Raw genomic sequence first — 144,179 nt, 5'->3', positions numbered from 1 at the left:
CTATTTGAGTTTTAATTATCCACACAGACCCTCATAACAAAAATTAATTGTGTTGAGTGAGCGATGAATCTATATATACCTTGTGGAGATTCTGAAACCTCGTGCTCGTGCTCGTGCTCGTGCTCGTGCTCGTGCTCGTGCTCCTGGGGTTGGGGGAGAAAGAAGAGAAGCTCTTGTATTTGCACCTCCTCAGCGAGATCATCGGCGTTGGAATTCTCTACAACCTCCATCTCGTCTTCTCTGATCACAATAAGCTGGTGCGCTTCTTCATCCATTTCTCTTCCCTCTCGTACTACCTCCATCACGCCAAAATTATTGGCGACACTGCTTACTAACTAAGTCTAAGAGACCGAAGCGTCGGGCATTTAATTAATTAATAGGGATGTCGTATCCTCTGCATTAACCAAAAAAGTAATCTTTTGAGTTAATGCATCTGTACCGTCCGATCAGCTCTATAAGATTCGTGCGAATTAGATCTGCGCAAATATTAAAGACCACCTATGTTACAGGAATAGGCCGGATGGGCTCGGTTTACAATCAGACGGTCCATATGCATAATCTTTTGATTTAATGCAGACTGTGCCGACACATTAATAGGTCCATACGTGTCACTTGACCCGACGGTTTATGTGATGAGTCGCTTCGATTTAATGGTTGGGTTGGGTCCGGTTCTCTAGCTCAAAATCTGAGTTTAGATTCGAACCATCCGATAAGATTTCAGACAAATAATTCGGCCGAGTTAAAATTGAAGGGGCTGCTTCAATATTCGTGCAAAATCTGATCGGACAGTTCGGATCCGAACTCGAACTTTGGGTTACCTTAAAGATCTGAATTCGAGTTGGGTTACCATAAAAAAAATGATAAATAAATTTTCTGTATATAATTTTAATAAACTTGAAAATATTATATATTTTGGTTGTCCTACCAAAAATAAAATTTATACAATTTAGGTATGAATATGTCCGAATTTTTTATTAATATAAATTAGAAAAAAAAATTAAAACAAAATCGAAAGATAGACAAGATGCCATTAACTATGATTTCGAATCTCCTCAGATACCTGAGGGTAGAATTACTAAATTCAAACTATTTCTTTAACCTGATACAAAACTCAAAATGGACCACCTATATCTTTAATAGACATCAGATTTAAATCCAGACCGTTCTTTACTCATCGTACGTCTAATTTAGATACCTTAGGTAATAAGGCTTCATTAACTTTATAAAGTCTGTACTTGGCCTTAACTCATTGTACCCCTCCACTTTCACTTCTCTTTCCACTGATCCAATGAAATCAATATGGACAGTTAATCTTTTATTAAATATAATGGAGCATCTGATAATGCAATGGTACGCCTTTATCTTTTGGATGTCACTCCGCTGCTCTCCAAATAGGAGAGCAGAATTCTGTTATTCAAAATCTAACTGTTGATTTTTTTTTGTGCACAAATCTCAACACGAACGAATGGTCGGATTTAGAATAATAGAGTTTTGTTTTTCTATTTAGAGAGCAGCGGAGTTGACTCCTTATCTTTTAAGGTTCATGGCAGCCACAATATGCATTATTCTTTCAAAAGCATCAAGTGCGAAAAGGCCAGTTGCATTATGTTCCAAAATTTGTGCTAACTCTACTTTAATACCAATTCAAATTGAAAAAAAAAAAAAAAAAAAAAAAAGGTTAACTGGAGTTAGGAGCGGAGTCAGGATATATAATCAGCATGGTCGGGCTAAATTTTATATATTTTTATATATTTTTTCTGAGAAAAAGTTTCGAAATAGTGGTATATTTTGGAGAAACATTTTCGGAGTATTTCGAAATTTTTTTATAAATTTTTTTGACAAAAGTATAAAAATGAAAGCATATTTTTGGGTCCGGTTCTCTAACTCAAAATCTGAGTTTAGATTCGAACCATCCGATAAGATTTCAGACAAATAATTCGGCCGAGTTAAAATTGAAGGGGCTGCTTCAATATTCGTGCAAAATCTGATCGGACAGTTCGGATCTGAAATCAAACTTTGGGTTACCTTAAAGATCCGAATTCGAGTTGGGTCAATTGAACTGTGACTATTGGTTAATTGGGTCGTTTTGGTTAGGAAGAGAGATAATGGAGGATTAGACCAAGTTGCAAAAAAAAAAAAAAAAAAACATGATAAATAAATTTTCTGTATATAATTTTAATAAATTTTAAAATATTATATATTTTGGTTGTCCTACCAAAAGGAAATTTAATTATACAATTTAGGTATGAATATGTCCGAATTTTTTATTAATAGAAATTAGAAAAATATTAAAACAAAAGACAGACAAGATGCCAGATCTCCTCAGATTAGAATTACTAAATTCAAACTGTTTCTTTAACCTGATACAAAACTCAAGACGGACCACCTTTATCTTTAATAGACACCATATTCTTTTTTGATTCGTCTGAAACTAAATCTAGACCGTTCTTTACTCATTGTACGTCTGATTAAGATACCTTAGGTAAGAAGGCTTCATTAACTTTATAAAGTCTGTACTTGGTCTTGACTCATTGTACCCCTCCACTTTCACTTCTCTTTCCACTGATCCAATGAAATCAATATGGACAGTTGATCTTTTATTAAATATAATGGAGCATATGGTACGTCTTTATCTTTTGGATACCACTCCGCTGCTCTCTAAATAGGAGAGCAGAATTCTGTCATTCAAAATCTAACTGTTGATTTTTTTATGCACAAATTTCAACACAGACGAATGATCGGATTTAGAATAATAAAATCCTGCTCTTCTATTTGGAGAGCAGCACAGTTGTCTCCTTATCTTTTAAGAATGTTCATGGCAGCCACAATATGCATTATTCTTTCAAAAGCATCAAGTGTGAAAAGGCCAGTTGCATTATATTCCAAAATTTGTGCTAACTCTACTTTAATACCAATTCAAATTGAAAAAAAAAGAAGAAAAAAAAGGTTAACTGGAGTTAGGGGCGGAGTCAGGATATAGATCTAGCATATATGGTGGGACAAAATTTTATATATTTTATGAGAAAAAATTTCGAAATAGTGGTATATTTTGGAGAAACATTTTCGGAGCATGAAAAATTTCATAATTTTTTGAGTCTTAAGTATATTTTTATAATTTTGTTTGACAAAAGTATAAAAATGAATCATTTTTTTCTTTTTTTTTTAAATTGAGCACTAGAGGCGGATGCAGGATTTTTACCAAGATAAGACAAAAATATATCGAATAAGATTCAAATAATTAATCGGGTTTAAACCCATTAGTTAATTGCGTACTAGATAAAAAATGATAAAAAAAAACAAAAATAGTATTCTTTTAAATAATAAAAAATAACAAAAATTAGTATCTTTTTGCATATTAAAAACAACAACAAAAAATCCTTGTTAGCAGTTTCATTTCTATTTTTAAAAATATTGAAATCTTTCAAAAGCATTTTATATGAGAAAATTAGCCGTTACTATTCTTTAAAAAGTAAAATTTTACAACTACAACTCTTTCAAAAATGCATCTATTTTGCGATTAGTGGCTATTTTCAATCTGACAACTGTCTTACAATTGCTAATCAATTGCATTGATGAAGATGCTCTTACTTTCTTAAATATTTTAATCTAGTAATTCTTTTTTAGAAACATTATATTGACATATCTTTTTTATTTTTAATACCATTAGATAAATATTTCAACCATATTTTTTTCCACCAATCTTCAGAAAACGACTAAACTAATAAGTTTTACGCCTACGGTCTTTCCAACATTTGAATACTACATATGATTTAGATAGCGTCATTTAAAATCTTAATTACAGAATTAAATTAGATTTGTCAAGAATTTTGAAGACTATATGTAATTGAAATATCCTTGAAAATGAGTAGCCATATAAAAATTTATGAGTAGAACTAGGGTGTTCTTAAGCTGACCAAAGTGTTTGGTGAGTTTAACTTCAAAATCCATCAAATCAGTTTCAAATGACGAATCCGAACTGTTAGAACCTGTCTACCTTACGAGTGATGCATCTACATGTGAAAATTTTAAACATTCGAATTAATTTAGTATAAAGTCAATTGGTCAAAATTAGAAGGTTAATAAATAAATTTTAGTGCATTCATTTTTTGAACATTTTTTGACCGCTTGACTTCATACTAAATTAATTCGAATGTTTAAAATTTTCACATGTAGATACATCACTCATAAAGTATGTGGATTTCAACGGTTTGAATTCGTCATTTGAAACCAATTTAATGGGTTTTGAAGTTAAGCTCTCCAAAAAACACCCTAGTTCTGCTCAAAATTTATATTGTGGATACTTAGTATTATTCCTAATTAATCTGCACCAATAAAAGAAAAGACCGTAAACATTTTAAAATTTGAGAATCAATATTCAAATTTTAGATGTCGAAACTTGGAGAACATAAATAGGGGATTTACTCATTTTCGACATCTAAAATTCACGACTGAGATATCTCTTTTGAATATTTAAAATTAAATTAAAATATTTGAATCCATTTTTATATCAATAAAGACATTTGAAATTTTTACATGAAACACCTTCCAATTGCTTATTTCTAGCCAGTATTTTAAAATGCGACCGCATGGATCGCATATGCTTATACAGTGGTCTTCCACATATAAAATCTCATGTAGTCAAGTTTATGCGGTTTTAAATATACAAGCACATATACGGTCCATGTGGATTTGAAACAAGCCTAAAAATTATTTTACCATGGAGGAAATTAGAATCTATAATATTTTATAATGAGTTAGGCTAATATGACACTAGTGTTATATCAAACTAAATAACACCACATCTTAAACCCTTATATCTGCTTTAAGATTCGTACAAAATGAAGTGCTTGAACAGTAAAAGCGGATAGTACGAATCTTAAAGCAGATCTAAGGGTTTAAGATGTGGTGTTATTTAGTTTGATATAACACTAGTGTCATATTAGCCTAACTCTTTTATAATATGATAAATAGCACAAACCACTAGACTAAACAAGTCTTTAGATATAAATTAGTTTTATTTTATCTATATTTCTTTAACAAAGCATCGTAAAACTGCATATGTATTTCCGCATACAAATCTGCATATACGATCACATACTCTATATGCAACACGCATTGGCCTTCCGCATGCATGAATAAAACCGCATTTTAAAACACTGTTTCTAACAACGGTATTTGAGTATTCTAAATTTTAATTTCTACAAGAAACACATAAAATTTCATAGTATGGCGGGATTTCAAATAAATATAAATTGAAACGGCGGTGATTGGGCTTAATTTGAATGGGAAAGAAATGGTGAAGCTTTTAACTTAGATAGATGAACATGTCGGGGCTTCTAATTTTTGTCTTATTTCTTTAGTTGTGTATTAATTGGGCTGTGGACAAGTGTAATGGGCTGGAGGGTTAACTGCAGACATTTTATTTGTCTTTCTACTTTGTATAATAATCTATCAAGATTTAATTTATATTTTATCTTTGCCTGTTACCATGTTGGTCAATTGCACATATGGTATGAAACATATGTTACGGTATTATTCTCAATTTTTTATGGAGCGTATGTCTAATTTAAAATTCAATACCGTACAAGTGATAGTTCAGATATTCATAATATCTAACTTGAGTCTACAACTCTACTTATCATATAAATTCAATAACAAGACTCCCACTTGGCATAAGACAATTAAGGTGAATAGTGGGTATTTCACCTTCAGTGATAATAATATATTCATATGACCTCATCTTGATTCCTTATCAAGGCGATATATATTTTAAGTACTTGCTCTCACATTTTGTATCATGTCTAGCTTAAAATCAATCTCATTTCTATGTCATACTAAGACATAGAAGCGATTGCCTATGTGAGAATGCCAATCAACTGTCTGACATACCTTTCATTTTATATCCCATGTGTTATGCTAATTAGATTGGTATTAAATAATTTGTAACAATTATAACATAAATGTATAAGTAAATAACATTCATTGCATTTATCCCACAAATACAAATATACATAATATATACTGTTCAATCAAAAATATAACTACAATCTACGTAACCCTAGAGATTTCACATGGCCAATAAACACATCTCTAGGTATTGCCTTTGTAAAAGGATCTGCCACCATTTTGTGTGTAGATATGTACTGCATGCAAACTTGTTTTTTCGCCACCATGTCTCTAACGAAGTTATACTTAGTATCAATGTGTTTGGTCTTTGAGTGATACTTGGGATCTTTTGTATAAGCGATTGCTGCTTAGCTATCGCTGTATACCAACACTGAGTCAGTTTCATTATCACCGAAACCCAAGTGATTCAAAAATCTTTTAAGCCAAACTGCTTCTTGTACTGCTGCTGAAAATGCTACAAATTCAGCTTCCATTATGGATAAGGATATGCAACTCTGTTTCTTACTACTCTAAGAAATAACTCCATTACTAAGTAAGAAAACATAGCCCGAGGTAGATTTTCTTTCATCTAAATCTCCTCCCCAATCAGCATATGCGTAACCCATGAGTTGCAGATTTTCTCCTTGGAAACACAATGAATAATCTGCAGTACCTTTCAGATATCGAAGTATTCTTTTTACTGCTTTCCAATGGGATTGTCCTGGATTGGCTTGATATCTACTCACCATCCCAACGGCGAAACTGATATCTGGCCTAGTACACATCATAGCATACATGAGGCTGCCAACTGCACTTGAGTAAGAAACTTTTTCCATTTGTGCTTTTTCATTTGGAGTCTTTGGACACATTCTTAAACTAAGACCTTTGCCTTTTGCTATAGGAGTATCAATGGGTTTACAGTTTTGCGTATGAAATTTTTCAAGTACTTTCTTAATGTAATGCTCTTGTGATAGAGCTAATATCTTCTTGGAACAATATCTTTTAATCTTCACTCCAAGAATGTATGCTGCTTCACCCATATCCTTCATATCAAAATTGGAGGATAACCATTCTTTAATGATTTGTACACAGTCTTTATTGTTACTAGCCAACAGTATGTCATCCACATAAAGCGATAGAATCACAAATTTGTCTTTGGACCTTTTGACATACACACAATGGTCTTCATCAATCATTTCGAAATCAAATGATATGATTGCTTGATGAAACAGAATGTACCATTGCCTGGAAGATTGCTTGAGACCATAAATGAATCTCAACAATTTGCACACTTTGTGTTCTTATCCTTTGGCAACAAAACCGACAAGTTGTTTCATATATATCTCTTCTTCCAGATTGCCATTTAGAAACGCAGTTTTAATATCCATTTGATGCAATTCTAAATATAAACTGGCAACGATAGCTAGTATCAACCGTATGGAAGTAAATCTTACAACAGGAGAGAAAGTCTCTTTGTAGTCTATCCCTTCTTGCTGTGTATACCCCTTAGCAACAAGACGTGCCTTATACCTCTCAATTGAGCCGTTAGCTAGACGTTTAATCTTGAGAACCCATTTGTTCCCAATTGCTTTGCGTCCTTCAGGGAGATCAACTAATTCCCAAATATTATTTGATCTCATTGACTCCATTTCTTCTTCCATTACTTTCATCCATTTCTCTTTAGCAGAACAGCTGAGAGCATCTCGAATATTTCTTGGCTCTTCTTCATCTTGCATGACAATCATGTAAGATTCATTTTCGATTGGAAAATGACGTTTAGGAACACTAGCACGATTGCTATGCCTAATTTGTGATTGTGCTGAACTTGGCTCAGCATCATCTACAGACTTGTTTCCACTTGGATGAGATACTGTTGAAGGTTCAGGAATATGCACCAAACGATTTGCAACAATCAAATCATCTTGCTCCTTTATTCAATATAGAGAAAGTTCTTGACCTATCTCACCTTTTCTTGGAAATTCATTTTCCAAGAAAATGACATCTCGGGACTCAAATTCTGTTACACTCCCACTCGATTGTTCACCAATGAACACATAACATTTGAAATATTCGGAGTATCGTATAAATATACTATTTTTACCTCGTGGACCCAATTTACCATGTTGATGAGACGAATCATGAACAAAGGCAGCGCATCCCCAAGGTCTCAAATTACTAAGATCTGGTTTTCTATTAGTCCAAAGTTCGTAAGGAGTTGAAGAAACAGATTTAGAAGGTACATGATTTTGAATATAGGCAACAATCAATAATGCATCACCCCAAAATTAATTGGCAGATTTGCTTGAGCCATCATTGACCTAACCATTTCCAAAAGAGTCCGGTTTCTCCTTTCAGCCACTCTGTTTTGCTGTGGAGTATATGGCATGGTTAGTTGCCTTAGTATTCATTTTTCTTCGCACATTTGTTTGAACTCATCAGACATTATCGCGACCGCGATCCGTTCTTAAGACCTTAACCTTTCTGTCTAATTGATTTTCACATAAAGTTATAAATTTCGTGAAACAAGCAAGAGCTTCAGATTTATGAGATATCAAATAGATATGACCATATCGCGTATAATCATCAATGAAGGTCATAAAGTATCTACTTCTATGTCGTGCCCTCACATTCATTGGTCCACAAATGTCTGAATGAATTAATTGCAATGGAAATTCAGATCTGGTTCATGTTCCAAATGGTTTTCTTGCCATTTTTCCTTTTAAACAATTTTCACATGTTGGTAGACTAACCCTTTCAATTTGGCCTAACATGTCTTCCTTGGCTAATCTATCCATTCGTTGCTGTCCTAATCTCATATGTCATACATTCACATCAACATTTTCATCAGCATATGATGTAATTAAAGAAAAATTAGTATTAGAATAAGTCATCATATTAATAACATCTAGAATAATAAAACCATTCGATACATATCCATAACCATAACACACATCATCCAAATACAACTTAATACTAATACCACACATGGTCAAAGTAAATCCAAATCTAAGAAGAACTACTACAGATACAAGATTTCGTCGAATGTCAGGTGCAAAGAGAACATCATGTAAAAGGAGGGTTCAACCATCACGCATATCCAACTTGCATGTGCCTATACCCTTGACTTGTACACGAGAGTTGTTTCCTACATAAAACCATTTTGAACCTTGCGGAATTCGACGAAAATCCACAAACAAATCACGGTCTTTGGCTACATGGTCTGTTCCCCCTGAGTATACAGTCCACAAAGGATGAGAATCAACAATAAAAACAGAACTGGAAACATATAAAAAATATGAAAGTTTTTCTATAATTTGTACCTTGCGGGGCTCTTTGCATTCACGAGCATAGTAACCCTTCTTGCCACAATTGAAACACTTGATCTTGGCTATATTATGCTTCTTAAAATTGTTCTGAGAAGCCTTTCCCTTGCCACGATCCTGCCCCTTATGCTTTTTCTCTTGTTTGCCCTTGTGACCAAAATTTGACTTACGTTTCTGGCTTGGCCCTCCATGAGAGCTTGAACCAGCCAAATGCACAGCAGATTCTGTTTCTTGAGACTTTGATGCCTCTATACGATCTTCCTCAAGTTCCAGATGCCTTGCTGCATCATTGAGAGTTTTAATACTCTCATTGTGGGTCAGATTCACTTTCATGTGTTTCCAAGTACGAGGAAGTGAACGAATCACTGCTTGAAGTTGTTGCTCATTAGTCAAAACACGGCTAGCGTCCTTCAACTCACTAATCATATTTGACATCTCCCTGAGATGTTGCCGCATGCTATGATTAGGACGCTTCTTGTAAGTGTCAAACTTGATGGTGAGTTGTCTCAGTTTTGTAACAGAAGTTTCACCAAACTTCTGCTTCAAAGCAAGCCACATCTCTTTTGCAATCTCATATTGCCTAAACTCACGCATCACATCATTATCCATACTGCTCAGCAATGTAATACGAGCAATGAAGTTCTTCTTTTTCCAGGACTCATATGCAGCACTATCAGCAATGTGCTTTTCAGTTGTACCTTTTTCTGGTTCGGTTAAAATATAATCCAGCACTGAAAGAATCTCTTGTTCTTCCAGGACATATTGAATTTTCATGGCCCAAATCTCATAATTATCGCCATTCAGTTTTTCACCCTTATTGAGTTCGGCCATATTCCTAGATGCAGATGCCATTTCACTAAGAATTTACAATTAAACTAAGTTAGGACATATCACAGTTTTGATGGCTTAATATAAATTATTTAATACCTAGCATAACACTTCTAGTTTTACAACAACTGTGAAATAATTTAATAATAATAATACTTATAGATTAAAATCAAAAGATCACTAAGTTTCACAATCATTATTTAATTCTATAAATTTTATTATCATTAATTATTCACTGTGCAAAACTCCCAGTGAAAATTATACATTTAATATATAATTTTAACAAACAAAAAAAATCCATACAACACATAATTAAAATTTCAGTGGCGCTAATATATATAATATATATAGTGTATATAGATTATATAGAATATTAATAAAAAAAATATTCGAACAGAATATATATAGAATATATATAGTGTACATTCAAAAAATTATTCACTATACAAGAAACATTGAAACTATATAGACTAAAAAATTTATACAAGTCGTATATATAATATACAAGAATCAAGATGGTAACAAGAAAGTTAATCTAGTATAGTGGTTAGGGTACTTGGCTCCCACCCAAGAGACATGAGTTCAAGCCCCAGTGGGAGCAAAAAAATTTCCCTTTTTTCGAGGTTCATGAGGAAGAAATGGACCAAGTTCATTTAACTTGAATCGGTGCGATAGACCTCTCCATTTCCTACAGTAATGGACATGTCCATTGCTACTGTTTGAACTAGAAATGGATTATGTACAATCCAGAAGTATAAAAATGGTCCACACCAAATATCAACTATCAAATCCGAAAAAGATAAAATTAAAGAAAATTAGTGTTAAAATCAGTGTACTTATGTCTGAAATTGCAATATCTATCTCAAAATTGAACTAAGCTTAGATGATTTAGATTGGTAATTACATGGATCTCAATCTAACCTATATTTATACAGCTAACACCTCACTAATTTACTTGGTAAATTGGTTGGTTAATTGCACATATACCAAATTCTGAGATAAGAAATTACTTTACGATTCCAGTAAATAAATTCCATCTTAGTTCTGGTAAATTTATGAACAGTAAAACTAAATGCCAAAATAAAAACAAAAATCTTAAAATAATAACATATATACCTGCATTCATGACACCCATCAATTCTTTCCACATACATCCTACACTTGGGGCACCTTTGCCACCTTTTATCCCTTGCCAAATTTCTAAGCAGTAAATCCTCCCGTCCCCTCTCGTCCTCTCCAAGCCTCTCATACTCCTCACAACTCATATCACCATGCCAAGGCACTTTGCACTTTGCACAAAACATTCTATTGCAATGAGGGCACTCACAGTTTGTTATCTTTTCACTTTCACCTTCTTCATCAATAAGCAAAGCAGAGCAATCTTTAAACGGGCAATAGAATTTATTTGGGCCGAGAGATGACTCACACAATGTGAGATTCCACCTTTCGAATGTATCTTTTGGAAGGATGTGTTGGCATGTTTCCGGGTCTAGAAAGGTGGATTCGCAACCCGATATGGGGCAGGGGATTGTGACGGCGTTCTCCTCCGTTTTCACAGTGATGTAGTGGATCATGCAACTAATGCAAAATATGTGGTCACAAGGGTTTATGTTGAAGCCATCGCTTGTTGGTATTGATTCCATGCAGATCGGGCAGTTAAAATTCTCGTGAAGTATGATGGCCGTGCCAGAATCTATCTTGTACATTATATATATATTTTTTTCCAGTAAATCGATAGGTTAATTTATAATTTATAGAGGTCGTAATAATTACATGTCATATATTGTATAACAATCAGAAACAAATATAACAAGTATCACAAGTGATATAGTAATATAAAATATAAAAAATTAAAAAAAATTCAATTCAATGCTTTGTGTAAAAATGCTATTTGGGTTAAAACTAAAAGATATAGGGCCATGCCAGAACCTATTTTGAGCATTAAATTTTTTTTTTTCAAGTGCACAGTTATGTTTATAATTTATACATAACTCAATTACATACCAAAAATTCAATATGTTTTAATGCTTAATTTGGGTAGAAAATGCTATTTGGGTTTTAATTATCCACACAGACCCTCATAACAAAAATTAATTGTGTTGAGTGAGCGATGAATCTATATATACCTTGTGGAGATTCTAAAACCTCGTGCTCGTGCTCGTGCTCGTGCTCGTGCTCGTGCTCGTGCTCCTGGGGTTGGGGGAGAAAGAAGAGAAGCTCTTGCATTTGCACCTCCTTAGCGAGATCATCGGCGTTGGGATTCTCTACAACCTCCATCTCGTCTTCTCTGATCACAATAAGCTTGTGCGCTTCTTCATCCATTGCTCTTGCCTCTCGTACTATCTCCATCACGCCAAAATTATTGGCGACACTGCTTACTAACTAAGTCTAAGAGGTTATTCGGAAAAAAACAAAAAAAGAGACCGAAGGGTCGGGCATTTAATTAATTAATAGGGAAGTCGTATCCTCTGCATTAACTAAAAAAGGAACCTTTTGAGTTAATGCATCTGTACCGTCCGATCAGCTATAAGATTCGTGTGAATTAGATCTGCGCAAATATTAAAGACCCCTATGTTATAGGAATAGGCCGGATGGGCTCGGTTTACAATCATACGGTCCTTATGCATAATCTTTTGAGTTCATGCAGACTGTAGCGGAGTTGGCTCCTTATCTTTTAAGAAGATTCATGGCAACCACAATATGCATTATTCTTTCAAAAGCATCAAGTGTGAAAAGGCCAGTTGCATTATATTCCAAAATTTGTGCTAACTCTACTTTAATACCAATTCAAATTGAAAAAAAAGAAGAAAAAAAAAAGGTTAACTGGAGTTAGGGGCGAACTCAGGATATAGATCTAGCATATATGGTGGGACAAAATTTTATATATTTTATGAGAAAATTTTTCGAAATAGTGGTATATTTTGGAGAAACACTTTCGGAGCATGAAAAATTTCATAATTTTTGGAGTCTTGAGTATATTTTTATAATTTTGTTTGACAAAAGTATAAAAATGAAATCGTATTTTGTTTAAAAAAAATTGAGTCACGAGTGATCACTAGAGGCGGATGCAGGATTTTCACCAAAATAGGACAAAAAAATATCAAATCAGATTCAAATAATTAATCGGGTTTAAACCCATTAGTTAATTGCGTACTAGATAAAAAATGATAAAAAAAACAAAAATAGTATTATTTTAAATAATAAAAAATAACAAAAATTAGTATCGTTTTGCATATTAAAAACAACAACAAAAAAATCCTTGTTAGCAGTTTCATTTCTATTTTTAAAAATATTGAAATCTTTCAAAAACACTTTTATATGAGAAAATTAGCGGTTACTATTCTTTAAAAAGTAAAATTTTACAACTACAACTCTTTCAAAAATGCATCTATTTTGCAATTAGTGGCTATTTTCAATCTGACAACTGCCTTACAACTGCTAATCAATTGTATTGATAAAGATGCTCTTACTTTCTTAAATATTTTAATCTAGTAATTCTTTTTTTAGAAACATTATATTGACATATCTTTTTTATTTTTAATATCATTAGATAAATATTTCAACCATATTTTTTTTCCACCAATCTTCAGATAACGACTAAACTAATAATTTTTACGCCTACGGTCTTTTCAACATTTGAATACTACATATGATTTAGATAGCGTCATTTAAAATCTTAATTAAAGAGTTAAATTAGATTTGTCAAGAATTTTGAAGACTATATATATATTTGAAATATCCTTGAAAATGAGTAGCCATATAAAAATTTATGAGTAGAACTAGGGTGTTCTTAAGCTCACCAAAATGTTTGGTGAGTTTAACTCCAAAACCCATCAAATCGGTTTTAAATGACGAATCCGAACCATTATAACCTGTCTACCTTATGAGTGATGAATTGATCTACATGTGAAAATTTTAAACATTCAAATTAATTTAGTATAAAGTCAATCGGTCAAAATTAGAATGTTTATAAATTAATTTTAGTGCATTCATTTTTTTAACATTTTTTGACCGCTTGACTTCATATTAAATTAATTTGAATGTTTAAAATTTTCACATGTAGATACATCACTCGTAAAGTAGGTGGATTTTAACGGTTTAGATTTGTCATTGAAGCCGATTTAATAGATTTTGAAGTTAAGCTCACCAAACAACACCCTAGTTCTACTCAAAATTTATATTATGGATAGTCAGTATTATTCCTAATTAATCTGCACCAATAAAAGAAAAGAGCGTAAACATTTTAAAATTTGAGAATCAATATTCAAATTTTAGATGTCGAAACTTGGAGAACATAAATAGGGGATTTACTCATTTTCGACATCTAAAATTCACGACTGAGATATCTCTTTTGAATATTTAAAATTAAATTAAATTATTTGAATCCATTTTTATATCAATAAAGACATTTGAAATTTTTACATGAAACACCTTCCAATTGCTTATTTCTAGCTAGTGTTTTAAAATGCGACCGCATGGACCGCATATGCTTATACGTATATGTGCTTGTATATTTAAAACCGCATAAACTTGACTACATGAGATTATATATGCGGAAGACCACTGTATACAGTGGTCTTCCGCATATATAATCTCATGTAGTCAAGTTTATGCGGTTTTAAATATACAAGCACATATACGGTCCATGTGGATTTGAAACAAGCCTAAAAATTATTTTGTCGTGGAGAAAATTAGAATCTATAATCTTTTATAATATAATAAATAGCACAAACCACTAGACTAATCAAATCTTTAGATATAAATTACTTTTATTTTATTTATATTTCTTTAATAAAGCATCGTAAAACTGCATATGTATTTCCGCATACATATCTGCATATACGACCACATACTGCATATGCAACACGCATTGGCCTTCCGCATGCATAAATAAAACTGCATTTTAAAACACTGTTTCTAACAGCGGCATTTGGGTTTTTCTAAATTTTAATTTCTACAAGAAACACATAAAATTTCATAGTCTGGCGAGATTTCAAATAAATATAAATTGAAACGGCGGTAATTGGGCTTTGAATGGGAAAGAAATGGTGAAGCTTTTAACTTAGATAGATGAAGATGTGGGGGCTTCTAATTTTTGTCTTATTTCTTTAGTTGTGTATTAATTGGGCTGTGGACAAGTGTAATGGGCTAAAGTGTTAACTGCAGACATTTTATTTGTCTTTCTACTTTGTATAATAATCTATCAAGATTTAATTTATATTTTATCTTTGCATAACTGCATTATATTATATAAGGCTATAAGCGGATTATTTGATTTTAATAATTTTTTATTACAATTTAAAAAATATATATATATATATCTTTTATTTTTTATTTTTAGCACATAAGAATTTTTTTTTTCTTCGAGTTTTCGATCTGAAATGACTGATTATACTAAATCAACCAATTTTGATTTGACACACAATTTGCTGATTTTGATTTTTGGAATCATTTAGTTCGTCTATTTTATGGGGAACACGCTGAAGATTAATGATTACACAAAATATTTGGATACATATATAACCATATTTTTTAATTTATTATGAAAAGTGAAGTATGCTTACATTTTGACATTGAATATTATGAAAAGTGTTTGTGGGAGATGTTACAATTCATTTTCCTTCAATTTCATACAAATTTTTGGTAATTTTAAAGGTATCCGTGCTCATTTTATAACAAACTCTGGTTAAACTTGCTCCAAGGAGCACAGTGTGCTTTTGGATAGGAGAAAAAAAAATGTACTGAGTAAACTGTCATTTGTTTCGGAATCTTACTATTGTTAAGGCATTTTTTTACTTGTTAAGGATTCAAGGCATTCAAGTTTTGAAAACAATTAATTGTTGATGATTCTAAAAGCAGGATCACAAATTGAACAAAATGCCAATGACGTAATTTTATTTCTGTAATTTACTGTAATCCCCATCAGATTCTCCATGCAGATTAATTATATTTCGTCCGAAAAAAAAAATGCATGAAAATTAATTCAATAATGGGAAACCACTGACACTATTGATTAGAGAGAATAAAGAGCTTAAGAACACAACTTCTGACAATAGACCAACTTTATATATTTCAATATTTCATATATAACCTCTACTACCTCAAAAAAAAAAAAAAAAAAGTTGACTAAGGATCAACCTTTCTCTGTAAGTATATAACCGACCAAAATAAGACACTTCAAAAGATTAACACCTATGTTGACATGATATGCAAATAGTGCAATTCTAGCTGCTCTAGTCAAGGCCTCAGTAATTCGGTTTAGCGTTTGCACTTGGTGCAGTAGTGAGTTCTTTTCGACATAGGAGTGGCGCACACATAGCAGAAGCAGTATCCGCACCTTCCAAATTAATACAACAAAAAAAATGTCACACATCTCAACCAAAAACCAAATATTCTTAATTTAACAGACAAAATTGGCTAGTTACAGTGTGAATATTGCATGCAACTCAACCAAAACCCATACTGATAAATAACAAGTTACTATCGACAAGTTCTACTAATGTTTAGTCATATTTTGGAAGAACCAGAAAAGGACCACTTATAGTAAAATTATACACAGTTCAAGGCTGATCTTATTATGCCATTAACTGATACTGGACCCAACCATAAAAATATATACCTTTCATCAGCAAGAAAAAGCAGAGAAATGACCCATTTGCCCTCAGAAATTGACCAACACTTTTTTATAAAACATGCTATGTATTTTTAAATTTTTTTAATAAAGGGAAAATTTGGTACTTAATAAAATGGACATATTTGCGAGTTCCTAAAATTTCGCAGGATAAATATGATATTATGAATTTTGGAAGGGCAATACATAATTTCAAAGTTTTTAAGGGGTATACTAAGAAATTCATACCTGCATTTCATGAACATGCACCCGTTAATCTTCTCCACATAAATCCTACACTGAGGGCACCTCTGCCACCTTTTATCTTTCGCCAATTTTATGAGGATTAAATCATCTTGCCCCGTCTCATCCTTACCAAGCCTTTGAAACTTTTTACAACTCATATCCCCATGCCAAGGCACTTTACACTTGGCACAAAACATCCTGTTACAATGCGGGCACTCACAATTTCTCACTTGTTCACCTCCTTCATCATTTACCAGCAGAGCAGAGCAATCTTTAAAGGGGCAGTAAAACTTGTTATGACCTAGAGATGATTCACATAGAACGAGACCCCATTTGTCGAATGTGTCAACTGGGAGGATGTGGCGGCAGGTTAACGGGTCGAGGAACCCGGATTTGCAACCCGGGTGAGGGCAGGGGATGGTGGCGTTGCTCCCGTCAAGCTTAGAGGTGATGTAGTTTACAATGCAAGAATTGCAAAATGTGTGATTGCAGGGGTAAATGTGAAAAGATTGGATTGTCGGGACCTGCTCCATACATATTTCACAAAGGAATTTGGCATGGGCAACTCTATTACAGCTTTTGGCAGGTTGCTTCCCTTTTCGGTCAGTGGGGTCAGGTTTTGATTTGTCAGAGCCTATAATTATCATTTGTGTATACAGGTGGTAGCATGTTATGTAATTGGTGATCTTAGAACAAATGCAAATAAATGCTGGTATAGTGAAATTAATATAAACAAAGAAACAAATATCATGTGTCCTTTGAGAACAAAGGATTGAATTTGTGTTTTACAAGATAATGTAAGTTTGACAAGAAGATGTTCAATAGAATGCTTTCTTTAGCTGCATTCTTATTTCCTTGAATTACTTAATTGATTGTACTTTGAAGAACCTATAAACTTTGCCTAATGCCCACAACATGGTGGAGTATATAGTTGGAAAAACCCTAAACCCTAAACATGAAACCCTAAAACCTAAACCTGAAACCCGAAACACCAAACCACCAAAAAAACCCTTGTAAAACCACACTTAAGTAAATAGAAATTAAACAACCCTTTTGAATTGGGGATAGCTACCTGGATCTTCCATTCTCAACAACCCTCCCCTTCCTATCCAGGTGGAAGGAATGCCACTTTGAAGTCATGAGCTGGGACTATGAAGGAGAATGGCCGCCGGAGGCTAGAAGGGACCAAATTACTGGAGATGATGCAAGACAGACACTACTAGATGCGCATGATAGATGGATGAACTGTGTTGCGCAAAGAAGCCCCCCCCCATCCTCCTCCTCCTCAGCCTCCTCATCCCCATCCACAGCTGATTCACACACGCCGGACCAGGAACATGCGGTGGACCAAGATCATAGTGCTACAACGGTCCCTATGCCAGACGCATGGTTCCTGAAATGGCAAAACTTTGCAACCGACTATAAGCCATGGAGTCTTTATCCCAATCTCTCTGACCTGATACTTGAAAAGGAAAGTCCAAGTAAGAACAGCTGGGAACCACTATCTGCATCAAAGGGAGATGTAGCCGTTACGATTGGAAACATACCTGTGGTATGCCAAGATATACATGTGAGAACATTGTATGTAGGGGCACACGCCATCAGCACCACCCACATAAGATCCAATGAACAAGGGCTCCAGAAGGAACAGGAAAAAGGGAGTGAGGACAAAATTACACAATTCTGGAACTGGCCAAAAGCAGACAAAAAAAGTGCAAACCTTTATAACCCAACTAATGCGCAGCCTCCACAGAACAACCAAAACCCAAAAGTAAAACAAGAGAAAAGAGGTAAAATTAAATGGGCCGGTGCAACCCTGGGCCAGGTTTTTGATACCTCTAGGCCAGAACCAAAGAGCTTCACATTTAATGCGGTTGGAGAAAAAAGCCTCAAGCGGGGTCTCTCTTTAAAAAAGATCTCCTGCAAGCTAACAGAAGAGGAAAGGCGCTCAGCTACGTTCAGAGGTGCATCTCAAGAGCAACAACAGGGAGATATAAATAAGAAGAACACACCATACATACACCCAAACCAAACTAGAAAACAACTTAGCACAAAAAAAGACCAAGAAGAAATGGATGTCCCTGATGAAGAGTTCATAGCGCAGTTTGCAGCGCTAACTCAGTCAAGCAAATTCTCTTTGCCGCCAAGCACAGTAAACACAGTAGATTGGAAGCTGTGCGCTCTAGCGGCTGTTAAAACAGATAAGAAGGTGATCGAAGGAAATTTTGAAAAAACAATGATGAGGGCCTAGGGTGTAAATCCGAGAACCACAATCAAAATGATTGCAGAAAACACATTTCTGATTCAATTCATCAAGGAGAAGGAATTGCAGTATGTGCTAAACAGGGGGTTGTGGAACTACCGAGAAGATGTAATAGCTACAAAACGGGTACAAGGACCTGAAGATCTAGAGGAGCCAAAGGTGGACCACATTGAGATCAACACGCAGTGGCACCATATTCCGACAGAGGCAGTTAAGAAGGAAGGAGTGCGACTCATGGCAGAACAGATAGGCCAACCAATCTCTGAGGTAACAGAAACTTGTGTTTCGGGTAATAGAGTTTATAAGGTCAGAATGCTATTGCCTCTAGACAAACCATTGAAAGACTCTCTAGAAGTCAACCATCCAACTATGGGAGTGTTTAAGACACTCATAGTGTATGAAAGGGTGAATAGAATTTGTCTGTTTTGTGGTAATCTAGGCCATGAGAACACAACATGTGTAGACAGGAATAGAATGCAAAGGTTAAAAATGGATCCAAGATACATGGGTAAGCCTGGAATGGAGAAGGCAACTGATAACAAGGTTGGAACCTGGGTTAACAATCAAAACCAAGTACCAATACAGAGGGATAAAAGGGATAGTACAAATGAGGGAGAAACAACAAAACAACAAACAAGGAATGAATCGGGCCCAACAGAAACCAACCCAACAGAAACAACGGCCAAAAACTACACAAACCTGGGAGTGGATTTAAATAGGCCGTCCCAACAACAGAAGGAAAGAAGAGCAAGAAAGGGTAAGGCGACCCAGATGCAAGTGGATCGATCAGACCAGCAAATGTCACTAAAGAGAATGGGCCTTGCAATGGAAGAAGAGGAGAGGGAAACAACTTTACAGATTACAGATGGCGTTACTGAAGGTCTTTTGGAGAATGGCGAGTGGTACACGACCACTCATGTAAACAAAAAGCGTGCGGTGGAGGTGAGCGGGATGCCACCTCCACAAGCCCAATGAGTCTCTTATCTTGGAACTGCCGGGGGTTTGGGGGCCCTCGGAAGCAACGGTTCTTACAAACACTACTCCATGCGACGAGATCGAATATTTGCTTTCTTTCCGAAACCAAATGTTCAACTGTAAAATCCAAAAAAAATTCCCAAAACATGTCTTTGGAGAATTTCGCCTTTGTACCGGCTAGAGGTCGGTCTGGAGGTTTATGTTTAATGTGGGATAGAAACACAAGTTTGCAAGTAAAGGAAAGGTCTAGATCTTTCATTCATGCAACAATCACAAAACCAAATGGAGTGGAATGGGATTTAATCTGTGTCTATGGGGATGCAAGTCATAACAGAAACCCTGAGATATGGAAGAAATTCTTAGAAATAATAGGAAAGGGAGCACCTTTGTATATAGTGGGAGATTTTAATGCAATTGCGAATGAAGATGAGAAAGTAGGGGGGATCCGGTCCTAAACAAAAACAATAGAGATTTTAGAGACTTCCTTTTTCAAGGAGGCTTAATTGATCTTGGTTTTAAGGGACCGGCTTTTACATGGACGAATAAGAGATACACGTCCGAGGCAATTCATGAAAGGCTTGACCGGGTGGTGGCAACAGTGGGGTGGTTACAGATGCATACGCAAGCTTATGTAAATCACCTACCGAGAAGCCATAGCGACCACGCATCAATTTTATTGAGATTACAACACATGGAACCGAAACAGAGAAAGTTCAGGATGGAGGCATGGTGGTTTGGGACAGAAGGGTTTAAAGAGGCATGGGCTGAGAATTGGAAGGGATCAATGAATGAACCATGGCAAGAAAGAATACAGAAAATGAATGCAAGTATAAAAGTTTGGGCAAAACAGTATCGGTCTCCACAAAACCGGTTAAAGGAAGCCCAAAACTGTTTATACCAAAATCAATTACTGCACCCCACGGCCCAAAACCATAGTGTAGAGGAAACTTGCTTAAAGGAAATCGACAAAGCTGAAAGAGAGATAGAAATGTACTGGAAACAGCGAGCCAAGATTTTTTGGGCTTGTGAAGGAGATCGCAATACAGCACTGTTTCATGCTTCAGCTACGAACAGGAAGAGGCATAATATGATACTGAGAATAAAAAATGAACAAGGGGAATGGGTATATGAAGAAAAACACATCAGACAAACTTTCATACGCCATTTCAAAAACCTGTATAGCCCGGAGATGCCCCAGGAAGAACCACAAGTGGAGAATTTCTTTCAACAGATCAGGAACTCGGGTTGGAATAGGATATCTCAGAGAGAACAAGAACAACTGCTCAGATTGCCTTCTCAGTGTGAAGTAAGAGAGGCCCTGTTTCAAATGGGCCCGGATAAGTCACCGGGCCTGGACGGTATTCCAGCGAGGTTTTTCCAGAAGCATTGGGAAACAGTTAAAGATGTATTGGTTCACCAATTGCAGAAAGTGTTCATCACAAAGAGGCTGCCTACTGAGTGGTTATCAAGTCATATAGTTCTAATTCCAAAGGTGGAAGAGCCGACATCACCTAAGGAATTCAGACCGATTACAATAGGAAATGTCGTATATCGGTTATTGATGAAGATAATAGCAAAGAGGTTGCAGACACACATGGGCACCATCATCTCCAGATCACAAACGGCTTTTCTGAAGGGGAGAAGTATTTCTGATAATGCAATACTGGTAAGGGAAGTTTTACACTCTTTCCAATCCTTGGAGTATAAGGAAGAAGCTTTTCTTTTAAAGGCGGATGTAGCAAAAGCGTTTGATACAGTGGGATGGAATTTCGTGTGGGAAGCAATGAGAGCAGTGCATATATCGGCAGGAATGATTCAGTTAATACAAGAATGCATGAAAGACAGCCGAGTGACAATTTTGGTCAATGGTCAAGGAGATGGGTTTCTCAAACCGAATCGGGGATTGAGACAAGGATGCCCACTGTCCCCGTATTTGTTTATTCTCGTAATGGAATGCCTTACAAAAAGATTGCAAGTGGCAGTGGAGGCCGGCGCAATTAAAGGTATTAAATTGGCTCCAACAGCCCCAACTATCACACACTCGATCTATGCAGATGATCTAGTTATTATGGGGAGAGCAACGAGAGAAGAAGCAACAAAATATAGACTGATCCTTGAGGAATTTGGCAAATACTCGGGTCTGTCAATCAACCCAGAAAAATCCACACTTTGGTTGAGTAAAAGATGTGGACAAGGAAGAAAGGAGGAAATGCTGCAGATTCTACAAGCAACAATGGCAACAGAAAAAGAGAAGTACCTTGGGATAGTATTGGCACAGGGAAGGAAACAACAGAGACACACAGGGGATATGCTGGTGCAAAAATTCCAACAAAAACTAGCAGGTTGGAAAGTTAACTTGCTCTCACATGCAGGGCGATTGGTCTTAATAAAATCGGTACTGACCTCAGTGCCGGTCTATTATATGTCCATTGAGAAACTAACCAACAAGGCGGTAAACGAGCTAGAAACATTAATGAGAAGGTTCATGTGGGGTAAAACTGGAAATGATAGGTACATGGCAATGGTGGCATGGCATAAGCTGTGTGTTTCACAAGAGGAAGGGGGGCTGGGAATAAAGAGCATCACTATGTTCAACAAAGCTCTATTACAAAAATTAGTCTGGCAATTGGTAAACGAAAGGCACAGGATATGGGTGCAAGTGGTAGAGGCTAAGTATTTTCCTAGTGGATCCTTGTGGTCAAACCGGGGAACCACAAATACAAGCCAACTCTGGAAGGCAATCCAAGAAAACAAGGGAGAGGTATTAACACTACTCAAATGGCAAATTGGAGACGGAACAAGAATTCAAGCAACAGCTCAACCGTGGTTTGATAATTGGAGGGAAGCTGATACGGTACGAGGGGTAGGGGAGGAGATAACAGTGGCACAGTTGTATGACCACCAAACAAACCAATGGAGGAAAGAGCAAATAGTAGCCTTGCTGGGTGAACAAGCTTTTCAACAAATACAACAAATGGTGAGACATCCAACTCAACAACCTGTGATACAAGATAGGTATGAGTGGATAGGAAGTAAAAGTGGGGTGTACAGTGTCAAGGAGGGATACAAGGCCACATGTAAATCGGGTCTCACAATACCCGTTTACAGTGAAACCCAATTAAAGGCGATAGGGATAATTTGGAGCTGGAAAGGAATAGTCCCGAGAATCAGATTATTTTTGTGGAGGACTCTACAAAACGGTTTGACCACAACACAGGAAATGTCAAGGAGAATCAGAAGTATAAGACCGATATGCCCCCGATGTAACCAGGAAAATGAATTTACTATGCATCTGTTGTTTTTCTACCCTGTATCAAGGGCGACATGGTTTGCTTCACCAATATCACTGAGAGTTGAAGGGCTGCCTCTTAATTTTGCCGAAACAATTATACAAGTCGCAGGTATGCTAGACAGGAACCAGTTACCAATGTTTTGTAATATCCTGTGGTGTTTATGGAAAGCAAGGAATGAGGAATTGTTCGCCGCAAAGAAATCCACACCTCAAGAGATACTAGCAAAGGTAAAGAAACTATCCGTACCCGTACCAAAGTCAGGGAGGAAGGAACAAAGGGAGGCCTAGGAAATGATAGAAATAGAACAAGGGACCAGAGTCATTCTGGTAGATGGATCATGGGATATGAGGAATAGGGCTGGTACAGGTATGGCAGTTTATAACAGAAGGGGAGATCTAGTGTATCTGGAGTATGGTCAAGTTGAAGCGCAAGATGCATTCCAAGCAGAGGCAGAGGCACTATGGAGGGCAATACAATACATGGATAATGCAGGAAGTGAAGGTGGTAGGGGAGAATTCCTATGTTTGTCAGACAATAAAAATCTGGTTACTGCAATAAGGAATAGAAGTGTTGAGGGCATACCATCCTGGTACGCAGCAGAAACGGTGCAGAGAAGCATTAATGGGGTCATAGCAAATCAACAAAGGATAGAGGTGCAGCATATAAATAGGAAGGCGCTACAAACACCACACCTACTGGCAAACTGGGCAAGGAGTACAGGTATCACGGAAGCTGGCACACCAATACAGTGTCGCACAAGTCATTTGGAGATAGAGCAGTGCTTAAACATAAACTTCTTTAGAAGAAGCGTTGCCAGTAGCTCATAGTAATTGGCAATTTGATTTAGAAGCATGCCGCTGTTTTAGAGGGGTTGCCGCTGAAAGACCTTTGCCGCTGTTACTTGGGATAAGATCTTGCCGCTGTTGCTGGTAAGAAATTAAAACGGTCAGAGGAAAAAAGGAAACTTACAACGGGGTCCCTGAAGCTACAGTATTTTCGCAGAAGAGAAAGGAGCTGGGAGTTAGCTGTCTCAAGTTTGCTACGTTAGTTAGCTGTTATTTTTAATTTTTTAGTTTGAAAAGATTGGAAAAAGACTTACCCTTTTCTAAGATGTAGAAGTTAATTTTCGAATTTTTTAGGACCTTGTAATAGTTCGATTTTTTAATTAAAAGTGCCTAAGGGCTTATCCTCAAAAAAAAAAAAAAAATCTATTATGGCTTTTAGCAGCTGGTTGCTTCCCTTTTCGGTCAGTGGGGTCAGGTTTTGATTTGTCAGAGCCTAAAATAATCATTTATGTAGGTGGTAACATGTTATGTAATTGGTCATCTTAGAACAAATGCAAATTGATACTGGTATTGTGAAACAAATATCATGTGTTCTTTGAGAACAAATGCTTTAAGTGTGTTTTACTATAAACTGTAAGTTTGCTAAGAAGATGTTTGATAGAATGCTTTCATTAGCTGCATTCTTATTTTCAAATTTCTCTTCAAAGTGGCATACAGCTAATATTTTTCAAAAAAGTACCGCAAAAAATATTCAACAATTTGAACTGTGTTACTATGCTTCCATGGAGGTGTTTTCTGTGGATCTTATCAGTCTCAATCCCTATGATCGACTGTGTCGGGTGTTGTGTGCTTTGAAAAATGTTTTTGTAATTATGTATATCGACAAAAACAAATTTAAGTACTTATTTGTATGTCATATAAATATGATAAAGATAATATTTTAATGGTTGATACTTAAGAAAATATTCAAATATTGAACGGATTTAAATTAAAAATCAAGATCATCATCATGGTGATAAATGAATGATTCGGGTTTAGATTGGCACGCTAAAAATTTGTGATTCGGAAATAATTCAAGTACATTCGAGAATGATTCAAAATTACAATACGAGACCATCAGTGTAGAATTAAATTATTACCGATGATCTACAATACAAGACGTTCCTTGTATTCGCTAGAGAAAATTAGCAGTGTGGTAATATAGTAAAAAAAAAACACAGTGTATTGATGAAAATGGGGACCCATTTCATCTGAAAACATATAAAGTTTCACATGAGAAAATTGTCTATATGCATATGTTTCTACTCCTCAGTAGTCCAGCAACAGGTCTCTCTGACGGGTGAAAAAATCAACAGCTGTCAAATGACCTTTTGTTTCTATGGACTTTCACATGAGTTAACAAATGCAGAAAGGACGTGCGATTGTGCGAGAAAGGCATTACAATTTTCTGAACAAAACGCGAATGATTCGTAAAATTTGTGAAACTATTCGGTCAACTATATAATACGTCATTTCAATTGGCTCAGACTCAAATCTTAATTATTCGCGAATAATTTGTGAATCATGTTACTACAATCATCGGTGCTCCTTGTGGTCAAGTTTTATATTCGGGTACTTTGTGAGGTGCCCTGAAAATCTTTCAAAATAAAACAAAAGAAAATATATCAAATATTCAAATGACATTGATTTGACCGCAGAATAATAGAGCTGTACTATGAAAGCGTTTTCAAAAACCTTTTTGACTTTTGAGCAAAATTTCTGTAAGCCCGTTTGGCGTTTTCGCAAAGGGAGAATGACGTAATAATAAAAGAAATGACACTAAAAAGTATCTAAGAGGGAAGAAATTCTTATTTTATTGGACAACCAACGCTCTCATCTCAAATTCAAATCACCTAAAGTACCTCAAATTTTTAGTTTGGATCCAGACCATCAGATCTGGACTGAACATAACTTTTTCTTGTACTTGCAAAGATTTTTAAATTGAGGGTTGATTTTTTTCATGGGCCATTAATGCCTCGTAATCTTTTTATATTTGAAATGTCTTTTACAAAAATGTATACATTTCGTAATCTTTTTATATTTTACTTACAAAAATGTATACATTTCAAATATAAATAGTTTACGATGCATTTATGGCCCATGCCATGAACAAAATCAACTCTCAATTTAAAAATATTTGGAAGTATAAGGAAATAAAAAAAAAAAAAAGCTCACATATTTTTATATGTTGGACTATATTATTTTATATGCATATTTTTTGAGAAATAAATATGCTGCGATTCTAACAGAGAGCATGGAGCCTACTTTTTCAAATCCAACCGTTAATTTCTTGGAATGCACGAGAAACTTAAACCCCGACAAATGATCTACAACCGTTTATTTCCCCAAATCTGCAACCCTAAACCCCCAACCATTTATTTCCTATTTTTTTGAGGCGGAGACAGAAACTGCTGGTATGATACAGTATTACAAATTTACGAGTCTTTATAGTAAACGTTATTGATATGTATCAGTCCCAAGAGGACTGGACGTCTTCTTCGAGTTAGACTCGAGTTCGTGTGTAAGGTATTCAGACTCTAACCTCTGATACCTTGTGTTATATAAGAGTTCGTGTGTAACGTCTTCGAGTTAGACTCGACTGTATATTTTTTTTTATTCCTTTATGTTCCATGATTGATTGTCGAGCATATATAGTCTAATTAAGTCCTACGTACCGCCAACTCTTACATACACTTCATTAATAATATAAGATAGAGATAAAATTAAGTTTGTGGTTTTCATTTTCGTCTATTCATATATACCTTGTGTTCTTTCTCTACAACATTTGGATGCTAATAATTATATTAATTAGTACATGAATAAATATACAATTATATAAAGGTTGACTACTCTACTTTTATAAGCATATGAGAACATATGTTTATAAGTTATTTTTGTGTGTTTTAATGTCTAAATGATCGTTCTGAAGCACTCAACATGTTCTTCATACTAGAATGTGCTTGGTGACCAAATTTTATATTTTTTGAAAATTTTTTACTATTTTGTCAGAGTTTTTATAACTTTTTATTAGTTCTTTCAACCCTGTTTTGAAATTTTTTGAAAAAATAGTAAATTTGGTCTCCAAACACATTAATATGGAGAACATGTTGAACGCTTCAGATCAACCATTTAGATATTGAAAATTCAAAAATGACTTATAAGTATATGCTCTCATATGCTTATGAAAATAGAGTAGCCAACCTTTAGTCATATATATATATAGTCATATAGCTAGGCACTGAAAAAGATATATTGATTAGAAATACATACCATAAGCCTTTCTCCGTTGATAGAAATAAGGGAAGATATTCTTGGTGTAGTAACGAAAAAAACCATCTCTAAAACTTGATTCATCATGAACCATTTTCATTCTCTTCATCTCTGACAAATTACCGGAGGAAAGGGAAGGCGGTGGGGGAGCGTCAAGACCTTGTCTTTTGAATTTTTGCTGTATTTTTAGTGGTATTAAATACCATGCAGCCATCACGATAAACACAACTAAGATACCAAACCCTAAAACTAACGAAGAAAATGACAGGCTAGCCATGCTCTCTCTCTCTCTCTCTCTCTTTCTTGCCAAAATGATGCAGTTGTGTTTTAGGTGAGTGATTTTATTTATAATGAGAAGAGAGATACAGTATTACGAATTTAATACTTAAAATAATCGGATGATACTAAAAAAAAAAGGAAATAAATCGGATGATCCGGAAATCGTATTAAGTTTTCATATCAATTATTGATTCGGAATATATAACTATAATTTAGTACTTAAAATAATCCGAATTCCATTTATAAATAAAGTACTACAATTCTTTGGTCCGAAATTTTAGTAATTACCACTCTAAAATTACATAATTTTAATTTTACCATCGACGACTTTTGAAAATTCTCAATCTTACCATAAGCTGCGTTGATGATCTTCTTTTTTTTTTTTTTGGAAATTTTTAATTTTAGGATAGACTCGGTATAAGATATAAAACATAGGCATCATATTTATATTTTGCAATAAAATATCAATGTACTACTACTGAGATTAACCAGAATATAGAACATGGGTGCGTCATCTATACTTTTGCAATACACATTGATGCATTGTTTCTAATCTTTAAAAGCTATAACTATTGCTAGTAAACTCTAATTTTAGCGTATGACCTCAATTCAGAAATCTCGCGAAGAGACAAAAGTGTGGTGCTCTGTGCATAAGCCCGCGAAGCCAGCATAATAATAATTGCAAAAAAAAGAAACATTGTATATATAGGGCTTCAAAACTTTAGTTGAAGCTTTTTATTATTAGCAATTATGTATTTTTTTATTTGTACTAAAATCTGCCCGATAATTATTCATCAGAAAATTTTAATTTGACAATTATCAATATCTTGAAATTAATTAAACTAATATATAAAGATTTTTTATATTAATTAATTTATGTAGTTTTCTGTGGATCTTGTCAGTCTCAATCCCTGTGATCCACTATATGTCGGGTGTTGCGTGCTTTGAATAAAATCAGATATAGTCGATATCAGTGAGCATAAAGTAAAGAAAATATTTTTGTAATTCTTTATATCGACAAAAAAAATATGAAAGACGTATTTGTATTTGCGGCGATTTTTATTAATATCCCTAAAACAAATCAAAATTTTAAAAATGCCTGCTCCCAATTTTTTTTTAAAAATGCCCTGACCGCCTGGGCTTCGGGCGGCCCAAAAAAGCCTGTGAGGCGCCGGCCCAAATGGCGGCCCACAACACCAGTGAGGCGCCCCCCCATCTGGCGCCCCATAAGCCAAGTGAGGCGCCCCCCCATCTGGCGCCCCACTGCCCATCTATAACCCCCCATCTGAGCCGCCCCTCCTCTCTCTCCCCCATTGTTTCTGCCGAAAAAAAGAGGAAAAAAAGAGAAAAAAAGAGAAGAAAGAAGAAGAAAGAAGCCGTTCCGAGCCGACCCCTCTCTGCCTCGCGCCTCGATTCGCTTCTTTCTCGATCGAACAAGTGAGTTTTCTTTTTTTCGATTTGATTAGGGTTTAGGGTTTCGGTTAAATGTGATTAAATGATGTAATGTGATTCGGTTTTGTTTGATTCGATGTTTAGGGTGAAATGTTAGTAATTAGTTGAATTGATTGAATTGGTCGAATTGGTTCGATTGGATGGTTGAATTAGATGATTGAATTGCTTGATTGCTTGAATTAGATGGTTGAATTGCTTGATTGCTTGAATTAGATGGTTGAATTGCTTGATTGCTTGAATTGGATGCTTGAATTGCTTGAATTGGTGCAATTGCTCGAATTTAGGATTATGATTTATGGTAAAATTGCTTGAATGACATATGGTTGAATTTAGGGTTTGTAGTTGTGAATTGTGAATTTTTTTTTAAATTTAGGGTTTATAGTTAAATTTAGGGTTTATGGTTGTCAATTGTGAATTACTTACAAATTTAGGGTTTACACTTCAATTTAGGGTTTATGATTTAAAAATATGCATATTTATTTTCTGAAAATTATTTTTGTGATAGTTTATAAAAAACATGTATATATGAATATAAAAGATTTGAAGTAAAACTAATTATTTTGAAGTATATCAATATTTGTTTAAAAATGATATATATATTTTTTTATTGTAAGTAAATTGCATCTATATCTCATTTTTTTTATTGTAAGTAAATTGCATGCATTTGTTTACCAAAAAAAAATGCATGTACATGCAAAATTAATTTTGTAAACAAATTGCATATACACCCAAAAAATAAACCCAGAATTGTATATGCATTTTTTTTTGTAAAGTTTATTTATTTTCAACAAAATTAATTTTTGTAAAAAAAATGCGTATGCATGCAATTTACTTACATGCAAAGTGTAAATTAATTGTATATACATGCAAATGCATATGCATGCAACAAAATTAATTGTATATTTTTGAACATCATATAAATGCAATTTATTTACATACAATTATTTTTGGATTATATACATGCAATTCTTATTAAAAAAGTAAACCCAGAATTGTATATGCTTCTTATTAAAAAATTTTTATATAAATTGTATGTTTTGATTAATATTTTTTGGCAAATGTAGTATGCCTAGAGTTAGACGGTGGGGAGTACGAGCTGAGCCTGCAGAGGGTGCAGATCCTGTGGATCCGAGTGGAGCTGGCACGTCCTCGGTGGATCCGACTGGAGAGGGCCCGTCGTCGTATGATGATACGACTGGCAGGGGTTTTGAGGATCCGACTGGAGCGGATCCGTCGTCTCAGGCCGATTTTCCAGATGGTGTGCATGATCCTGACACATTTAGTCCTCTTCTATGGACCCATCATGTTAAGCACCGCGTCTCATTGGCATCTCTTGAGGTACGTGAATTTTATACTTTAAAAAATGACATTCTGTTGAGTTATTAAAAAAAATGCACGATTTGAGTCTGACAAATTGATAATAAATACAGGACGATGTCATGCTTACGGTGAGGTACAGTCTGCACCGCGAAATCCAGATTATCAATTGACAAATTGATAATCAATTGGCGGGAGATACAGTCTGCACCGCGAAATCCAGATTATCAACGAGTCCCTGTCTACGGCGATGAGATGCCGCAAGCTCCTGCAGGTAATTACAAGTTAATATTAAAAGTACGACACACACAATATTCTTATTTCCGTTGAATTGTTCGTTCTAACTCAGTTAACTTCCAATTATGCAGCTGATGACTCAGGTTGGGCGTTCCACGACTGGGTGCTGAATACCCAAGGATGAGATGCTTATAAAAATAAATACGGAGTTGCAGTAGAGCTTGGCACGGTCAGTCGCCAATTATACCATTATTTGTTGCGGAGTTCTTTGTATGTAGCAAAACTAACATTATTTTAATCTAGGATGGAGCACCTCGTTGGAATGCCGATCCCATATTTAGCATAAATGAGCTGGACCCGGCAGATACAGATGCAGAGGCGTATGGCTCCCACAGACCACGATATGGAGTGGAGATGGAGCATGACTTTGAGGCTGGTGGGAGTTCATCTCAGACTGCAGATGGCTTTGTCTCTGCATTATTTGGCGCACCGCCTCCTTCCACGTATTCTGCAAGCTGGGAGCAAGATCCATGGGAGCTGCGTACACAGCCCGCTAATGCAGAGTCAGCTGCTGGATTTGATCCACGGGCAGCCAGGACAGGTACGCAGCACATGTATACGGGGGACGAGGATGAGGATATGGGGGACGATGAGGAGGATTTGGGAGAGGATGCACTCCGAGATGTGAGTCCGCAGAGGCGCGTGCAGCCGCACAGGCATGGCAAGGGCGTAGCGGCTCCTAGGTTGTCTCTATCCGGAAGGAGACGAAGATGATGATTGTAGAGTTTTTGTTTATTGTGATATATTTCTGACTGTAGTATTTTGACTATGGGACTGCTGTATTATGTTGACATTACGTTTTTTTATTTTATGTTCATGTTGGTATTATGTTGTTTGCACTTTACATTTCATTATTATAACACAGTTCAACAATACAATTAAAGTTCAACAATACAATTAAAGTTCAACAATACAATTAAAGTTCAACAATACAATTAAAGTTCAACAATACAATTAAAGTTCAACAATATAATTAAAAGCAGCACATGTATACTTCAAGTAATTACATTCAAACTAAGAAATTATATTCAAGTAATTACAATTTCTTCACTATTTGCGACCCACACTCCCAGCAGACCGCCTGTGATAGGGGCGGTTTGCTAGGGTCCTGACCGCCTGGGCCACGGGCGGTCCACTAGGGATGCCTATTTATTCGTTTTTTCTCTCTCTCTCTTCTCACTCCAACATCAGTCTACCTTCCACCTCAAAGGCAGAAAGAAGGGAGAAAGCGCTCAAGGCGATTTCGGGCGATTTTCTGGGCGACTACAGCTACAGGTAATTTAAATAATTTTTTAATAATTTTTTAAATATTTTTTGTAATTATTTTTTAAATATTTCTTTTAATTATTTTTAAAATATTTATTTCAATTATTTTTTATATATTTTCTAATTAGCCGTTGATTACTGTACAATTAGTATTTAATTACGCACATAATTAGCCTTCCTAATCAATTGCTGTCACTTGAAACCCTAGTTATAATGGCACCCAAAGTTGGAAAAAATAGAGGAAGAACTGAAACCGAACGCGAAGCAAAAAGAGCACTCATTAATAATTTTTGGACGGCTGAAGCCTACGCGATGAGGAATTTGGAAAGATTGTTTTCACCCAAAAATAATGAAGAATTTCTGAGCACTCTTGATCCATCAATTAGAAAAATGCTGATGGAAGGCTGGGTGGACAAGGTCCCTCCACCTGGATGGGGACAGTGCTGCTTATGTGAGCTGAACGGAGATATGGTGGATATGTTCTTCTGTTATAAATGTGGCAAAGCTGTTCATCCTAATTGCATGGACCCGCATGCAGATCTGCTGAACGACGCTCGTCTCACTACGTGGGAGTGTCCTGCGTGCGTCCGTCGGGCTGAGGAAAAAAAGGGAGCAAGCTCCTCGTCTCGTAAGGCTTAGACCCCAATTGTATGTTGTTGTAGTATTTTATGTTTTAACTGTAACGGTTTGTATAATTGATATTTGAACTGGTTGTTGCTGTATGAATTTTATGTTACCTTATTCTATGGACTCGACGGTACTGTATTATTTAGTAATGTATTTGAATTTTAAATTCCTGGATTTATTATGAATTTTAATCCGTTTTTCTTCACAAAATTATTCAAATCAAAATACTAACATTTCTCTAAAAAAAAAAAAAAAAAAAAAAAAAAACACACACATGAGGCGCCCTGCTGTGTGGCGCCTCACTTGTGCTTTGGGCCGCCCTAGGGGGTGGCGCCTCACAGGCTTTTTTGGGCCGCCCGAAGCCCAGGCGGTCAGGGCATTTTTAAAAAAAAATTGGGAGCAGGGGCATTTTTAAAATTTTGATTTGTTTTAGGGATATTAATAAAAATCGCCGTTGTATTTGATATAAATGTGATAAAAATACTATATTTTAAAGGTTTATTACAATTTCTTTTGCAGATTTAGTGCTTTCTGTATGATACATAGAATTGATGTGAATATATATAGCCATTGCTATATATATGTTCATGCATTATGTATTGGTGACATATATAGGTTCAGTTCTCCTCTGAAACTGTTACTGAATTCTTTTGAAATTCATCAACTCATTTCTGTTAATCCTACTTTTAAAAGCCTCAAAATGATTATTTTGTGCTACACTAGAGTTTTCTTTAACATTAATTTTGATGTTGTGCAACGAAATACCAACATAATTTTGCTGTAACTGACACAAATTAGCCTAGCCTCTTATACATTCATTTTAGCATGTTTATTTTAGTTGTTCTCAAGTGACACAAAGTTATTTTGATCATTGAATTGAGCACCTTTGAGACTTGTGTTGTTTGAGAATTGTAATGCATGTGTGTGTGTCTCACTTAATTAGCTCCGTAATTAATGCCTTTGAATATCTATGTTGAATACTTGAGTAATATCTTTTGTTAGACACTGTATTTTGTTACACAATGTATTGATTACCTCTCTGATTTTGGATTGAATTAAATAGTAAGATGTGTAATTTGGTTTAAGTTGCTAAAAGTTGAGGCAAGGCTTACTGCCTTATTTTGTACCTTGACCTGGAAATTTGGTTTTCCTCCATAGAATTGCTCTTTTTTTTTTTGTTGATTTTAACAAATCAGAATAGGAAATTTTCAATACAAGAGATATACCTTTCTTTTCAAAGGCATGTAATGTGATTAATGTACTATACGTGACAATTTTTTTATTAATGGCAAGAAGACGGGTCAATGTGCATGGGTATTCATAATGAAAAATAAGTAAGGGTACTTGGGTCTTTACACACTATAATCTATATTTTACTCATATTATGTCTTTGTTCTTAATTTTACTACCAAACAAACAAGTGTTCCTTAACCAGAATTAAGAACTTAATTCTTAGTCTTTAAAAGCTCATGCCGAACAACCTTGATTTGGCTTCAATAAAATTGAAATGATTTCGTGGGGTGACTCTTACTATATTATTTAATTAAACAGTTTGATTTGAATTTAATTTTTTATTTATTTTAAATATCTTCTAAAAATTCACATTGTTTCAGTGCATTTGATTGGATCATGATATTATTTACGATAATTATGATATCATCTCAACTATAATAACAAATTATCAGTAACGATATTATCAGATCAAATTGAAGGGTCAATTAATACCAATTAAATTACCAAAATGATGCAGTTGCCACAGGGTGATAGAGATACTAGATTGGAGATATTAGTGAGTATACAATGCAGGAGTTGATTAAAAATACAAGGGTGGTATGTACGAAGTAATTAGTATACTAAATATTTAGAAATATAAAATAATCAAACCTATAAATGAAGTCTATATTATTGTAATGAAATATACAATATCAATACAAAATTAGTGGGTCAGATATGATCGATACAAGTCATCATGTCCAGTCAGTCTAATCAATATATATATATATATATTTAAAATAAAATTAAAAATCAAACCGTTAACTATTTAATATTCCCAAAATCTCCTGTCTGAATATTCATATGTCTATATATAATGGACCTCTCACATCCTGGTACAATGTTATTGGAGAGCCTATGCTTCTAAGACTTTACATCACAATAAAGTACATTTCTTTTTCTTCAGAGATTATTTTTATTTATAATCTCCACTTGCTAAGCAAGATCTATTATGTATTTGACTGTTCTATAGTTACAATATCTCAATAATAGCTCATGAAAATCAAGCTCAAGAAAACCTATTAGAAATATCAGAAATCAACCTCAGCATACCTATCACTCTGAAGTCCTGTGCCTTTACTCTCCTCTGCTGATAGAAGTAGTTGTAGTGCTAGTTGATTCGATCGGTAGTAGGTTCATCAGATAGCTCTTTCCTCTCTTCTGTTGAGGTGGTTCCACCAATCATACTCCCCCTCTCCTCTGCACTTGCTTGCAGATGCTGAGCAAATTCTAAGTTCCAAAGCACATCTCCAATTGTTGGTCGGTTGATAGCTTGTTCAGCCAAACAGTTTTCGGCTGTCTCTGCAAACTTTTTAAAGCATTCAGGTGCAATTTTGCCTCTTAGGTATGGATCTATGATCTCTTCTAGTATTCCCTTCCTCTGACAAAACATGGCCCACTCCGACAGGCTCACTTGCTCTCTTGGCAGATCAGTAATTATCACCGGCCTTGCACATAACACCTCGAACAAGACTACACCGAAGGAGTACACATCAGATTTTGCTGTCAACTGTTGCCGCTTAAAGTACTCTGGGTCTAGGTATCCGATACTCCCCTTTACAACTGAACTTGCATGTGATTGGTCCAATTCGGGTCCTGTTTTTGACAACCCGAAATCTGACACCTTTGCAACCCATTTTTCATCTAGAAGAATGTTGGTTGATTTCACGTCACGGTGGATTACAGTATGCTGGACACCTGTGTGAAGGTAGTGAATCCCCCGAGCTGCACCTATGCAAATTTCAAGCCTTTGATTCCATGTAAGAGGTGCATTTCGGGATTTGTAGAGGTGTTCTCGGAGTGTCCCGTGTGCCATGTAGTTGTAGACCAATATCATTTCATTTTGTTCTTCACAGTACCCGATAAGAGAGACAAGGTGACGGTGACGGAGCTTTGACAATATCTCAATCTCTGTTTGGAATTCATTGAGACCTTGATCAGATAATGGGTTTGCCCTCTTGATTGCAACCTTAGTTGACCCATTATCGATTTTGCCCGGGTACATTTTTCCAAACCCACCAACACCGAGAACTAGGGAATCATCGAACCCATTTGTTGCTGCCAAAATTTCGGTGAATGAAAAATGCCGGCAGAGATTGTCCGGAAGAGATGAGTTGTGGGTACCATGACCAGTACCTTTACCAGTGGCATCCGTCTTGGTTGAAACGTCAGATTGCGAATTTGAAAACTCGTAGAGAGAGAGTGGGGTCCACTCGGTTGCACCATCTTTTTTCTGACCCTCTGCAGACTCCGCTTCCTTCTTTTTCTGACGTTTGCATGTCACAAACCAGAAGATATAACCAATTAATGAGAAGAGCAAAACACCACCAAGGACCCCTATCACCAAGCCAATGATTTTTGCAATCTTTTGCTTCGAGGTAATATGGTTCTTACCATTAGTCAAGGTTGGGTTGATTGTGTTTTCGGCTATTGGTACCGGGTTCAGACCTGCAAGGTTGTTCTCATATGTGTTCATTTTAAAAACCTCTAGACCGTTCAATATTGCATCAAAATACATACATTTTGTCGAAATATCCGGGTGTAGTGCAACCCACATATCCATTTGACCCGACCCAGTAGTAATAACCACATAATCCATGTAAGTGGGTATACCGATTCCTCCACTAAAGTCTATAACATCGAATTGGCTTTGTGCTGTCTGGTTATTAATGTAAATAAAGAATACATGCTGGTTTGTTTTGGTTATCGGATACTGTATCTCACAAAAATGGAATCTGAGGAGGTAATAGAACCCAGCATCTACGTTTAGGATCCAAGTGAGATTGTAATTTAAGTTGATTTGTGGATTTGGACCCATTGATCGTGCCGTCTCGTACACTTGAACTGGTGCAATATATTGTGGAATAGTTGGTGGATATTCAATTGTCACATTATTATCATTTTGAAAGGTGACACCAAAAGCCGCACCGAAAATATAGTTTGAGTCATCATCCCATGAGCGGTACAAACCTGAGTCTTCAGAAGGATCTAAGGTTCTGCCACCCACATTGAGCCGGTACATTGTTTGGAAAGCCATACCAGCTGGGTCAAACGAAAACGGAGTATTAACACCATCAGCATAGTAGGTACTTGGAGAACTGAAGATATCAGGAGACGACATGATCTCAATTCCATTTACAAAAGCATATGCATTTGGCTGCTTGGTTGAGGGTGAAAAGGTTAAATTTAGAGTACTTGACGTGACATTGATTGAGAATTCCTTACGGAGGTATGCAAAGTTCAGCACATTTGCGATTATCAAGGCACTGAAATTGGAGAGAAGAGTGTAAGGGCCTGCAGTGGCAGTGAAGAATGAATTGGCTGCGAGGTAATTTGAATAATTGGTGGGATAGAAATAGAGGCGGAGGAAGTATCGCCCCGGAGAGAGAGGGAAGGTGTAGGTATAATTTGTGGTGAAGATACGGGCAGTATTGTATGGTTCCTTTGGTACCGCTGGGTCCTGGTACGGGATTTTTGCAGTTTGGCTGGCTTCATTAGAAATGTATGTCGTACCACTGTCTCCAACCCATGTGAGTTTATTACCAGTATATGGAAAGGTTCCTGATGTGCCACAACTTAACAGGATGTGAGTGACAGTGGAGTCTGCGGTGAAAGCAGGGATGGCAAAATGGAGGGTTAAAAGAGGAATAAATATTAGGTTTAGAGATTTCATTGTTTGGGGTCAGTTTTGCGAGATTATTGATGTGAGCACAAGGTTGATCTGAATTTATATCAAATCAGTGTGTAAAACTGCGAAAGTTCCTGAGAAAAAAGTGATAAGTGGAGTAGAAGGGATTACCAGTAAAAACCAGGAGCATCAAAAAGGGATAGAAGTCATTAAGCCAACACTTGACGTAAGAGGAACAGAAGATAAAAGATTACCAGAGACAGAGAGAGGAAGTTCTTGTGTAAGAACTCTGTGGTGAGCGCCTAATACCAAATTAGTTTAGTTTTTGCTGAGTCTATATAGAGATATGAAGCATTATGAGAGATTATGGATATCCCTGTATGTGGTGGTAATTAAACCATATCAACATGGCTGCAATTGATCTATTTTTTTATATGTTCAGAATTCAGAACTGAAAACGAGTCAAAATGAGGGAAGAATCAGGTAGATTCCTAGAAGCAAAGGTGGGGACCACAAGTCATGATCAATTGACCAGGCTAGTGTATTTTATCTGTAATGAATAATGTGAGCACATTGCATTATCCCCACTTGTAGTGATGGATTTTTAATTTTAATTTTTGTGGCGGGTACTAATGCTTTTCAAAATAGCATATCCATATCCCATGATACTGCATTATTGGTTATAGATTGATCACACCTGTTTATTTCAAATCTACACATTCTAAATCTTTAACCATAAGACAGTTCATTAACATCGACCTGAAGTTTATTTTGCCAATCAGTATAATTAATAATGTTCAAACAAATAATTCAATTTTATACCAGTAAAAAACAGAGCTAAAAGAAGAGGTCAAGCACGGTGAAAACAGAGGAGAAAAATAGGAGCCTAATATGAACCAATTTAAGTTAAGAGATGCTTAAATGGCTCTCACCGGAGAAAGCATAAAGAAATTGCTCCCTACCTGTCCAGGATTAGGTGTAAACTAAATAGAACGACCCTTTTGAATTGGGGATAGCTACCTTGCTCTTCGTCTGTCACCAAAGGAAGATTCTTCTCGGAGTGCGTTGTCATGAAGAGAATCTCTTGAATCTGGAGTTCTTCCAACGACAAGAGAACATCATCATCGCTGTCAATGACGAAAATACCCTCGTCTCCTCCCTCTTTCCTTTTACCTTTGCGATCGCTGGTTTCTTCTCTGGGTTGCTCGCCTCTTTCTAGTCTCTACCGCTATGTTCTTGGTTTAGGGTTTTCGATCGAAGTGGAAGCGCGAGTTCTTGCCATTTTACTGCAAGGAGCAGAGCAGAGAAGGGGGGCAGGATTTTGGAGAGGTTTAGCAAAGCGAAAGGTGATGTGATGTGTCGTTTTCTCAGGTTACCGGCTATGAACAAATTGAAACAGACGGCTCAGATCAACTCAAAAATGGTGCCTGTTCGGGATAGCGTAGGGGCAGTATTATTTTTGCTTTGAGATTAGTGCCAAGATAAAACTGGTACCTGGGGTTATCCGAATTCGATGAAAAATGGATATTTTGTGCGAATCTATATGTGGCGCACAATCTGCTCCAGTGATTTATGGGACGGCTGTGATTCAAGGAGAAAGCCTCTGACTCTGTGAGCGGAAAAGGCTGTTTGGGCACTTCGATGGAGGTGGTTTCTGTGGATCTTATCAGTCTCAATCCCTATGATCCACTGTGTCGGGTGTTGTGTGCTTTGAACAAAATACAGACATAGTCCATCTCAGTGAGTATAAACTAAAGAAATATTTGTATGTGATATAAATGTGATAAATAATATATTTTAAAGATTGATAGTGAAGAGATAATCAACAATTGAACGGATTTTAAATTAAAAATCGAGATCATCAGTGCACCTTGTGATCAAGTTTTATATTAGACTACTTTGTGGGGTGCACTGAAAATCTTACAAAATAAAACAAAAGAAAATCTATTAAATGCCATTGATTTGACCGCAGAATGATAGAATTGTACTATGATAGCGTTTTCGAAAACATATTTGACTTCTGAAAATAATTTATCTAAGTCCGTTTTGGCAAAATCACATAATAATAAAAGAAATGACAGTAAAAAGTTGTGTTATTTTAAAGCCTATGAGGTAGAAGGCAGGTCAAAGTTTTATATTTTGGGCTTTTTTCATTTATCAGGGCCTCTTAGAAGGGCATTATATCTGCCTAGTATAGTAGAGGGCTTGATGAACTCAACGGCCCAAAACATTGCAATAATATCAATTGTGGGCTATTAATGGACTCTACAATCCAATAGCCCAATAGCACTATCGGTCGTCTTGACTGTAATTGACGACTAAGTAATAGAGAGAAAAAACATATAATTAGTGGCTAATTCAAAGTTATGTAATGTAATATAAAATACTTCACCGATATAATTCACTGTTATAATGTAAAGAAAACATGCAAAAATAAACAAAAAGCTTGATAAAATAACTTATGATACACTCTATTTTAATAAAAATATAAATACTTAAAACAAAAATTAATTAAAGCTTATTCTATACTTTGACAATGTTCAATATGATTAATTGGTTAAGGTGTATCTCCTGTTATGCATGTGCCTCAATCATAAGGTGTTGATTGAGTACAATTTAAGTGGTAGAATAAAAGACTCAAATGAGAATAAAAACAGAAAAAAGAAGAAGTAAGATATAAGATGAAGTGAGGAGAAGAACAAGCCTTTGGTACAATTGACAGACATAACAGTGAATACATAAATGAGCACACAACACAGTTTTTTCTTGAAAGCAAAGGTACATAAATTAGCACACAACACACAACAATCATATGCCAAAATGCAAATAAGTGGTACAAATGACAGAGACAATTCAAACATTCATATCTCCAATAACGGCATTGCTCTCGCTCTGATGAGCCTGATGTTTGGTGAGTTTGGGCCTAGTAATAATCCCAGCATGGGTAAGTAATGCCCATAATTGTGTGATCAACTCATCTTGGTCTAAAAGTTTCTCATGACCATCTACGTTGTCGGATGGAGTGATGAACAACATCATCTCCGCCCAAAAATCAGCCAACATTGTCCACACTGGTGCTTCGTCTTGAGTACACTTTATTAGCTCCTTGCCAAGCCTGGCACCTTTACCGACGACTGAACTTTCAACCCACCTGATATTGAGCGCATAGTTGCATCGATATTCTTTTGTAGGTTTCTGACCAAAGAAACGAATATCCAATATCTCTTTTCTCACAATATTATAAATTTTTTCTGTCCAGTCAACCTCATCTGGTAAGAGGTCAGGAAAACACTTCACTAGATAGTGACAATAGCTGGACAACGCCAAGGCCACCTCTTCCTCCTTGAAGGGATTGTTATTTTGTTGGGATTCTGTTTCTTGATGGGGATCGTTATTTCGGTGAGGTGAGGGTTGGTGGTTGTGTAAGAGGGTTGTGGCGATGTGCCAGACAAGGATGGTCTCTGTGGTACTAGCATGAGGCTGGCAAGCCCAATTCAAATGGTCCATGCCATGGATTTTCAGTGAAGTTTCTCCATTGGTGAGTCGACCATCACTTTTTCTCAAGGACTTCAGTATAGCTTCTTTTGCATCAGTACTGCAAATTACAGTTGGGGATGATTTTGGAATTTTTCTTCTGATCCATTTTGGAAGACGTGCAAGGATTGACACATCAACTTTTATACAAAAGAAGATGGTATCGGTTTCCAAATCAACAATGGAGGAATAACCAACTCTGGTTTTCTTGACATTCTTTGTTGGTGCTTTTAGCACCTTCATTCTTTTTGTAAGACGGGAAGACTTGGTAGGGTCTCTAATGTACCTTTTAACAAGGTCAAGGTTGGTCCATTGTGGGGATCGTTCCTCTGCACTAAATAATGAACCATTGCATTCGATGTAGATGCATGCAATAAACAGTAAGATTGTGATGGCTAGATCAAGACGAGAGAAAAATTTCACCACCATTGAACCTCGTCTAAAAGCATGAAGAAAGCATTGATTGTATGCTTTTTCTACCACAAGGGATAGCCATTCAGAACTCTTTTTACAAATTGTATATATAAGGTAAATCCCATTACCCGAAATCACGTGAATACCGAACCCATCCACCATAGCATAGCCAACCAAATAATGATAAATTGGTACCGTCATGTGCAAATATTCAGAAATGTACTCCAGCTCCTTTTGGATAATGCTAAATACCCTCTGAGTTGGGTTTCTTCCTCCATCATTTTCGTCTGTTTGAATATCTCGATTGCTGCCGATGTAGTCAATTATCCCTTCTAGTACAAAATCAAGGGATTTTCTACATCCGGCCTCATCTACTGGGAGCTTGGCAAACCTTTGCATCAACATTTTAGCAAGGGCAAAGGAGAGACAATTGTCACGCCAGTACGGATATGCTGAAGTAAACTCTTCATCTTGAGATGAGCTGAGCTGGAAAACTCTGCCAATCGTGAGTATGCCTTCAGAGCTAGACTTTTTCTTGCCTAGGATGTAGCCATTACTGCAAATGTCTATCTCGTGATTCTCCTCTCCCATAACAATGTAATCGCAAATGTTCATTGGTGTGGTGTGAAGATCATCTTGGAGCATTATTCTCTCCACATAAGTGTGTATTATTTTTGGGTTCTTTCCTATTAGATAGGAGTCCTTGGCTTTGTTGAAGATAATTCCCCTCAGGACCACACAGACACCATAATAAATACAGAGGACAAGGAGACTCACCCTAATCCCATGTAGAGGTGCATAGCTGCAAATAAGATAACCCACCCAGCACAATCGGACCAATTGCTCCCCCGACTTCCGTAGTCTCCAAGTGAAGATGGGATCACTACATAGACGGATGATCTCGATAAACACCATCCAGATGAGAATAACTTGAGCTGTTCCATCTGAGTTGTATTGGTTGGCTTGTGAAAACAAGTAGGACATGAGTGGGAGGAAAAGGGTATAAGCCGAAGACAGGAAGAAGTTTGCTTCTTGGTTTTCGATCATTGGAGGCAGGTGCAGGTTCAGGAGCTTATGCGAAATATACAATACGGAAATTACTATGATGAAGGCACTTATAACCATTAAGAGCTCAGCCCCAAGATCGGTCATGCAAGAATATTTCTCGTTGTTAATCATGGCTAAAACCTTTTTCTTGGCTTTGTTGGACTTGTCTTAAATACTTAGAGGTGGTTTGTCTTGTTGCAGTTTAGAACCCAAATTGAGTGGATAGTTAAACAAATTGTTGGGTGATGCCTTGACGCTTGCTACGTACGATCAGGGTATTTGGTTTTCCCGACAAGCATCGAATGGAATCAGCGAATTCTAATTCTGCATTAATTGAAGATGGACTAGGTTTGATCTGAGTATTTGTTTCTCTTGTTAGATTTTAAGTATAGAATTGTGGAACATAAGTATTGGGTGATTGCTGATGTTAGTGTTGGTTTTGGTTCTCTGGTTTAAGGTTTATACATACTTATATTAGTCTGATGGGTTAATCTTTTGCATCACGCACCTCTTTCAGGACTGAACAAAATGGCGAGTCAAATTCTGGGACACCAATCTCAAAACAGAACCCCATGTTTAAATAGATGCTGAATTCCAATCGCTCGGCTGAGATTTAATTAATGAGAGCTAATTTTACTCCGTCAATTACCTTGGAGGATACGGGTTCACATGAATCTGCGTCCCCGAATTGTGTATCTCCAGCAAAGTGAATACCCAATTATTTTATAACGTTGGTCACAAAACATTTAGAATACAAAACACAAGGTACACGCGAACCATATGATACTAGGGGTGTAAACGGATTGGATAATATCCGATTTCATCCGAATCCAAATCCGGAAAAGTACTTAAATTATCCGATGACTAAATAACCGGATTTAAGAAATTGGTCCGGTGACTAATTAAATAACCGGATTCAAGAAATACAACTAGTGAGAAAATAACCGGTTTTGTGTTTTCCTCTTCTTCTTTTTTTTTACAAAATAGAATTTTTTTTATTTTTTGTATTGAAATATTAGAAATATTTAATATATTTCTTTGAAAATAGATAGAATATAATATAATTTGATTTATTAGAAAAACTGTGACAAATAACCCGGATCAATATTTTTCAGACCGGATTTTTCACGGCTGTAAGAAAAATTAATATATTTCTTTATGTGTTATTGGAAAAAATTAAATATGCTTTGAATGTGAGTTATTGATCGCGGTTCAAAAGTCACTTCTAGGTAATACAGAAAATATTAGTACATTTAATTTCTAAAAAGTTGTATATATTTTGAGATTTTTTTTAATAATAATCATTAAATAACTTTAAAAAAAAAATTTCAAAAATAAATATAACTCTTTAGAAATTAAATGTACTAGAAGAATGACAATATTTTATAGGGTTAATTTCTCACATACCTCAAAGAGTTCTTTAATTTCTTATTTACCCCTTAACACTTGACTATATCTTATTTATCCCTTAACTCTTACAATTGTTTCTTTTTTATCCATTGTTCAATATTTATGAAATTAATCATGATTAAATCAAAATAATAAATGACAAAAATATCCTTTGCCGAAGTCAATCCATCTCCTTCTTTTCTCGCGCACTCGTCGATGTTCTTCTCAGCGCTTATTGTTTAATTTGCTCTGCTCTCTCCCGCCTCTCCAGCAAATTCTCTGATTTTTTGTTTTATCTTTTCCACGGTCTTCCTGTAAGATTCTTTTGTTGCTTTCTACAACGATATCTTCCATTATGACAAATACACATGAAGACAAAATAGACAAATAAAAAGGATACAAATTCAATATCCCCGCAAAATTAGTTTGCTAATTGGAGTAACCATTCTCTTTCCTTCTGCTCTCTCGCTTTGTTTCAGAAAATCGTTTTTCTCACCTATCAATTAAATTTTGCTTGTTTGCTAAGGTTTACTATGCTAAAATAATAGTGGGACCAAATCAATTTGGTGTACTAGAACAGTTAGTTATACTGTAAAGCTTCGATCTCTTGCAATTATGTAGTGGGTAGATATGAATATGATGCATCTAAAGTATTAACACAAAACGAAGAATAAAAAGGCTCCATTAGTAATCAATTATGTGAGACTTTAATTTTCTTAACAGTATTATGAGTTTTGGATATCTTCATAGTATAAGAATTAAATTGATTACTGGAAAATTGAAATTTTTGTTGCTTATTATGTTAAGTGCATTGATCTTTATATAACAGTTTTGTAGGGGTAAAAAAAAGATGAAATATGAATTGAAGAAGATGACATGCACAACAAGCTTATTCAAGCTTCTACAAGAGTTCTAGCTTTTTATCTATGGTAAAACATGGAATTTTATCTAGTAAAAATAAATTTTATTTGATTTTTAAAATGGTTTTCATCTGTTAATAGAAATGCTCATGATAGCCACTTCAAGAGTCCATATCTTGTTATAGGTTTATTGAATATGAATGAACCGAGTTGGAGCATAAGCTCTGCAAATTGTTCTAAAAGGAAACACAATTTTTGAATTTTAAATTATAAGCATTAAATAGAAGTTATGTTTGAAAAATGTCAAGATGACCACTGTTTTCTGGTTTTCAGGATTCTACAAGTTAAGAAACAAATTGATTTTCCATTTCAGGATTCTACAAGTCATATCTTGACTATTACTGAATATTACTAAATATGAAGCTTCCCTTTTGATTTCTGAAGTTACTGTAGTTGTTCTCCTAATTCAAGTAAACTTTTTTCTTACTTATATGCAGAACTTGTGTTTCAAGGACGACACTGATCTAACTTTCAGCAATACTCTTCTCAACGACGTTCATGGATAAGCATAACATAATGGATGATGAATTGTTAGACCTAACTTTGATTTAGATATTTGATAGGTTTTTTTGTGTTTCTTGATATATAGAGGCATATAGATCTCTTTTTTTATATATGCAACATGAAATACTGGGCAGAACTCAACATAGAGCAGTGGAGTACCAGTAAAGTTTTTCAAACAAAAGAAAATTAGGATCTCAAATTTTTTTAAATGTAATTATTCAAAGACTCATAGGAGACTTTAAGGAAGACTTTTTATCAATGTCAAATGAACAGATATACAAAGAACAGAATATGAATTAAAGCTAAAGATATACAAAGAACAGAATATGCAACTCTTTTAACCAGAATCAGGTTCCGTCAGGTTCTGCACGTGAGAAGCATGTGAAATTTATTTCCCATCAAATCAGAAGGGTTGACTTATATATTTAACCGGTGCAGATTAAGAAATTTTAATTCATCGATCAGGATTCGTTAAGAAACAAATGTTCTTTCATCAGAGGGCCCATAGACTGTTTGATTAGAGGGTCCACACAAGGCTATAATGGGAACTTATTTTTTTTAACAATGGATAATTAACTCTATGGGTAAAAGTGTAATAATTTAATTCAGTTCATCAGTTTGTTCAAAAATTCATTATCAAATAATTCCAAGATTAATATAGAGTTTACCACTAGATGCACAGTGGAAATCTTCATCTAGTTGCTCCAGCAATTGTCCTCTTCTTCTCCTTTATCGCGTCAGATATACACACCAGCATAGCAATTGTATCTCTATCAGTATCCACACGAACAGGTTGACAAACTACTGTAATTCGGTATATTAGTACCGAACTGACAGCCCCCTTCTTTCTCTCTCTCTCTTTTGTTTTCTGAAATAAAGTGGAATAGAATGGCCAACCAAATTTTGAACATATCACTGCATATTTATAAAACATATGCACCAGTTCGTTTGAGCCTATCCATAGCACCAATTCGTTGAGCCTTTTCAAAAGACCTTATCTGATCTGATCAGATCAGATGAGAACAGAAATTCGGATCTAGCCTAATAAGACCTGATCCAATATTGATTATTAATATGGCCCAACATATTTTGACCTTTAGTACATTTCTAACACACATATGGTCCAAGTATCGAATATAACTCGAGGAATATTGGGCATAAAGCTGATTCATGAAAACCACACCGTGACATAGAGTCAGAGACGTTTCAGAAGTCCCGTGAGATGGTGATGGTTGATGGCATGTCCTCAAAGCTCTGGGGAGTCCTGTTCGCTCCAACCAGTTGGGGACTGTGGATGCAACACAACAAATTGTGCTTTAAAAGGAAGAGACCAAATCATCGAACTGTTGCAGAATTTGTGGTGCAAGAGGGACTGCTGTGGAGTGGTTATTGCTAGTAGAAGGGATATTCACTATCTAAACTGTTTTAGATGTGATGCTTGTAGGGGTGTCAATGGCACCCATTTATCTGTTTACCCGATTCGTATCGTATCCAAAAACACAGGTAACGGTAAGAATTTTTTTTGATTTAGCTTATCGGATACGGATAAGGATAACGATTTTTTTTTGTTATATCCATTATAGTATAAAATATTTTTTAATAATAATATTATATATATAGGGTCCAGCTAATTTGTTGCTGGCAGTATTTCTGTCCAAGGTGTTGCTGCCCCTTTTTTTATTTTGTGATGTCCAAACAACAAATCCAAACTGTTAGATATTTAATCTATATTATAATCTACTTGGAGACCAAATTTTACATTTTTTTGAATTTTTTTACTATATATTAAGCTGGTTTGAAAACCGCTATTTTCAACACATTGAAATCAGCGGTTTTCAAACCAGCTTAATATATAGTAAAAAAATTCCAAAAAATATAAAATTTGGTCTCCAAGTAGATTATAATATAGATTAAACATCTAATGGTTTGGATTTATTGTTTGGACATCACAAAATAAAAAAATAGCGGTAGTACTGCCGGCAGAAATGCTGCTGGCAGCAAATTAACCACAGCCTATATATATATATATATATATATATATATATAGGGTCTGGCTAATTTGCTGTCGGCAGTGCTGCCAGCCCTTTTTTGTTTTTTTGATGTTCAAACAACAAATCTAAACCATTAGATGTTTAATCTATATTATAATCTACTTAGAGATCAAATTTTACATTTTTTGGAATTTTTTTACTATTTATTAAGATGGTTTGAAAACCGTTGATTTCAATGCTGCAGAAATTTACTGAAATCAGCGGTTTTCAAACCAGCTTAATAAATAGTAAAAAAATTCCAAAAAATGTAAAATTTGATCTCCAAGTAGATTATAATATAGATTAAACATCTAACGGTTTAGATTTGTTGTTTGGACATCAAAAAAATAAAAAAGGGCCGGCAGCACTGCCGGCAGAAATGCTGCCAGCAACAAATTAGCCGGACCCATATATATATATATATAGAGAGAGAGAGAGAGAGAGAGAGATGGGCTATGGTGCATTGCAATGCTTGGAGAGGTTTGTGCATTGGACCATAAATCTAAAATTCGAAATCCAAATGGCCGATCCAAACCGTTCATCTTGTTCTCCATATTAATATGTGCTTGGAGACCAAATTTTACATTTTTCTGAATTTTTTACTATTTATTAAGTATTTTACAAAATTGTTGATCCAACGATGGCTGCTGATTTTACTGTTTTGTTAAGCCACCGTTGGATCAACAATTTTGTAAAATACTTAATAAATAGTGAAAAAATTCAGAAAAAATGTAAAATTTGGTTTCCAAGCACATATTAATATGGAGAACAAGATGAACGGTTTGGATCGGCCATTTGAATTTTGAATTTTAGATTTATGGTCCAATGCACAAACCCGTTGACACCCCTAGATGCTTTTGAGACCCCTAGATGCTTGTAATTATTTAATTTCTGTACCCACTTGACAGCCAATATCGAGTTTTTCCAAAAGTCCAAGGCATGAAAAAGTTTATAATGTTTTGTGCTTCTTTTATTTATCCGGTCCTCCTAGAAGGGCATTATATATCTGCGTAGTAGAAGAGAGCTTCATGAACTCAACGGCCGAAAAAGTTGCAATAATATTAAGTGTGGGCCATTAATGGACTCTGTAATCCAATAACCCAATAGCAATATGGGTCGTCTTGACTATATTTGACGACTTAGTAATAGAGAAAAAAAATATATAATAAGTAGCTAATTCAAAGTTATGTAATGTAAGATAAAATACTTCACTGATATAATCTACGGCTATAATGTAAAGAAAACATACAAAAATAAACAAAAAGCTTGATAAAATAACCTATGCTACACTCTATTTAAAATATATATATAAAAATTGAAAACAAAACTTAAAACTTATTCTATACTTTGACAATGTTCAATATGGTTAATTGGTAAAGGTGTATCTCCCATGATCCATGTGCCTCAGTCATAAGGTCTTGATTGAGTACAATTTAAGTGGTAGAATAAAAGACTCAAATGAGAATAAAAACAGAAAAAGTGAGATATAAGATTAAGTGAGGAGAAGAACCAGCTTTGATGCAATTGACAGACATAATTAAAACCCACCAAACATCAGGATCATGAGGGCGAAAGCAATGTTTAAATTCTCTGTCATTTGCACCGGTTTTTTTCTTTTTTTGAGAAAAACATGGTAGTGGCTACCAAGATCTTAATTATACCGCTTATTTTCAATTTGGCATATGTTAGTTGTGTGTTGGATGCTTATTTATGTACCTTTGCTTTCAATAAAATTTAAGTTGTTTGTGTTGTGTGCTTATTTATGTATTCTTTAATTTGTTTTTATCAATTAGTAGCTCATCTAAATTGTTTGTGTGCTTATTTTATTTTCAGCATTTTGTTTGAATTGTGGCTGTCATTTGTACCTCTTTTCTTTCAGCAACGAGGCTTCAATTTTTCACAACTTTTAATTAGAGTAGCTGGTTTTCCTATATTCATAATTTGCTGTTTGTTCATCTGTAATTTTACTATTTATATGGTTTAAAAGGTTGATTTGGAGCTTATTAATTAGAGAAATGTTCCTGTACCCCGAGCCATCAAACCCGAGCCCGTCCCCGAACTGGTTTAACTGGGTTTAACCGTCCGCTAATAACAGTAATTTATTAATTTGCCATTAATTAACGAATTGCTATTTTAATGCATTGCAGTTTTACATTGATTGCTTTAAACGTTAGCTTTGCATGCTTTTGTACGTCTTGCGCTTTAATTTCGTGGACAGTCTGTTAGAAACAGTTGTAATCACCAATCCCCGAATTAGTTCCCCAGATTGTTAACGGTCCTCTAATCATTAATTAACTACTTACTTGAACGTACTTTAAAGTACAATTTAAACCCAGTTAGCTCGGGAACGCGATGGGGGATTGGTTCTAATTTTAATTATGCAAATTAACAGCTTTTGATATTTAATAACTAAAAATACAGTCTCCATTTTGAACAAGTAATTCATTAAATGAAGATTTTTCAATGTTTGTAAACACAGGTTTATATGCTTTAAAATATGTTTGAAGAATAAACTTTAAAATGTGTTTGTAAACACAGGTTTATATATTTGTAACACAGATTTTTTAATTTTTGTAAACACAGGTTTATATGCTTTAAAATGTGTTTGTAAACACAGGTTTATATGTTTTACACACAGGTTTATATGCTTTAAAATGTTGGTTTTCTTGCCAGTATATATTGGTTTACTTGCACAAGTTTATATGCTTTACACACAGGTTTATATTGTTTTGTAAACAATTGTTGTTTCGAAGTAGTAGTTTCATTATTATTTAATAGAGTTTTACATACTTAGAAATTGGCATTGTTTCTCAAAATTTTGTTTTATGCGCAAAGTACACATACAAAGTATCAAATCAAAAGAAGAACATTTTTTTAAGATTTGCAAGATTCTAAACGCATTTGAACCCCACTATTTAGTTATTTCTTTATTACTTCTAAGATTTAAACTGAAAAAATAGCTTAGTCAAGAACTTTGCAACAATGATAAAGAAACGAAAGAATAGAGCTAATCTCAAATTTGAGAATAGTAGCTAATTCAACTCTTGGTTGGGTTAGTAGAATAGTGAGCTAACCTATATAAGACAAACAAAGAATTGTAGGTTAATGTTATTCTTGCTCCATCCAAACATCAAATAGCTCAAAAAAATAGTGTTATTCTTGCTCAAAAAAATAGTGCTATTCTCGTTATCAGAAAAAGATGTACACAACATTGAACAATTAATTAATAAAAAAATAAGAAACGATTATTTATATAAGCTTGTTTTAAACAATGAAGTTCAAAGGATTTTTGTTCATCTTTTCTATGTTACCGCCAGTAATAATTTAGAAAGATTTTTTTTTTTTTTAGTGGAAATCAGTAGGAACTTCTTTGTTTCTCAAAATTTTGCTTAGAAATTGGCATTGTTGGGACAAGTTCTAATTTTATGATTGTTTCGAAGTAGTAATTTCATTGTTATTTAACAGAGGTTTGCATGCTTAGAAATTGTAATTATTGGGGTTTTGACTAATATAAAATAATTGATGAGGCTGCTAACAATTGTTGTTTCGAACCAGTAGTTTCATTGTTATTTAATAGAGCTTTACATGCTTAGAAATTGGCATTGTTGGGACAATTTCTAATTTTATAATTGTTTCGAAGTAGTAATTTCATTGTTATTTAACAGAGGTTTGCATGCTTAGAAATTGTAATTATTGGGGTTTTGACTAACATAAAATAATTGATGAGGCTGCTAACAATTGTTGTTTCGAACCAGTAGTTTCATTGTTATTTAATAGAGTTTTGCTTGCTTAGAACTAGTAGTTTTGACTAACATAAAATTCAAAGCTGTAAACATTTTGGTGGGGGACGCGCTCGGGTATTGGTACAAATTTAGAGCTTTAAATTTTATGCTCGGGGACGCACTGGGGTATTGGTTCAAATTTAGAGATGTAAATTTGTGCTCGGGGACGCGTTGGGGGATTCGTTTTTTTTTTAAATTAAAATTTAACTCATTTACAATGAAAGTTAAACACTAGAACGTAGTGGATTAAACACTTTCTTTTATATGTTTAAATTATACGATTGTTTCGCTACATTTGGCGCTGCTTTTGTTAACTTTTTGAACAAAGTATTTTTCGCTTCATGCAGCAAAATGTTGTACAATAAAGAAAGATTCATACTGTTATTGCGTTATATGAAGTAAAACATGCTCGTTTTGTCACTGATATTCTAGAAGGCTGGGGGACGCACGCGGATATTTTGTTTGAGGTACAATTATCAGCTTCCTATTAATTATAAAGTCTATTTTGTTTCAACAGCCATACAATACAATTAATATGCTTCTTTATTTCAGTGTGGGATGGTTTAAAACACAACCGTTTTTAGGATGTAACTTGAAACGTTTCAACCTTTCATGAGGTTAATGAAACTAGGCGTTCAACTGGTATTATTTGTTTTAAAAAGAAAATAATGTGTTATTTAAAAAAATATATATATATATATCTCAAACTTTGATTTGATCTTTGGGAAATCTGAACAGTTCAAATCATTTCCGCACGAATCTTAAAACAAATAATACCAGTTCTGTGCATATTGAATAGGCACCGAACAAAAATTGATCCGACTTTAGATTAACTTAAAATTTAAGATATTTCAGAGGATAAGAACTCGTCTTCCGATAGAGAACTATTATATTTTGTCTAATAATTTTCAAAAGCCAACAATATTATATGTGGATTTGATATGAGCCAAGTGTATAAGCTCGATTTGGATTTGATATGATTTGATTTAATTCTAATAAACTTAGTGAACAGCAAAGTCAAGTTCTGATGAAGTGCACAAAGTTAACTAATTGCTCAAAGGAGTTTGAAATCGGATTGAAAATATAGACAAAATATAATTAGTTCGATCTGTGTACACCTCTACTTAAAGCAAAATAAAATTAGTTAAACAAATTAGCAAAGTGATGATTTAATTTATTCCACCTTAAGTGAGGAATAAACTTTTCTTCTTTTTTTTACTTAACGTGAAACCACATATGAGTAGAAAGTCCAAATTAAATACAAAAATAAAATTTGAAGGACTTTATTAAACCAAAATCAAGTATATAAGCTTGATTGAATAAATTAAATCAATAGTCCATGGACTATTTTCAGACTTTTCTCGCAATCAAAATCAATATCCTAGCCCAACAAGCCCAAATCAAGTACAGCTACTACCCCGCCTAGCCCAACAAGCCCAAATAAAGTCGCACCTTTCATTAAAATCTGAGGCCCATATTGATGGCCCGTAACAGTATCTGGGCCGATAGGCCCATCCTATTGCTGTTATTATTAATTAACTTTTTTTATTTTGAGATTTTCTCCGTTTCTCGGTCATCATCTGAGACCAATTTGATTCGATATTCAGTGCAAACCGTTCGATGTGCAACAATATTAGTGCATTCAATTTATAGCTAATATTATTCCAGTGAATCTAGGGCTGAAAACGGAGCCGGATTATCCGTTCCGATTCCGCTCCGTATTCGACCCAAATCCGAATTCAAAAGAAACGTATTCGGATAATATCGAATTTGGATACGGATATTTATTTAATATAGACAAAAGATCCGGAAACGGATATGAATAATTTCCGTTCCGCAAAAACGGTTAGGATATCCGGATATATCCGTATCCAAACCCGCTCCAGCAAAAGGTAAAGGTTTGACATGCATAAGAGCTACGCCTGGTATTTTATAGGAGCTCTGGGGACTAGGAAAATATAGCAAAGAATTGTGGGACTAAACTTGCGCAATTCTCAACTGAACCGGTCATACATAACGCGTATACATATATAAATTGTTAATCAAATGGGTTATTTCAGGCCCAAAGCATCGATCTTAAAATGGGCCTTGCTTTATTAGCATTAAATTTGCTTTTGTCGTTTGCCAGTTTGATATTTGCAGTGCAAACTTTGCATTAAATGAAAAATAATATAATTACTTAAATAGTATAAACTAGATTAATACATAGAACAACAAAAATCTATATCTAATAATTTTGGTATCTATCCTAATGTTCATATGATTAAATATCCGATCATTATTCGTTTTATATCCGTATTCGAATCCGTATCCGTGGACTATCCGTTCCATATCCGTATCCGTTTAAGGCGGATTTGGTTTTGAATTTTGATATCCGTTTACTATCTGTATCCGTATTCGTATCAGCTCATTATCCGACGGATACGGATATGGTATCAGCATTATCCGCTCCGTATCCGCTCCGTTTTCACCCCTAAGTGAATCTTATGGACACTCAAATCTCAACGACAGCTTAGATTTAATATTAATGGTCTAATGTCTATCGGACCGCTCCTTTCCCATCTCGATTCTCTTGTCTGTTAGCCGGGCTTATGAAGTGATGTAACTCAAATTATGTTTTCTGATTTGAACCGTCCGAGCCAATCCGTCCAAGGTGAAATGCAAGTGTGGTCTTTAATATTCGTGCGGGAAGCGTATCTGACCGTCCGGATGTAAACTCAAAATTTAAGTTACCTTAGGTTTTATGAATCCGATATCCATCTTCTCACTCTAGGAAAGCATCTTCCTCTTCAATCAAAAAAAACAGCAACCTGTCTATGGAACTCTTGAAGGGAAGGAGAGGATCAGAGCTCCTCTATCGTCTCCCTTGATTCATGATTTGTGGCTATAACCTTCTATTTGTTCCTTCATTATCCTGCCAGCTAGTCGATCCGCTACGCTCCTCTTCTCTTGATCAGCCAAGCAAAGCCCTAGAATTTAGTGTGCGCACAGCTGGTATTTCTCTCTTCCGCCTATGTGATTCTGTGCCATTGTGCTTCAAATGAGTAGCAAATTTATGTTTATTACTGAAGAATAATTTCAGATCTGTATTTGTGCTTGATTTGATTTTAATTCGGTACTGATTGTCACCTCAAACAACAATACCAAATGGTGTTACTCCTCTATTATACGAACATTGAAGCCCTTAAGTTCAAGTGCTGCAGATTAGTTCCAAGTTGGTTGAAATTTCACTCAAATTTACTTCAAATTTGTTCAGATTAGTACAAATTTGCAAGACTTGTGTCTAATTAAGTTCAAACGCACAACATAATCAGCAGTCATTCCTAATTAATGCAATTTCTCTGTAATATATGTTTATGAGTAGAACTAGGGTGCTCGTAAGCTCATCAAAGTTTTGGTGAGCTTAACTCTAAAACTCATCAAATCGATTTCAAACGACGAATCCGAACCGTTGAAACCCGCCTATCTTACGTGTGATGCATCTACATGTGAAATTTTTAAACATTCGAATTAATTTAGTATAAAGTGGCTCCCTCCTCCACCACCTCCCTCTCTCCCCACTACCATACCTCCTCTCTCTTCTTCTCTCAATGCCCCCTCCTCATTTCTTGTGGGCACTATCCCTGTTGAACTCGGAGAAAAAACTGAAGACATGGCAGCGACGATTTCAGAGCTGATTAGAAAGTCGATTACAGAGGTGACTACCAAGGCAGTTACAGAAGCGATTACGGAGATGACAGAGGTGCTTGCGGTGACACTTACGAAGGTGATTACAGAGATGACTTCCAAGGCGGTTACAGAGGCGATAATGATAGCACTTTCCAAAACAAACACTGTGACAAGCGTGATTACCAAAGAGAATTCAACAAAGCTGGGAGAAAACAACAAGAAGGTAGATGAAACAAGACACAAAACGAGCACACAAAGTGAGAAGGTCATTGAAGAATCAAGAGATGTGGGAAATGAAGGATGGACAGAGGTTGTGAGAAAAAAAAAGCATCGCACAATCAAAACTTTTCCTCGTGAAAAAGTCAGAAATCCTTATCTCAATGAGCAATACAAGATCTTAAAGGCACAGAGGAAATGCTTTCGTTGCTTAAAGACAGGTCACATTCTAAGTGCATGCACAAATGTGAAAAGATGCCTCAAATGTAATGAACCAGGGCACACATACAGTCGGTGCAAAAAACAACAGTCTTCATGGTACCCGGGTGGAAGCAACATGGATTACAGTACATATCCGGCAAGAATAGGAGGCAACCATCAACCTAGAGTTGGAAGAGGAGACATTGATGCCTCCAGTTCGAATCCTAACCCGACTTGTCCAGTGCAAGCATGGGCTCCCAACAGATGTGCTGATGATAGAAGGCCACCTAACAATGACAACCAACAAGGACCTCAGCAGCAACGCTTTCCAGATCAGCTGTCCAATGAACAGCCGCCAACTCAGGCTCTGGTGACACATCAACAACATGGCGGGCAAGTAATTCGTTCTAACAGACCAAATCAGTACCTGGAGTGGGGCCCAAAAGAAGTTCAAAAAGAGACAACAGTTCAGCCAGAAAATGGAGAGAACCTGGCCATCATCCCTATGCACCATACGGGTTTCAAAATCAAGCATAACGGTTCAGTTCAGATATTAATTACATGGGAAGGTGCACAGATACATGCAAAAATAAATTTGACTGAAGGAACTTTCCAGCCGTTACACAAGATTTCATTTGACATTCCCCAAAAATTCTTCCTTGAAAATATTGATACTTTCTTTAAAAATCATACTGGCAGTGCGGATTTCGAAGGGTTTCTGTTACGTATGAAGCCAAAACTTAAATGGGCCAAGGCCCATGTTGCTAATTTCACGGAATGAATTTCCGAATGGAAATAAAAGTGAAGAAGCGGAGACAGAGAGAGATAGCGCGGTAGACAGAACCCAAGCCAAACCGTTCCCTTTCCTCTCCAAAAGCTCATTTCTAGGGTTTTGCTCTCTTGATTAAATCCACCTAAATACACTAACAAATCTCAAATTAGTGTATGATATTGTAAGAGAGTGTTAGAGTGAGTGCTATTGGCTTGTTAATCTCCTTGTACTTGTAAAACTTTTGATCTAGTGAAGTTTGCGCCGTGTGCTCCCGTGGTTTTTTCCCGCAAGGGTTTCCACATAAATCTTGTGTCTCTATTTTATATTTTCTGTGCTTAATAAGTATAGTTTGAATTGGCTTCTTGTTTAACTTTCATATTTCTCCATTTTATTGGTTATTGGTGTATGCCCGCCACGTGCTCGACAAAATTACTCCTTGGGCTAAGAGCAACAATTGGTATCAGAGCAGAGTTGGGCTTTGGCGTAGGAGTGATTGAAGCTTGAGTTTGTTTAATTTGAGCTTGTGTCGTGATTGCACGTGAAAAATGGAGAAGGCTATGGAATTTGAGAAGTTGAATGGTAGCAATTGGGCTATTTGGAAAATATTGATGGAGGATTACTTGGTGTCAAGGGAGTTGGATTTACCATTGATTGGTGGTAGTGCGCAACCCATGCATATGGAGGATCATGAATGGGAGAAGCTTGATCGGAAATGTTTGGCGGCTATAAGGCCGTGTATTTCACCATCGATCTTGTTTGATGTCTATCAATGTAAGACCGCTCATGAGCTTTGGACCACAATGGAGCAATCATATGAGCAACCTTCGGGTGTAAACAAGATGCATGCTATGAAGCGGTTATTTCTTTTGAAAATGAAGGATGGCATATCAATGAGAACGCATGTGAGCGAGTTCAATTCGATTGCGGCTCAATTGAAATCCTTGAAGGTAAACCTTGATGAAGAGGTATTATGCTTATTACTTTTGAGTTCTTTGCCTACTAGTTGGGATACTCTTGTTACTACCGTTGCGAACACAATGGGCAACCAATTCAAGTTGAGTGATGTTGTTGCTTCATTGTTGAATGAGGAAACTAGGAAGGCTACAACCCAATTAGAAACCGGGCCTAGTGAGGCATTGAGGGTTAGTGAAAGGGGGAGGCCGGTTACTAGGGACAATTTCTCGGGTAGAAAGGGTGTATCTCAAAGTAAGGGACGATCAAAATCTCGAGGTCGAAAATATTCTTGTTGGCATTGCAAGAAGGAGGGCCACATGAAAAAGGATTGTTATCTCTTGAAAGGCAACCAAAAGGATAAAAGGCATGATGGTGAAGCAAGTATAGTTTCCGATGAAAAAGGAGATGCGGTGACATTAAGTGTTGCTTGTACCGCAAGTTCAAACATGGATGTTTGGGTGTTGGATTCGGGTGCCTCATTCCACATATGCTCGGATCGTTCTTATTTTGTCAATTATAAAGATGTAGATGGTGGAAATGTTTATCTTGGTGATGATCGACCATGTAAGATTGTTGGAATTGGCGATGTTGAGCTTGAGCAAGCCGATGCGAGGCGATATAAGTTGAGCAATGTGAGGCATGTACCCGAAATTACCAAGAATTTAATCTCGACGGGTCAACTTGATGACGGCGGTTTTGTTGTGACTTTTGGCAAGGGATCATGGAAGATATCAAAAGGTTGCATGACATTAATGAAAGGGCAAAAGGATGGGAGTTTGTACATTCTTCATGGAGCACCTCGAAGAAGTGTTGTGGCTACGGCAAATGAGCATGTGGATATGCAAGTGTGGCACAACCGACTTGGTCATCTAAGTGAAAGAGATATGAAAGTGTTACAAAATGAAAATTTTATTCCTTCTTTTGATTGTTCATCTCTTGAATTTTGTGTTCATTGTATTATGGGAAAACAAAAGAGAGTGAATTTTAAGAGGAATGAATCCCATAGAAAATTGAAATCATTGAAATTAGTTTATTCCGATGTGTGTGGCCCATTTAATGTCAAATCTCTTGGTGGAGCATCTTACTTTGTTACATTTCTAGATGATTTTTCTAGAAAGTGTTGGATTTATCCCTTGGCCTCAAAAGATCAAGTCTTTGAGACTTTTAAGAAGTTTAAAACCCGTGTTGAAAATGAGATTGAAAAGACCATCAAATGTTTACAAACGGATAATGGTGGTGAATTTTGCTCTAATGAATTTGATAATTTTTGTGCGAGACATGGCATTCGGAGAGTGAAGACGGTTCCATATACACCGCAAGAAAATGGGGTCATTGAAAGAATGAACCGGGCCATTGTGGAGCGGATTAGAAGTATGTTGTCTCACTCGGGTCTTCCAAAATCATTTTGGGCCGAGGCGGCCAACACCGCGGTTTATCTAATTAACCGATCACCAAGCGTGGCATTAGATGGAGGCATACCGGAAGTCGTGTGGAGTGGTAAGAAACTTTCTTATGATCACTTGCGAATTTTTGGTTGTGAAGCTTATGTAAAAATTCCAAATGTGAAGAGGAATAAGCTTGATGTCAAGTCACAGAGGTGTGTATTTGTTGGTTATGGCGGTGATGATTTGGGTTATAGGGTTTGGGATCCTATTGAAAAGAAGACAATTAGAAGCCGAGATGTCATATTCCGTGAAAATGTGATGTTCATAGAAAATCATGAGAATGAGCAAAATGAAGATCGACATGTGGAGGAGCATGTTGATGCAAGTGTTGCACCTAGAATGGTGACACGTCCTCAAGATGGTGGTGATGATCATGAGGATGAGAGTGAGCCGGTGGAGGCGCATGAAGATGAAGGCATAAGCGAAAGTGAGCACACTAGTACCCCGGAACAAGAGTTGAGGAGATCAAGTCGAGTTTCTCAACCTATACAAAGGTATTCCCCTTCTTTATATTATGCTTTGTTTACGGATGCGGGTGAACCCGAGTCATTTCATGAGGCTATTAATTGCCCGGATAAAGCCAAGTGGCTAGGAGCAATGGAAGATGAAATGAATTCGTTGCATTTAAATGAAACTTGGGAGTTGGTGGAACTTCCAAAGGGAAAGAAAGCATTGAAAAATAGGTGGGTATTTGTGTTGAAAAATGAAGCCGATGGTTCAAAGCGGCATAAGGCTAGGTTGGTAGTGAAGGGATATGGACAAAAACATGGTATTGACTTTAATAAAAAATTTTCTCCCGCTGTGAAGCATAGTTCAATAAGAGTTGTTTTATCTTTGGTGGCTAATTTGGATTTGGAGCTTGTGCAACTTGATATTAAAACCGCTTTCTTGCATGGTGACTTGGATGAAGAGATTTATATGTCACAACCGGAGGGTTTTGTTGAAGAATCAAATCCTAATCTTGTGTGTAGATTGAAAAAGGGATTGTATGGTTTGAAGCAAGCCTCTCGACAATGGTACAAGAAGTTTGATACCTTTATGCAAGAAGAGGGTTATAAAAGAAGCGACTTTGATCATTGTGTCTACATGAAAGGTAATGCGAATGAAACTTTTACCTTGTTATTGCTTTATGTTGATGACATGTTGATAGCAAGCAATGATCATGATGAGATCAAATCTCTTAAGCTTGACATGTCCAAAAGGTTTGCTACTAAAGATCTTGGTGAAGCAAGGAAAATATTGGGCATGCAGATTCAAAGGAATCGGGAGAAGGGAAAACTTTGGTTAAGTCAAACGGAGTATGTTGAGAAAGTCCTTGAAAGATTTGACATGACCGGTTGCAAACCGGTGACTACACCTCTAGCCGGGCATTTTAAATTGTCTAAAGAGAATTCTCCAAAGAATGAAGAAGAGAGGACGAGAATGAAAAATGTCCCGTATCTATCGGCCGTTGGTAGCTTGATGTATGCTATGGTGTGCACGCGGCCAGACATTGCACAAGCAGTGGGAGTCGTCTCTCGGTATATGTCTAACCCGGGATGGGAACATTGGCAAGCGGTGAAGTGGATACTTAGGTATTTGAAAGGCACTCAAAGCTTGCAACTTTGTTTTGGAGGATCTCATTTAGCAATTGAAGGGTATGTTGATGCCGATCATGCGGGTTGTAAAGAGACAAGGAAATCTACAACGGGTTATGTTTTTACTATCGGTGGTGGAGCCATTAGTTGGATGTCTCATTTACAAGACATTGTTGCCTTGTCTTCCACCGAGGCGGAATACGTTGCATTGACCGAAGCGGCCAAAGAGATGATTTGGTTGAAGGGTTTGCTTGGGCAATTTGGATTGAAGCAAAATGATTATGTGGTGCATTGTGACAATCAAGGCGCCATACATCTTGCAAAGAATGCGGCGTATCACTCAAGAACGAAGCACATAGATGTGCGATACCACTTTATTCGTGATGTACTCGATCGTTTGCAATTGATCGTGGAGAAGGTTCACACAAAGGAAAATATTGCGGATATGTTCACGAAGGTGGTGCCTCCGGATAAGGTAGTCTTTTGCCGGAGGAGTTCCGGGTTGGTTGAGTAACTCGGATGTTGGAGCGCGGTGTGGTACTTGTGAGGTCAAGTGGGAGCTTTGTCTTCAAGTGGGAGATTGTTACGTATGAAGCCAAAACTTAAATGGGCCAAGGCCCATGTTGCTAATTTCACGGAATGAATTTCCGAATGGAAATAAAAGTGAAGAAGCGGAGACAGAGAGAGATAGCGCGGTAGACAGAACCCAAGCCAAACCGTTCCCTTTCCTCTCCAAAAGCTCATTTCTAGGGTTTTGCTCTCTTGATTAAATCCACCTAAATACACTAACAAATCTCAAATTAGTGTATGATATTGTAAGAGAGTGTTAGAGTGAGTGCTATTGGCTTGTTAATCTCCTTGTACTTGTAAAACTTTTGATCTAGTGAAGTTTGCGCCGTGTGCTCCCGTGGTTTTTTCCCGCAAGGGTTTCCACGTAAATCTTGTGTCTCTATTTTATATTTTCTGTGCTTAATAAGTATAGTTTGAATTGGCTTCTTGTTTAACTTTCATATTTCTCCATTTTATTGGTTATTGGTGTATGCCCGCCACGTGCTCGACAAAATTACTCCTTGGGCTAAGAGCAACAGTTTCCAGTGGTGCAATTATTTCAATCAGCATTTAAGGATAAACCATTTCAAATCTCTCATATGGAGACTAATTGGGTCGCAACCTACAAAACCCAAAACAGAATTACTTTGGGCCTGGATAAATCAGATGAATTACATGAGATAAATGAAAGCTTTTTTGGACCCAATAATATTGAGGAAGGGGAAATTAATGAAGACTTCATGGAAGGCCCACCACCGGGTTTCCCAGACCCACCAAAATACAACACAGTGCCATTAAGAAGAAGCCCCAGGCTTTCTTTAAAAGGGAATGGAACCTATCAAAGCCCTGAAGAAAGAGCTAGAATGCTTCAAAAACCTGGAACCTTAGGTGTAGCAAGGGCATACAAGAAGAAAAAAAATAATGTTAAGGAAGTTCAGATGGAGTATTTGAAGACACATGATCCACTGTCTTTTAATCATGCTGAGGCAGTTGTTCTTGCAGCTGGGGTTGAAATGACGAATGACCTAGAGAAGAAGGTCAGCGCAATTCTGGCTATTTGAAACTTAGGGAATGAACTTCTGTCTCAAGGAATTTTTTTAATGGATGAATGACAATTTTAACTCATGGAATATAGAACACACATAAAAATTATAAGCTGGAATGTGAGAGGATTGAATGAAAGAGACAAGAGACTTGCGGTTAGACAAACTTTCTTCTTTGAAAAGCCGGACATAATCTGTTTACAAGAGACGAAGTTGGATGAAATCAATGATGTCATGAAGAAAGAAATTTGTGGGAGAAGATTAGGGGAAGCAGTAATTTTAAAGGCACAACACACAAGAGGAGGGATCCTTATTGCATGGAGACATAGAAGATACCGCTATATCACTCATATTGAACACATATATTGCCTCTCTGTTCGATTGATAGATACCTTCACAGGTGCTGAATTGGTAATCACTGGTGTTTATGGACCTTCAAGGCCGGGTTTGAGAGAAGGGTTTTTTACCGACTTAAGGGATGCAAAGCCGATAGATGATTGTCATTGGCTAGTTTGTGGTGATTATAACATAACCATTCACTCTGATGATAGAAACAGAGAGCATTCGGATTGGAGGGGACCTCTACAGTTCTCGGACCTAATCAGTGAACTTGAATTAATGGATATACCTATGCAAGGAAGGAGGTTTACATGGAGTAATGCAAGAGAACAACCATCGATGGCCAAGCTAGATCGGTTTTTACTGTCTACAAATTGGAGCCTTTTGTTCCCAGATTCTACCCAAAGGACACTACCAAATTCTTCTTCGGACCACTGTCCAATTTTGTACAAGGCTTCAACCAATTTCAGAAAATCCAGCGTGTTTCGAGTTGAAAATTTCTGGTTACAATCCGAACAATTCAGAGATTTTGTGCGCAGCAAGTGGACAGAGATGCCGACAGCTGAAAACCCTACTCAGCTACATAGGAAAATTGTGACCATGCAACGGGAAATAACAGCTTGGACGAGACATAAAATTGGCAACATCAAAAGGCAACTAACTGTTTGTAGAGATTATTTCAAATGGGTGGATGAAGTGCAAGAATTAAGGGGTGTCACTGATCTAGAAAAACTAATCAAGGCGGTTTTAAAGAAAAGATATACTGAGTTGTCAAAATTAGAAGAAAAAATGTGGAGACAACGTGCTAAAATCAGATGGGAGATGGAGGGTGATAAGAACTCAAAATTTTTTCATGCTTACGCCTCAACATCAAAAAGGAATAATTTCATTGGAAGAATTGAATACAATGATAGAATGTGTGCGACCCAAAAGATGAAGGCTAGAGCTTTTTTCGATTATTTTGCAGAATTAATGGGAAAAAATTGGCAGAGCAACACCGATATTGATTGGTCAAGGCTGTATCCAGAAGCACATGATTTAACAACTCTATCAAGACCAATAGAAGTTGACGAGATATTACAAGTGATTGTGCAATGCCCCAACAATAAAAGTCCAGGGCCCGAGGGATTGACAAGTGAGTTCTACAAGGAATTTGCTCATGTGATGCTACCTGATCTCATGGCAGTGTTTACTCAGGTTACTAATGCACACTCCAGTCTTGCTCCTCTAAACACTTCCTATGTAGTGTTGATTCCAAAAAAAGAAAATTCCTCTAAGCCTCAGGATTTTCGGCCAATAAGTCTTGTGCATGGCATTCAAAAAATCATGTCAAAGGTGCTTGCAAACCGACTACAACAGCACATTGACAAACTGTTATGCACAACCCAAACTGGTTTCGTTAAAGGAAGGCAGATCACCGAAGGTTTTGTATATGCACAAGAAATTCTACATTTTTCAAAGAATAGAAATATACCGCTAGCAATGTTTAAGGCGGATATTCATAAGGCGTTTGACATGCTAAATTGGAATTTCTTATTAAAGATCATGACTAACTTGGGTTTCCCTGGTTTATGGATCAATTGGATAAAGAATTTGGTACTACAAGGGAGCTCTCAAATTTTAATAAATGGTTTATTGGGGAAAAAGCTGATTTTAAGAAGAGGGGTTCGTCAAGGTGACCCATTGTCACCTTTCTTGTTCATTTTAGCCATGGATTTCATACCACGATGGCTACAGAAGCTTGTATCGATAGGAGCATTGAGAATGCCAATTGAAGGAATGAAGCCTTGTCTCTTGTACGCAGATGATGCACTCTTTTTTGTTAAACCAGAAATTCAACAAATTCAAGTGTTAAAGATCGTGCTTCTAACTTTTGCCAATTTGTCGGGGCTAAGTGTGAGCATGGCAAAATCTGAACTCCTTGTGCAAGGTTCTGAATATCCTATACCACAGCTTTTACAAATCATGGGATGCCGTCGAGGTCAGTTTCCTTTTACCTACCTTGGTCTACCATTATCAATGAGAAGATTGCCAAGAAGAGCTTATTTGCCGCTGATACAAAAGGTGGGGATGAGATTGTCAGGATGGTCGGCAAAATTTCTGAACATGGCCGGCAGAGTTGTTTTGATAAATGCTGTCTTAACCTCTATTCCTATCTACTACATGTCGGTGTTTAAGCTTCCGATTTGGGTAATAATGGAGATTGACAAAATAAGAAGGGGCTTTCTGTGGCATGGTCTCTCAGGAAATCAAAGGAAAATACATTTGGTAAACTGGAGCCTTGTTTGTACTCCAAAAAAGCTGGGCGGCCTCGGAGTGTTAGATCTTAAAGATTTTAATCAAGCAATGTTAGCCAAATGGATTTGGCAATGGGTTAAAAAGGAAGATAAGCTCTGGAAATCCATGATCAAAGTGCTTTATATGCCACAAAATAATGGGTTGTGTGAGTCATATTTTTTCAAAAACCATTTGAAGAGTGTACTACAATTTTGTCAATGTTTTATGATCCGAAAAATGGGAGATGGCAGCACAATCAGTTTATGGGATGAAGATTGGGGAGAAGGGATCCTTAAATTGCGGTTCAAAGCTTTATATACATTTTCATGGAGCAAGGAAGTGTCTCTCAATAAGGTGCTCCAGACTGCAAACACAAGCAACCTGTTCAGACCGATCACCACTCAAAGGGCTCATTTTGAGTTTGAAGCATTTCATCAGATAATAGACCAATCAAGGTTAATGATGTCACAAGAAAATATAGACGATGCAATGTGGAAGGGTCACTCAACCGGTTTGTTCACTGTCAAATCTGCTTATTATGTGCTAAAGAATGGACCAAGAATCAAAAGCAAATTGCACCGCCTTTGAAAGTTACCAGCACCACCACGGTTCAGAATTTTTGGATGGTTATTATTGTTGAATAGAATCTTGACTACAGAAAATTTAAATAAAAGGGGATTCAATATGGTCAGCATTTGCTACCTGTGTCGAGAGTCACAAGAAACTTCTATGCATCTATTTAGAGAATGTGTGTTCTCGAAGCTACTATACACTCGGATTTTCAACCTACTGTTTCCTCAACATAGTGCACAATTCACTGGAGATATAGACTACGAAGTAACGTTGCTTGATAACAAGAAGCCTAAGGAATTCAGGGGATTATTACTAATTGCAATATTTATAATATGGCGAGAGCGCTGTGCAAGACTGTTCCAAGAACAGTTTCAAACGATTGAAGATCTAGCAGAAGAAGTGATGATTCAGTGGAAATTCTCAAATCCAGAAGTTACGTGAAGCTTGTTTTGATTCTGATTTTGATTTTTTTTTACAGAAAATTAATCTTTTTTTTTTCTTTTCTTTTTTCATTTCCTTAACCATTTGTAAATCCATCAAAGGGCTATTTCTCAAAGCTCTTGAAATCATGTAACCAATTGCGGTTAATAAAATAGGAGCATGACTCCTATTCTTACTCAAAAAAAAAATTTAGTATAAAGTGAAGTTGTCAAAATTAGAAGGTTAATAAATTAATTTTAGTGCATTCATTTTTTGAACATTTTTGACCGCTTGACTTTATACTAAATTAATTCGAATGTTTAAAAATTTCACATGTAGATGCATCACATGTAAGATAGGTGAGTTTCAACGGTTCGGATTTGTCATTTGAAATCGATTTGATGAGTTTTAGAATAAGCTCACCAAAACTTTGGTAAGCTTAAGAGCACCCTAGTTCTACTCTATGTTTATTACACTTGTAAGATCTGTTGTTGAATTTTTGTGCAAATAGTTCAAACTCTAATATGTTCGGTATATTAACAGGTAGTTTAGTCATCTCACTGGTTATGTTACGAATATCAGTTCTCATCCATTGTTTTAGTTTTTCTTTAAGCAAGGTTACTTTCTCCTGCCAATGCAATGTCCCATGTTACCAATGTTATGTATGGCAGGACATGGACGGTTTCGGTACCAAGAAATTATGTCAGTTTGATCATGCATTTAATTGGTATGTTAGTCATAGAAGGAAAAATCAGAATCGGAATCGGAATCGGATCGGCACCGTCCAATCCCGATCCCGGATCGGAAAATCGGTCGGAATCGGCCGAATCGGATCGGAAAATCGGACTTTTTTGTCAGAAGCTTATTTTATACTAAAAAAATAGGAAAACAATTGATAAAACAATTTAGAAAAATTATTACAATCAAATAATTCACTAATACAATATAATACAAGCATTACAACTAAAAATACACTCTTTCACTCTCAAAAACTATATCGTGCTGGCTGGATCACTTTAATAATTGTGTTGTTATTAGAGTTGTGAGTCAGCACAATTATTAAAATGATCGCTTTCAACGTTAAATGCTTATTTTAACTACTCAATTATCAAATTGATCCGGATTCACTGTGAGCCGAAACTGATAGTATAACTATTAACTAAACAAACAAGATGTACAAATCTTATGCACCAAGTCCACTCAAAGTTCTAATTAAAAACTCTACAACACAGTGAGTCAGCGACTCATCGTCCCTGACCGTGGTCAGTTCATTAAAGGGTCCAGCATTACTTTTTCTAAAAGAACCCTGCCCAAGGCCCCTTCCTCCCTGACCGCGGCTTCATTCATCTCTCCCAATCGACCTTTTGACCTAGTAAGATCAATTTCGCCCCTTTTGCTCCACGAGCCGGGGCCGTTGCACAATCAAAAGCCTTCGTTTCTTCTGAAAATTCGCTATCAATAGTGAGAATAGGTGAGAATCAGCCTCCAATGTTAACAATTGGTGAAAAATCGCTTGAATCAGCCCGGTTGAACTGATTTTTCACTGAAAAATCCCAAACCGAGGAAATCGGTCCAAAATCGGATCGCCGGCGTCCGATTCCGATCCGACTCGGCCGATTTTTCCTTCTATGATGTTAGTGCACATGCTTCATTAACTCACTAGAGGAACCAAAGTTGCCAGGAACGGCAAAAAATTGGCAGTAGTCAGTTATGCAGTTTTTTTTAATTCTTATATTGAAATACCAGTATTGATTCCAATTAGCTTTTCTCTGTCTATGAGTGCATTTACTGTTGGTCTGGTACTGGTAAGCAAAAGTAATTTATTAGGGTAGTGGGTGTTTGTGCCTGCAATCAAGGCTTCAACATATAATTTTTTATAGCCTAGCTGTATGTAAAACAGGTGTTTCGGTGAACCCTGGTTAAGAGAAGAACCTTAGGTAATGGGGATTTCAACATAGCATGTTCCACAAGTATATAGAATTGGGAAAGAATTATATCATTATATACAAAGACCTAAACAGTTCATGACCAATAGTAAGTTGAGGTTATGAATTGAGATAAGTTATCAGCTAGGGAAGATTAACTGAAATTGTCTTTCTTTTTATTTCTATTGCAGATTCAGTGCTTTTTGTATGATACATAGATTTGCAACTAATACTAGATTCTTCAAACCCGTTTCAAGAACTATTTTCTCCGTCAGCATGTCTACATCAGATGCGAATCATACCACGCCTCCTCAAGAGGAATGCATGTGCTCTTCAAGCATAAAAGCAACACCAGAAATTGAAAAGAATTTTGTGCACCGGGTCTACGATGCAATTGCACCTCATTTCAGCTCAACTCGCTTTGCAAAATGGCCCAAAGTAGCCGGCTTTTTAAATTCTATTGAAACTGGATCCATCATCCTCGATGCGGGTTGCGGTAATGGTAAGTACCTCGGGCTGAACCCCGATTGCTTCTACATAGGCTGTGACATAAGCCCTTCCTTGATTGAAATTTGCGGGAATAGGGGGCATGAAGTGCTGGTAGCAGATGCACTTAATTTACCATATAGGGATAATTTTGGAGATGCTGCAATTTCAATTGCTGTTTTGCACCATTTAAGCACTGAGATTAGGCGGAGGAAGGCAATAGAGGAGTTAGTGAGAGTGGTTAAAAAAGGAGGCCTTGTTTTAATCACTGTGTGGGCTGTGGAGCAAGAGGACGAATCACTTCTTGCCAAGTGGACGCCTCTATTCACCAATTATGATGATGAATGGGTTGACCCGGACCCGAGTACAAACCCAACCCGCAACCAATCTAGTGTACATTTAGCGAGAATACCAGAGACTGAAACTGTGTTACGAGAATTAGAGGATGAGAATAAGATATTGAATGGTGAGGTTTCCTCTGGAATTGGTGAGGGTAGTAACAGCAAACAGCAGGAGTATTTTGTGCCATGGCACCTGCCATATCATCGTGCTGAGGTCAGCGGTGCCTCAGCAGTTGCGGTGGAACATGGCTTTGCAAAAAAGGATGATAAAAAGGGAGCTGTGGTGTATAATCGGTATTATCATGTTTTCGCAGAAGGGGAACTCCAAAGGTAATAATATTAGTACATTATTTAGAGTGATCAAAGTCCAAACAGTCGATCTGAAACGTTTAACATGATCTCCATATGAAAATGTATATGTACATCAAATTTTACAGTTTTAACTATTTTTTTAGATAGGTAGAAAATCACTTGATCTGAAGATATAATAAATAAATTCTAAAAAATGAAAAATTTAGTCTGCAAGTATATTTTCATATGGCGATCACGTTGAATAGTTCAGATCGACTATTTGAACTTTGAAAACAAAGATATTGATCTATAGTACGTATCAATCCGCGTTATGCAAAGTACCAGAGCCTCACTGCATTATTTATTTATTAATTCTTTTGCTGAATGTCAAGATAGATATGTTCTTTCTTATTATTTATTTACTGAATGTTTCTAATTATTGTTTTTTTTTTCAGATTGGTTTCTGGTATGAAAAATGCAACTATAGTGGACCAGTTCTATGATAAATCCAATTGGTGTATTGTTCTCAAGAAGATGTGAAACGGAATTTCTCTATGATGATGCTGTTGCCAATTGTTGTTTGCTCGAAAAGCGAGGTTCTCTTTGCATTCTAGTCTTTTAACTGACTAAACTTCTGTCAGTAACTACATTTTTTTTTTTTTGGTATTTATTTTTATCATTTTATGTTGTGATCTTCTTTGTATTCATGTTTGGAGTGTTATGTTTGACTAAGAGATGCATCTTATCTCGAATAAAAGAAAATTTTGCACGCTTTGATAAGCTTGTAGTTATGATCCAACCCCATACTAAAAAAAATTATGATAATGATGATATGTTGGTAGTCCCTTTAGTAATAAAGCTCCATTGTTTACAGGTTTTGCCCTTTTTTTTTTCTCCTACAGACTGAGACTCCAGCTTCTGTTTTTTTGTCAATTTTTTTTGGATTTAGCAAAGAAATTTGTTTTTTTAGTTGGTTTTGTAAAGAACATAGAAAAGAGAGTTAACCAGACAAATATTTGGTATTCAAATGTGCCTATACTATTGCTCACTTGTACGCTGTAAATCTGAAAGAATATATAGGATATTACTTGTTTTATTTTATATTTTTATTTAAAGCACGTAGGCAAACTTTCATTTAAACTGAAACAAGTAACTGATTACCAGAAAACAGCTAAGCCCCGTAATGTAAAATATACCAGACAACCTAATGTAAAAAATTAAAAAGGAATTACTTAGACATACCAGAAACCTAATGTAAAAGAAAAATGGAGGTTTATTTTTCTCTTTTTCACCACCAGGCCTTCCACCCTTCTTCCCTCAGGGCACTGCCTTTGCCTCCTCCATCTGTAACTTCCTGTCTACGCTACAACGACCCGGGATCTCATCTCTAGTTTCGACTTTATTTAGGGTTTTACTCAGTTTGACAACCGACCACTGTCAAATTCAGTAAAAACCCTTACCTACTTCTCTAACAACCAACCAGCATAGTGAGAGTATGAGTCTGAATGTGTTTCTTGGGTTGGTAGAGAATCTGAGTGTGTTTCTTGGATACTATACAATTTAAACATTCATACTTTTGTCATTTGGTATGAATACTTATATGATAGAGATGCATATTTTGTATACAAGAAAATGTAGCGCTAGAAGTTTGATCCACATCACGCATCCGGATCTCCTTCGTTTTTGTACTTGTGGTTCTGTCGATGTCATTTCAAGATACTTTAGGGACCTAAAGTAGTGGTCTCCAGATAAGTAGTGTTTCTGATGAATATTTTACAATATAAATAATCATATTTTATTGTGAAGGTATAAATTCTTTACGTATTAGACATGAATAAATGATAAAAAAAAAAATAGAAATGAATGTAGCACTTAAAGTTTTAAATCCGGTTTTCCTTGGTTTTGCACTTCTGGTCTCTCTTGATGTCAATAGATGTTTGCAATCCCTCCAGGTTGTTATTGGTTCCAAAGTAATAGCCCCGAGTTACATAGTAGTCCTCAACCAACTGACGTTCAGAGGCGGAACTAGAAATTTTTTATAAAGGTACTGAAAATTAAAATACAAAATGTAATGAATGTAATGAGTAAAATTTGAACTCAAAACGTCTTAATAACAAGATAAAATTCTAAACATTACACTACAAGTAAATATTTGATTATTATTGAGAGAAATTGGACTATCTAGAAAATTTTGAAAAAATTAAAATTTAATTAAATTTTAATATATATAACTAAAATTTTAAAATCATAAAGATAGTTTAGCAATCTTTTAATACACTGAAATCTGTCCCTACCCATGTCAGTGTCCATGTAACGTTTATATGCAGGACTTCCTATCATTTTTTTTGTTTTTTGGTGAATTTCCCTCTTTCAACAGGCTTAGTCCGCGGCATGAAGTGAAAACTGCTCTGTTAAAATCTTTACCCTGTTAACGCAGCCGAACAAGGTCAAAATTGGTCAAAACCCTTTCCTCTTCGCCTCCAACTGACAGTGACGGACTCGACTCTGAACTTCTCTTTCTTTCTAAAGAGACTCTTCCACCTCCGTCCATCTCTTCCCCTTTCTCCTCCTCCTTCTCCTCCTCCTCCTCCTCCTCCTCCTCCTCCTCCTCCTCTCCACCGCTACCACAAATCCTCTCTTCGCAGCAGTAAACTACCTCATCCAATCGTGCTGTATTTCTTCAGACGAAGAGAATTTAATAATTAGGGTTTTACTCAGGTCCGCAGCCGATCAAGGTCAAATTTGGTCAAAACCCATGCATACTTCTCTAACAACTTACTAACCAGCAACCAGCAGAGTGAGACAATGAGTCTGAGACTGTTTCTGAGGAGAATCCACCACCTCCACCTCCGTCATTTCACCACTACCACTTCAGCGCCACTCGCTAACCCTCACTTTTCCATTGAATACCTCATCCAATCATGCGGGCTTCCTTCAGACAAGGTGATCCAGGCTTCCAAGAAGATCCAACACCTCAAATCACCCGATAAGCCCGATAGTGTGCTCCAGTTCCTGAGACAAACGGGCATCAGTGAATCTGACATCACAATGTCCGTTTCGCGGAACCCTCTCATTCTTTGCTCTAGTGTCGAGAAGAACTGGAGACCCAATGTGGCAAAGCTACAAGAGGTCGGCATCTCCATCGAAGATATCTCATGTATCATTTCCCACAGCCCTAAGGCGTTTCAGTTGAATTTTGTGTCAAAAGTTGACTTTTGGAGACGGGTTCTAGGCTCGGTAGAGAATCTGACACTGGTCCTCAAAAGGAATGCATCTCTCCTTCAAAGCAACTTGGAAAAGGCCATTGTGCCCAATTTGTCCTTCCTTGAAGAGCAATGTGGCTTATCTGTTTGTCAAATTGCCCAACTGATTAAGTGTCGACCTAGAATTATCATCTCCAGTACTGAAGTTTTGAAGATGAAAGCTAAGAGAGCTGAGGAGTTAGGTGTTTCTCATTCATCACAAATGTTTGTGTATGCATTAGTAGTTGCATGCTGTCTGAACCAGCGCATCATAGATGCAAGGCTAACTAACTTGAAAAATCTTGGGTTCTCACAAGACGAGGTGACCACTTTTGTCAGTAAAAACCCTATGGTACTGACTATAGCAGAGGAAATGATGCGTTCTAAAATACAGTTTATGATAAAGGATGCGGGTTGTGATAAGTTGCATGTGGTCCGAAATCCATTTGTGCTCACGTTGAGCTTGGAGAAGCGGCTGATTCCCCGCAGCCTTGTGCTGAAGCTTCTGGAGTCGAAAGGATTGCGAGTGGCAAAAAGAGGTTTTATTTTTGGATTGCCAGTGGCAAAAATAGGTTTTCCTTTTTTTGCAAGACTAACTGAGAAGAAGTTTCTCGAGAAGATTGTTCTTTCATTTGAACACACCATACCGGGGCTGCACCGAGCCTACATTGATGCTTGTTCTGGGAAAACTTCAGCTAAGGAATGGTTTAAGAATATCTCAAATTGATTTGCTTGTTCCCTTTTAGTTCTTTTTTTCCATTCAAGTGAGCACTTAATAGTGATATGCTAAAATGACTACAAATTAATTCAGTAGCTTCAACCATGTGTGTCCTTAATGGAATGAATCTTTTTTAAAATGCAATGTTGACTTTGTTTTATGTCAGTAATGCTGGTTCAATTGTGACCATAAAGCCACTGCTTATTGTTTACAGTACAATTGATTGAAAATGTGTTAATTCGCTGTCATGTTGTGTGCGCGCACAGCTGGTATTTCTCTCTCTCTCGCCTCTCTGATTCTGTGCCATTGTGCTTCAAATGAGTAGCAAATTTGTGTTTTTTAACTGAAGAATAATTTCAGATCTGTATCTGTGCTTCATTTTATTTTCACCTCAAACAACAGTACCAAATGGTGTTACTAGTCTATAATGTTGATAGTAGTTCAAGTGGTGCACATCTGTTCCAATTTGGTTGAAGTTCACTCAATTTTACTTTTAATTAGTTCATATTAGTGCAAATTTGCAAGACTATGGTCAAATTAAGTTCAATTGCACAACATAATCAGTACTTGTATGAAATTTCTCTGTATTATATGTTTATTACACTTGTATGATAGTTCAAACTCTGATCTGTTCAAACTCTCATCCATTGTTTTAGTTTTTCTTTAAACAAGGTTTACCATGTCCTGCCAATGCAATATATTGTGCTACGGATGCTCTGCATCGCGCGACATGGATTGGACGGTTTCGGTACCAAGAAACTATATCAGTTTGTCAAGCATTTAATTGGCATGTTAATGCACATGCTTCATTAACTCACTAGAGGAACCAAAGTTGCCAGGAACTGCAAAAAATTGGTGGAACTCAGTTATGAAGTTCTTGTTCATTTCTAATATTGAAATACCAGTATTGATCCAAGTAACTATTCTGTGTGTATGAGTGCATTTTCTGTCAGTTGGTACTGGTAAGCACAAGCAATTGATTAGGGGAGTGGGTTTTTATGCACGTCACTTCAACATATAATATTTTATAGCCTAGCAGTACGTAAAACAGGTGTTTCAATGAACCCTGGTTAAGAGAAGAACCTTAGGTAATGGGGATTTCAACATAGCATGTTCCACATGTATATAGAATTGGGAAAGAATTATATCATTATATACAAGACCTAAACAGTTCATGCCAGTAAGTTGAGGTTACGAATTATGATAAGAGTGTATGCATTATAATTGAGAATAAGTTACCAGCTAGGGATGATTAACAGAAATTGTCTTTTTTTTTTAATTTCTTTTGAAGATTCAGTGCTTTTTGTATGATACATAGATTTGCAACTAATACTAGATTCTTTAAACCCATTTCTGGAAATATGTTCTCCGTCAGCATGTCTACATCAGATGTGAATCATACCACGCCTCCTCAAGAGGAATGCATGTGCTCTTCAAGCGTGAAATCAACCCCAGAAATTGAAAAGAATTTTGTGCACCAGGTCTATGATGCAATTACACCTCATTTCAGCTCGACACACTTTGCAAAATGGCCCAAAGTAGCCGCCTTTTTTAATTCTATTAAACCCGGGTCCATCATCCTCGATGCGGGTTGTGGTAACGGGAAGTATCTCGGGTTGAACCCGGATTGCTTCTACATAGGCTGTGACATAAGCCCTTCTTTGATTGAAATTTGCGGGAATATGGGGCATGAAGTGCTGGTTGCAGATGCACTTAATTTACCATATAGGGATAATTTCGGAGATCTGCAATTTCAATTGCTGTTTTGCACCATTTAAACACTGAAATCAGGCGAAGGAAGGCAATAGAGGAGCTAGGGAGAGTAGTAAAAAAAGGAGGCCTTGTTTTAATCACTGTGTGGGTCGTGCAGCAAGAGGAGGAATCGCTTCTTGCCAAGTGGACCCCTCTATGCACCAAGTATGATGATGTATAGGTCGACCCGGACCCGAGTACAAATCCGACCCGCAACCAATCTAGTGTACATTTAGCGAGAATACCAGAGACTGAAATTGTGTTACAAGAATTGGAGAATGAGGGTAGTAACAGCAAACAGCAGGAGTATTTTGTGCCATGGCTCCTGCCATATCATCGTGCTGAGGTGAGCGGCGCCTCAGCAGTTGCCGTGGAACATGGCTTTGCAATGAAGGATGATAAAAAGGGGGCTGTGGTGTATAATCGCTAGTACCATGTTTTCACAGAAGGGGAACTCCAAAGGTAACAATACTAGTACATTATTTAGAGTGGTTAAAGTCCAAACAGTCGATCTGAACTGTTTAATATGTTCTGAATTTTTGACAGTTTCTATTATTCTTTTAGATAGGTAGAAAATCACTAGATCTAATAATTCTAGACCATTCAGAGAATCAGAAGTAGAGATTTTCTACCTATCTAAAAAAATAGTAAACAAATTCTAAAAAAATAGTAAAATATACTCAACAAGTACATTTACATATGGAGATCACATTGAATAGTTCAGATTGACTATTTGAACTTTTGAAAAGGAAGATATTGATCTATAGTACAGATCAATCCGCGCTATGCATAGTAGCATAATGTCACTGCATTATTTATTTTATTATTTCTTTTGCTGAACATCAAGATAGATTTGTTCTTTCTTATTATTTTTTTAACAAATGTTTCTAATTTTTTTTTTTTTTCAGATTGGTTTCTGGTATTAAAAATGCACCTATAGTTGGACCAGTTCTATGATAAATCCAATTGGTGTGTTGTTCTGAAGATGTGAATCGGGATTTCTCTATGACCATGCTGTTGCCAATTGTTGTTTGCTCGAAAAAGCGAGGTTCTCTTTGCATTCTAGTCTTACCTGACTTCAAATTTGTCAGTGACGATTTTTTTTTTTTTTGGTACTTATTTGTATCATTTTATGTTGTGGTCTTCTTTGTATTCGCGTTTGGGGTGTTATGTTTGACTGGGAGATGCATCTATCTCTAATAAAAGAGAATTTTGCACTCTTTGATAAGCTCGTAGTTATGATCCAACCCCATACTAAAAAATATTAAATTAAGTAAAAAATTTATGAATAACTGATGATATGCAGGTAGTCCCTTTAGTAATAAAGCTCCATTGTTTATTCTCCTACAGATTGATCTGTGGTTTTGTCAACTTTTTTTGGATTTAGCAAAGAAATTTGTTTTTTTTATTTGGTTTTGTAAAGACAATAGAAAAGAGAGTTAACCAGTCAAATATTTGGTATTCAAATGTGCCTATACTATTGCTCCCTTGACAAATACTTGGAATTACTTAACCATACCAGAAACCTAATGTAAAAAAAGGGGGGGAATTCCATGTATCCCCCTCAAAAACCTTGAAATTATGTATTTCTCCCTCTAAAATTCATAATATCATGTTTACCCTTCTAAAGTTCAAAAACTCACAAATTTACCCAATTTATTAATTTTTCTTATAAAACTCATTTTAAATTTATAAATTATCCATTTTACCCTTTCTCCATTTTTTCTTTTTCTCCTTTCTCTTTGTTCCCACATAAATTTTGAAACCAATGAAATCTGTTTTATGTGAATCCCCAGTCATCACCAATCAAATTTCTAAACCAAAATCTAAATGCGGCAGAGGCATGAAATGCAATTATCAAGTGTGCCAACAGACACACCCTTGATGTATGGAATGCAGTTATATCCATATATTCAAATTGCGGCTAATTGAACCGTGCAATTAAGCTGTTTGAGGAAATGCCCCTTAGAGACTCCTTCTCTTGGAACTCTATTTTTATTGTGTTGTTTGGTGAAACAGGAAGTTGGATTTGCCTTTGGATATTTTAAACACATGTACTGCCCAAAACCATGCCCATGTGACAGAGCTACACTCACTACAATTTTGTCGTGGTGTGCAGATATGGAGCTCCTCTCTTCATGTATAATGGATGCCCGGTTTCGGCACATAAGGTGTTTGACAAAATGTCTTAGAGTCATTTATTCATGGATAGCATGGTCTTGTTTAAACAAATGAGATCCTATGTGAATGCCAACCATGTGACCTATTCTAATGTCTTAGCAGCTTGTTATGGGTCAAAGGCGCTTGAGGAAGATCGGCAAATTCACGGGCTCATTGTGAAATCTGGATTAAATCTGTTTTGAAATTTCTGTGGGAACAAAGAGGAGAAAAAGAAAAGATAGAGAAAGGGTAAAATGGGTAATTTATAAATTTAAATTGAGTTTTATTAGAAAAATCTCTCTTTCACACAACCAGGCCTTCCACCCTTCTTCCCTTGGGGCACTGGCGCAATGCCTTCGCCTCCTCCATCTGTAACTTCCTCTCTACTCTACAACAATCAGGGATCTCATCCCTAGTTTACTCAGCTCTGCAGCCAATTGTTGTCAAATGTAGTGCTAGAAGTTTGATCCACATTTGGCGCTTGTGGTCTCCATTATTGTCGCTTTCAAGAGACATTTGCGGCTCCTCAGGTCGTTATAGGTTCCCAAAGTAATGGTCCCTAGTTGCTAGTGGCGAAGCCAATCAGGGTAGGCAATGCCTACTGTATTTTGAAAAACAATTTTAATCTATTTATAATGGGATATTGTCTATCATGGCTGAACTTGTTGCCTATCTCTGTTGTAGTTTAATTTGTGAGTTTTGTGTGATTTTGAGGTGTTGATTTGTGTTAGTTGTTAGTTTTTGCATTGAGGCATAATATGTAAGTATGAATATTTTATATTTTAAAGATGAATAAATTATACGAAAATTTTAAATTTGCCACTTCTGCTCCCAATTAATTATATTTTACATATTTGTTAGTGGTCTTTATTGTATGTTACGTATTTAGTAGTAGTTCCCGTAGTATTTAATGCTCGAGGAACGCTTAGGGGATTTATATGCGGGGACTAACAACTAGAGGTGTTCAAACGGTCGATTTGGTTGAAACTGAACTAAAATAATCAAACAAATTTTCCCTTCGATTTTCAAAATAAAAACCGAACTGACCGAACCAATTAAACTTATAAATCGAACCGAACCAATTAAACTTATAAACCGATTAAGAACCAAACTGAAGTAAATTTATGTTTGTTTAGTTCAAATCAAAGTAAACCTACTAGTGTCATTATTAACGAAAATTATAAATGTTAATACACAAGTTGTTCAATTCCATACAAAAATATGTAAATGTTCTAAAATATTTAAACTAAAATGAAAAAAGAAGAAGCAATAATTGAATCAAACAAAATATATATAAATCATACTTGAACCAATATAATTTGATCAATTCAGTTTAGTCAGTTTTAGAAAGTTTAAACCAAACTGATTCATTTAAATTGAAATAATTCAAAAATTCAACCAAACTAATACAATTAAACTGAAAAACCAAACTATTTATATCGAAAAATTTTCGGTTCTCTTGAAAGAACCAAACAAACTGTCAAAACCCTTTCCTCTTCGCCTCCAACTGACTCTGAACCTCTCTCTCTCTCTCTCTCTGACAAGACTCCTCCACCTCCGTCCATCTCTTCCCCTTTCCCCTTCTCCTTCTCCTCCTCTCCACCGCTATCACCAAATCCTCACTTCGCAGCAGTAAACTATCTCATACAATCGTGTTGTCTTTCTTCCGACGAATCCCTGTGACAGATCAGGATCAGGATCTCATCTCTAATTTCGAGAATTTAATTAGGGTTTTACTCAGCTCCGCAGCCAAATAGGTCAATTCTGTCAAAACCCTACCTGATTCTCTAATAACTAACTAACCATCTCCCCAGAGTGAGAGTATGAGTCTGAGTGTGTTTCTGAGGAGAATCCACCACCTCCACTTCCGTCATTTCGCAACTAACACTTCAGCACCACTCGCTAACCCTCACTTTTCCATTGAATACCTCATCCAATCATGCGGGCTTCCTTCAGACAAGGCGATCCGGGCTTCCAAGAAGATCCAACACCTCAAATCACCCGATAAGCCCGATAGTGTTCTCCAGTTCCTGAGACAAACGGGAATCAGCGAATCCGACATCACAACTTCCGTTTTGCGGAACCCTCTCATTCTTTGCTCTAGTGTGGAGAAGATCTGGAGACCAAATGTGGCAAAGCTACAAGAGGTCGGCATCTCCATCGAAGATATCTCATGTATGGTTTCCCACAGCCCTTTGGCGTTTAAGTCGAATTTTGTGTCAAAAGTTGACTTTTGGAAACGGGTTCTAGGCTCGGTAGAGAATCTGACACTGGTCCTCAAAAGGAACGCAGCTCTCCTTCAAAGCAACTTGGAAAAGGCCATTGTGCCCAATTTGTCCTTCCTTGAAGAGCAATGTGGCTTATCTGTTTGTCAAATTGCCCAGCTGATTAAGTATCAACCTAGATTTATCAACTCAAGTACGGAAACTTTGAAGATGAAAGCTAAGAGAGCTGAGGAGTTAGGTGTTTCTCGTTCATCACAAACATTTGTGTATGCATTAGTAGTTGTAAGTATGAACCAGCACATCATAGATGCCAGGATAAATAACTTGAAAAGTCTTGGGTTCTCACAAGACGAGGTGACCACTCTTGTCAGTAAAAGCCCTATGGTACTGACTATATCAGAGGAAATGATACGTTCTAAAATACAGTTTATGATAAAGGATGTGGGTTGTGATAAGTTGCATGTGGTCCGAAATCCATTTGTGCTCACGTTGAGCTTGAAGAACCGGCTGATTCCCCGCAGCCTTGTGCTGAAGCTTATGGAGTCCAAAGGATTGCCAGTGGCAAAAAGAGGTTTTCTGTTTTTTGCAAAACAAACTGAGAAGATGTTTCTCGAGAAGATTGTTCTTTCATATGAAAACACCATACCGGGGCTGCACCGAGCCTACACCGATGCTTGTTCTGGGAAAACTTCAGCTGAGGAATGGTTTAAGAATATCTCAAATTGATTTGCTTGTTCCCTTTCAGTTTTTTTTTTTTCCATTCAAGTGAGCACTTAATAGTGATACGCTAGAATGATTTGCTTATTCCTCATTGGAATGGATCTTTTTTAAAATGCAATTTTGACTTTGTTGTTTGTTGTTTGTCAGCAATGCTGGTTCAATTGTGACCATAAAGCCACTTCTTACTGTTTACAGTAAAATTGATCCATTATTTGAGATAGCCAAATTTTGACCGGATTTCAATGAGTCCCCAATGCATTAATTCATTGTGATCATGTTGTGTCAGGAACTAGATGGTATGCCCCTTCATTGATATATAGGTCTAAGTGAAATAAAAAGGTTAAGCTTCCTAATTACCCCATGTGGAATAATTCTAATATGTATTCGTAACCATAACATTTGTTATGTTGAACATGCCTTCCTTACAATTTAGTGGACCTATATTTATCTTTCAGAAAATGTAGGCCACCTACTCATCAGAATCCGATCCAACCCGACTTATAAGGACCTCTATTTATAAATGCTGCTACCAGAATTGTTATTACTGCTAGAACTTGTGGTGTTATCACAAAGATGAGGATGTATGTTTCAACATAATTGCTTCTATTGAATTTATATTGAAGATTCCAGTAACCAGGTATGTGTTGTCTGGTAATCTGGTACAATTAGGTGTGGCTTCTAGAAGGGTATTAATTAAGGATCACAATCCAAAATTTTGTTCTCTTTGATTAGCCTGTTTTTGTCTTTTCACCTGTACTGAACCAAGCACCATGGTGCCATTCATGTGCGGTTTCAGGAAAAAATGAACCTCTAATTTCAATTCCTGGTCACCTCAGGCAAATGAAAACAAGAAAAAAAAATGAAAATGAGATTAGTAAATTTACCCAAGATACATCCAGATGTAACATACATGATACAAAACATCTAATAGGCATTTAATTCGGGTAAACATTTTGTTTTGTTTCAACCATTAAGAACACAACCCATAACATCCCACTAATGAAAAAATTGGGTTTAATTGGTAAAAGTTGCATTTTAATAAGCTTTGATTTGGATTTCTTCTAGTTCTCAGAAGTTTTCTACTAATATAAGATTGAGTTAGGCTATGATACTATGCATAGAGAAGATTGGATTGTACTATGGATCAATATTTTTGTTTTCAAAGTCATAACAGTCGATCTAAACATGATCTTGATATGAATATGTATTTGCAGATTGAATTTTATATTTTTAGAACAAAAAAAAAAAGTTACTATTTTTTTTATATAGGTAGAAAATTATTGTTTTTGGATTGTCCAAAATTTTCAAATTAAGTGATTTCTACCTATTTCTACCTATCTAAAAGTAGTAAACATTGCAACTTTTGTTCTCTGTATATGCTCTGGTATTTGGCCGGGATGCTCTGGTAATTAATTTGACCAATGTTAGATCATTTACCAATTAAAGGTCAATCTTCCACTTTTCTGTTACCTAATAAAATCTCAATTCTGCACAGCAAAACCTAGAAATCAATTTATAAATTATGCTGATATTCAAGTTGGCTACATTTGGAACAGTAGAAAGACCAATGATTGAACTAAAATTCACTGTGTTACTCCAAATAGATGGTGGACATGCCAATTCCAAATGAATGATGAGCATATGGGAAAACACAAAAAAAAAAAAAAAAAATCATTGAATTTATCATTACCATCAGATTTTTGCAATTCTATGTTTCCTTGAGATGGCCAAGAAGAAGGCCTACATTCTTGAATCACAGCTGGAGGCTCTGGTGGGATGTGGATGTACTGTTTGATTCTCTCCACAGAGATAATAAACTGCTCCACGCTTGAGTAGAACCTTGTCAGAAAAAACTTATGATGCTGTCAGGGTCAATGAACATGAGAGGCACAAACCCATGAGGCCATGAACCCTACAACACAACAAATCAACAATCAATGTCATGTATAATTATAAAGGAGAAATAAACAGTAAGATTTATAATAAACTCTTTGTGACAGTAAACCTACATTCCAATTTTCAAATTAATGTATTTGTAAACGTTAGCTTCCTTGTGATAGTGAAACCTACACTCCAATTTGAAATATGAATTTCGAAAGTTTGTACAGCGCATTCCTTCCCTCCTTTTTCCGATTACCTTCTTTAAATCAGAGTTCACCTTCGTTTTTGTTCTTTCTCTTTCCTCCATTTTAGAGTACACCCTTATTCTCCACAAACATTGAGGAAGACACTAATCAACTTCATTTGCCATTTGGTGACTAGTTGGTCATCAAATTCATTTCTGAGATAGTACATATAATCACAGGTGAAAGGCCTAAAAAAGCCCATTATATGAATAAGTGCATATAATCACAGGTGAGAGGCCTGAAAAAGCCCATCATCTGGGAAAGTGCATATAATTTTCACTACAATGAAATTGGAACCAAAATTGTTATTATCCAAGAAATTAAACCTGTGAATTTGGTCTTCAGAAATTTTATCCGCTGGTTCTTCGTCACCAACAGCTGCACAGCACAGCCGCCTCAACTCAGTGACCTGTGACAATGTCTATGAATATGTTTCTGGGGAGAATTCAAATTCATTGCCTCCGTCCATCTCTTCCTCCCCCTCAACTCGCCTCCTCCTCAACTCAAGCGTTTGCTGTACAATACCTAGTTCAATCCTGCGGTCTTTCCTCCGAAAAGGCACTCAAAGCATCCAAGCTCATCCACCACCTCAAGTCCCCTGATAACCCTGATGCAGTGCTCCGGTTCCTGAGAGAAATTGGCATAAGCGAGTCGGACATAAAGACCGCTGTGTCCCGAGAATCTCGCATCCTTTGCTCCCATGTGGAGAAATTGAGACCAAAATTTGCCAAGTTACAAGAGCTCGGCTTCTCCATCGAAGACATCTCAGGTATCTTTGCAAGCAACCCTTATATTTTTCGGGCCAGATTTGTGCAAAAGATTGACATCTTCATTGGGGTTCTTGGATCGGTTGATAACCTTTCTGCGATATTGAAATCCACTAGGTATTCATCACTTTTGAATTGTAGCTTGGAAAAGGTGTTAATGCCGAACTTATCTTTTCTTCAGGAACAATGTGGTTTATCTCCTCGTCAAATTACCCGGCTAATCCGGTCAGCACAGAGATTGATCTCATGTAGGCCTGATATTTTTAAAATGGAAGTTGAGAGGGCTGAAAAATTAGGCATTCCTCGTTCATCTGGAAGTTTTGTCGACGCATTAATAGCGGTCAGCTATCAGAAACAATGCACCATAGATGCAAAACTAGATAACTTCACAAGTATGGGGCTTTCACCAAAGGAGGTAGCACATCTGATTAGTAGAGCTCCTACGGTGTTGGGGTTACCAGAGAAGCTGGTAGGCAGCAAAATGGAGTACCTGATAAAGGAAGCCGGTTGTGATAAGATTCATGTGCTGCGAAATCCATTTTTGCTCACGGTAAGCTTGGAGAACAGGCTGATTCCCCGGAACATTGTTAGAAAGCTTCTCATGTCGAAAGGACTTCCTGTGGCAAATTTAAAATTTGCTACTTTCGCAAGACCAAGTGAGGAGGAGTTTGTGCGGAAATATGTTCTGCCATATGAACATGCTATTCCTGGTCTCCACCGAGCTTATGCTGATGCTTCTACTGGGAAAATTGGGGGTGTTGAATAGTTTTAAGAGTATCTCAAGTTGACTTTCGTGCAGGCTTAGATGCTGCATTTTAGATTTCACTGGGTTAGATTTTTCTATTACCTTAATTTTTTTGTCTATTTGGGTAAGTGTCGCTTTGTAACAATTAGTAAAATGAATATCAACCATTAATTTTTTTAAATTGATTGATGTCAGTGATATTTTTTCATTGGCTGGTTGTTTGTAACATATCCAGATGCTGACTGGTTATATATAATTAATTTGAACTTTATAAATGGAACAATTGATCCAAAGTATGGACCAATGTGCACTATGGAAAAATTAATCCATAATACCATATCATCACTCCATAGTCCATAGTCAATATTAGTATCAAAATAATTTGCACTAATTTATTGAGATATTTATGAAACTTGTTGTGTCATTCTCCATTCGGATGCAATCATGAAAACCATGGGTCGCATATGCAATTATATATCTTTTCATTTTGTTTTCTGAGTTAATTAGTGCCACTGGCACTAATGTCATTTTGTGTGTTAATTAATTAAAGTGGTAAGATTTAACAAATTTCTTACCCGGATGCCAGTTCTCAATATGGACTCCAAAAGCATTGAGTGCTCCTGCAGGACTTGGCTAGTGGATGGCATTCATTGAGACGCTCTTCCATGTGCCACGAGAAATCTCTGCCACTCTTGTCAGTGAAAGCCCTATGGTACTGACTATAACATCATAGATGTAGGCAGTCTGAACCAGCACATCATAGATGCAAGGCTAACTAACTTGAAAAGTCTTGCGTTCTCAAAGACAAGGTGACCACTCTTGTCAGTAAAAGCCCTATGGTACTGACTATAACAGAGGAAATGATACGTTCTAAAATACAGTTGATGATAAAGGATGCGGATTGTGATAAGTTGCATGTGGTCCGAAATCCATCTGTGCTCACATTGAGCTTGCAGAAGAGGCTGATACCTCGCAGCCTTGTGCTGAAGCTTCTGATGTTGAAAGGATTGCCAGTGGCAAAAAGAGGTTTTATTTTTTTTTTGCAAGACAAATTGAGAAATGTTTCTCGAGAAGATTGTTCTTACCATACTGGGCTGCACTGAGCCTACGCCGATGCTTGTTCTGGGAAAACCTCAGCTGAGGAATGGTTTAAGAATATCTCAAATTGATTCGTTTGTTCCCTTTCAGTTTTTTTTTTTTTTTTTTTTCAATTCAAGTGAGCACTTAATAGTGATACGCTAAAATGATTTGCTTGTTCCTCATTGGAATGGATCTTTTTTAAAATGCAATTTTGACTTTGTTGTTTGTCAGCAATGCTGGTTCAATTGTGACCATAAAGCCACTTCTTACTGTTTACAGTAAAATTGATCCATTATTGGAGATAGCCAAATTTTGACCGGATTTCAATGAGTCCCCAGTGCATTAATTTATTGTGATCATGTTGTGTCAGGTACTAAATGGTATGCCCCTTCACTGATATATAGGTCTAACTTAAATAAGTGTTATCACAAAGATGAGGATGTATGTTTCAACATAATTACTATTATTGAATTTATATTGAAGATTTCAGTAACCATGTTGTGTTGGCTGGTAATCTGGTACAATTATGTGTGGCCTCTAGAAGGGCATTAATTAAGGATCACAATCCAAAATTTTGTTCTCTTTGATTAGCCTGTTTTTGTCTTTTCACCTGTACTGAACCAAGCACCATGGTTGCATTCATATGTGGTTTCAGGAAAAAAGTAACCTCTAGTTTCAATTCTTGGTCACCTGAAGGCCAATTATAACAAGAAAAAAATATAAAAGAAAATGAGATTAGTAAATTTACCCACAAATCCACAATACATCCAGATGTAACATACATGATACATACTGTGAAATTTTGTTTTGTTTCAACTGTTAAAAAGAACACGTTTTGTCAAACAGAACACAACCCATAACATCTCACTAATGAAAACAAGTAGGGTTTAATTGGTAAAAGTTGCATTTAATAAGCTTTGATTTGGATTTCTTCTAGTTCTCATAAGTTTTCTACTGATATAAGATTGAGTGATGCATAGCGAAGATTGGATTGTACTATGGATCGAGATATTTTTGTTTTCAAAGTCATAACGGTCGATATAAATCCTTCAACATGATCTCGATATGAATATGTATTTGCAAATTGAATTTTATATTTTTAGAAAAAAAAAAGTTACTATTTTTTTATATAAGTAGAAAATTATTGTTTTTCAATTGTCTAGAATTTTCAAATTAAGTGGCTTCTACTTAACTTAAAATAGTAAAAAAAATCTAAAAAAAATCTAAAATTTAGTTTGCAAGAATACTTGTGTTTACCATGATTATTATACATACAAGGTCATAGATGTCAATATTTGAGAAAATGAATCACTAAACAAACTCGTCTCGCTTTCGATCGATATATTTTGCAGATAATTTGACTTATTCTATTTAATTATGAATTGTACCTTGAGGAGGGATCCGATTACATTCTTTTTTGGTGACACCGGATTACAACTTATATTTACAAAGTCCAAACAGTCGATCCAAACCGTTTAATTTGTTGGATATGTTAAAATGTGCTTACAGATCAAAATTTACATTTTTCTGAATTTTTTACTATTTATTAAGATGAGTACAAAAATTCAACGTTTTGAATATAGCGATTTTGCTAAATACTTAATAAATAGTAAAAAAAAAATCCAAAAAATATAAAATTTGATCTGCAAGCACATTTTAACATATCCAACAAGTTGAACGGTTTGAATCGACTATTTGGACTTTAAAAACTTTGAAAACAGAGAGTGTAATTCGGTGTCACCAAAAAAGAGTATAATCGGATCCCTCCTCTTGTACCTTATAGATAATCGTTGTTCTATCCGGCTGTCAATTTTGGCCTTGGTATTTTGCTCAAAGAATAGGATTTTGTTGAAATGGTTTTTAATAAAATCTCATGTAATGTTGGACCTAAACTGTCTAATTTGCGTTAAGATTTTTGCAAATATTTTTAAAACATAATAAACTTAAATGATCCTGTAAATCTAAACCGTTGATGCAAATTTTAAATCAAATCAGATAGTTTAAGACTAACTTTATATTGGACTAGGGGTGTTCATTGGTTCGGTTTTGTTTTAAACTAACTTTAGATTGGACTAGGGGTGTTCATTGGTTCGATTCAGTTGAAACCGAACCGATCTAGGCAAATCGAAGTTATAGTTCAGTTTCAAAAATAGAACTGAACCGAACCAATGTTACCGAACTAGGCAAACCGAAGTTATAATTCGGTTTCAAAAATAGAACCGAACCGAACCAATGTTACCGAACTAGGCAAACCGAAGTTATAATTCAGTTTCAAAAATAGAACCGAACCGAACCAATTTAACATTGCAACTGAACCAAACCAAACCAAACCAAAGTTTTATTCGATTTGTTCGATTCAAACAAAAATATATTAATTTTTTATTTTGAAGCAATTGATTTATAATAAACCGAAGTATATTAAGAAATAAACCGGGGTATTAAGAAATAAATTGGGATTATCATATATAAACCAAAATATTTAAAGCAATTAATTAAGAAATAAATCGGAGTATTAAGAAATAAACTGGGACGGTCCGGACCAAATTCATAATATATAAAAGTTCGGTCGGTTCGGTTATTTCGGTTTTGAAAATTTCCAAACCGATTCGAACCGAAGTTATAATTCTGTTTTAAAAATCAAACCGAACTAAACCATTAAACCGAGAAAACCAAATCATTTAGTCCAAACCAATTCGGTTCGGTTCAAAACCGAATAACTGGACCCAATGAACACCCCTAAATGGGACTTTGTCCAAAGTTCTTTTTGAAAAAATCTCACCCTTGCTCAATTAGAAGAAGCTTTTCCTTTCTTCTGATGCACCCACGTTTAAGATATACTCTGTAGAATTCTTTTAAGATACTGCATAATTATTTTGAGATATACTTTGCAGAACTAGTTAGCTTAAATATTTGTATAATGTAAGATCTTGATAACAGATATATACTTGTATTTATTTATATTTGTAAATTGTTGTATTGTTATGTAGGTTCCGTTTAGAAAGAGACTTCAGAATTATAACCAGTTTATAAGAGAGGTTATGATGTCAAAAGGAACTTCTCCAAAAAGCTAAGTCTAATTCTTTTGTTACAGTAAAACCTACACTTCAATTTTGAAAGTCAAGATTTCAAAAATTTGTACATTTCTTTCCCTTCTTTTTTCAATTACCTTCTTTAAAACGGAGTTCACCTTCGTTTCTGGAGCACATAATCAGCTCCATTTACCATTTGGTGGCCACTTCACTAGTTAGTCATCAAATTCATTTGTGGGGATGTACATGTAATCACATGTTAGAAGCCTGAAAAAGCCCATTATCTGAAAAAGAACATATAATCACGTGAGAGGCCTGAAAAAGCCCATTATCTTGGGAGGTGCATACAATTTTCACTACCATGAAATTGGTTGCGGCCTTTTATTTTGAACCTGTTGTAAAATTAATATAAAGTTGCAACAAAAGTAAGTAAATAACAAGAGAGATAAAGAGAGCAACAACAAAATTGTATTCTCCACTATTGTATATAATATGTGTGTCCCTATTCTCTATTTACAAAGCCTCTATTTATAGGCTAGAAAGAGATGTTACAATAAATGAGAAAATAAATGTCCATGGTAGTGGAGATAGTGGAGGTAGTGGATAATTAATATTGGAAGTTATAGAATGAACATCCACATAAATATATTTTATAACACTTCCCCTTGGATGTTCATCTTTTATTATACGCTGTTAATATGATACTTCATGATCGATATTAACATGATACTTCAGGATCAACATGATACTTCAGGACCATGTACTGCCTCATTAAAAACCTTACCAAGAAAAACCCATTGGGATAAAAACTTGGTTAAGGGAAAAAGAGTACAGTGCGTATAATGCTTCCCCTCAATTTGATATCATTGAATATCCTTCAATCGATGTAGACCTATCTTCTTCGTGAGTTGTACAAAAACCTTTGTTGGTAAAGATTTTGTGAATAGGTCTGCAAGATTGTCGATTGATCGGACTTGGCAAACATCTATTACGCCTTCCTTTTGTAGGTCATGTGTCGAAAAGAACTTTGGTGCAATATGTTTAGTTCGGTCTCCTTTGATATATCCTTCTTTGATTTGTGCAATGCATGCTGCATTATCTTCATATAGCGGAGTAGGATTTACCTTGATGTTTTCAAGTCCGCATTCTTCTTGAATATTTTGAATCATTGACCGTAACCAAACACATTCTCGACCCGCCTCGTATAAGGCAATCAGTTCGGCGTGATTTGAAGATGTAGCTGTAAGAGTTTGTTTTGTCGATCGCCATGAAATTGCAGCTCCACAATAGGTGAATACATATCCCGATTGAGATCGTGCTTTATGTGGATCTGATAAATATCCTGCATCTGCATATCCAACTAAATTGGATTTTGTATCTTTTTGATAGTATAACCCCATATCTCTAGTTCCGCAGAGATACCGAAATACTTGTTTAATTCCATTCCAATGTCTTCTGGTTGGTTTGGAACTAGATCTTGCTAACACATTTACTGCAAATGAGATATCGGGTCTCGTATTATTTGCAAGATATAATAATGCCCCGATTGCACTTAAGTATGGTACTTCAGGACCAAGCACTTTTTCATTATTTTCTTGTGGGCGAAAATGATCATTTTCTGCATTTAGCGATCGTACAACCATTGGTGTGCTCAAAGGATGAGCTTTATCCATATTGAATCTTTTTAATATTTTTTCAACATAATTTAATTGATGGATAAATATTCCATTCTTTAGATGTTCAATCTGCAGGCCGAGACAAAATTTTGTTACACCAAGGTCTTTCATCTCAAATTCATTCTTCATTAATTTTGCAGTATTCTCAATCTCTTCAGGAGATCCAATAATATCAGGCTTCTAAATAGCTAGCTATAGCCGCGCTATAGCTACGCTATAGCTTTTCCAGACCATAAACGCTAAGCTATGAGATAAAATTGCGCTAACTCAGCTACGACCGCTATAGCTATAATAGCTAACCGCTATTACCGCTATATGAGACCCGCTATAGCTACCGCTATGCTACATGATTTTTTTTTGCAATTTATATGGACTTCTGTACTTCTATTCTTATTTCTAATGCTACATGGTTTTCTACGATAAGTATACTAAACCAAACTATATGCTTCTATTTTTATTTGTGATTTATTATATCATTTTATATCGAGAAATATTCAAATACTAATTCTTCATTTTGATTACTCTTTTTATAGTATTCATTTGTAAAATTATTATCGTTCGTTTCAATTGAAAGCTGATTTTGATTATTATTATAATTATAAAATGTTTAAATATGTATATTGACTTCATTTACCTTATAAAATTAATTGCTCTTTGTCTATTATAATATGTAATACCATGAAGTATAAACTATTAAATAATGTTACTTTTTAGATTTTTTTTCCTTCTTATTTGCGTAATTGATAAAAAGTATAGACTTAGATTAGTTGTCATTTAGTTGTTACATCCATTCTCTAATATTGATTATGTTGATAATTAGTAGAAATATAGAATATAAAGTTTGAAAAGGGAAAATCGCTATATGCGATAGCTTCCGCTATAGCTACGCTATTCGCAATAGTTTTTTTTTTGGGTCTCCCCGCTATGCCGCTATAATCGCTATTTAGAACCTTGAATAATATTCAAATCATCAACATACACTGCAATGATTGTGAAACCTAGATTTGATCTTTTAATAAAAACACACGGACTAATTATATTATTTTTATATCCTTCTTTTAGAAGGTACTCACTCAGTCGATTATACCACATTCGACCAGATTGTTTTAGTCCGTATAAAGATCTTCTTAATTTTATAGAGTACATCTCTCTAGGTTTTGACTTATATGCTTCAGGCATTTTCAATCCTTCTGGGACTTTCATGTATATATTACTGTCAAGTGAACCATATAAATAGGCTGTTACAACATCCATAAGTCGCATTTTTAGATTTTCTGCAACTGTGAGACTTATTAGAAATCTGAGAGTTATCGCATCCACTACAGGTGAATACGTTTCTTCATAATCAACTCCAGGTATTTGTGTAAAGCCTTGTGCCACTAGCCTTGCTTTATATCTCACAATCTCATTTTTCTCATTTCTTTTTATGACAAATACCCATTTGTAACCTACAGGGCTAACATCATTGGGCGTTTGGACTACAGGTCCAAATACTTGCCGCTTGTCTAATGAACTTAATTCTGTTTGTATGGCATCTTTCCATTTAGGCCAATCATTTCTTTGTCTACACTCTTCTAGAGTTTTTGGCACATTATCTTCTTCGTTTATAACATCGCTTGCTATAGCGAATGCAAAGATTTCATCAACATGTGTTTTATTTCTATTTAATATAGTACCATTTATTACATAATTTATAGAAATCTCATATTCATTTGGTACTTGAGTTTCTTCTGGAACTTCATCAACCTCTTTTGGGTTTTTATCAACTTCTTCATGAGTTCTACCATTAATCTCTTCTGTGATTTTATATACTTCTTCAGGAGTTTTACTATCAACCTCTTCTGGGGTTTTATTGACTTCTGCAGGAGTTTTACCATCAACCTCTTCTGGGGTTGGACCAACTGCTTTATTCTGCTCTTTCCTTTTACGTGGATTTACATCCTTAGAACCAAGTGGTCTTCCACGTTTTCTACGCACATTAGATTCATTAGATATTTTTGTAATGTCAATTCGAGCGGGTGCGTTTATAGCTGGAATATGTGATTTAGTAACTCTATTCATATTTGTGAATGCATCAGGCAATTCATTTGCAATTCTTTGCATATTTATGATCTTTTGAACTTCGAGTTCACATTGACCACTTCGGGGGTCAAGATAAGATAACGATGAATTTCAAGTTAGTTGTTTATCCAGTTTTTGTTTTTCTTCCTCTAAATTTGGGAATACTGATTCATTAAAATGACAATCAGCAAATCTTGCTGTAAAAACATCTCCTGTTAATGGTTCTAAATATCTAATAATAGAAGAAGAGTTAAAACCAATATAAATTCCCAACCTTCTTTGAGGTCCCATTTTTGTGCGTTGTGGAGGAGAAATTGGAACATATACTGCACAACCAAATACCTTTAGATGAGACAAATTTGGTTCTCTTCCGGAGACCAATTGTAATGGGGAATATTTATGATAAGCAGTTGGTCTTAATCTAATTAGTGCAGCGGCATGTAATATGGCATGTCCCCATGCGGAAGACGGTAAACTAGACCTCATGAGGAATGGTCTAGCAATTAATTGTAATCTTTTAATCAACGATTCTGCCAGACCGTTTTGTGTATGAACATGGGCCACTGGATGTTCTACCGTAATTCCAATAGACATGCAATAATCATTAAAAGTTTGAGAAGTGAACTCACTTGCATTATCAAGTCGGATTCTTCTGATTTGATAATCCGGAAAATTAGCTCTCAATTGGATAATTTGTGCTAATAGTCTAGCAAATGCAACATTTCTTGTTGCTAACAAACTCACATGTGACCAGCGTGTTGATGCATCAATTAACACCATAAAATATCTAAACGGTCCACATGGAGGTGTAATAGGTCCACATATATCTCCTTGAATTCTTTCTAAAAATGAAGGAGCTTCAGGTCCAACTTTATTTGGAGATGGTCTAATAATTAGTTTTCCAAGAGAGCATGCTTCGCATGTCATATCTTTTGATAATAGGATCTTCAGGTCCTTTAGGGGATGCCCATTTGCACTTTCAATTATTCTCCTCATCATTATATTTCCTGGATGACCCAATCTGTCATGCCATAATGTAAATAATTTTGGATCAACTAACTTCTGGTTAGTAACGGTTAACTTCGGGTTAGCAACCATATTTGATTCTATTTTACTTATATAAGTACTATATAATCCAGATGACATTGCTTGCATCTTTTCAATTATGATCTTCTGGCCATTCTTAATAGATGTGATATGAAGATACTCGCAATTTTTCTCATTCATAATTTCAATATGATAACCATTCTTTCGAATATCTTTAAAGCTTAGTAGATTTCTTCTGGATCTACTTGAATATAATGCATCATCTATTATTAATTTTGTTCCTTCAGGTAACAAAATACAAGCTCTTCCGGAGCCTTCTATTAAATTACTTGTGCCAGATATAGTGTGAATATTAGTCTCACCAAGATACAATAGTGAAAAGTATTTCTTACTTTTCAATATGGTATTAGTTGTTCCACTGTCTACCAGACATGAATCTTCATTACTTATCATTGCGTCAGCCATTTTCCTTTAAAATGCAAAAATAAATTACTTTTATTCATTTTCATAAAAAAAAATTAAAAAGTAAACTAAACTTTTATTAAACATAAATATAAATTTTTGTACTATATTTTCTCCCTAAGTAATAATATATATTTCTTCATTGACATTATGGAAGAAATCTGATACATCAAGATGTGTATCCACATGACATTCATTTTGGAGTCATATTCAGTAAAGTTAGTTTCCACATTTTCCCCTTATTTCTTGATTGTGGCTTGATATAGCTCTACAAAATATTTTGGCGTACGACAAGTACGCGACCAATGATTTATCATCCCACATCTGAAATAAACATCTTCAGGATGTTTTTCTTTCTCATTAATATGTATTTACAACATGAGGTTATTACTACCATAACTTCAAGTTATGATAAATGAAAAATGAGATAAATTCAAACTTTGTGAGATTTGTCATATGTACTACAAAATAGATACGCATTAACTTCAGGTTATTAATGCCATAACTTCGGGTTATGAATGCCATAATTTTGAATTATAAATGTCATAACTTCAGGTTATCAATGTCATAACTTCAGGTTATCAATGTCATAACTTCAGGTTATTAATATCATAACTTCATATTATGAAAAGGGAGATAAATAAATATAAATAAAAGAATACGTAAATTGTATGAATAAATAAATAAATTAAATGTATTAATAACTTCAGGTTAATATTATATAACTTCAGGTTATAATAAAATATTTTATTTAATAACTTCTAGTTATTAAATTGCTTGGCTGCACAATTGTATAATTTAATTTGAAATAACTTCGGGTTATATTTTCATCTGATGACCTATAATAACTTCTGGTTATTATATTGATTTTATATGAAAATTTCTAATAAAACTTCAGGTTTTAATTGAGAATAATTTCAGGTTATTATTCATCCAGTGGCCTATAATAACTGCTGGTTATTATATTAATTTTATACTAAAATTTATAATAGAACTTCAGGTTGTAAATAATTCTAATAATAACTCCAGGTTATTATTTTATTCAAGTAATACGAACTTCGGGTTCTTGATAAAATTTTTGTTGTGATAATAACTTCAGGTTATTACTCTTATTATTATATTCATGTAATATGAACTTCAGGTTCTTGATAAACATTTAGTTTTGATAATAACTTCAGGTTATTATTTCATCATTCACTTCAAGGAATGATTCTTATAAACTAAAACAAATATAATCAAAAATTTAAATGAAATTTAAATTAATGAAAGATATAATAATTAATCACACAAATTACTTACATGATTACTTTGCAACTTCTTCCGAGCAATTCGTGCTGATAACGTGTTGTAAAATTAATATAAAGTTGCAACAAAAGTAAGTAAATAACAAGAGAGATAAAGAGAGCAACAACAAAATTGTATTCTCCACTATTGTATATAATACGTGTGTCCCTATTCTCTATTTACAAAGCCTCTATTTATAGGCTAGAAAAAGATGTTACAATAAAGGAGAAAATAAATGTCCATGGTAGTGGAGATAGTGGAGGTAGTGAATAATTAATATTGAAAGTTATAGAATGAACATCCACATAAATATATTTTATAACATAACCAAAATTGTTATTATCCAAGAAATTAAACCTGTGAATTTGGTCTTCAGAAATTTTATCCGCTGGTTCTTCGTCACCAACAGCTGCACAGCACAGCCGCCTCAGCTCAGTGATCTCTGACAATGTCTTTGAATATGTTTGTGGGGAGAATTCAGATGCATTGCCTCCGTCCATCTCTTCCTCCTCCTCAACTCGCCTCCTCCTCAACTCAAGCGTTTGCTGTACAATACCTAGTTCAATCCTGCGGTCTTTCCTCCGAAAAGGCACTCAAAGCATCCAAGCTCATCCACCACATCAAGTCCCCTGATAACCCTGATGCGGTGCTCCGGTTCCTGAGAGAATTTGGCATAAGTGAGTCGGACATAAAGACAGCCGTGTCCCGCGAATCTCGCATCCTTTGCTCCCATGTGGAGAAATTGAGACCAAAATTTGCCAAGTTACAAGAGCTCGGCTTCTCCATCGAAGACATCTCAGGTATCTTTGCAAGCAACCCTTGTATTTTTCGGGCCAGATTTGTGCAAAAGATTGACATCTTCATTGGGGTTCTTGGATCGGTTGATAACGTTTCTGCGATATTGAAATCCACTAGGTATTCATCACTTTTGAATTGTAGCTTGGAAAAGGTGCTAATGCCGAACTTATCTTTTCTTCGGGAACAATGTGGTTTATTTCCTCATCAAATTACCCGGCTAATCCGGTCAGCACGGAGATTGATCTCATGTAGGCCTGATATTTTTAAAATGAAAGTTGAGAGGGCTGAAAAATTAGGCATTCCTCGTTCATCTGGAAGTTTTGTCGACGCATTAATAGCGGTCAGCTATCAGAAACAATGCACCATAGATGCAAAACTAGATAACTTCACAAGTATGGGGCTTTCACCAAAGGAGGTAGCACATCTGATTAGTAGAGCTCCAACGGTGTTGGGGTTACCAGAGAAGCTGGTAGGCAGCAAAATGGAGTACCTGATGAAGGAAGCCGGTTGTGATAAGATTCATGTGCTGCGAAATCCATTTTTGCTCACGGTAAGCTTGGAGAACAGGCTGATTCCCCGGAACATTGTTAGAAAGCTTCTCATGTCGAAAGGACTTCCTGTGGCAAATTTAAAATTTGCTACTTTGGCAAATCCAAGTGAGAAGGAGTTTGTGAGGAAATATGTTCTGCCGTATGAACATGCTATTCCTGGTCTCCACCGAGCTTATACTGATGCTTCTACTGGGAAAATTGGGGGTACTGTTAAATAGTTTATCTCCTGTTGACTTTCGTGCAGGCTTACATATTGCATTTTAGATTTCACAGGGTTAGATTTTTCGATTGCCTTTCATTTATTCTGTTTGGGTAAGTGTCACTTTGTAATTATTAGTAAAATGGATATCAAATTATCAACCATTATTTTTTTTAGATTTATTGATGTTGCTGATATTTTTAATTGTCTGGGTGTTTGTAACATATCAAAGATGCAGATTGGTTAATTATAATTTGAACTTTATAAACGGAAAATTTGATCCAAAGATTCCACAGTACGGACCAATGTGCACTGTGCATAGTACCACAGCCTCGCACCATAGTGCATACTCAATATAAGTATCAAAATAATTTGCACTAATTTATCAAGATATTTATGAAACTTGTTGTGTCATTCTCTATTCGGATGCAATCATGAAAACCATAGGTCACGTGTGCTATTATATATCTTTTCATTTGTTTTTTGAGTTAATTAGTGTTACTAATGTCAGTTTGTGTGTTAATTAATTTAAGTGGGAAGATTAAACACATATTTTTACCCGGATGCTAGTTCTCAATATCGATTCCAGCATTTTCAAGCCGACAAACTAGCTTCCAAAACAAGTGGCTCCAAAATTGTAATTTACTGTTGGTAAGAGAGAAATTAGAAAATTGGCTTACGCCTCCAAAACCATGTGTTTTGTGTTGCTAAAAAAAACTAACAGAAAAATGGGATGTGGAGAGCAGATAAACCTTGTGCAGCAAGCCTAATTTGCTACAATTTGATGAGAACCACTACGAGTTCAAGGCTAGGTCTCCTATGGTTGGGTTGATTGAATATCTAGAACCCTAAATTGAGCACTGGCCTGATTAAGCAATGTTCTGAAGTGTGAAAAACCCCAAGTAATTTAATTGAAAACATACTGATTACTGCAGCCTGGGTGATGCAGTGAACCAAGCTGTGCATGCAGCCTGGGTGCCTATTCGGGGATGGTGTTAGGGGCCAGTGTTATTTGTGATTTTAGAATCCCCGGTGAGTCAAAGGATGGTCAAACACACCTCAATTAAGCACACTGCCATGTCATCAAGCAATGAATGCCGTGTGATCAGATCAAAAGTTGTGATGCAATAAAAGAAAGCCAGCTCCAATTAATTGGCCTCTCCTCTGCCTATAAAAGAAGCCTCAGAGAAGTTACTTACAACAAGAAACACACCCCAAAGCTTCAACAAAGCACAAGAACTCTGTCAACATAGAAAGAGAAAGAAGAAATAAAGGATGAAAGAAGAAAGAGAGAGGTGTAATAAGGTAAAAGAGAGAGACAGTGTCTATAGCTGAGGTTTGCTGTGCACTTTTGGGCTATGCTTTCTCTCACAAGGTTTGATTAATTCTTTTATTTCTTTTGTTTCTTCTTGATTCTTTCTCCCTCTTATTTGATTATTTCTTTTCTGTGTTGTTTCTTTCTTAATGTGCATTAGAATGCATGTTTTGTTCGTAAAAATTAAAAAAAACCTCAAAAATTCCAGCTAGGGGCAAATCTGTCCGATGAAAAAAGAATTTTTAATACTCAAGTCCATTTGAATTTTGATTTGAAATCTCTACTGTGTAAATAAAATAGTTAGATGCACTTAATCTAAATTTTCTCGAATATTTAGATCAACAGATTAGGAATCATGTGCTCCCAAAATTGAATAAAAGTCAACTTATGTGTTGACTGAAATGAAAATTCACATTCTTATGCAAATTTGATTCAAGCAGGTCCTTAGAATCCTTGAGAACATGTTAATAAACCATCATCCTACAAAACAGGAGAAAAACTTCGATTTGAGCATTTTATCAAACACCTTGAAAGCATTCATTGTTAATAAATCCAAATAATGTCACTAGGGGTGCATAGCATACACTAATCCAAATAGTGTCAAGTTTCTTGTAAAAGAATATATATAGGTTTCTAACTTTCTATCTAGTTCTTGCCAACAGATTGTTATGTTTATTTGCACATGATAGCAGCATTTCTGTAATATTTTTTAATATTTAAAAGCCATTATGAATTGTGGATAATCTTCTTGATGTGAATCACCAAACACTGTTTTTAGTTATTTTTTTTTTTAGCTTTTAAATAATGCCCTTTCAATATCTCCATTTGTTTTTCTGTGAAAATGCATCTTTAAACATTTCTAGTATCGAACTTGGTTTAGGGAACAGGTCCAACCCGGCTAAAGAGAGACTAGCATCAGTCATTGGTACCAGCAAGTAGGCAACTGATGTTTCCTCAGTGAGAAACCGAGACTGGTACAATTCCCAAGGGGGACTGGTTTGCTAGTTGTGCTACGAAGGCTATTTTTGGTATTAGGTTTCTTTGAGAGTTGAGATTAGGTTTCAATATCTACATTTGTTTTTCTGTGAAAATGCATCTTTAAATTTTTCTGGGATTGAGCTTGCTTTGAAGAACAGGCCCAAACCCAGGTAAAATAATACTGGTATCGACCACTGGTACCAGCAAGTAGGCAATGATGTTTCCTCAGTGAGAAACCGAGACTGGTAAGAGTGCCAAGCAGACTGGCTTGCTAGTTGTTCTAAGAAGGGTATTTTGGGTATTAGGTTTCGTTAAGATTAGGTTATAATTTCTACATTTATTTTTTTGTGAAAATGCATCTTTAAACTTTACTGGTATCGAGTTTGGTTTGAAGAACAGATCCAACCTGGCTAAAGGAGACTGGTATCAACCACTGGTACCAGCAAGTAGGCAATGATGTTTCCTCAGTGAGGAACCAAGACTGGTACGAGTGCCAAGCGGACTGATTTGCTAGTTGTTCTAAGAAGGGTATTTTGGGTATTAAATTCTTTGGATCAGTTATGAGGATGAATGTACCTCGTTGTGAATTTTGGCAGGATATTTTTTAATATGAAATCTAAATGCATTTTTCCACATGCTTTGAATTCATATCGTGACATTCTGTTATTGTTAAGTTTTTATGGTTTTTATTCATTTTAAGCTCCTAATATTTAAACTAAGAAGTTATTTTATAAGACATCATGGTGTTGCACTTGTTGGTACAAGTATATGAAATTTGTTTTTATAACTACATACATTAGTTATTGGTTTATTATCAGCACATAATACAAGATCAAAAGTAAAAGATCTTTCACACATGTTCCATAAAAGATGTGCTTATACATTTTGAATAGAGCATTATTTCCATTACAAACTCTGATTCATTAAGGTTTTATGGTGTTTGTTTTGCAGAGTTGCTTATGCATCATAAATAAAAATACACTCAGAAAGCATTAGTTTAATCCCAAATAAGGTTTCTCAGTTTCAATGTGCAATTAAGCAAGAATTTATGCAACTAATATCGTACTAGCATTGGCGTAGCCAGGTTTCGAATCAAGAGTGAGCAGAAATCAGAAATCAGGTTTGGGTTTTACCCCTAATGCTAATTTGCATTCCATGTGAAAATTGGGTTTGGATTCTATTTTTTGTAAACAAGTTTGGGTTCGAATCGTCTCTATAATTCTCTTTCCGTCTCTGCCTAAGTTGCATATCAAATCACGTGGATCCGCCTACCAAATTGCGCCTCCCTTCCCGTCTCTGCCTTTGCCTGAACCACCTCCTTTTTTTTTCAAATCGCACTTTTACTCAATTGGAATCACTCTCCCTATGTTCTTTTTTTTTCCGATAAATTTTGATATTACGCATTTTCCGTTCTAAAATTCATAATATCATCGTATTTATCATTTCAAATGTGAAAGACACAATTTACTCAATTAATTGTCTTTTCAATTAAAACTAATTTCAAATTTATGAAGTTCCTATTTTATCCTTTTTTAAAAAAAATAAAAAAGTTATAGTATATTTAAAAAATGATTAGTCTTCTACTTCTCTGTATAATGCAAGATTTAATAACCATGACATAATTCTTTCGGACCCCACCCATCAGTGTCCCCTTCTATTTCTGCCTTTCCACATTTTTTAAAGAAAAAATAAACACACAAATGTTTATTTGCTTATTAGGAGTAGAACTAGGGTGTTCTTACGTTCACCAACATCCTTGGAGAACTCAAGTCTAAAACTCATCGAATCGACTTTAAATGACAAATTCGAATCGTTGAAATCCATCTACCTTATGAGTAATGTTTCTACGTGTGAAAATTTTAAACATTCAAATTAGTTTACTATAAAGTCAAGTGGTTAAAATTAGAGTATTAATAAATTAATTTTAATGCTTTCATTTTTTGAATTTTTTTTTTTACCACTTGACTCTATGCAAAATTAAATTTAAAATTAAATTTTTTTACATATAAACGCATCACTAGTAAGATAGATGGGTTTCAACGGTTCACATTCGTCATTTGAGATCGATTTAATGAGTTTTAAATTTGAGTTCCCTAAGAGATTCAGTGAACTTAAGAACACCCTAGTTCTACTCTGCTTATTAGTTAACAACAGTCAGAATTTTTTTCCAAAAGGGTTTTCCACAAATTTTATCTAAAGCGTATCTAAGCATCCGATCTGCATTAGAAATCATAGGAAGCTGTAAATCACTAAATCTACATCTGTATGTTAAATAACATGCATCTGTTAGCTACCTACGATTTTTGCTAGTCCACTGCATGAAGTGAAAACTGCTCTGTTAACGCAGCCGAACAAGGTCAAAATTGGTCAAAACCCTTTCCTCTTCGCCTCCTCCTCTTCACCTACCACCAAATTCTCACTTCGCAGTAGTAAACTACCTCATCCAATCGTGTTGTCTTTCTTCCGATGAAGCCCTACAACGGATCAGGATGAGGATCTCATCTCTAATTTCGAGAATTTAATTAGGGTTTTACTCAGCTCCGCAGCCGATCGAGGTCAAATTTGGTCAAAACCCTACCTACTTCTCTAACAACTAATTAACCAGCAACCAGCAGAGTGAGGCAATGACTCTGAGACTGTTTCTGAGGAGAATCCACTTCCGTCAATTCACCACTACCACTTCAGCGCCACTCGCTAACCCTCACTTTTCCATTGACTACCTCATCCAATCATGCGGTCTCCCTTCAGACAAGGCGATCCAGGCTTCCAAGAAGATCCAACACCTTAAATCACCCAATAAGCCCGATAGTGTGCTCCATTTCCTGAGAAAAACAGGAATCAGTGAATCCGACATCACAATGTCCATTTCGCGGAACCCTCTCATTCTTTGCTCTAGTGTGGAGAAGAACTGGAGACCCAATGTGGCAAAGCTACAAGAGGTCGGCATCTCCATCGAAGATATCTCATGTATCATTTCCCACAGCCCTAAGGCGTTTCAGTCGAATTTTGTGTCAAAAGTTGACTTTTGGAAACGGGTTCTAGGCTCGGTAGAGAATCTGACTCTGGTCCTCAAAAGGAGCGCAACTCTCCTTCAAAGCAACTTGGAAAAGGCCATTGTGCCCAATTTGTCGTTCCTTGAAGAGCAATGTGGCTTATCTGTTTGTCAAATTGCCCAGCTGATTAAGTGTCAACCTAGATTTATCATGTCCAGTACTGAGGTATTGAACATGAGAGCTAAGAGAGCTGAGGAGTTAGGCGTTTCTCGTTCATCACAAATGTTTGTGTATGCATTATTAGTTGTAGGTCTGAACCAGCGCATCATAGATGCAAGGCTAACTAACTTGAAAAGTCTTGGGTTCTCACAAGACGAGGTGACCACTCTTGTCAGTAAAAGCCCTATGGTACTGACTATAACAGAGGAAATGATACGTTCTAAAATACAGTTTATAATAAAGGATGCGGGTTGTGATAAGTTGCATGTGGTCCGAAATCCATCTGTGCTTTCATTGAGCTTGGAGAAGAGGCTGATACCTCGTAGCCTTGTCCTGAAGCTTCTGAAGTCGAAAGGATTGCCAGTGGCAAAAAGAGGTTTTCTTTTTCTTGCAAGACAAACTGAGAAGAATTTTCTCGAGAAGATTGTTCTTTCATATGAACACACCATACCTGGGCTGCATCGAGCATACACTGATGCTGTTTCTGGTAAAACTTCAGCTAAGGAATGGTTTAAGAATATCTCAAATTGATTTGCTTGTTCCCTTTCATTTTTTTTTTTTTTTTCCATTCAAGGGAGCACTTAATAGTGATATGCTAAAATGACTTGCTTGTTCCTCATTGTAATGAATCTTTTTTTAAAATGCAATTTTGACTTTGTTGTTTGTTAGCAATGCTGGTTCCCAGTACAATCTTTTTTAAAATGATTTGCTTGTTCCTCATTGGAATGAATCTATAAAGCCACTGCTTATTGTTTACAGTACAATTGATCGATTAATATTTGAGACCAAATTTTAACCGGATTTCAATGAGTCCCGATTGTGTTAATTCACTGTAGTGTATTTATACTCGGGCGGGTACGGGTATACTCGGGTACAAGGGTATGGGTATGGCGGGTATAATTTTCAAAACCCATACCCTACCCGTCCTATACCCTTACCCGTGTACCCTTGACGGGTAAGGCGGGTACGGGTATTTTTTTTTTTTTTTTTTTTGCTGTTTTTTTTTCTGGTTTTTTTGTTTTTTTTTTTTTGTTGGTTTTTTTTTGTTTTTTTTCTGGTTTTTTTGTTGGTTTGGGGAAAAAAAATCAGATTTTTTGAATTTTGAAATGGGATGAACAGTGGTCGGGTATACAGGTACTGGTTCTCGGGTAGTCGGGTACGGGTAAACTCGGGTAGGGTATGGTCGGGTATTGGTCCAAAATAACGGGTCCGGTCCGGTTTTTGCCCGTACCCGCGTACCCGACCCATACCCGGGCTCGGGCACGGGTACCCCGGGCGGCGGGTACGGGCGGGTACGGGCGGGTATACCCGACCCGGGTTTTTGCCAAACTCTAATTCACTGTCATGTTGTGTCATGTCCTAAATGGTATGCCCTTTCACTGATATATAGGTCTAAGTTAAATAAAAAAAATTAAGCTTCCTAATTACCCATTTGGAATTGTTATCACTGCTAGAACTTATGGTGTTATCACAAAGATGAGGATGTATGTTTCAACATAATTACTATTATTGAATTTATATTGAAGATTTCAGTAACCATGTTGTGTTGGCTGGTAATCTGGTACAATTATGTGTGGCCTCTAGAAGGGCATTAATTAAGGATCACAATCCAAAATTTTGTTCTCTTTGATTAGCCTGTTTTTGTCTTTTCACCTGTACTGAACCAAGCACCATGGTTGCATTCATATGTGGTTTCAGGAAAAAAGTAACCTCTAGTTTCAATTCTTGGTCACCTGAAGGCCAATTATAACAAGAAAAAAATATAAAAGAAAATGAGATTAGTAAATTTACCCACAAATCCACAATACATCCAGATGTAACATACATGATACATACTGTGAAATTTTGTTTTGTTTCAACTGTTAAACAGAACACAACCCATAACATCTCACTAATGAAAAAAGTAGGGTTTAGTACGTAAAAGTTACATTTAATAAGCTTTGATTTGGATTTCTTCAAGTTCTCAGAAGTTTTCTAGTAATAGCGAAGATTGAGTGAAGCTATGGTACTATGCATAGCGAAGATTGGATTGTACGGTGGATCAATATTTTTGTTTTCAAAGTCATAACGGTTGATCTAAACAGTTTAGCATGATCTTGATATGAATATGTATTTGCAAATTGAATTTTATATTTTTAGGAAAAAAAAAGTTACTATTTTTTAGATGGATAGAAAATTATTGTTTTTGGATTGTCTAGAAAGCTAAAATTAAGTGTTCTACTTATCTAAAAATAGTGTAAATATTATAAAAAATATAAAATTTAGTTTGCAAGTATACTTTCATATAAAGATTGTTACTAATGCTGTGTGTTTACCATGATTATTATACATACAAGGTCATAGATGTCAATACTTGAGAAAATGAATCACTAAACAAACTCGTCTCACTTTCGATATACTTTGCAGATAATTTGACTTATTCTATTTAATTATGAATGAGTTAGGCTAATATGACATTGGTGTTATTTCAAACTAAATAACACCACATCTTAAACCGTTAGATCTGCTTTAATATTCGTACAATCTGCTTTTACTGTTCAAGCACTTTATTTTGTACGAATATTAAAACAGATCTAACGGTTTAAGATGTGGTGTTATTTAGTTTGAAATAACACCAATGTCATATTAGCCTAACTCATTATGAATTGTAACTTATATATAATCGTTGTTCTATCCAGCTGTCAATTTTAGCCTTGGTATTTTGCTCCATTAAAAGAAGCTTTTTTCCTTTCCTCTGATGCACACACGTTGAAGATGTACATATAATCACATGTTAGAGGCCTGAAAAAACCCATTATCTAAATAAGTACATATAATCACATGTTAGAGGCCTGAAAAAACCCATTATCTAAATAAGTACATATAATCACATGTTAGAGGCCTCAAAAAGCCCATCATCTGAGGAGGTAGTGCATATAATTTTCACTACCATGAAATTGGTTTCGGCCTTTTATTTGGAAGTTGGAACCAAAATTGTTATCATCCAAGAAATTAAACCTCTGAATTTGATCGAGGGCCTCAGAAATTTTATCCGCTGGTTCTTCGTCACCAACAGCAGCACAGCCGCCTCAGCTCAGTGCCTTTGACAATGTCTATGAATCTGTTTGTGGGGAGAATTCAGATTCATTGCCTCCGTCCATATCTTCCTCCTCCTCAACTCAAGCGTCAGCCCCAAATCCTCCTCAAGCGTTTGCTGTACAATACCTAGTCCAATCCTGCGGTCTTTCCTCCGAAAAGGCACTCAAAGCATCCAAGTTTATCCACCACCTCAAATCCCCTTATAACCCTGATGCGGTGCTCCGGTTCCTGAGAGAAAATGGCATAAGCGAGTTGGACATAAAGACGGCCGTGTCCCGAGAATCTCGCATCCTTTGCTCTCATGTGGAGAAGAACTGGAGACCAAACATTACCAAGCTACAAGAACTCAGCTTCTCGATCGAAGACATCTCAGGTATCATTGCCAGCAACCCTTATATTTTTGTGGGCAATTTTGTGCAAAAGATTGACTTCTACATGGGGGTCCTTGGATCGGTAGAGAATCTTTCTGTGATATTCAAATCCCCTAGGATGAGTTCATCACTTTTTAGTAGTAGCTTGGAAAAGGTGCTCATGCCCAACTTATCTTTTCTTCGGGACCAATGTGGTTTATCTCCTCATCAAATTACCCGGCTAATGAAGTCAGTACCTAGATTGATCTCATCTAGGCCTGATGTTTTCAAAATGCAAGTTGAGAGGGTTGAGAAATTAGGCATTCCTCGTTCATCTGGAAATTTTATCAGTGCATTAGTAGCAGTCAGCTATCAGAAGCAATGCACCATAGATGCAAAACTAGATAACTTGACAAGTATGGGGCTTTCACCGGAGGAGTTAGCATTTCTGATTAGTAAAGCCCCTACTGTGTTGGCGTTACCAGAGAAGCTGGTAGGCAGCAAAATGGAGTATCTGATAAAGGAAGCCGGTTGTGATAAGATTTATGTGCTGCGAAATCCATTTTTGCTCACATACAGCTTGGAGAACAGGTTGATTCCCCGGAACATTGTTAGAAAGCTTCTCATGTCAAAAGGACTTCCTATGGCAAATTTAAAATTTGTTACTTTCGCAACTGCAACTGACGAGGAGTTTGTGAGGAAATATGTTCTGCCATATGAACATGCTATTCCTGGTCTCCACCGAGCTTATGCTGATGCTTCTACTGGAAAATTGGGGGTGTTGAATAGTTTTAATAGTACCTCAAGTTGACTTTCGTGCAGGCTTAGATGTTGCATTTTAGATTTCACTGGGTTAGATTTTTCTATTACCTTAATTTTTTGTCTATTTGGGTAAGTGTCGCTTTGTAACAATTAGTAAAATGAATATCAAATTATCAACCCTTAATTTTTTTAGATTGATTGATGTCATTGATATTTCTTAATTGGCTGGTTGTTTGTAACCTATCCAGATGCTGACTGGTTATATATAATTTGAACTTTAATTATAAACGGAACAATTGATCCAAAGTACGGACAAATGTGTGCTATGGAATAATTAATCCATAATACCATATTCTCACTCCATAGTCCATACTCAATATTAGTATCAAAATAATTTGCACTAATTTATTGAAATATTTATGAAACTTGTCGTGTCATTCTCCATTCGGATGCAATCATGAAAACCATGGGTCACATATGCAATTATATATCTTTTCATTTGTTTTCTGAGTTAATTAGTGCCACTAATGTCATTTTGTGTGGTAAGATTTAACAAATTGCTCCAAAATAAAATAAAAGGGAGAATTTCATGTATACCCCTCAAAAACTTCAAAATTACGTATTTTCTCCTCTTAATTTTAAAATTACAATTTTTTTCCTCTAAACTACAAAAACTCATATATTTACTTATTTTATTGTCTTTTATATTAAAATTCATTCTAAATTTATAAAATATCTATTTTATTCTTCATTAAAAGTATAAAACGCCATACCGAACTCAAATTTGAATTTGAAGGGTTCCTCTATCGTCCGATCCGTGTGCATCGCAATAAGATTATTGCATGTTCGCTTCAAGATTCATGCTAATTTAGTCCGCACGAATCTCAAAACAATTTTGATCCGCGTGCATCACATTAAGATCTATGTACATTGTTTTACTTGTGTTTGTTCGCTTCAAGATTCGTTAGTTTGATAAATTACTTTGCTGGTTCGACAAGCATTTTCTCACTGAACTGGAGGGCAGCTTAGGAAAATTACACGTGTCGTCTCAGATAAACCCTGCATGTGAAGGAAGTAGCTGTATTATTACAATAGTACGTGTTTGTAAATTGAGGTAAAAGGAAAAATATAAAATAGTGTTTGTTCTGTTGAGTTGCTTGTGTTTAGGGGTGAGTAATGAGCGAGCATGAGCGAGTTAGGGTATGCTCGTGCTCGCTCATTTAATAAATGAGCGAGTTGTTAAATGAGCGAGTTCAAGCGAGCGAATAAATGAGCGAGTTATGAGCGGCTCACGAGTTATGAGTACTAAAATTTAATAAATTGTCATAATTCAATTAAATAGAATAATAACAAAAAAATCAACGATATTACAAAAATAGAATAATAACAACATAAACTAACAATAGCATCAACAAACAACAATCAACAAAAACTAAAGCAGCGCTAATAAAAATCCAACATAAATCCAAAAACATAAACTAACAACAGCACACTGTTTTGAGGCGTCTGTTTAAAAATAAAAATAAATGTATAAACTATGAATATTTGGGATTGAATGTGGCGGCGGGATTAGATGTGGCAAATTTTAAATGAGCGAGTTATGAGCGAGTTGGGGCATGCTCATGCTCGCTCATTTAATAAATGAGCGAGTTGTTAATGAGCGAGTTTAAGTGAGCGGTTAAATGAGCGAGTTCAAGTGAGCATTTAGTGAGCGAGTTATGAGCGGCTCACGAGTTATGAGCAATTTACTCACCCCTACTTGTGTTACATTTTCAAACCGAATCGAATCAAAGTTATAATTCGGTTTTAAAAAATATATCAAATCGAACAATTAAACCGAAAAAAACGAAACCGTTTGGTTCAAAGTAATTCGGTGCGGTTCAAAATTGACTAAACCGTAATTATAATTCGGTTTTAAAAAGTAAACCGAATCGAACAATTAAACCAAAAAAAACCAAAACGTTTGGTTCAAAGTAATTCGGTCCGATTCAAAATCGACTAAACCGGACCCAATGAACACCCCTACTTATTTATTAGAAAATAAAAGCACTCAACAAGCATTAGTTTAAGAGTGAGTCTATGGTACTATGCATATTACGATTTGGCCTGTAATATGGCTCAATATTTGACTTTTCATAATCCTAATAGTCAATCCGAACCGTTCATCTTGTTCTCCATATTAATATGTATTTGGAGAACAAATTTTACATTTTTTTTAAAATGTTTTACTAATTTTTTAGATTTATTGAAAATCACTGTTTTTGGATAGTTTAGAAATTAATCAGAAATTATTTTACTATTTTTTTTAATTTATTAAAAATCACTTGCTGCTTGGGTCCCACCATTCCTTTCGCTTATCTCTAATCAGAAATTAATCAGAGAATGAAACAAGATAATGAAAACCCAGTGCTTCAGTGATTTATTTATTTTTTATTTAGAGATAAAATTGTCAACGGGGATTGGATTGGATTGCAAGATTGGTGGTGAAGATTTTATCAGAAGGGATTTGGACAAGGTTTTATCCAAAGCAGGGTCGAAATTGTTTGATTCACGTCAAAGTTCGTGCGAATGGTTCAGATTCATTCTACACTTGTCTACACGAATCTTAAATAAGATCAGTTTAAGTCGTTTTCGGTTCAATTTTTTTTGACAAAATCCAGTAGAGAGATTGGGTCATTGATTGATTCGTTCTACTTCTGTTGATTTTTTTTTTCCTTTCAAAAAAGGGTACAGCCGTACAGGAGACAAAAATGGAAGCTGACGCTGATAGGTGGGGTCCAAAAGAATTATATGATGGTTGTTACTTGTTAATTTATTTTGCATTATACAAATTCAAACAAGTAGAACACTAAACATTTTTTAAAATATTTTATAAATTAATTATTTTTAGAAAAAAGAATAAATTAATTATTTTTCACATGATCTCATTATTTTCTAACATAATCACATGTTATAGGCCTGAAAAGGCCCAAAGCCCATTATAAGGCAAAGGGTAAACAGGTAACTACCAGGAATTTGGTGAAGGCCTCTCATCCGGCGCAGAAGCATTTCTTCGTCTCAACAGCTGCAAAGCACAGCCGCCTTTCAATTTACAAGCTCAGCTCAGGCTCAGTGACAACTGACAATGTCCATGAATCTGTTTCGGAGGAGAATTCATATTCAAATTCAGATTCATTGCCTCCGTCCATATCATCCCCTCAATCAGATTCGAACCACATGCACACCACTTGCCTCCTCTTCTCAAGCCTCGCCCCCAAATCCAAATCCCCCTCAAGCGTTCGCTGTACAATACCTCATCCAATCTTGCTGTCTTTCCTCCGAAAAGGCACACACAGCTTCCAAAAAAATCCAGCACCTCAAGTCCTCCGATAAACCCGACGTGGTGCTCCAGTTCCTTAGAGAAATTGGCATAAGCGAGTTGGACATAAAGACAGCCGTGTCCAGGGAACCTCGCATCCTATGCTCCCAAGTGGAGAAGAACTTGAGACCAAACATTGCCAAGCTACGAGACCTCGGCTTATCCATCGAAGACATCTCAGGTTTCCTTGCCAACAACCCTTATATTTTTCAGGTCAATTTTGTGTCAAAGATTGACTTCTTTATTGGGGTCCTTGGATCGGTAGAGAATCTTTCTGTGATATTGAAAGCCCGTAGGAATTCGTCACTTTTTCGTAGCAACTTGGAGAAAGTGCTAATGCCAAACATATTTTTCCTTCGGGAGCAATGTGGTTTATCTCCTTGTCAAATTACCCGGCTAGTGAAGAGTGCAGTATCTAGATTGGTCACATCTAGGCCTGATGTTTTCAAAATTCAAGTTGAGAGGGCTGAGAAATTAGGCATTCCTCGTTCATCAAGAAATTTTATCAATGCATTATTAACAGTCAGCTATCAGAAGCAATGCATCATAGATGCAAAACTAGATAACTTGACGAGTATGGGGCTTTCACCGGAGGAGGTAGCACTTATGATTAGTAAAGTCCCTACTGTGTTGGCGTTACCAGAGAAGCTGGTAGGCAGCAAAATGGAGTATCTGATAAAGGAAGCCGGTTGTGATAAGATTGATGTGGTGCGAAATCCACCTTTGCTCACATACAGCTTGGAGAACAGGCTGATTCCCCGGAACATTGTTAGAAAGCTTCTCATGTCAAAAGGACTTCCTGTGGCAAATCATAAAATTGCTACTTTCATAAGGCCAAGTGAGGAGGAGTTTGTGAAGAAATATGTTCTGCCATATGAACATGCTATTCCTGGTCTCCAAAAAGCATATGCTGATGCTTCTACTGGGAAAATTGGGGGTGTTTAATAGTTTAAGAGTATCACAAGTTGGCTTTCATGCACGCTTGTATACTGCATTTTAAATTTCACAGGTTAGAGTGTTTATTACTTTTTATATTATTTTTAAGTGTCACTTTGTAAAGATTAGTAAGATGGCTATCAACTATTAATTTTCTTCAGATTAATTGCTTAAATTTTGTATATTCATTTGAAACTTTATCGACCTCTTTTCTCATTCATGTTGTGCTTTTATGAATGTCAAATGGTTGGGTATTTTGCCTTTATTTATTAATTGAGTTATTGGTTTATTGCCATTCATTATGAGAAAAAAAAAAATTATTTGTCTCAAAGTGTCCACTAGATCCGAATCGTTCATCTTGTTCTCCATATTAATATATGTTTGGGGACCAAAGTTTACATTTTTTGGAATTTTTTTACTATTTTTTTAGATTTATTGAAAATCAATGTTTTCTTATGGTCCAGATTTGCTGAAAACAACAATTTTCAATAAATCTAAAGAAATAGTAAAAAAATTTCAAAAAATGTAAACTTTGGTCTCCAAACATATATTAATATGGAGAACAAGATGAACGGTTCGGATCGACCGTTAGGATTTTGAAAAGTTGAAATCCAAGACATTGCATGGAGGGGCTCTATGCTATGCATAGCATGCTAGCATATTCCTATATATATATATATATATATATATATATATATATATATGCATACCGAATATTGGTCTGTACTTTGGATCATTATCTTTGGTCACAAAATCCAATTATTCTATCAGAATTGTTCGACATTATCTCCATATGAAAATGCCATTACAGACCCAAATTTTAATTTTTTTTTAGAATTTTTTTAGAATCTTTTTGTAGAAACTCTCTACTTTTGAATGGTCTAGGTAATTTAGAACAAGTGATTTTCTACCTATCTAAAAACTAGTTAACAAGTTGTAAAATTTGATCTACAAGTATATTTTTATATATGGTAATCATGTAAATCAAATTTTACATTTTTTATAACTTGTTTACTAATGTTGAACTTGTTTACTAATATTTGAACTTTATAAATGGAAATATGGATCCAAAGTACAGACCAATATGTGCTGTGAATAGTACCATAGCCTCACTCCATACTCAATATTAGTATCAAAATAATTTGCACTAACTTATTGAGATATTCATGAAACTTGTTGTGTCATTCTCCATTCGGATGCAATCATGAAAACCATGCATGGGTCACGTATGCAATTATATATCTGTTCATTTGTTTTCTGAGTTAATTAGTGTTACTAATGTCAGTTTGTGTGTTAATTTACCATGATCCCAGGTGTTTTCCTTGCTGCTTTTCTTTGTTTCCTAGTAAACTGTGCAAGGTTAGAAGTCCCAAAAATTTCACATAGGGGCAAATTTGTCTGATTTAGAAAAGAATTTTTATTTCTTAAGTCCATTTGAATTTTGATTTGAAATCTCTACAGTGTATAGAAAATAGTAGGATGCACTTATCTAAATTTTCTAGAATTTTTAGATCAATATATTAGGAATCATGACCTGATTAGTATAGTGCTGCCAAAATTGAATAAAAGTCAACTTATGTGTTGACTGAAATGAAAATTCACATTCTTATACAAATTTGATTCAAGAAGGTCCTTAGAATCCTTGAGGACAATTTAATAAACCTTCTTAGCAACTTTACAATTTGAAAACTACACAATCCAGATGAAAATATTAAAAAAAAATCAAAATCAGATTCAATTTGTGAATTAGTGAATTTTGAAGAAACTTCTTTAGCTTTTAGTTCATTCTTTGTTCTTAGATATTTTCTAGTCTTAATTCATTGTTCTATGTGATAAAATTTCCTACTTCAAGCTCGAAAATACTGAGTAGACAGGTAAAAGAATCAATGAAACACCAATTTCACCAAATAAGCATCAGATCCTCGATGAGTTTCAACAAACTGGTAACATGATTAGTTGTCAGTATGTCAGTGTATTGGCTTTACAATTTCTTCATGCAATTACCCAATCCAAACTAGCAAACACCTTCTATATGATAAAATGATTAGTGTAGTAAGAATCGAATTTAATTCATTGAAAGTGTTGAACAGGTCTGATATTGGTCTGGATGAGAAGAAACAACCTGATTCAGGTCATCTCAGTGGGCTGATGAACACTGAATGTGAGTTTATTTTCAGTTACCTTAAAGCGCCGCACCAAATCCTAAGGGACTGAAGACATTGTGCCATGGTTGTCCCTACAAAACTAGATTGCTCGAGATAGCATGGAGCAAGGTTGCTGTACCGAAGGGGATGGGGGTTTTGGGCCTGAGAATGTGTGGAAGATTGCATCAGGTGAGAACAGTCTGTGGGTAGCAATGATGGAGGCGAAATATTATCCCATGGGGTGCTTTTGGGATATGATGAGGAGGTACTCTGGTCAAAACTTTGGTGACAATTGGTGATTTGAAGCCAATTTTGAAAGATCACCTAATCTGGAGGATTGGTTCAGGGAGTAATATCTCCAAATAGGAACCAATTCAGAGCCAGCAACAAGATAGAAAGGGATTCAAGGGTGATAACCCTAATTGACCAAAGTATCCATAATTGGGATTTCAAGCAGCTGCAGCGATATTTTGGTTTCTCAACAGCTCTGAGCATATCAGTTAATGTTGCAATCAAACCTGTTCCAGCTCTGGCCGAAGGATACTTTGATATTCACATAAGCGAAATCTCCTGTAGCCAAAGCTTACCAGTAGAAGGGCAATGAAACTCGTGGCGCCGATAAAGAATTTTGAGAGTGGTTATGGTCAACACTAGGTTTAAGGAATGATCAAATCAGTGGAGATTTTAAAAAGGAAATATGGTAGGCAGCATGACACTTATCAGCAGGAAATCTGATTTCCTTTGTAAGTATGGTATGGCAACAAGCAGCAATCCTTTGCAAAATTGAAGATTCAATGAATATTGAGAACTGGCGTCCGAGTAAGAAATTTGTGTAATATTCCCACTTTAATTAACACACAAACTGACATTAGTAACACTAATTAACTCAGAAAACAAATGAAAAGATATATAATTGCATACGTGACCCATGCATGGTTTTCATGATTGCATCCGAATGAAGAATGATACAACAAATTTTATAAATATCTCAATAAATTAGTGCAAATTATTTTGACATTAATATTAAATATATATGGACTATGGAGTGAGGCTATGGTACTACGCATAGCGCACATTGAATCAATTTTCCCGTTTATAAAGTTCAAATTATAATTAACCAGTCAGCATCTTTGATATGTTACGTACAAACCGCCTGCCAATTAATAAATATCAGCGACATCAATCAATAAAAAAAATATTAATGGTTAATATCCATTATATCATTACAAAGTGACACTTACCCAAACAAAATAAAAGAAGTGTAAAATGCAGCATCTAAGCATGCACAAAAGTCAACTTGAGATACTCTTAAAACAATTCAACGGTACCCCCAATTTTCCCAGTAGAAGCATCAGCATAAGCTCGGTAGAGACCAGGAATAGCAATTTCATATGGCATAACATATTTCTTCACAAACTCCTCCTCACTTGGCTTTATGAAAGTAACAAATTTATTATTTGCCACAGCAAGTCCTTTCGACATGAGAAGCTTTCTAACAATGTTCCGGGGAATCAACCTGTTCTCCAAGCTGTATGTGAGCAAAACTGGATTTCCCAGCACATCAATCTTATCACAACCGGCTTCCTTTATTAGGTACTCCATTTTGCTGCCTACCAGCTTCTCTGGTAATGCCAACACATTAGGGGCTTTACTAATCAGAAGTGAGACCTCCTCTGGTGAAAGCCCCATACTTGTCAAGTTATCTAGTTTTGCATCTATGGTGCATTGCTTCTGATAGCTGACCGCTACTAATGCATTGATAAATTTTCCAGATGAACTAGGAATGCCTAATTTCTCAACCCTCTCAACTTGCATTTTGAAAACATCAGGCCTAGATGAAATCAATCTAGGTGCTGACTTCATTAGCCGGGTAATTTGATGAGGAGATAAACCACATTGGTCCCGAAGGAAAGATAAGTTCGGCATTAGCACGTTTTCCAAGTTGCTACTGAAAAGTGATGAAAACCAAGGGAATTTCAATATCACAGAAAGATTCTCTACCGATCCAAGGATCCCCATGAAGAAGTCAATCTTTTGCACAAAATTGCGCCGAAAAATATAAGGGTTGCTGGCAATGATACCTGAGATGTCTTCGATCGAGAAGCTTTCTTGTAGCTTGGTAATGTTTGGTCTCCAGTTCTTCTCCACATGAGAGCAAAGGATACTAGCTTCCCGGGACACGGCCATCTTTATGTCCGATTCGCTTACCCCAATCTCTCTCAGGAACCGGAGCACCACATCGGGTTTATCAAAGGACTTGAGGTGGTGGATATGCTTGGATGCTTTGAGTGCCTTTCCAGAGGAAAGACCGAAGGATTGGACGAGGTATTGTACAGCGAACGCTTGAAGGGGATTTGGATTTGGATTTGGATTTGGGGACGAGGCTTGAGTTGAGGAGGAGGCGAGTGCTGTGGTCCGAATCTGATTAAGGCAATGAATATGAATTCTCCCCACAAACAGATTCATAGAAATAGCCATGGTCACTGGGCTGAGCTTGTAAATGTAAATTGAGTGGCTGCTGTGCTGTGCTTGCGCCGCTGTTGGAGACGAAGAAACAAGCGGATAAAATTTCTTCTTCTATTGATAATGGGCTTTGGGCCTTTTCGGGCCAATAACATGTGATTATTTCTTTCATTTATCGACAGCGCATGCATGAGAAAGACTGGATTTCTTCACCCCCAGTTTCCCTTCCCAAATGGCATGTGAGCAAGAGCAACCAGGTGTGAAACAAGGGAGGCTAAAATTTTTTTTTTGCTGTTGTGGTGCAGTGCGAAAAGGAAAATCAAAGGATGGATTTTAACTTTCTGGGGATTTGTTGATTAATTTCAATCCTCTAGGGACTGTTTTGGGAGCTTCAGAAAACCGCCGGGGTCTCCTATGCACTTTTTCAGAGATAGCGCTTCAATACTTCAAACTTCAAGGGTCTGATTTGAAAATTTGTCCAATCACGCTGGATTTGAGTTTCATCAATGTTCGTGCAAGACATCTAATAAGATTTTACTTCTTCGTGATCTGTATTTTGTGCTGTTTTTGCTTTTACAGTTTTATTTTCTATTTTCCTAAATTTTACCATATCCAAATCAAACAAAATAGAAGTTTGGTTTTAAGTTTGTTTTATTTACAATTTGGTTTGAGTGTGAGTTTATTCAAGTTTAATTTGACTTTGATTTTATTTCAATTTGATTTCAATTAGTTTTTGTTTCAGGTTCAAATTTGTTTAAGTTTGATTTAATTTCTCATATATTTGATTTGATCTGGTTTGATTTGTGTATTAAGTTGGATGTTTGATTTGATATGTGTTCAAAGTGATGTTAATTTGATTCATTTTTTTATATTTATTTACTAAAATTTGGATTTATCTATGATTGATTTGAATTTATCTAGGATTATTTAACATTCTTGAATTTAGAAATCAGTTGAATCTATTTGAGTTTATTTTCGCTTTGTTAGAATTGATGATGTTTATTTTGAGAACTTATTTGAATTTATCTACTATTTCTAAGGTTTTATTTGAGTTTATTTAGATTCATTAAGGGTTTTTGGCTTTGTTTAGAATTTATTTTAAATTCTTTTGGATTTGTTGAATACTTCAGATTTTTTTTTTAAAGTTTATTGGAATTTATTAGGATTTGATGAATATTCTTTAATTTATTTGAGGTTTATTTGAATTAAATTGAAGGGGTATTTTTGGGATTTGTAGATTATTCAAGGGCTCTTCGATGGATTATTCAAGGGCTCTTCGGTTGGGTTGATTTTATGAAGTATTTTGGTTTAAATGATTCGGTTTTAATTTCTCAAAACTGAATAAACCGAACTGACCGGTTATATAATAATTCAAGTATTATTTTGGTTCTTTTATTTATTTTGGACTTAAAAATAAAAAATAAATATTGATCTAGAACTTTAGATATTTTAGTTCATCAATATATTTGTATAAAATTGAACCATATTGTGTAATGGTATCTTAATTTTCATTTCTATGAAATTATGAATGTATTGTCTTATGTATTGAGTTTTGATTTTTTGAGGTTGAATTCCTCTATTCGGTTCAACCGAACAAACCGAAATTTAGTTCGGTTTAATCGGTTCGGTTTTAGTTCGGTTTGGCATTTTAATTCAGTCGGTTCGGTTTTAGTTCGGTTTGACAAATTTAGTTCAGTTTAAACCAAACCGACCGTTTGAACACCCCTAAACCTGATACTGGCAATGAACCTCCTTGTTGCTCCTTGCTGGCATAGACCTGATCATTTGACCATTGCTCGCCTTGTACCAGATCAATGCACATAGCGGATACCAATAAGTGGTACTTAATGTGCTTCTATGAAACCTATGTTAAGACCACTATCGCTGGTACCAGAATTGTTGGGATAATGTGTGCAGGTTAGCTAGTGATAATCTTGTCTGAAACCATTGCCAACTTGAAAGGTTCGCATACATAATTCATTACTGCCGAATTAAGGATAAATTAATTACACAATTAGCTGAAAGTCCGAAAAATCAAAATTAATCTGAAAATAATAGGATAAGTTAATTACACAATTACTCATGATCTGCTAAGCTAGGCTCAATCCAGATACAATTTATAAGTTGCTTGATATTGTAAGAGATCTCTGGATGGTACTTGTTAGTTTCCAAGGAGTATAATGCGTTACTATTGCAACTGTTATCAGTAAATCCTGAGAGGTACATCAGGTTACGGCATCTTTTCTCTAGACATGATTTTGCAAGAGATGTTCTATGATCAATAAATAGTGTAATGTCCCCTACACCATCTAGCTCACTCCAAACCATGTTTCGTTGGTCTAATTTGAAGACACGTATTGGATCCTTGGAACGATTTCTGAACACAGTGATAAATTCCCCCTGATCTGACTCTGTCAAATAGCATTCCCTTATATTTGTACTATATAGCTGCATATCAATTGGTGCTTTTATTTCAAGATTTCGCGTAGTCTTCTTCTTTGGATTGTAAACTAAAAGCTGACCTCTCATTCTGTAGCAGTAAAACTCTCCACGAGTGAAGACAGGGCTACAAGGCACATAACAACCATACTCATCGTGGAAGCTCATTTTGCTCCATTCTCCTTCGCCGGGGCTCCATGTTGATATTTCAAGAACATGAAATTGGGTAAACAACAGTACAAGTACAACACAATCCAAACTGGTTGGCGCACAAGAAAATGACATAGCAGTATCTTTGCGATTATTAATATTATCGAAATGTGGAACACTAATAATCTTTCTTGTCATGGGATTTATTAAGAAAAGAGAGTTGTCTTCTTTCGATGCAAGAACCCATCCATCTTTTGAATAGTGAAAAGTAAGATCCTTGCTTGATCCAAGCCATTTCATGTCTATATAATACTCTTTTTCAAACACTGGGTCGAAGAGCCTCCACATGCAACTATCATTATTCAATGGGTACATAAGCCATGGGTATACCTTTGCATCTTGGAAGGGGATGGAGAGGGAATTCCAGTACTTGCAAATGGATGGAAGCCGAAGGCAGTCGACCAAATAGAGGTGTCCAAGGAGTAGTTGCACCAATTCAATGGGCATATCTGCCCAAGGTCTAGTGATATCAATTCTGCACTTTTCTTCTTTCTTATTTTCATCTTCCTTCTGGACATATCTTAAATGATCACCCTGCAAAATAAGAGTATACTGCAACAATTAACGCTTGTATTTTAAATGTCAGTGTTAAAAAAAAAATTTGTCAGCGTATTTAATTAAGTTGATTTTAATCCAGAAATGCATCCATCTAACTATCTATTTATTTTTCATCTGGGTTACCATTCATATATTATCAGAATAAATTTAGTTAGGTGCATGCATGCTCTCTCTCGTGTTCAAATATATATAGTTCTTCTCTAGAAAGGGTAAATCCCCAAGCCAGATAGGCTTTGTATATATATTTGGAAAATTCATTAGAAAATGTCAAAAAAAGGGTATTCTGGCCTATTGCCTTATTTTAATTTGGACAGTATATATATAATCTACGGCTTGTATTTATTGTGAGTGAATGTGTTTTTATAACTTATATATTTTGGAGTAAAATAAATCTGTTTATTATTGTCTGGATGTAAATGGTCAGTGAAGAGTAGAATTCAATTCAGTCAATTATAAAAAAATTATTTGGATATCAGCATTAATGCTTTGTATTTTTCTCAAGTCCTAACTCACATACAGGCACAGCAATGTGCTACCTAGCTAGTTGCATTGTAAAAAGAAAATAACGAACAAGAGCACGATGCTGCCAACTCACCTTATCGGTGCTATTGGAATGAAAGAAGCTCAAGGTCTCCCGCTTGCTTTTCCTTGATCTGTAATACATAGATAAGCAAAACTTAAACATATACGATAACAAAGTTATGCTTATACATCAACGTGTTGATAGTTATAATTAGAAGAAAATTGAATGAAAAAGGCTGAAGAAAGTGCAAAATTCAACTAGCTAGAAACATGAAATTTAGCATATATACTGATCACACACCTGTTTGGCAGCATTACCCAGCATAAACGGAAACTATGGAATGTCAAATGTCTTGTCCTCTTCAGTACCAAACTAAGGCTGAGAGTTTGATCCGGCAAACAAATCACATAGATTCCCTCCCCGTCAAGTACATTGTAGTTTTGATTCACAACATATATGCAATCACGTTGTGTTCCTGCTTGAGCAGCTGAGAGCGTTGTATTCTGGATTCCGCCTAAGAAGAACACACAACCACCAATGCTATTAACACGCTCCCAAGTTCGATCTGAGGTCCCAAAACGGTGAATGGTATAATTCGAGGGACTGCCTCGGCATCGAGAAGTGGCTATCGATACCAAGAACATGTCATGACCAGAAACCACCAAATGATGCCAGGCACGAATTCTGTTCGGCATCTGTACTACTGTCCATGTACAGCAACCCATTAGCAGTGAATCCTCATTTATGACCACAACTCGGTGAGCAACTATCTCGCCATGGAGAATGTATAACTTTCCCTTGTGTCTGACGACTTGGCCAGTGAAGCTATGATTTTCATATTGCAAATAAACTGGTACTTGTACTTTAGTCCAGCTTGTCTCCATTTTTGGCCTGCAGTAAACAATGACATGTCTTCCCTTCTCTACCATAGTGACTATACAATTGCGGGATGTTGGAGAGGATGATATGACGCAGCCACCAATGCGTTCCATATTCAACAACCCACCACCAAGGGAAGGAAGGCGGATTTTGAGTTCTTTATCTAAGGTACGGTGTACGAAAAATGCTTTTTTTCTTAATCTGTCCGCCAATAGGAACCAATCCTCGAAGCAACCTAGGAAGAGCTTCCCTTTTAGCTGCTGTATATTTCTTTTTACCACGATGTGATCATATGGATTCATAAATTCTTGCATGTGTTTTGTTCTTCCTTGCGACTGCATTAGCCAAGGTTCATAGCCAACACTAAGAGGAAAGAGATCTTCACATTCACTAACTCCCATTTTATAATTAGCTGGTTGGAGACCTGAATTCATTTATAGGAATTTAGAATATTAATTTTAATTATATATATATATATATATATATATATATATATATATATATTCTCAACAATAAAATTGAATGAAGCAGAATCTGATTAAATAAAATTGATTATTACCTTAAAATTAATTAAAATATTGCTTGGTTTGTGGATTGAGCTATTGCCTTGTCGTCAATCTTACAGAAATTTGGTTTCTGTGCTCCTGGTTATTAATTGTTACTCTGGCTGCTAGCTGTTAGGAAAACAAAAAAAAGGAGAGATGGAGAGGGAGGTAGAGAGGAGAGAGAATAGTTTCTTACTTTTGAGTCGAGATATTTAGAGACAAATTAAGATGGGAGTTGGAGAGGGCATGCAATAACGATGATTCTTCAAAGGAAGGCAGCAGAGCTGTCACGTCAAAATCATGAAGAAAGGTTAAAATTAAGAATATTGTACGCCGCCATAAGTTTTCATGACAAATATAACACTTATTGTTCTATTTCAAAGGTGATAATTATATATCCAATAATAAATAATACAAGTTTATAAATACTTCCTCTTTATATATATATATATTCTGACTAATTAAATACGTGATTAACAAAAATCGACAAATTACTAATTTAGGTTAATACATACTAATTTTATTTGAATCAACCCGACAAATTACTAACAAAAACCGACCAGCCTTTAAATTAGCGGTGATTAATCCAGATGGAAATGTTTGTACTGTCCGTGGAACATGATAAATGACTCTGTTTTACCTATATTTTTTATTTTCCCTTCAGACATTACCCTTTTCTTTTCTTTTTTTTTTAATTTTTGATTAATAAAAAAATCGGCATGAACTGACTCTCCTAAATTTTGAGACTTTACAAAATATGTACAAACTCACAAAATTTTGCCCTCTACTGAAAATAAATTTGATCCCCTTAAATTTAGAGTATTGAAAATTAGAAGTTTGAGAATGAAAATTAGAATTCAGAGAATTATTTTTATCTAGTACTCAATTAGCTATTTAGATCTGATTCACTATTTTCTTATCTCCTTGACAAAATTTCTGGTCTACCCCAGTCTTTCTGGATGGTATTGTGTAGTGGGACTAGTCACGTGATGTGTTCTACTATACAACAACAACAACAACAACAATAACAACTAAGCCTTTAATCTCAAACAAATTGGTGTGGGCTAAAAATAAAACCCAATCACAATCGAAAATAAAGATAAATAGTAATAAAAAATAAAAATAATCAAGTCAATTTTTTATGCCTTGTGTCATAATTATAATTGTAGAGAATAATCACATCATGTTAGTCATGCCATCACCAAATGTGATATTATTGGTCTCATTTTGATCATCCTACTTAGGGGTGCACAAAAAATTCGAGATTCGTGATTCGATTCGAGTTCGATTCGAAAAACACTACAGCAGAAAAGACTATCAGCGACCGGTTTTCCGGTCGCTGATAGTCATGACGCCGGTCTCTGATAGTAATCCCGGTCGCAGATATCTGATTCCGGTCGCTGATAGTCCGGTCGCTGAAAGTATTGTCGCAGATACTCTTCTGATGACGTCACCGGTCGCTGATTGATGTCATCCGGTCTCTGATAAGTTTTCTGCGACTAATTTTTTTTGTCGCTGTTGTTTTTTGCTGACGTCAGAAAAAAGTATCAGAGACCGGTTTTCCGGTCGCTGATACTCAAAACCGGTCGCTGATGATTCTACCAACATTTTTTTTTGTTTGTTTTATTATTTACATTTCTCCATAATATTTGATAACAAACATACAACATTACATCAATACACATAAATAAGACAACAAATATCAAATATACAAGTGCCAAAAAAACATAACAAATTAAACATACCAAAAATCAAACATAAATGCCAATCATATATCAAATAATATCTAAACAAAACATTTAAACTACATAAGTCATTGTACCATACCAAATAACATCTAAACTACACAAACCTATATCTAACTTGTCAATACCAGTACCGTTCTAATTTGGTACCACCCGGATACAATTATTTAAATACATGATAATTAAGTACCGTTCTCTGGCTGCGATCAAGGTAGCTTCTGAACTCAAACTCTGCTGGCCCTCTTCCTAATTGCTTCTTCAATTCTTTTAGCAGTCTCCTCTTCCAATAGCTAGATTAATATCAAATTAACGAAAAAAAAATTAATCCAGAATCTCACTAAGCAAAATCGAACAAGGGAAAAGAGAGAAGATACCAGTGTCGCCTCTGCTGGTTCACCGAGCCTCTGCTGGTCCATTCAATTTCCTTCTAACCACGAATTGAAAAAAATACGAATTGAATAGAAAATCGAATTGAGCAGAAATTTGAGAAGAGATTCGAGGTTCTAACCTGTTGAGCAGAGATTTGAGCACACAATCGCAGCAAATCACCAAAAATCACTGAAATTTGAATTGGGCGCGGGGGAAAATTGAAAAAACTAGGGTTCTGTCTGGCGCGGGGGAGAAGGCTGACGCCTTTTTTTTTTTACCCAATACTTTCAGCGACCGGTAATGGCGCCGGTCGCTGATATGGTCGCAGATGCCAGTGGTCGCCTGATGAATGAAATTTATTTTATTTTTTTTCGAGAAATTGAATTTCTGCGACCGGCGTCATCCCCGGTCGCTAATACCGGTCGCAGAAATTCCATTTTGCTGTAGTGAAAGTTCGAAAAAAATTCGATTCGAAAGTAATTCGGTTCGAAATTAATTCAAACCAGTTCGATTCGAAATTAATTCAATTTCGAATTCGAACCAGGCCCAATTAGACCAGGCCCAATTCGTTTCCGCGTGGCCCAATTCTTTATAGTTGTTATTTTTCGAATAACAAAAGCTTTCTTTACACGTGGGCAGTGCGCGGCCCTTCGTCTTCTCCCATTCTCACGAGTAGCAAAGGGGACGAAAAGAAAAGTCCAAATAAAAATGTCTTATCCCCATTTCCTAGCTAAAAATCCAAGCTATAGCTGCTGATACTCGGGAAGAGTGGAAATGTAAATCCAACATAGTTCATCCCATTCTCACGAGCCAGATTTGCAAGATGGTCGGCTCTCCAGTTCTCCTCCCTCGGTGTATATGCGCAGTTTCGAACTAATTTCTCTCTTTTTTCATGAAATCGTAGCAGATTTATTTCCCTTTAAGCTTTAAGCTTTCAATTTAAGCTTTCTCTTTCCCTTAAGTTTTCAATTTCGAATTAATTTCGAATCAAATCGAACTAATTCGAATTATATCGAATCGAATTCGAATTGACCTTATAGGTTCGAAATCTATTTCAATTTCGAATTGGATTCGGTTCGAAATAATTTCGAATTCGAATTCGAACTAAGCCTAGTTCGATTTGGTTCGGTTCGTTTGCAGCCCTAATCCTACTCAAATTTGGACAAATTTGATTGCTTATATACTACTTTTAATTTTAAGTCTGTTTAAGGAATAAAAAATGTTGAAGCTCTTAGCATTTGACATTTTGATTTCTTAATGAAATCGGTAGGTAACACACCCACTTTCTCAAAAAACAAAAAAAAATCTGTGCGATCATACAGGTTCAGAGAGTAAAATTGTATTTGATTTGAATATTTATTTTTTATTATCAAATTCAATTATTCCAGAAATTGAAAATGGAAAAAATTATTTATATATTTAAAACCATCTTGTAACAACCATTAGCATTTGTCAATTTTATTTTTAGTACAGACGAGAATAATATTGATGGGCTTTCGGCCCAAAAACTGAACCTTTCACTATGAATTAGTACAAGTTTTCAGTTCAACCGAACAAGCTGAAATTATTTCAGTTTGTTCGGTTCGGTTGTAATTCAGTTTGGAATTTTAGTTCGGTTTTATTTTTGCAAATTGAGTAAAACTTTAATTTGTGTATTTTAATTCGATTCAAACCGGACCGAACGTTTGACAACCCCTATCTGTACTAACTCGATCAGATTTTAAAGAAGAATATTGCTTCCTCTTCACTATTCCTTATTTTTCTTTGTAATTTTGCCAACTTATGAATTGTTCTATTTTATAATTCTTCTATGTATTCAAAGGTCCCAAAGCCTGTAAAGAGATGGCATTACATTTATCTATAAATGAATAAAAGCTTGTTACAATCAAATCTAATTTTCTTGATTTCAGTCTACTCAAAGTCAACATTTTTATTCAATTGGACAGTTCTGAATAATAGCAGGATTGCTTTAAGGCAAATGCTTCTGTGCATACAAGGACCTATTTGTAAAATGAACATATTTTTATTTTCAAAGTTCAAACAGTCGATCTGAACCGTTCAACTTGTTCTCCATATTAATATGTGCTTGGAGACCAAATTTTACATTTTTCTGAATTTTTTTACTATTTATTAAGATGGGTACAAAATTCAATGGTCTGAATTTGATATTTTTTGTACTCATCTTAATAAATAGTAAAAAATTTCAAAAAAATGTAAAATTTGGTCTCCAAGCACATATTAATATGGAGAACGCTCAGATGAACGGTTCGGATCGACTGGTTGAACTTTGAAAATAAAAATATGTTCATTTTACAAATAGGTCCTTGTATGCACAAAAGCATCACTCTTGCTTTAAATTCTTTTACACCTATTTGATGGCACGAATTCTAATGCAGATCGAATGGTTAGATACGCCTTGGATAAAATTTGTCAAAACCCTAATTGTTGGGATTTTGGGTCGTTGAAAAAACCTAATAAGCAAAGAAACTTTTGCGTGTTTACCCCTAAAAATTCCATAAATATCTTTCTCAATCGATTTTCTACTCCTGATGTTTTTTTTTCCCTTGTAAAAAAAGGTAGAAAGGCAGAAATAGAAGAGGAGACTGATGGGTGGGATCCGAAAGAATTATGTGATGGTTATTAACTTATCTTGCATTATACAAATTCAAAGAAATAGAAGACGAATCATTTTTTAAATTATACCATAATTTTTTATTTTTTAAAAATAAAATAAAATAGGAACTTCATAAATTTGAAATGCGTTTTAATTGAAAAGACAATTAATTGAGTAAATTGTGTTTTTGACATTTGGAATGATAAATATGATGATATTATGAATTTTAGAATGGAAAATATGTAATTTCAAAATTCATCGGAAGAAAAAAGAACATAGCGAGAGCGATTCCAAACTAATAAAAGTTCAATTTGAAAAAAGGGTGGCTCAGGCTTAGGCAGAGGCGGGAAGGGAGACGCAATTCAGTAGGCAGACACGTGATTCGATATGCGGCTCAGGCGGAGGTGAGAAGAGAATTATGATTCGAACCCGAACCAGATTTGTCCAAAGAATGCAAATCAGTTTCTTTTAAACCTAATTTCTGCTCACTCTTGACTCGAATCCTGGCTACACCACTGCTGTTGCAATATTAATTGGAAACTTGAAATACAACTTTGCTGGTTATTATTTCAAAAATGATTAGTGGTTTGCAGAATTTTAGCCCAAATTGAGAACTACTTGATTGAATATCCTAAAATTAGGAATTGCCTATGCTAAATCGCATATATTGAAACTGGGAAACCTTATTTGAGATTAAACTAATGCTTGTTGAGTGTGTTTTTTTTTTTTTTTTTACTTCTGATAAATAAGCAACTCTGCAAAACAGACACCATAAAACCTTAATGAATCAGAGTTTGTAATGGAAATAATGCTCTATTCACAATGTATAAGAACATCTTCTATGGAACATGTGCAAGAGTAATTGAAAGATTTTTTGGTTTTGACCTTTTATTATGTGCTGATAATAAACCAATAACTAATGTATGTAGTTATAAAAACAAATTTTATATACTTGTACCAACAAGTGGCAACACCATGATGTCTTATAAAATAGAAAGTTTAAAATAACTTCTTAGTTAAAAAATTAGGAGCTTAAAATGAATAAAAACCATAAGAACTTAACAATAACAGAATGTCAGGATATGGATTCAGAGCATGTGGAAAGAAATGCATTCAGATTTTCATATTCAAAACTATCTTGCCAAAATTCACAACAAGGAGGTACATTCATCCTCATAATTGATCTCAAAGAATTTAGTACCCAAAATACCCTTCTCAGAACAACTAGCAAACAAGTCCGCTTGGCACTCGTACCAGTCTCGGTTTCTCACTGAGGAAACATCATTGCCTACTTGCTGGTAATAGTGGTTGATACCAGTCTCCCTTTAGCCAGGTTGGACCTGTTCTTCCAACCAAACTCGATACCAGTAAAGTTTAAAGATGCATTTTCACAGAAAAATAAATGTAGATATTATAACCTAATCTCCACAAAACCTAACACCCAAAATACCCTTCTTAGAACAACTAGCAAACCAGTCTGCTTGGCACTATTACCAGTCTCAGTTTCTCACCGAGGAAACATCATTGCCTACTTTCTGGTACCAGTGGTCAATACCAGTATCCCTTTACCCGGGTTCGGCAATGTTCTTCAAAGCAAGCTCGATCCCAGAAAAATTTAAAGATGCATTTTCACAGAAAAACAAATGTAGATATTGAAACCTAATCTCAATTCTCAAAGAAACCTAATACCAAAAATACCCTTCTTAGCACAACTAGCAAACCAGTCCCCCTTGGTACTCGTACCAGTCTCGGTTTCTCACTGAGGAAACATCAGTTGCCTACTTGCTAGTACCAATTACTGATACCAGCCTCTCTTTAGCCAGGCTGGACCTGTTCCTCAAACCAAGTTTGACACCAGAAAAGTTTAAAGATGCATTTTCATAGAAATACAAATGTAGATATTGAAAAGGCACTATTTAAAAACTACAAAAAAAAAAAAAAAAAAAAAAAACCCCACTAAAAACAGTGTTTGGTGATTCAAATCAAGAAGATTATCCGCAATTCATAATGGCTTTTAAATATTAAAAAATATTACAGAAATGCTGGTATCATGTGCAAATAAACACAACAATATGTTGGCAAGAACTAGATAGAAACCTTATACTCTTTTACGAGAAACTTGACACTATTTATTTGTATGCATGCTCTCTTCTTTTGTCGTGTAGTACCAGTGTTAGCACCCCTGGTGACAGTACATACGTTCAATTGGTTGTATGCTATGCACCCCTAGGGACATTATTTGTATTTATTAATAATGCATGTTTTGAATGTGTTTGATAAAATGCTCAAGTCAAAGTTTTTCTTCTGTTTTGTGGGATCATGGTTTATTAACATGTTCTCAAGGATTCTAAGGACCTGCTTGAATCAAATTTGCATAACTATGTTAATTTTCATTTCAGTCAACACATAAGTTGGCTTTTATTCAATTTTGGAAGCACATGATTCCTAATCTATTGATCTAAAAATTCAAGAAAATTTTATTCAACACATAAGTTGACTTATATGGAGCAAGTAAATCTTCAATCTTTTACTCACACTCCCTTCACGTCCCCTCCGTTTCCTCCAATTGGAGCACACCCTGAGCTGAGCTTGTAAATTGAAAGGCGACTGTTGGAGATGAAGAAACGACCTGGTTGTAAAATTACCTGTTCTTCCATTGATAATGGGCTTTGGGCCTTTTCAGGCCTATAACTTGTGATTATGTGAGAAATTTTAATTATGTGCGTGCTATTTAGAAACTTGTATTTTAATGATGCATCTCTTAATGAAATTTTGATTACATATACTTTAGCAACGACATGATATCTTTTAAAATAAAAAGTATAAAATAACTTCTTGATTAAAAAAATAGGATCTTAAAATGAAAAAAAAAACACACAAAACCTCAGCATTAACAGATGAGGATATGAATTCAGTCATCCTCAATTCCATTTTTCAAAATTAAAATCCTAAAAAGGGGAAAAAAGTTCACAATTTTGTCAGAGCATGTCAAGGAATGCAGTCAGATTTTTCATATTAATTCTATCCTGCCAGAATTCACAACAAGGAGGTCACTTTAATTAATTAACACACAAAATGACATTAGTGGCACTAATTAACTCAGAAAACAAATGAAAAGATATATAATTGCATATGTGACCTATGGTTTTCATGATTGCATCCGAATGGAGAATGACACAACAAGTTTCAAAAATATCTCAATAAATTAGTGCAAATTATTTTTACACCAATATTGAGTATGGACTATGGAGTGAAGCTATGGTATTATGGATTAATTTTCCATAGCGCACTTTGGTCTGTACTTTGGATCAATTTTTCTGTTTATAAAGTTCAAATTACATATCACCAGTCAGCATTTGGATATGTTACAAACAACCAGCCAATTAGAAAGTATCAGTGACATCAATCAATCTAAAAAAATTAATAGTTGATATTCATTTTACTAATTGTTACAAAGCGACGCTTACCCAAATAGAAAAAAAAAATAAAGGTAATAGAAAAATCTAACCCACTGAAATCTAAAATGCAGCATCTAAGCATGCACAAAAGTCAACTTGAGATACTCTTAAAACTATTCAACATCCGCAATTTTTCTAGGAGAAGCATCAGCATAAGCTTGGTGGAGACCAGGAATAGCAATTTCATATGGCATAACATATTTCTTCACAAACTCCTCCTCACTTGGCTTCATGAAAGTAACAAATTTATTATTTGCCACAGCAAGTCCTTTCGACATGAGAAGCTTTCTAACAATGTTCCGGGGAATCAACCTGTTCTCCAAGCTGTATGTGAGCAAAACTGGATTTCCCAGCACATCAATCTTATCACAACCGGCTTCCTTTATTAGGTACTCCATTTTGCTGCCTACCAGCTTCTCTGGTAACGCCAACACATTAGGGGCTTCACTAATTAGAATTGATACCTCCTCCTGTGAAAGCCCCATAGTTGTCAAGTTACTTAGCTTTGCATCTATGATGTGTTGCTTCTGATAGCTGACCGTTTCTAATGCATTGATAAAATTTCTCGATGAACGAGCAATGCCTAATTTCTCAACCCTCTCAACTTCCATTTTGAAAACATCAGGCCTAGATGAGATCAATCTAGGTCCTGACTTCATTAGCCGGGTAATTTGACGAGGAGATAAATCACATTGGTCCCGAAGGAAAGATAAGTTGGGCATGAGCACCTTTTCCAAGCTACTACTAAAAAGTGATGAACTCATCCTAGGGGATTTTAATATCACAGAAAGATTCTCTACCAATCCAAGGACCCCCATGTAGAAGTCAATCTTTTGCAGAAAATTTGCCCGAAAAATATAAGGGTTGCTGGCAATGATACCTGAGATGTCTTCGATGGAGAAGCCGAGGTCTTGTAGCTTGGCAATGTTTGGTCTCAAGTTCTTCTCCACATGACAGCAAAGGATGCGAGATTCACGGGACACTGCGATTTTTATGTCCGACTCGCTTATGCCAGTCTCTCTCAGGAATCGGAGCACCGCATCAGGGTTATCAGGGGACTTGAGGTGGTGGATAAGCTTGGATGCTTTGAGTGCCTTTTCGGAGGAGAGACCGCAGGATTGGACGAGGTATTGTTCAGCAAACGCTTGAGGGAGATTTGGATTTGGCGGCGACGCTTGAATTGAGGAGGAAGAGAGTGTTGTGCTCCGAATCTGAGTGAAGGAAAGAGATGGTCGGAAGCAATGAATATCAATTCTCCCCACCAACAGATTCAGAGACATGTCCCTGTTCACTGAGCTGAGTCGGCCATGCAGCTGTTACCTGTTGGAGACGAAGAAACGAGCGGATAAAATTTCTCAAGAGAAGCTTCTGCGCTGTATAAAAGGTATAACCTCCTCCTCCCAAGCAAAATTATCTTATTGACAATGGGATTTGGGCTTTCTTTCATTAGCGGATTAACATTTTTTATTTTCCTAAATATTATTATATATTAATTATTTGACTTTACATTGTTAAATTAATCAGAAAATTATTACTAATTATTAATGTAAAAATTAATATTAATAACAAGTCATTTAGAAATTAAAATACAATTTTTCGTGAATAACTTTTCAAATACAAAATATTTTGGATTTTATTTAAAGTTTATTGGAATTTATTTGTATTTGATGAATATTTTTTTTAATTTATTTGGGGTTTATTTGAATTAGAATTTTATAAAGCTGCAGAGGTTTTTTTGGAATTTTCTAGATTTTAAGGGCTCTTGGATGGATTTCTGCGGCCCCGAATCAATTGGTGGTTGGAGCATAGTACATGTTCTTGCCAGGTTTCAGCAATCTGAAAAAAAAAATGTGCAAGCTGAAATCCCTCTTTCCTTTACCAGTTTGATTGCCTCCAGAAGCGCCACAGCCTCAGCATGAATCAGACAACATGCCTTTACATGTGATGTTTTGTACCATACTGGAAACCCGTTTTGCTTCAGTACCAGTCCAATTTCCCCGTACCAGTCCTTGTCCCAAGAGCCATCTGTGAAACACACAAACTAATTTTATGAATTTAAAACCTGGGGAATTAGTTGCTCCCAGGTTGGACGCAGCTGAAATAGTTCTTTGGTAAAGTTCTAAGTGAAATGTTGGCTCCTTGCTGGCATAGACCAGATCATTTGCCTATTATCTGCTTTCTTATAAGTTGACTTTTATTCAATTTTGACAGCACTAGTCTAATCAGGTCATGATTCCTAATCTATTCAGCTAAAAATTCTAGAAAATTTAGATTAAATGCATCTAAATATTTTCTATACACTGTAGAGATTTCAAATCAAAATTCAAATGGACTTGAGAAATAAAAATTATTTTCTACACTGGACAAATTTGCCCCTATGTGAAAATTTTGAGATTTCTGACCTTGCTTGTACAGTTCATTAGGAAACAAAGAAAAGCAGCAAGGAAAACACCTTGGATCATAGTAAATTAACACAAACTGACATTCGGAACACTAATTAACTAAGAAAACAAATGAAAAGATATATAATTGCATATGTGACCCATGCATGGTTTTCATGATTGCATCCGACTGGAGAATGACACAACAAGTTTCATAAATATCTCGATATGCAAATTATTTTCATACTTATATGGAGTATGGAGTATGGAGCGAGGCTATGGTACTATGCACAGTGCACATTGGTCCGTAATGTGGAATCTTTGGATCAATTTTTTCGTTTATAAAGTTCAAATTATAATTAACCAATCGGCATCTTTGATATGTTACAAACACCCAGCCAAATAAAGATATCAGTGACATCAATAAATCTAAAATTAATGGTTGATAATATGTTACAAACACCCGTTACAAAGTCACACTTACCCAAAGAGAATAAATGAAAGGTAATCGAAAAATCTAACCCTGTGAAATCTAAAATGCAGTATGTAAGCCTGCACGGAAGTCAACTGGAGATACTCTTAAAACTATTCAACAGTACCCCCAATTTCCCCAATAGAAGCATCAGCATAAGCTCGGTGGAGACCAGGAATAGCAATTTCATATGGCATAACATATTTCTTCACAAACTCCTCATCACTTGGCCTCATGAAATTAACAAATTTATAATTTGCCACAGCAATTCCTTTCGACATGAGAAGCTTTCTAACAATGTTCCGGGGAATCAGCCTGTTCTCTATGCTGTTGTCACACCCCAAATCCCCGGGGGTCTGACAGCCTGCCGCGTGTATCTATCAGGCGTCACATATACACGCAAGGCAGTGGATCTTTTATATGCATTACCAATATCCTCATTCGCTGCATCCGTAAAATAAACCTGAAAATAATCGGGAGGGTGGGGTTGAGAATAAATTCTCAGTGCGAATTTTGCCACAGTTGAATTATTGGACTTGCAATCAAACTCTATATTCAAAAATGAAACCCAACAATAACAGTTCAAACAGATACATATAATCATAAATAACAGAATGTCAATGCACGACAACAGTTAATTCAACCTGCAACACAGTTTACGGAATTTCCAAGATGAATTTCAAACACAACATATATTTTGGCTTAACTCAATTCAATAACTCAATTCAATAGGGCTTGTAGCAATTATAGATGTTCTTTCGAGCTGAACCATTATCAAACCCACATCTGTAGGGTTACTGACACCTACAGATGGCCAACCGCTGGACCCTTTATCTGACACCCATCTGTAATCACTTGGCTTAACCGTTTATTAAGGTCTGGTTCGAATCACATAAAGAAAATCCTTTTTAGAATCGTTTCCAATATTCGTCATATTCAATCGACCATTCAAATGCATTAACACGTAGGAAAATGCCACCGAGCCATAGACGTTACACATGTCACCCACGACCTCAAATCACATCTCATAACATATCTCATATCATCACATAATCACCCTCCCTCGTCCCAACCGGTACTGGGAATATCGAGGGCCGTTCACCTAAGGCCATTTAGGATCCTGGGAATCCAAGTCAGCATACAGCCCGACTTGGCAAATTCATTGGATCTAAGTGCTTAACTTCGTAAATCCATTCACATACATTCACATACACAGCTCGTGGTGACTTTCAATCAAAATCAGATCACAATAGATCAACATAACCTATAACCATACCAGCATGCAAATCATTCAATTCAGATCAATTCGAGTTTAATTTAATTGGGCTATGCAAATGCTCTACGCAATTCAGTGATGCAATCAATGATATTCAACATGACAAACGAAAACACAGTTTAATTCCTGAAAATAAAGTATCAAACAAGTCCAAGAATCCCGCACCTTATTATGACGAGCGTACTGCTTAATTTAAAGATCAGGCGTCTCGAATTGCCTCGCAAAATCTGGCTCGACTGAGCCTACACCTATATTATACGATTACTTGGTTTAGTTCGGTTACATTCTCAAAACTTAAATTCCAAAAGTCGTATTTCAATTCGTCAATTCTTTTATACCTTTCGGCTCATTTATAATCATTTTAATTCAAGTCCAATTCCAAATTTACATATACACATCATGTCATATTCATTTCAATTTGATTCAAGTATATACCAACCGCAAAGTCACGGCTATCATTCATATAAATTCACATCTTTTTCATATTGGTCCTCAATTAATCTAATTTCACACATTGGTGTCTACTTTGCAATTCAACCCTTTTATCCAATCTCACATAGGCCTTATATTTTATAATTCATACCCCTTATTTTTATAAAAATTCCCAAGGCTTGTATTTTGCACAAAACAACCCTCAATTTAATTTATTTACATTTCTTTGGTCCTTGTCAAGTCAAGGGCTGGTACACGCACAAAATCAGCACCATTTACCGGGAAAATCAACAACCCGAGCAAAGGTGTAATTAACTATAATTCCCTTTACAAAATCCTAACTACAATTCCCTTTAATTCATACAATCACTATGGTCATATATTTTACCATTCCGACCATTAATAAAAATAATTTTGCAATATAACCCCTTATACTTAATTTATTCGAGCAATTCGATCGAGTCGGGAAAATCAACAACCCGTACTCGAAACTTAACAAATTCACATCCTACGACATTAATCAATTCATCAAAACACAAATCAAGAATTTTAGAAATTAACCGAAAGAGAAAATGTCGAAAGAAAGTGATCGGTTCCGAGGATTTCGTCTAAAATCAGCGAGTACCACATGAAATGGGCACTTCCAAGTACCGGGATAGCACCAATCGACACCAGCACGACTCAGCACCATAACCCTAATTTCTAGGGTTTCTCGAAAGCTCGCAAAAATCAACGGCAATTGCGAAGAATCCAAGAGATTAGTGCCCCGGGTCAGATAGAGAGAGGAGAGGATGGGGTGGCCGTGGCAGCAACGCAAGGGGAGAGGGGCGGAGCCCCTGTTTTTGGGCGTAGAATTTCTGGCGGGTCAGGTGGGTCGGACCGAGAAGAGGAGGAGAGGGAGATGGGCTGGGGCGCGACGCGGCTTGCCGGCGACGGGGGAGGCGGAGGGGGCGGAGCCCCTCTTTTTTTTTCTTCTTTTCTTTGGCGTAACAGAGAGGGAAGGGTGGGGGGGGGGGTCTGTTGTGGGGTTCGCCAACAGAGAGGGAAAGAGAGGAAGGAGAGTGGGGAGGGGTAATTAAATCCCCTGCTTTAAGATCCGTGCTGCAGCAGATGAATGGTTGATATAATTCCAAAATTTAAGTTACAACATTTAAGATCTGTGTTAGATTACATCCAAAGGTCCAAACAAATTCTGAATTTCAATAGGGTCATTTAATTGGTTTAAAAATCTGTTTCTACTATAGTTTCGAATCGAAAGTTCATAATATTTTTATAACTATATTTGTACATATAATTCGTATTTTTATTTCTCAATTTAAGATTCGAATAATTTGATTTTCCTTTTATATAATTATATATATATTAAATTTTTAGAATTCGAATAAATCGATATCGAATAGTATCTATGTCTATATATATAAATATCAAATCAAATCCTTAAAATTCTCAAATAAATGAAATTGGTAACTTTTATATAATTTATCTTGTACGAATAATTTCGTATAATTATACTCTTATTCGAAATTTAATTACTTATTTATTCACACGAATCTAATTAAATCAATTTCTTCTTTCCTAACAATTAAAAGGAAATGTAACGGATTTTCTAAGTTTCTAGTTTACCGAATAATTATAATTTTATTCATATTGGTATATTTTATTTTATTTCTAAATCTCTAAATTTTATTATACATAATTTCATACATTATTTATATTACGAAATTTTAGTTTCGTTTTAGTCGGTCAGAAAATTTCTGAACGATTGTTAAGTTAATTAAACTTTTTATTTAAGCAAAATTGATCGATTTATCAATTTTAATCAAGTTTTAAAATTTCGGAATGTAACAGCTGTACATGAGCAAAACTGGATTTTGCACCACATCAATCTTATCACAACCAGCTTCCTTTATTAGGTACTCCATTTTTCTGCGTACAAGCTTCTCTCGGAATCCCAACAATTTAGGAGTTTTACTAATCATATGTGCTACCTCCTCCTGTGAAATCCCAAGACTTGTCAAGTTATCTAGCTTTGAATCTATAGTGCATTGTTTCTGATAACTGACCGCTAACAATCCATGGACACAATTTGCTGATGAACGAGCAATGCCTAATTTTTCAACCCTCTCAACTTGCATATGGAAATAATCAGGACTAGATGAGATCAATCTAGGAACTGACTTCAATAGCCGGGTAATTTGACGAGGAGATGAACCACATTGCTCCCGAAGAAAAGATATGTTGGGTATGATCGCCTTTTCCAAGCTATTACGCAAAAGTGATGAATACATAGTGGATTTCAATATCACAGAAAGATTATCAACCGATTCAAGGACCCCAATGAAGAAGTCAATCTTTCGCACCAAATTGACCCGAATTAAAAGGGTTGCTTGCAATGAAACATGAGATGTCTTGGATAGAGAAGCCGAGCTGTTGTAGCTTGTCAATGTTTGGTCTCCAGTTCTTCTCCACATGGGAGCAAAGGATGCGAGGATCCCGGGACACAGCGGTCTTTATGTCCGACTCGCTTATGCCAATTTCTCTCAGGAACCGGAGCACCGCATCGGGTTTATCAAAGGACTTAAGGTGGTGGACATATTTGGAAACTTCGAGTGCCTTTTCGGAGGAAAAACCGCAGGATTGGACGAGGTATTGTACAGCTAAAGCTTGAGGGGGATTTGGATTTGGATTTGGAGGCGAGGCTTGAGTTGAGGAGGAGGCGAGTGCTGTGGTTCGAATCTGATTGAGGCAATGAATATGAATATGAATTCTCCCCACAAACAGATTCATAGACATTGTCACTGAACTGAGGTTGTAAATTGAAAGGCGGCTGTGCTGTGCAGCTGTTGGAGACGAAGAAACGAGCGGATAATATCAAGCTTTCTGGGAAGATAAATTTCTTGTGTGCAAATAGAAGGCCGTAACCAAATTCCAGGTAGTCAAATTACCTGTTTTCCCTTTTCCTTGATAATGGGCTTTGGGCCTTTTCAGGCCTATAACATGTGATTATGTGAAAAATAATAGATCATGTCAAAAATACAGGTGCCCAGCTTTACAAGCTGTATCTGCATCTATCTTATTTCTCTTTATTGCAAAAAAAGAATCATTTCTCACATCTGTACTTTTTTTTTTTTTTTAATTACTTGTTGAATTAAAACTTGTGTTCCGTCCCCACAAATTCTAAACCCCCCCTACTGTGATTCAGTTTGGTACTTTGCTTTACGTACTTGTGACATTTCTTAAATATCAAATTAAGCAGGGTTACTGTACCTGACCCACATCTCGTACCAGTTCAGCTATGTACTGCTCCCACTTGCCTTTGTAAGCACAAAAAACTATTATGTAAATTAGGATTGAGCTTTACTAAATCCAATTGGCATATGCGAAGTGAATATTGACAGTTTGACACGGCAAACAGAAGTTCTGGAATATTGTCATTTTTTTTGGAATAAAATGGTATTTTTCATGTGCTGACAGAAGTTCTGACAGCTCTATACTGGTATTATAATGAAATAAATTGGTAATATTGTCGAGAAATGCAGATAACAATCCTATATGGATTGTCATACCAGTAATGCATTTTTGTTGTGAGAAATCTTTTTCATAAATTTTCTTCTTACATTTCAAGAAGCTATGCAATGTCTGTACCATCTCTACATTGTTTGGACCATCTCTGGTACAAACTTGGTACAATGAAAAACACACGGAAAAGTCTCTACGGTACTGAAGAGAAGTTGAATCTACCTCGGACGCCCCCCTCTGGGCCCTCTCCGGCTCTCCCAGTTAAAAATAAATTAACAACCATCGCATACTTTTCTCGGATGGATGATGATATTAAAACAACAAAAAGTTTTATTAACACGACATAATCAAAATATATTACGAATAGACATTTTTACTCTTCATTAATTATTTCCATTAATTAAAAATTAATTCTCTTTCTATTACCACATTACTTTTTTTCCTTAAAAGTTATATTTTATAAAATAAGTTATTTTGTTCAAAATCTATATCTCTGTCATATATTATTATATGATTTATTTCCTTAGAATTTAGATTAACATAATAAATATTCTATATTAATTTTCATTAATTGAATCTTTAAGATTTTTTAAGAAAACTACAACAGTGAATGGTTGTATTATATTATTAAAATCTATCATATTGTATATATCAATTTTTTTATAACTTCACAATTTTTTAATGAACTACTATTAAAAACAAAATTTGTTTTGTCACTTAATGTTTATCCATTCTTTGTGCAAATATAAATTAATTACAAAACATATCAATAAACAATTTTAATCAAAATAGACTATAGATAATAAACATCAAAATTAAGAAAAAAATTGTCAAGTTTAAAAATTAAAGCAAATTTAAAGTGAAATATGTAATACAATCTAGTAGCCATCTTCTTTTTTGTAGATAAAAAAATATCAAAATTAAAGCAAGTTTATCATAATATAAAAAAATTACAAAAATAAATAAATACATACCTTGAATTAATATGGTTTGAGTGGAAATTAATGGACGACTCAGTGCTTAAAAGTTCATTTGAATAGATAGTTTTCTTGTAAAGTTTGTAGTTATATATATATATTTTTATGAGAAAACATGAAGCAGAAAAAGATTACCTCAATATTAAAATAAATTTTTAAAAAAAAAGAAAACAATATCTAACAAATATGAAAATCAAATAATTTGATAAATGATCACTGTATTAATTATATTATGAAAAAATATGGTAATCAGTAAAATATTTAAAAAAAAATTAAAATTGTCCATACATTAAATTTTATTAAAGATGTTGTGTTAATATAAATGTGTATTGTGTCAATATACCTAACCTTCTCGGACCCCACCCATCAGCGTCACCTTCTATTTCTGCCTCCTACCTTTTCTTAAAAGAGAAAAAAAACAACGGAATCAGAAAATTGAGGACGAGAAGAAGGAGAAGGGAATAAGGGATAAGGAATAAAAAAAACAACCATCACATAAAATATTTATGGAACTTTTAAAGGGTAAACACGCATATTTTTTGCTTGTTAGTTGCGACAATCAGTCAATGACTCAATCTCCCTACTAGATTTTCTCCAAAGATTTCGGTCAAATTTTATCCAAGCTGATCTAAACCATCCATTATGCATCAAGATTCGTGCGAGCAGTTTAGAACTTAATAAATTTAAAAGTCTCATGAATCTAAACCGTTCACACGAAGTTTGACACAGATCAAACGGTCATCAGACTGCTTTCGATAAAGCTCTATCCAAATCCCTTCTGACAAAATCCTCACCGCCCATCTCCGAATCCAATCCCCGTTGAGGCGTTGACAATTAAATTAAGTACCTACTGGGTACTGATTAGAGAGAGATTAGCGAAAGGAATGGTGGGACCCAAGAGGCCAGTGATAGTGCTCTTTGGTTCGTCAATCGTACAGTACAGCTTCCGCAATGGCGGCTGGGGTGCTACTCTCGCCGATCTCTATTCTCGCCAGGTCTTCTTCTTTCTTCTCTGTTTCCTTTGTTTTTCTCTTCTCTGGTTTTGTCTGATTTTGATTGAATGAAGGCTGATGTGGTGGTGCGAGGCTATGCGGGATGGAATTCAAGGCAAGCGCTTCAGGTTCTTACCACTGTCTTTCCCAAGGTAAAATTTTCCCTTATTTTCCCTTCTTTTGCACTGTTTTTGCTTTGGTGGAATAAGGGAAGAACATCCAGTTCATTGTTTGAAATCAAATGCTTCAATCTAAGATCTTATGCTATGTGATTTTGTACTGAAATCAGGATTCACTGGTACAGCCTTCTCTGGTGATAGTTTATTTTGGTGGGAATGATTCGTGTAAACGGCATCCCTACGGCCTGAGTCCACATGTGCCTCTGTCAGAATACAAGGAGAACATGCGACGGATCGGGCTTTACATCAGGGTATTTCTCACTTGATTTACCTATTCTCAATTTTCATTTTCTTTTGAAGCAAATTTTGTTGTGTAGTTATAAGAGGTAGAGATTATTATTTCAATTATGGTTGGTGGTTTGTAGAATTTTAGCCCCCAAATTGAGAATTACTTGACTAAATGTCCAAAATTAGGAATTGCCTTATGTAGAATTTGTATAAATTCCAGCTTAATTTGAAATTGACAAACCTTTATTTGGGATTAAACTAATTCTTGTTGAGTGCATTTCTTTTTCTAACACATAATCAACTCTACAAAACAAACACTATGTTTTCTTTTATCTCAATTTGTATGTTTTTATGTGAATTGTACTAATGCAGGGTTTATCTGAGACGACACGTGTAATTTTCCTTAGCTGCCCTCCGGTCAGTGAGAAAATGCTCGTTGAATCAACAAGGTAATTTGTCAAACTATAACCTATTATATACTTGCACACTTTCAGTTTATTTCTTATGTCATCACATATGTGTGGAAGCTATTTAATTGATTTTTTTTTTCCATTTGAATTAGGACACATGAAGCATGTAGAGAATACTCTAACAGTTGTATAGAAATGTGCAATGAATTGAGTCGTACAGACCCAAGCTTCAAAGTTATCGACATGTTTAGTGCAATCCAAAAGCGCCGAGACTGGGCGGATACATGCTTTGTGTAAGTTAACATACATGAGTGAGGCTATGGTACTATGCATAGCACATAATAGTCCGTACTATAGATCGATATTTTCATTTTCAAATTCCAAACAATCGATCTGTGAACTTGGATTTTTATTTAAAAATGTACTTGGAGATCAAATTTTACATTTTTTAGAATTTTTTTTACTTTAATTTTAGATAGGTAGAAACTCACCTAATCTAAAAAATTGTAGACCATTCAAAAGTAGTGATCTTTTACCTATCTAAAAAATAGGAAATTTTTTTTCTCAAAACATAAAATTTAGTCAGCAAGTACATTTTCATATGGAGATCACGATGAACAGTTCAGATTAACTATTTGGACTTTGAAAATGACAATATTGTTTTTTTTTTGTGTGTGTTAATAATATTTAAAAATTAACTGATGCAGAGACGATGGAATACACTTCTCAGCAGTGGCAAGTGATATACTGGCAGCAGAGATATTGAAGGCGATATGTGAAGCGAAATGGGATCCTTCTCTGTATCTGGATAATCTCCAAACCGAGTTTGAAGATGTCATGTATCCTATCCAACCTCTCACGCAATAAGTCAATTAGTTGTCTATTTGCATCACTACCCCGCCCCCCTCCAAAAAAAATGAAGGAATTTTTTTTACAGTTGCTTCAAGGAAGGGGTAAATTATTATCTTATTGGGGTTTGTGGATAGATTATTGGTGCTTGAAAATATTGAAATAATAAATCAGATTTCAGCCTAGTTGTCAACTTTTTTTGTTTTTACAAGTTTGAAAAGACTATAATGTATGAGGTTTTCTGATAAGAAAATTGCAAAAGGGGAATTTTGCTAAAAGTGCAACATTAACTCCAGTAGTTCAATTTGCAAAGAGTAGAGAATACAATAACTCTAATTCAAACATATTCGAAAGCAGGTCTCAGTTGCTTTCCTTTACTTCTTTTTTTCATATAAAGCACCTGTTCATGCACTTGGAATCAAATCAATCAAAATCTTGCTTTTACATCGTAGGCATGGAAAAGAAAGAGTTTTATCCGCACCTCTCTTTCTTATATTGAGAAATTTTAAATTTTTGTCAGTGTCACTTTGGTGACTTCTTTTTATCTATTATATTTTTATCAAATCAAGCCATTCCTTCTTAATCCTACTTTCTACCCACTTTTGGAATACCAAGTATTAATTTGTTAAAAATTGTGATGAAATTGAAAGAAAGATTCCATTGATTAATTGTTCATGATTTTACAATACATCTCTGAATTCTATTTATAATGTATACAAGGCTCAAAGAGCAGTTGCTGTTTATTTATTTTTTTTCGTATCTGGTAACATTGTTTTTATTCAGAAGAATAGGGTTTAATTGGTAAAAGTTGCATTGGGTTTGTTAAATGCACCCAAAACTAGCATCTCCAACAGTATTGAATAAGCTTTGACTTGAATTCTTCAAGTTATAAGAAGTTTTTACTCTTTGATTTAAATTTTTAATCTCGACAACTAAAATAAGAGTTATGTTCATACTTTTATTCTAGAACAATAAAACTGGTGAAGAAATTAAGAAAATTGAGAAGGCGATACCTTACTTTGGTGAAGACTATTTAGATTAACATATATACAAACAAATTAATGCTTCTTCTTCTCAAGGAATCAGAAATTTGTTGTTCTTTATTTTTTGTTCAATATTGGACGCTACATTTTATAGAACAATGTTGCTATGTTTTATTTAACTACAACAAACAAAAACAACCTGAAAAAAATGAAGAAAAAAAAAACAAGTACTTGAATCTTAATTAATTCACACTTTGAGGAATACATGCTCTATAGCATGCCAATCTCTGTAATTCTAAGAAGTGTTCTCTCTCCTTGCTAGCCGAGTATTCATCGCATGACAAGCCATCATGCCAAGGCACCCCGCAATGCACACAAAACGGGCGGTTGCATTGCCGGCACTTTGACATTGTCGATTCGGGAATCTCCTTTTTTCTTGATGGCACACCGGCAAGTTATATACCCAAACAAGACGCATGGCTGTTTCATCATGGACTTGTTGCCATGGTGATTCGCTTCGTCCATGATCAATGTGGCGCAGTCGTTAAACGGGCACTTAACCTTGTTTGATCCAATTATTGATTCACTCATTAAAATGCCCCATTGATCAAATATTTCGGGTTCGAGGATTTTTCGACATATGTCGGGCTCGAAAACCCCTTCTTTGCATGTCGGGTCGGGGCAATGAATTTGTGCAAGACCTTCTGTTATCTTTATCAGGAGGTGTTGTGTCACACATTCTATGCAAAATGTATGGGTACAAGGATTAATGGTGAAGCTATTGGAATTAGGCAAATATTTCATGCAAATTTTGCAATAGAACACATCGCTTGTAGGTACAATTTTGGCAACTTGTTGATACTCTGTTTGAGTTTATAAAAAGAAGAAAAAATTTGGGAGTTAGATAAGTTGATTATATTTTCTTGGGGTTAGTATTTCAAACTATGTATAAGTAATAAGTTAAGTCTATTAATCTATTGAAATTTTTGCTCTCTTTATTGGAAAATTGTATGTTCATTCAAGGGATCAATTAGTCACAGAAAAATTAGTCCAGTAACATTTAGCCTTCCACAGACAATATACAGTAATTGGGTTCAAAATTCACCAAATCAATATTAAAAAAAAAACAAAGGAAAAGTTATAACCATATATTATTTTAAAAATAATACAGTTGTTTGATCTTCATAATAGTTAAAACATATGATGTTGTGTTCTTGAGATAGTTTTCTTTTCAATTACTTAATTCTAATATCACAGATTCAACAATATATAATTGAATGTATTAGACAGAAAAAGTAAAAAAAATTAAAATCATATCATATAAGAACCTTGATTTGTCGTCTGTAAACCGTTTCTATATCGCTTTACTGCTATGCGCCAGTGAGAGTGCACACTCAACCGAAGATTGGATTTGCACTTTTCAGGCTCGAGCAACTCGCTGCAGCTGTCTTGCGGGCATTTCAGCGAGACTGCAACACCGTTCTGGAGCTCTGTTTGCACATATTGACTTAAACATTCTCTGCAGAATGTGTGTGAACAACTGATCTTTCTACCATTGTTCTTCTGACAAATTTTACAAGGGTTGCTTTTGTCTGTGATCAATTTTGAGATTATGTATTAACATCATTTTTCCATAGATATTATTACTAAAGTACCAAAATCTACAAATTCTATGAAACCATAATTTGTCAGTATATTTGCTTAGCTTATTTGATGATAGCTAATATTAGATTTGGCAACATGACCTGTATTCGTCGAGATCTCACGCTCGAAGTTTCTGCTTTCCGGTGCCATGCACCACTTATTGTACACAATGGACCAAACGATCGTCTTGCAAATATTCGGGTCGAGCAACTCTTCACAGCCGTCACTCGGGCACTTGAGCGTTACCGCACCTTGCTTCAGTTCTGCTTGCATGTACTCACTCAAACACTTGCTACAGAATAAGTGCGCGCAACCGATCCTTGTACTATAATTGTTATGGCAAATTTCACACTGTTGAATCGAGCTGGGTGATATCGGAGTAACAACCATTTTTCTTTATTTTTGTTGAATTTGGTTTGAGAGTTAAGTGTACAGGAAGAAAAGCTATGAATTTTTGTTTTCAAGAAAAGAAAGGAAGAAAAGATGCTTGAGATTTGCAAGGGGATGTAGATTGAACATATTTATTATGAAATATAAAAATATAAATCTTATTTTTAAGAAACATGTCAAAGAAAGAATATAAATAAGTCTTGATTAAAACCTTCAGACTTTCATGATTATCTTTTTGTTTTTGAAAAAAAAAAAATATAGATTTAAATAACAAAGAACTTTTGATACCATGCCTCTGCTTTCTTTAATGCTTTCAATTAAATGTCAAAGGGGATAAGTGTATAATGCTTATCTAGATGGAGATACAATATTTAAAAAAAATTTTATGGAATTTGTACAAGAGTAAAAATCCAGGGATTCAATGGAGAAATCTTGCACGGATACAGAGGTCAAAGCCTAATCCAGAATATGACAAAATGATTAAAAAAAGTTTCCTGCAAATATAAAATATACATAAAAATAAACAATATCCAAATGTTTACAAAAATAAAATTATGAATTTTACAATTACATACTAAGTGCCACTGATTTGCTTTAATGCTTTAAAATAAAATTTAAAAAAAAAACACCTTTCGGTAAAAATAAAATAAAATAGCATAGCTAGACTGTTATTTGAAATATTTTGTAGTTGGCATGATTTTGTTACTTTTATCTATTAAAAGGCAGCTAATATTATTTTTAAATCCACATATTCCTTGGAAAATATTTTTGTGTGGTAGTATTCAAATATATGTTGTTATGACTTATATTTTGTTAGTTAAACCCGTTATATAATTAAGAAAATATTAAATATTCAAGATTGAAATTTATTATATGACATTATTCAGATTTTTTTTTGGTTATGCGTTGAATTAAATTATTACAAGTGGCTGTCTAGCTTCATTTCAACTCTGTTGAGTCAATCCCAAAAAAATATTAAGTCAATTTCTGATTTTGTCAATATTTTTTTTGAAGTTGACTAATAATAAATTAAGGGCTTATCAATAGAGTGACTTCAAAATCTTTTCTTTTAAAATGTAGAGTGTATATTCCATATACATTTTGTACTTCAAAAGTCACAAGAATGTTATTTTTTTTATTTTATCTGCATTTTATTATAAGTATCAATATTCATAAAAATGTTTAGCGTACTGTGTATTCACATCATTCAATTATTTATTGCATGTCTGATATATATATAGGGAATTGATGGGCACCCGATGGCTATCGGATAAAATTCGGTCGATGCTCGGTTAGAACCGTTCGATTTGCTTCAACATTTTGTGCAGAAAGCTTTAGGATTCGTGCTAATCAAGTGTAAATGCATCTCAACGCAAATCAAAGGGTTCATATGAATATTATTTAAGAAAAAACAGAGAATAAACAGAGAATTGAGAATAAATAAAATAAATGTTTGTTGAGGTCAACAGGTAATATATTATTTGTTCTCCTAAATGCCAAGTAGACCCCAAATAGAAGAACTTTCTAACAAAAGAAAAAATATTTACAACAAAAAGGGGGCCTTTTTCTGATTCCTTAATTTGTGTTGCCATTTAAATTGGGCTAACTTTAAATTGGGCCAAGTGAAATGGGCCGGATTGTATTTGCATCTCTGTGTTTAACCTGAATGTACCTTAGTTTATGGAATGAACTTTTCTGATTTTTTATTTTAAAAGCAAAAACCTGTTTTTTCTGATCCAATCGTTGATTTTCATTGAGATTTGTGCATACAATAATTTAATGGTTGAATGAGGAAAAGCAGCAAATTTTCTTCCTCATTGGTTCCTCTATTTGCCGACATTTTTATTTTTACTCCATTAAAAAATTATTTTAATAATAATAACCAAAGTTTAATAAAAATTTTAAAAATATCCCACACCTGGAATTTTTCCACGGCTGGAATTGTAATTCAATTTTTTTTTATTTTTTTTTATAAAACAGAAATTTGTTTTTATTTTTTATTTTTTGTATTGAAATATTAGAAATGTTGGATATATTTCTTTAAAAATAGATGGAATACAATATAATTTGATTTATTAGAAATACTGTAACAAATAATCCGAATCAATATTTTTCAGGCCGGATTTTTCGCAGCTGTAAGAAAAATTAATATATTTCTTTGTGTTATTGGAAAAAAATAAAAATGCTTAGATTCTGAGTTATTGATCCCGGTTCAAAAGTCACTTCTATGTAATCTAGAAAATATTGTGATCCTTCTAGGACATTTAATTTATGAAAAGTTGTATCTATTTTTGAAAAAAACAAAAAGTTTAAGTTATTTAATAATTATTATTCAAAAAGAATTCTCAAAATAGAGACAACTTTTTATAAATTAAATGTCCTAGAAGGATCATAATATTTTCTAGATTACATAGAAGTGACTTTTGAACTGGGATCAATAACTCAGAATCTAAGCATTTTTATTTTTTTCCAATAACACATAAAGAATATATATTAATTTTTCTTACAGCCGCGA

The 144,179-nt window shown here is 35.5% G+C and overlaps 12 protein-coding genes, 1 long non-coding RNA gene and 2 pseudogenes across 20 annotated transcripts in view; 8 read left to right on the top strand and 7 right to left on the bottom strand.

Moving 5' to 3' along the window:
- Positions 1-322, bottom strand: part of LOC144545853 (uncharacterized) — a 3,436-nt gene extending 3,114 nt beyond the window's left edge. For both annotated transcript variants that reach the window (XM_078294419.1, XM_078294420.1), the window contains exon 1: positions 80-322. In XM_078294419.1, coding sequence (XP_078150545.1) covers positions 80-302 — 223 coding nt within the window. In that variant the 5' untranslated portion in view covers positions 303-322. The remainder of the gene's footprint in view (positions 1-79) is intronic.
- Positions 323-8,833: 8,511 nt separating this feature from the next.
- LOC144545999 (uncharacterized) lies at positions 8,834-12,429 on the bottom strand. Of its 2 annotated transcripts, none has more exons than XM_078294547.1 (4): positions 12,164-12,429; positions 11,154-11,730; positions 9,207-10,065; positions 8,834-9,106 (listed from the first exon to the last, which is right to left on the bottom strand). In XM_078294547.1, the coding sequence occupies exons 1-4, from the start codon at positions 12,384-12,386 to the stop codon at positions 9,098-9,100; spliced, it is 1,668 nt and encodes a 555-aa protein (XP_078150673.1). In that variant the 5' UTR covers positions 12,387-12,429; the 3' UTR covers positions 8,834-9,097. The 2 variants fall into 2 exon arrangements, with proteins under 2 accessions (XP_078150673.1, XP_078150672.1); XM_078294546.1 differs by having other exon boundaries at positions 8,835-9,115.
- A 3,747-nt stretch (positions 12,430-16,176) lies between these two features.
- LOC144545812 (E3 ubiquitin-protein ligase RSL1-like) lies at positions 16,177-17,665 on the bottom strand. The gene is made up of 2 exons (XM_078294377.1): positions 16,897-17,665; positions 16,177-16,374 (listed from the first exon to the last, which is right to left on the bottom strand). Exons 1-2 carry the CDS (start codon positions 17,538-17,540, stop codon positions 16,296-16,298), a joined length of 723 nt encoding a protein of 240 aa, XP_078150503.1. The 5' UTR covers positions 17,541-17,665; the 3' UTR covers positions 16,177-16,295.
- Positions 17,666-34,774: 17,109 nt separating this feature from the next.
- On the bottom strand, positions 34,775-37,861 carry LOC144545811 (receptor-like protein kinase FERONIA; annotated as a pseudogene). The gene is made up of 2 exons (XR_013508594.1): positions 37,828-37,861; positions 34,775-37,631 (listed from the first exon to the last, which is right to left on the bottom strand). The product of XR_013508594.1 is annotated as a receptor-like protein kinase FERONIA (transcript).
- Positions 37,862-54,103: 16,242 nt separating this feature from the next.
- On the top strand, positions 54,104-69,131 carry LOC144545588 (tRNA (carboxymethyluridine(34)-5-O)-methyltransferase-like). 2 transcript variants are annotated; one of them, XM_078294148.1, is made up of 3 exons: positions 54,104-54,307; positions 67,428-68,393; positions 68,810-69,131. In XM_078294148.1, the coding sequence occupies exons 1-3, from the start codon at positions 54,150-54,152 to the stop codon at positions 68,892-68,894; spliced, it is 1,209 nt and encodes a 402-aa protein (XP_078150274.1). In that variant the 5' UTR covers positions 54,104-54,149; the 3' UTR covers positions 68,895-69,131. The 2 variants fall into 2 exon arrangements, with proteins under 2 accessions (XP_078150274.1, XP_078150275.1); XM_078294149.1 differs by lacking the exon at positions 54,104-54,307 and adding an exon at positions 66,922-66,944.
- Positions 54,209-76,456, top strand: LOC144545593 (tRNA (carboxymethyluridine(34)-5-O)-methyltransferase-like; annotated as a pseudogene). The gene is made up of 3 exons (XR_013508562.1): positions 54,209-54,270; positions 73,606-74,528; positions 74,975-76,456. The product of XR_013508562.1 is annotated as a tRNA (carboxymethyluridine(34)-5-O)-methyltransferase-like (transcript).
- On the top strand, positions 70,680-73,594 carry LOC144545590 (transcription termination factor MTERF8, chloroplastic-like). The gene is made up of 2 exons (XM_078294152.1): positions 70,680-72,135; positions 72,169-73,594. Exons 1-2 carry the CDS (start codon positions 71,160-71,162, stop codon positions 72,321-72,323), a joined length of 1,131 nt encoding a protein of 376 aa, XP_078150278.1. The 5' UTR covers positions 70,680-71,159; the 3' UTR covers positions 72,324-73,594.
- Positions 76,457-77,722: 1,266 nt separating the features above from the next.
- Positions 77,723-84,210, top strand: LOC144545592 (transcription termination factor MTEF1, chloroplastic-like). 2 transcript variants are annotated; one of them, XM_078294154.1, is made up of 2 exons: positions 77,723-78,805; positions 78,890-79,237. In XM_078294154.1, the coding sequence occupies exons 1-2, from the start codon at positions 78,050-78,052 to the stop codon at positions 79,175-79,177; spliced, it is 1,044 nt and encodes a 347-aa protein (XP_078150280.1). In that variant the 5' UTR covers positions 77,723-78,049; the 3' UTR covers positions 79,178-79,237. The 2 variants fall into 2 exon arrangements, with proteins under 2 accessions (XP_078150280.1, XP_078150282.1); XM_078294156.1 differs by lacking the exon at positions 78,890-79,237 and adding an exon at positions 83,549-84,210 and having other exon boundaries at positions 77,726-78,737.
- A 9,605-nt stretch (positions 84,211-93,815) lies between these two features.
- LOC144545589 (transcription termination factor MTEF18, mitochondrial-like) lies at positions 93,816-109,151 on the top strand. The gene is made up of 2 exons (XM_078294150.1): positions 93,816-94,181; positions 108,170-109,151. The coding sequence occupies exons 1-2, from the start codon at positions 93,897-93,899 to the stop codon at positions 108,992-108,994; spliced, it is 1,110 nt and encodes a 369-aa protein (XP_078150276.1). The 5' UTR covers positions 93,816-93,896; the 3' UTR covers positions 108,995-109,151.
- Positions 99,670-101,265, top strand: LOC144545591 (transcription termination factor MTEF18, mitochondrial-like). The gene has a single exon (XM_078294153.1). It carries the CDS (start codon positions 99,914-99,916, stop codon positions 101,030-101,032), a length of 1,119 nt encoding a protein of 372 aa, XP_078150279.1. The 5' UTR covers positions 99,670-99,913; the 3' UTR covers positions 101,033-101,265.
- LOC144545441 (transcription termination factor MTERF8, chloroplastic-like) lies at positions 101,978-104,889 on the top strand. Its single transcript, XM_078294019.1, has 2 exons — positions 101,978-101,985; positions 103,516-104,889. Exons 1-2 carry the CDS (start codon positions 101,978-101,980, stop codon positions 104,738-104,740), a joined length of 1,233 nt encoding a protein of 410 aa, XP_078150145.1. The 3' UTR covers positions 104,741-104,889.
- Positions 109,152-112,308: 3,157 nt separating the features above from the next.
- Positions 112,309-113,662, bottom strand: LOC144546009 (transcription termination factor MTERF8, chloroplastic-like). Its single transcript, XM_078294561.1, has one exon. It carries the CDS (start codon positions 113,605-113,607, stop codon positions 112,438-112,440), a length of 1,170 nt encoding a protein of 389 aa, XP_078150687.1. The 5' UTR covers positions 113,608-113,662; the 3' UTR covers positions 112,309-112,437.
- Positions 113,663-126,883: 13,221 nt separating this feature from the next.
- Positions 126,884-133,964, bottom strand: LOC144545491 (transcription termination factor MTERF8, chloroplastic-like). The gene is made up of 3 exons (XM_078294059.1): positions 133,340-133,964; positions 128,812-128,957; positions 126,884-127,402 (listed from the first exon to the last, which is right to left on the bottom strand). Exons 1-3 carry the CDS (start codon positions 133,962-133,964, stop codon positions 127,046-127,048), a joined length of 1,128 nt encoding a protein of 375 aa, XP_078150185.1. The 3' UTR covers positions 126,884-127,045.
- On the bottom strand, positions 129,740-132,491 carry LOC144546002 (uncharacterized). Its single transcript, XR_013508659.1, has 3 exons — positions 132,055-132,491; positions 131,227-131,309; positions 129,740-130,248 (listed from the first exon to the last, which is right to left on the bottom strand). It is a non-coding gene; the product is annotated as an uncharacterized LOC144546002 (long non-coding RNA).
- A 2,879-nt stretch (positions 133,965-136,843) lies between the features above and the next one.
- On the top strand, positions 136,844-138,832 carry LOC144545599 (GDSL esterase/lipase WDL1-like). 2 transcript variants are annotated; one of them, XM_078294161.1, is made up of 6 exons: positions 136,844-136,984; positions 137,056-137,133; positions 137,271-137,411; positions 137,761-137,837; positions 137,951-138,091; positions 138,506-138,832. In XM_078294161.1, exons 1-6 carry the CDS (start codon positions 136,874-136,876, stop codon positions 138,663-138,665), a joined length of 708 nt encoding a protein of 235 aa, XP_078150287.1. In that variant the 5' UTR covers positions 136,844-136,873; the 3' UTR covers positions 138,666-138,832. The 2 variants fall into 2 exon arrangements, with proteins under 2 accessions (XP_078150287.1, XP_078150289.1); XM_078294163.1 differs by lacking the exon at positions 137,951-138,091.
- Positions 138,833-144,179: the final 5,347 nt, after the last annotated feature.

Source organism: Carex rostrata, chromosome 28 (genome assembly GCF_964058835.1).
Source record: "Carex rostrata chromosome 28, lpCarRost1.2, whole genome shotgun sequence".
Lineage (NCBI taxonomy): Eukaryota > Viridiplantae > Streptophyta > Magnoliopsida > Poales > Cyperaceae > Carex > Carex rostrata.
The sequence above is the reverse complement of the archived record's forward strand: the minus strand, read 5'-3'. Positions and strand labels throughout refer to the sequence as shown.

Excerpts from the sequence above, each read along its gene's own strand:
- LOC144545999 (XM_078294546.1), bottom strand. The coding sequence starts at position 12,386 with ATGGAGATAGTACGAGAGGCAAGAGCAATGGATGAAGAAGCGCACAAG. Across the intron at positions 11,731-12,163 it reads GGTTTTAGAATCTCCACAAG|ATTCTGGCACGGCCATCATA; the intron begins GTATATATAGAT and ends TGTACAAGATAG. Across the intron at positions 10,066-11,153 it reads GATGGGTGTCATGAATGCAG|TGAAATGGCATCTGCATCTA; the intron begins GTATATATGTTA and ends GTAAATTCTTAG.
- LOC144545812 (XM_078294377.1), bottom strand. The coding sequence starts at position 17,540 with ATGATAATTATAGGCTCTGACAAATCAAAACCTGACCCCACTGACCGA. Across the intron at positions 16,375-16,896 it reads TGCATGTTCATGAAATGCAG|GTGCGGATACTGCTTCTGCT; the intron begins GTATGAATTTCT and ends TTAATTTGGAAG.
- LOC144545588 (XM_078294148.1), top strand. The coding sequence starts at position 54,150 with ATGATTTGTGGCTATAACCTTCTATTTGTTCCTTCATTATCCTGCCAG. Across the intron at positions 54,308-67,427 it reads CTATGTGATTCTGTGCCATT|ATTCAGTGCTTTTTGTATGA; the intron begins GTGCTTCAAATG and ends TTTCTATTGCAG. Across the intron at positions 68,394-68,809 it reads GCAGAAGGGGAACTCCAAAG|ATTGGTTTCTGGTATGAAAA; the intron begins GTAATAATATTA and ends TTTTTTTTTCAG.
- LOC144545590 (XM_078294152.1), top strand. The coding sequence starts at position 71,160 with ATGAGTCTGAGACTGTTTCTGAGGAGAATCCACCACCTCCACCTCCGT. Across the intron at positions 72,136-72,168 it reads ATTGCGAGTGGCAAAAAGAG|GTTTTCCTTTTTTTGCAAGA; the intron begins GTTTTATTTTTG and ends TGGCAAAAATAG.
- LOC144545592 (XM_078294154.1), top strand. The coding sequence starts at position 78,050 with ATGAGTCTGAGTGTGTTTCTGAGGAGAATCCACCACCTCCACTTCCGT. Across the intron at positions 78,806-78,889 it reads TTGGGTTCTCACAAGACGAG|GATGTGGGTTGTGATAAGTT; the intron begins GTGACCACTCTT and ends TTTATGATAAAG.
- LOC144545589 (XM_078294150.1), top strand. The coding sequence starts at position 93,897 with ATGTCTTTGAATATGTTTGTGGGGAGAATTCAGATGCATTGCCTCCGT. Across the intron at positions 94,182-108,169 it reads CTCGCATCCTTTGCTCCCAT|AACTTGAGACCAAACATTGC; the intron begins GTGGAGAAATTG and ends CAAGTGGAGAAG.
- LOC144545591 (XM_078294153.1), top strand. The coding sequence starts at position 99,914 with ATGACTCTGAGACTGTTTCTGAGGAGAATCCACTTCCGTCAATTCACC.
- LOC144546009 (XM_078294561.1), bottom strand. The coding sequence starts at position 113,607 with ATGGCTATTTCTATGAATCTGTTTGTGGGGAGAATTCATATTCATTGC.
- LOC144545491 (XM_078294059.1), bottom strand. The coding sequence starts at position 133,964 with ATGTGGAGAAGAACTGGAGACCAAACATTGACAAGCTACAACAGCTCG. Across the intron at positions 128,958-133,339 it reads AGTTTTGCTCATGTACAGCT|ATGGCTCTTGGGACAAGGAC; the intron begins GTTACATTCCGA and ends TGTGTTTCACAG. Across the intron at positions 127,403-128,811 it reads TTCTGGAGGCAATCAAACTG|GAGGAGGTATCAATTCTAAT; the intron begins GTAAAGGAAAGA and ends GGGCTTTCACAG.
- LOC144545599 (XM_078294161.1), top strand. The coding sequence starts at position 136,874 with ATGGTGGGACCCAAGAGGCCAGTGATAGTGCTCTTTGGTTCGTCAATC. Across the intron at positions 137,412-137,760 it reads GGATCGGGCTTTACATCAGG|GGTTTATCTGAGACGACACG; the intron begins GTATTTCTCACT and ends GTACTAATGCAG. Across the intron at positions 138,092-138,505 it reads TGGGCGGATACATGCTTTGT|AGACGATGGAATACACTTCT; the intron begins GTAAGTTAACAT and ends TAACTGATGCAG.